Genomic DNA, 144179 nt, shown 5'->3' with positions numbered 1-144179 from the left:
AGGTCAAGCTTGAATTATACCCCAAGCTAACTTATACTAGGGAAGTCGATTTATTCCTAAGACCACCGCATTTTCATGCTTGGTAGAAATTAAAGTTCCAACTCTATTTTGAATTCTAATACAGTATGATAACTTATTTTAAGATCTTACCTTGTGTTTTCTAGTAGCCCTTAAGGTGAGTGCATTTCCTTCTTTGTCATTTAATAGAACTTACTTTTATATAATAGATTAGGTATTTCCTTTTCATATAGTTATATATTCTCCTACTTTAGTTGCATCACAATTAATCAATTAAAATTAATCTACAAGATAAACATATAGGGAAAAGAAAGAGAGACTTTTGGATTGAAACCCCTAAAGGGCTTGAATTTTGCATTAGCACCCCAAAATCTAGATTGGATCGTGCTAGTCTCATATGGGGTCCTCCAGAGGGTTAAATTTGAAAGCCTTTCCTTGAATTTCTCCAATGTACATGTAACTTGGTGGTCTAATCACATTGAATCACCATTTTATACATTAACTTTTGGTGAACTGTCCTTTTTCTTTCTTTTTATCTTTTATTTTAGTAGTTATAGATCCATTTTATATGAATTTAATCATCTTCCTAGTGCTTATAAAGAACTAATTTGTTCTTCTTAGTGGTTATGTTGTATGAATTTAAATCCTCCACTACACCATTGATAAATTGATAGTCTATTACATATTGCATTGCATTATCCTTTCTTTGCATCTCTTTTTCAAACCAAGGAAACAAATTTTATTTCGTCTTGATTAATTGAGTTGTCATTTTGGGATTTCCTAGTTTATAATTAATTACATAAGACCATATTAAAAAAATTTAAACAAATTTTGACATGGTACAATATGATTTACAACTTCCAAAATAATTTCCAACATACGAGTCATCCTAAACGTAAACATATCACACGTTACATTTCAGTGACTTCCACAGTGTGTGTAAAAAAATATCACACTTCCATAAACCATTATTCTTGAGAATACACATGAAAGAGAGAATCTCAAGAGGAAAATTATATATCCCTATCTATGACATGAAAATGTATAAAATAATAGTATGATGGCTCTGAAATGAACCAAGCTATGCAACCCTTGCAAGATGCACCATAGAATGAGAGATTCAAAGAGTAGAGACAATGAGTGCCAATATCCAAGAATCCTCAAATGGGTATGCAATGAAAATGAAAATATAAGCTATATGAAAACCAAGATGCAAAAAATTAGCAAGATGAGAGTATTACGAAGCCTTCCTACTTAAGTTATGTGAGCTTAACTATGAGCATAAAGAAAGACTAAGCCAAAATGCCATAATGCAAGTAGAATGAGAGCTAAGCTAAAATTCCAAAATGCAAGAATGCTACAAGTATTCAAAGCTTCAAAAGCACCTAAAAATATTGTAGCATAATGTTAGCATGAGAGTATAAGGTTAGAGAATGAGGAGAGAGCCCTCCCTTTTAAAGAAAAATGGATGGTAGGGATTAAAATCCAAGAAAGGAGAATGCATCTTGAGTGATCCATGTGCACAAGCATCTCCACCAATCACAATAAATTGTTGACATTTGACAAGGTTTGAAATGTGTAGAGGATAATTAAAGTTATTTTGAAAATGGAAGATTCCTCTCACATAGAAAATTGTGCATTCATGTGTAGACAAAAATGTCTTTTCCTCTTATTTTTAAAATAGGAATAATGTTTTATGTGTGTACACTTAGGATAAGTGAGAAGTGGGGATTTTTATTTAATTAAAAGGGAGCATGTTTTTTCAATTAAATAAAGACTTAGGATAAAGTGGTCAAACCATAGGTTATAATCAAATAAATAGATTTTTGATGATTCGATGAAAGATAAGAAATAGAAAAATTATGCAAAATTGCTAGAAAGGGGGTTCATGGTATAGATGACCATTTTTGGGTGATTACATTTCCCCCTCTTTGACTAATGTGTGGTTGATCTGGGAACATATTATGTCAAACATTGAAGAAGCCAAGAAAGTTGCAAATAGAGAGATTTGACTCCGAAGAATGAAGTACAAAAAGAGATGGAAAATCCTAAATGCTTAAGCTATTAGTGGCAGTACTAAACATTAGGAAAGAGATATACAACATAGATACTCATGATGAAAACTAATATTTCAAACCAAGTAGCCAAAGAAAACATAAAGAGCCAAAAAGATAAGCATAGTAGAAAAGCAATTTGCAACAACGATAGAACATTACTGCCCCCTCGAGATTGAAATTGAAATGAGATAGAGGAGATGCAAAAATGAGCTAGATTTGATCAAATAGAGATAAGATATCTAGGTTATGGTGATAGATAAGAGATTAAAACCAAAGAATGACCATCAAGGAATGAAAAGATGCCCCAATTTTACTAAGTTTGACCAATATGATAAAATATCAGAAGTAGGTCAAAGAAAAAATAAGGATGAACTAAAATGATTAAGAAGAGTGAAAGAGAGTAGGAATGATGATTTCCCTAGCAATATTTAAAGATTAATCCTCAGAAAGTCAGCTAACTCCATAGAAGGAAGAATTTTAAAACATGATTTTGACCATCAAGATAAACTCAGATTTTGATTTTGATCCCAAAAATAGATTCAGGATGTCAAAATTAGGTAAGATTAAGAAGGATAAATAAGAGATCCAAAAGTTTAGATATATGTGATGATAATATTAACCCCTTGCGATGATAGGATAAAAAAGATATCAGTGAAAGCCAAGAGAAGATGACAAGATATGATCAAGATGAAGCAAGAGAAGATGAATGTAGATAGCCAATACATCCATGAAACACAAAGAAGACTCTCTCAACATTCAAAAATTCAAAACTAAGCTAAAATAAACCCTAAAATGCAAGCTAGTATGCAAAAGGTGCAATTACAAGGGTTATATAGATAGGTCCTAGTTTTTATCATCGAGCCTTATTAGGGACATCAAAAGATCATGCAATTGTCACTAGCATAACTATGAGGATATGAATATGATCTATATTGGATAGAATGTGGGAATCCAAACTATGCATCAAAGACATATAGGTCAAGATGACTCGTGTAGTTAGATTCCCTAAGTTTAGTATAGCAAGATTGTGCTTGCATTGAGACGCAAAATGACAAGATGGACATAAGCATGCACTTGCAAAAAAAACAAGAATGATACGTTGTAGATCCTAAGTGTCAAGTGGGAGAAGAAAGATTTTGAAGACACCTAAGATCAAAAAAGTACACCCACAAGCAAAAACTACAAGAAAACATGCCCCATGCCCTAGTCTTCTAGTCCATGACATCCTCGAGACAGTATTAGGGAGGGAACACTAAAAAAGAAATCATCATAGATAATATAGAAAGAGATATAAAGCCAACAAGTCTCAGATAGTTTTAGTGTTTAAGTGTGTGTGTGGAAGTCACATGATTGTCTCTTGTAGGATCAAGTCTACCAATGAGAAGTATCACAACATCCTAGACTCTAGCTAAAGTATTTGACAAGTGTTAAGAAATACTCGATGTCAATGGGAAGTGTTGAGAAACAATATTTGCAAGAGTTTCCAAAGAAACAACAATGCAACAAAAAGACCCTAGATAAAGCAAAAAGACTACCCATGCCCCCTAGACCTAGACTAGGATCAACTTCAAACCAAGAATACCAAAAGGACATGTGAAGTGAAATAGATTAATCTTAGAGTGCAAAGTGATATGTTGATAGAAATAAGTACAAGGGTCTCAAGTAGCACCTATTTCTTGGTTTTTACCACTTGTTAAGATTTTTTTTTGTTTTTTTTTTTAATTTAAGACTTTTTATAAATTTTATTTATTTTTTGAGATTTTAATTTTTTCATGATACATCAAAGTACCTGTTGCTAGGTTTTCACTAAGATGATCATTTTTTTAGGACGTTTTCTACTTTTAAGGATTTTTTTAGCATCATATATGATTTTTTAGAATGATTTAGAGTTCACTAGTTCTCAAGCAAGATCACATCATTTCGTTCTCGTATCAAGTGAGGTGTAGGAGATGATGAAGCAATGAGGTGGTGGATAAGCAAAGATAGATAAGAAAGGAGTATGAAGCAAGTGAAATTGATCCTCAAGGATTGACTCCTCAAGAGTGCCCAAGCTAGGGAAAGCATAAAATACCCATGTGAAGTATGTTTTGGACAAATGAAGAAAACCATGAAAGGAGAGAGCATGTAGGATAAGTAGTTAAAGCCAATAAGGGAGATAACATATAGGATAAGCAATGAAAGCCAATAAGAGAGATAACATGAAATCATGTAATCCAAAAGAATAGACATGTCAAGAGGCCTAAGAACCATGTTTTTCTTTATTGTGATCAATACCAAGGGGTCAACTAGATGGGATAGCTATGGGATAGAGAAATAAGAATGAAGCTAGATATGAAGGTTATGAATAAATGAGAAAGAACAATAGAGAAGTTGATGGATAAAATAGTCAATACACAAGGATAGCTCAACATTTTCAAGATCAAAGAGAAAAGATGGAATAGATGGATTGTGGAAGAATTATGCATGATGCATGTTTGCTAGTTTTTCATGATGGCACTTATCCAAGGTGCCACAAGAAGTGTTTTTCACCATATGAAAAATTCATTTCTCTTTACTTTTTCTATCAAGGTACCACAAGAAGTGGTTTTCATCGAGGCACATTTTTTTGTCATGATAAGCCAAGACCATAGATAAGTATACTCAAAGATGCTAACAGGGTGATGGAAAAGAGACGGTAGAAGAAAAAATATATGGAGGATAATGTAATACCCCAAAATTGGCACTTTGAAATATTAACCAATCCTGGTCTATTCAATCATTCCTAAGTCTTATTTTACTAGACAATTTTGATTCTAAATAATCACTACTTGACCTACGTGTCAAATCCAAAAAAAAAAACAATCTGCATTAATCACACTATTTATTTAATTCCTAAATATCAATTCAAATTAGCTATAATAAAACTATTGATTTAATTTAATTTAATTATAAGTTTTTATACTTTAATTAAATTAAAATCACCCCTTTAACTAATGCACAAAGGAATTAAGTGCATTTGATTTAATAAAATATCTCCTCTTTTTAATTATTGAATTTAATTATTTAATTAATTAAAGCCTATCCATTTATGAGGTCATATTCTATTTTATTAAATTAAATATTCTCTCCATTTCAAAAATGAAAACTTTGGGTGTACGAAAATTAGAAAAGAAATTAAATCAGTTAACTACCTTTTCAACTCACAATCAAATCAGTTAACTTCTTTTTCCACTCAAAAGCAATCGGTTAACTTCCTTTTCATAAGGAATTTTCCATTATGACTGAGTCTCATCTTCAATCTTGATCATCCATTTTGATTAATCTTGACCGTTGATTGATTCTGGGGTTCTATTTAAGAAACCTTCAATTCCTCATTAAGGAGGTTGAATTGAAGTTGCATCGAACTTATGCTAGAACATCTACTCATTTTCTCTTGCATTCTTATTTTAATATTCTTGCATATCAATCTCATATAGTTTAATAATGTATCCATTTAGATTAATTATTCTTTCTTATTCTTAGAATAATCTTGCATACATTTAGATTAATCGTGCATATCTCATATAGCTTAAAATCCTTCATTCTAGGGGTTTGGTTTCTCACTTCTTGTTCTAAGAGAAAAGGAAAAATCTTTCTAGTTAGAAGGCAACAAGTTGAACTATTGGATTACTCAAATGAATAATCTCATATTCATTCCAAGATGATCTTTCAGATAATGATTGTGTTGAAGTGTGTGTGAGGATAGGAGGCCCGCATTTCACATATACAGATAAGAGTTCATGTGTTAAAAGAATTGAGTGAGCATGGATAGAAAGTAAGTGTAAGCTTTACAGGATTTCATGAGGGTAGGTGAAATATTGGAAAAGATCAACATCAACACACACCTTATAGGATTAGGAATGATAGAGTAATCATTAAGAAATAACTTGAGGTTTGGATATATGAGTTGGTAGAAGAGAATTGGAAAAAGTGGAGTGGAAGGCTTTGGAAGATTTTTTGGAATATTTTTGGAAGAAGATGGAATGGAAACCTTTCAAAGCTTGAATTTCAACTTTGAATTTTTTCAATATTAGAGTCTTTCAAGAGAGACTTGGGAATCCATATAGATTTTGATTTCCATTTTTCTTTGGATACTTTAGAATGCATATCTTCAACGATGGATTTAGGAACCTATATTTACTTTGATTTACCTTTTTGGTTAGAAGACCTTTGTGGTCTTTTGAATATTTTTTCATTCTTTTCATTCACATGTCGATTAGATGAGACATAGTGAACTTTATTTGTAAATGGATTCTTATGTTTGTTCCTAAGTTGACCATCCAAATTGTTTTCAAAAGACTTTGGATTTGTGGATGAATAAGGTTGATATGAATGGTTCGTATGGATAGATGGATGGAAATTCATCAAGGATGAGTATATTTGTTGATCTTAAGGCATAATGTGAGAGATAGGAGTGGAAAATGTAGGATATGAAGGAACGTATGTCCCCAATATGGAAGGAAGGTTTGAAGGTTTTAGCTTTGATGGATAAGAACCAAGAATAGATTTAGGATATTTAAAGGGATAATGAATAGGGATATCAACATCTTTAGAGTAAGCAACATAGCCAAGGCCATCAATAGACTCATGAGTAGCTTTAATAGGAGCAACACCTTTGATAGGAATATTTGAAGCTTAGGAATAGTTTTTAAGTGGATATGGAGAAGTAGAATAAGAGGGGATACTTTTATCTTGAAAAATCTCTTTAGATAACATAGGCATAGTGAGTTTTTCTTGATCTTCAATAAGCTCAATGAAAGTAATGGATCTTCATCATATGTAGGAGGTGGGTAAGACATAGGATATGGAAAGGTGATATCTTGAAGGAGATGAAAGGGTGCTTGATCTTGATCTTTCTTTAAAATTATAGCTTTAGCCATTTCAGAGTTCTCTTAACATAGAGTCACTTCTAAGGACATGGGAAAATATAAGGTTTATGTGATAGGATCTTTAAGAGCTAATGGGGGATTAGCTGAAGTTGGAATAGTAAGCATAGAATTGCATGAAGGTTGAGGATCTTTACTCTTAGTAGTGTGGGAAAGGTTTTCAGCCAAGTATAAATCTGGTTGAGTTTCTTTTAGAGGTAGTACTTGAGGATAGACATAGTCAATATGGAAAGCATTAGGTTCTTTTTTTGATAGAGGCATGTTATAAAGCTTTGAAATTTTGGAAAGTTCATGCATGTTGGAAGAAGTAAAGGTGTCAAGAAGACTATCATTAAACATAGGTTCATCAATATGATCTTGCTCAAGAGAAGTCTCCTCATCACATGAGTCATTAGAGTTCTTAGTTCCAACTACTTGGTCATCAATAAGATCTTGGACTTTATGCTTCAACTCTATGCAATCTTCAATTTATGACCTTTTTTTGTATGATAATTACAAAAGTGATCATCTCTCCACTCTGGAATTTTGATTTTAGGTTCATAAGGTCTAGAGTTGTCTAGTAATGTGATGAACTCATTATCAAGAAGTTCTTGCAAGATGACATCATAAGAATCTTCCAAGTGAGTAAAGGTTCTCTCAAGAGTATTCCTAGGATCTTCTTGTTGTTTCTCAAGTGAATAGCATACATACATGTCTTCATCATATTGGTCAAAGATAGGCTTGTCATGAAAGTTTGGCATATGATCCAAGGAGTTTTTACTTGCTAACTCTCTAAAGAGGTCTTTGTATCTAGTAGATGAGGATAATTGATGTCTGGGAGTAGAGCATGTAGACCTAGAAGAAGATGAGCCATGTGTATATTGAGAGCTTAAGGGAAGCCCATGTGATGATTCCATTCTTTCCCCTAACATTTTCTCAATTTTAGACTTCATTTCTATCATGTGCCTAACGAGATGAAGGTAAGACAGATTATTTGTTTCTTCTAGTTCTTTGTAACCAATGTATAGATCTTGAAACTCTTTAGTGGCATAGAATAACTCATGATCATCTAGACTTGGTTGAGGTTTGGTAGAAATTTTTTTATAGCCCATAGTGGTAGATAGAAAATAAAGCATGAAGGAGACTAGAGGAAGCTAATAAGGTGGCACAAGATAACTTTATGTCCAAACTAGAGAGGTGGAGTGTTCACTTTTCAAAGAGAGGTAGCAATGAATAAGTGACTTGTCAAGAAAAGTGTCCAAGACAGTAGTGACTCAAGTCAAGATCTAGGCAAGAAGCCCAAATAGAAAAGTAGATAATAAAAGAGAGATGACAAGTGAACAACTTTCCCAATCAAAGAGTGTAATTGAGAGATAAAGGTAACCTTTCAGCAAAAGAGGGTCCTAGAAAGTGGACATAGACTGAGTAGTTGGAGAACACCAAGAATGATAAGACCAAAGAGCCATTTTAAGCATGTTCAAGAGCTAGAGACATAGAAAATCAAAGTCAAATGATTAAGCTCCCCTTATTAAGAAACACAATAAAATGTTTACATTTGATGTTTTGACTTGGTTGACAAAGTTTGACAATAGTTGATAGCATAGCAAGTTTGATTTTTATAAGAAAGTTTTTTCCAAGCAAGATAGTGACACATGGAGTAGTCTTCAAGAAATCAAGCAAGGGACAAAGAAACCTTGCATGATACAAGAATATATGAGGTCTAAAAAGGAAATACCTAGAACTACCGTATGTGTATGTTCAAGTGATTTTTATGGTTCTAGCATATTCGATAACATATTCAGACGGCCTCGGTAGTAGAAATTAGGAAGAATTCACCGGCCCTACCTTAGTAGCCAAATCAAGCAATAGCTACCTAAAGGACATCTCTCATTACTAAATATCTTGGCCTACAATTTGATGCTTCCTTTCCTCATACAAAGTGGTTGCCTACAATAGATATTGGCTTTTTCATAAATGGGTTTCCCACATCTAAAGTAACACATATGGTGAGTCAAATCGTGGGGTGATCTGAGTAGCCCACTAAGATTGATCCTTGCACCAAGACATTGAGCGGTAAATAAGGGAAGCCTTTATCCTAGGTTCTTAGTAAGGGCTTCCATTCACACACCCCTCTTTCTCCCAATATGGGACACCTTATCGTATGATAAGTAACGAACGTCATGGCCACAAGAGTATCTTAAGAATTCTCATCTAGTGATTTCCTCATGGTCACAATCCTACAAGTACTTCCACTAGATGAAGATGAGTACTATGTCTACCAAGGTTTTGTGTACTTCATAGCCTTGAGTTTATAGTGGGTTGAAAGATTTTGGTTTGCTTGTCCCCACTTGGGTTGTTCCTCTTGATCTCTCAAGAGTGGGCCCGCTAAAGGATTCTAGACTAAATAAAGATGAGTAACACCAAGATCCAAGGTTACAAGGGTTTGTAACAATGAAATACAACCTCTTCATTATTCCTCAAGATATGCCAAGTAAGATAATTTACCCCTTACTGGACCTTGGCATATCGAATGGGTCAAGATTTTTGATTCACCTAAAGATGAAGAGCATACTCTCCTACCAAGCTTTAGTAAAGCAAGTAATTATGTGCCTATGAAAAAATGAAATCTAACTTAAACTAGGAAAATAAAATAGAGACATGAAATCATGAAATGAAAAATGATTTTTCTAATTTTTTTAGCTAGGGTAGCCCTCACAACACGTTTGTAGCCCTTTTATCTTTGACAAGTGTTCTTTTGTTTTGTTTTGGAAAGCAATTGTGAAACCCCTACAAAAATATAAGGTTACGGAATAAAAAATAAGTAAGAACTACAACATAAAGTGGTTAGTTGACTCAAAAATCCAAGTTTTCTCCCAATCAAGTATATGCAAAATAGTGTAAACTAATCACAAATGCTCTCTTTTTAACTTTTTTGTTTTTGACCTAGTCAACAAGATTTTTTTTTTTAGCTATTATTTTGACTCCAAATATAAAAATGAAAAGAAGAGATCCATGCTAAAAACTAGAGAGCTTTCCAAAAATGCAAGAAATTAAATTATATCTCTTCATTTGTGCCTTAGGGACTCATTTTGTCAAAACATGCCAGTTTTTTCAAATCACATTATTGAGCCCTAATGTGACTTAAAAATTAAAAACACAAAGAACCAACCCCTTGTATAATTCAAAGGTATTTCCTAAAATGTAAATTTTTCCAAAAACCTCATTGATTTGTGACCAAAAATGATTTTTTTATGAAAAAGAAAAATAAAAAATCATAACTAACATAGATCAACTCAAAATGATCTGCAAATTGGATTGAGACATGTCAGATGCCCCCCCCACATGTAAAAAAATCAAATCTAAACTCAAATTGGTTTAGAAGATATGCTCAAATCTTTGAAAAACTAGAGTTGTGGCCTTCAAACCAATCTGCACAAGGGTTAGCCTTAAAACCAAAGAGAGAAACCTACAAAACCACTTTATTAGATCCAATAAGTTTCTATAAAAACCAAAAAAATGAGAATGCAACTAAAATTAAAGCAAGAAAATAGAGCTAGAAACTTGGTTCTATCCCCACGGTGGGCACCAAAAATGTGTGTACAAAAATGTCACACCTATAAACCTTTATTCTTGAGAATATACATGAAAGAGAGCATCTCAAGAGGAGGATTTTTGCTCTCTATCTATGATGTGCAAAGATACAAAATAATAGTATAATGGCTCTCAAATGAACCAAGCTATGCAACCCTTGCAAGCTGCACCATAGAACAAGAGATTCAAAGAGTAGAGGCAATGAGTTTCGATATCCAAGAATCCTCAAATGGGTATGCAATGCAAATGAAAATCTAAGTTATATGAAATGCAAGATGCAAACTAAACTACCAAGATGATATTATTAAAAAGCCTTCCTACTTAAGTTATGTTCAAGCTAAACTATGAACATAAAGAAAGACTAAGCTAAAATGTCATAATGCAAGTAGAATGAGAGCTAAGATAAAATGCCAAAATGTAAGAATGTCCAAGTCTTCAAAGTTCCAAAAGCACCTTAAAATCCTACAGCATAATCTTAGCATGAGAGTATAAGATTAGAGAATGAGAAGAGAGCCCTCCCTTTAAAATAAAAATGGATGGTAGGGATTAAAAGCCAAAAGGCTTAATCAAGGGAGGAGAATGCATCTTGAGTTATTCATGTGCATAAGCATCTCCACCAATCACAATCAATAGTTGAATTTTGAGAGGGTTTGAAATATGTGGAGGAGAATTAAAGTTATTTTGAAAATAGAAGATTCCTCTCACATAGAAAATTTTTCATTCACATGTAGACAAAAATGTCTTTTCCTCGTATTTTTAAAATAGGAATAATGTTTAATGTGTACACACTTAGGATAAGTGGGAAGGGGGCCTTTTTATTTAATTAAAAGGGCACATGTTATTTCAATTAAATAAATACTTAGGATAAAGTGGTTAAACCATAGGTTATAATCAAATAAATATATTTTTGATGATTTGATAAAAAAGATAAGAAATAGATAAATTATGTAAAATTGCTAGAAAGGGGGTTCATGGTCTAGGTGACCATTTTGGGGTAATTACACACTAAATGATCATCAAGATGTTCTCTTATTAACATATCATCACTAACATGTCTTTAACTATGATCCAAACTCACTCATACTAATTTCATCTCGCTCATCAAATACAACTAAAATATGGGAATGTAAGCAAAAGCCAAAAATATGGGATATTTTAGATCAGGGCAAGTTTACAAGATCCATGGAGAAGCTAAAGGAAAAAACCCATCTATCACCAAGCAGCTCATCAAAACTTGGAAGAATAGTAGCATTTTAGTGGGTAATTAGAGAATGGAAGTCATAGAAAATATCATTGCCGAATCCACTAGTGTAGAAATGGAAGGGATTAACTTCTATAGAGAAAAGAAGGTGTATGATAAAGTTGTGGACGAGTTTGGGGAGTCAACCAAGGAGAGAAATAGGCTGGTCAAAATTGACAATTCTTACTTCAACCCTCATTCTATTTCTAGACCCTGGAGGTTTATTATGTTTGCTGTTATTGAGTATTTAACTCTAGATGATCATTTTACTAATGTTTATGGTCATTACTTCATTTGGTTAATCACTTTAGACATAGGGTTAGAAAAACTTCCCTTTCTGCCTTTGGCAGTCTCTGGATACTACCATCTTAGCCCTCTAGAATGACCTTGAAGGAGATCATGCTTGTCATGAGGGTTTGATGGTGTTGATTATGAATTTTCTTAAATCCAAAAAAGTGGACAAACCCCTTTTAAGTAAAAAGACTATGGAATATGATACTGAGGGGAGTGACTTAGATGAAGCCTATGAAGAGGAAACTAAGGATGAAGAAGTTGAGCCAATGGATAAAAAGAGAAAAAAAATCTCCCCTAGGGGCTCATCATCTAATAAAAGGAAAATAAATGAGGTGAATTATGAGACAAAGAATGGGACAGATGAGGATTTTGAAGAGAAAAAAGAGGAGAAGACTAAGGACAAAATTGGTAAAAGAATTAAAACCATAAATAGTTTGAAGAAGAATGAGAAATGTATGAATATCCCCTCATATGATGATCTCCTGATCCAAAAAAATGACAAGAATCTCAAAAGGCAAGAAGATTTTGATTCAAGGGAAGATTAAGGATAAAGCCATTAAGGATGCTAATGTTGGGAAAGATAATCTAGACAATGATGAGGAAAATCTCAATTAGAGCAGTGCCTAAAATGATCAAGGGTATATGAAGGGTGTCTTTGACAAAATCAATGAGATGAGAAGGGAGATTAGCATGATGAATAATCATATGTAGGATATCAGAAGGGAGTTTGAACATCTTAGCAAGGCTAATAGAGGTGAGATGACTCTAGACCAACATTTGGATAGGCTCTTAGATGTGATTAAGAATGTTGAAGAAGTTAAGGACTTGATGAAGAGAGTCCCACCTCTTGAAGCCAAAAATAGAGCTATAGAGAACAGGGTGAAAGACATGCAGAAGAAGATGGATATAATGGAGAACAAATTTGAAAGTGTTAAGAATGGGCTAAAGAAATTTGCAGATAAAAGTTGTTCCATATTAAAAGTTTTCATGGAGAATATCAAGAATTTATTGGATAAGTTGGAGCAGGGGAGAAACTAGGGTGCAAAGGATATGAAAGATGATTAAGCCCTTAGCAAACACATAAGGGAAAATGCAAAGAAGATTGAGGTTATGGATGACAAAGAGATTGATGAGCTGAGGACCTCTGCTATGAACATGAACATCCCAGCCAATCAAATTGCTAACTTACTAAAGACCTTATAGTTATTTTGATGTTGTCTATTTTTTTGTCCTTTTTATGTTGTTATTCATGTTTTAGGTTTTAGGTTTTTTTGGTTCTATCTTGTCTATTTTTTTGGTGTTGATGCACAGCTTCTTGTGGGATTTCAATTCTTATCTACTAGGTACTTTGTAAAAGGTTTTTGGTCCTTTCAAAACCTATTTTTACTTAATCAAAACTAAAATAACAAAAACATGTTTCTTGCACATTTGTCTACTACCAGCCTTCACCAAAACAAATTTAACTCATCCAATTCTTCATATTAACATAAGTGAAAACAAATGTAGTATATTAACATATCTATAAACATTAACCCAAGCCTTCATATCTTAACCTTTCATATCCAAACCTCATAACCAAACCAACCCCTCTGATGTAGAAAATCATTGTCTATCATGAATTTAGGTATATACATGTTGACATTAATGAAAAACTTGTCATTAGTGCAACACATAAACATACAATATAAGTGTAATAAATCTTCCCCTTTGGTATAATCCTTAGCAAAATTGACCTTGATTTCTTTTGGCCTTATATGCCTCAATCACATTAATCTTGTATTGGTTATGTCTTCTAATATTTGAACTTAGCAAACCAAATGATGATTGTATTTATGGTCTTCTTCCTATACCAAAAGTTCCTTGTTTATCTACTTATTCAAATCTTATTTCCTACACAAACCATTCTCTTATTATCTCTCAACCTAGTGTGGTTCCTCATGTTCTTTTGCATAAATTAGAAAAGGACATGATGGTAATTGAGACAACCCCACCTCAAACATCTAATAAGACCAAATATGACTAGTTATTGGAACAAATGTTGATGGTATTCCTTTGGGGGACTATCCTAAGCATTGGTGAGCATGTGGAATGATTGTTATGTTGCATTCATGACTATGTTTGTCATTGATGACAACATAGTATGCTTTCTATGAAGTCTGGTAGAGTAGCAAACAAAGATCAAAGTCATACAGAAAGAGGTTTAATGTTTAGGTGAAGTGTGGTTAAGGACATGTTCTATATTATGTCTTAACGACAAGGTTAAGTTTGCATCAAGTAAGTCGAAGAGATGTAGAAGATATGTTTGATTTACAGAGAGTAGTACTAAGACAAAGTACCTAAGAAGTAGTTTTTGATGATTGGATTGTATCTCCTAATAGAAATAGAATCAGGATATGCAAAGTTATACCATGACATAGAACAATATGATAATGACATTAGTGAGTGCACAAATTTTGGAGTCACATGTGTGAGAAGTCATTAAGACTATGAGCCGATAGTGTCATGTGATTGAAAAATAATTAATTATCTTATTGTGGTCCTATTATACTTAATTGGGAAAGACTCAAGGCTAGCTCAAGGAATTATTTTGAGTACATGGTATAAAGGAAAGTATTTTCCTTGGTTAAGATGTGTGATTGTGATTGTAGAATTATGAAGAGTGCAAAAAAGAGCATCATGTTTGGTAAATGCAAGTAAGCGATCCTAGGGATTATTAGATGCGAAGTTGGTGATATGGTATCGAGATCAAAATGAGCAGAAGTCTAGTTGACATGAAAGAGGAAGAGGAAGGAGAATTTTACAGTTCAATTCTACTATTCTACAAGGAATAATATAGAGATCATTTGGATAGTGAGTTCATTAGTCTTGCCCCTGAAGCTATTTGGATAGTGGGTTCACTTGCCTTCTACAACTCCTAATAGGGCTGGAATCTCCTCATAGGGATTCAAAGTCTCCTAACAAAGACTAATATGTACTAAATGTATTTCGTAGACTACTAATAGGGTCTATCCTCTAACAAGGAATACTTATATTAGTACATCATTTTGTGGGTATCATCTCCACCTGGGTTTTCCCTCTAATCAAGGGTTTCCCTAGTTAACATATCTAGGGTTATTATGTATGAGTATCTTGTCATGGTTTTTAATTATATTTCTCATATGGTTAAGGACTAATAAGGTTGATAATTGTGATAAGAGTTGGATTACTAATTCACCCACCCCTTGCGCCCTCCCCCCCCCCTCAGTCGGTATATATTTTAACAATTGGTATCTAAGCATCAGGTCCTTGAAGAGAAAACTTAACAACTTTGGGAGATCAATGGCGAGTCACTTTAGAAAAAATAATCCTTAGTTTGATGGGGTTAACTATGATAGGTGGGAAATGAAGACTCATTGGCTACCTATGGGTCCAGGTTATTGTCTTTTGACAAAGAGTGACAAGAATATTGTAAAAGAAGAGAAGCTTGAAGAATGCAGTGAAGCAGAAAGAGATCTATTCATGTGCAATATGCAATCTAGAGAAGCCTTGTTGTCAGCTCTTCCTAAAAATGAATATAGTCTGGTAAAATCACTAGTAACATCTCATAATATTTGGAAAGCTTTAGAATCTAGTTTTGAAGGAGATAGTCTTACAAAAAGAGTAAGATTATAGAATTAAATATGCTTGTTTCAAGATGCTAAGTTGTTGGAAGATGAATCCATGAGAAGCTATGTTGGTAGACTATTGTGATGTCCCCACTCTAATATATAAATTAAATAATAAATAAGTATTATACATAAAGTGATATTAATAAAAATATTAAAGTAATAATATTTTATATGTAATATTATATAATAATATCCTTGCATTATAATAGCAATATGGAATTATGAAATTAATTAAATAATAATCTAATATAATAAATAATTATATTATAATGATTAAATAATGATTTAATATAGAAACACTAATAATATAAAATATTATAATTTATACAGTTGATATAATTATCAATAATAATTGTTATATTAATATTACAATTACTAATATATTAATAATAATTAATGTTACAATATATTATTATTATTAATATAATATAATTAATATTATAACAAGATGTGACTCTTAGAAATGAAAACTATATATACATAGAGGAATATAATATGGAGGGATATATGATAAGAAGGAGAAATAAAAAGGGAAATAAAAGGAACCGGTTGTAATCTGGGAGAAAAAGGAGAAAATTATACACAGTAAGGTTATGAAATTCTAATGTTCCAAAAATGGTTCATTACAAATGGTATCAAAGTAGAAATCTTGCCACCTTGTGAAGAATAGTTTATGCAAATCAATCAAAGGGAGCATAAAGCAATTGAAAGAGAAAGATTATATTTAGAAGGCAGATGCAGAGAAGATTATATTCACACAAGGTAAATGCAGAGAGAGATAATATTGAGAATGTAGATGCAGAGAAGGTGAAAAAGGAGGAGTTAGAAAATAAACTAGCGCAAGAGATTGAAAAGAAATTAGCACATGAGGTAGGGTTGCCTCTTGAGAAACCCCTTTCTGGTGAATGTTGCAAAGGTAGATGTGAAACCTGTGTGTGGAGAATTTATTATGATCAATTATAGGAATACATGACACAGATGGATGTTTTTCTCAAATCCATACGAAACTCTCATGTGTGACATTTATTATGGTCAAATACAACACATAGTGGGATGCCTTTCTCAAATCCCTATCAAGCTCAAGGTTCCAAAGTCACTTTTGGGGAAATTTCTTCGTCCACTTCATATCAAGGTAGATCTATGTATTTCAATCTTTCTTTCATTATCATTTTTACTGTATCTATTGATTAAATTATAGCTCACTACATATTCTTTTCAAGTAGCGATCTGTGCCTTTTCGTGTTTAGAATTTAAAGCAAAACATGTTGATTCTTTTTAATTTGGAATATTCCATTGGATTTAAAAGGCTATTAGACTTCACTGCTTAAGATTATTGGACAAAGGGTTTTTTGAATAGATAGAATATAGCAACATTTGTTTGAGCCTGATTGGGCTTGTGTTTAAGGTAGAGAGAGACTCAAATATTGAGGAATAGGGTTCCAAACAGTATCAAGATAGGCACACATATGGTTGCATATCCATTTTATGGATCTTACGATCTTGAATCTATTTTTACTTCAGTTTAACAAGGTTTTCAATTTTGCAATCTTTGGGCGCCTATTGTACATGTTCACTGGCAGACATCCAAGAAATCAAATATTATTTGGTGGCTGAGCGATAGATTATTACTACGATACACTAAAATATTGGAACATAGCTTTGGAGGCTTGATTCTACAGTAGAAACGTGTATAAATCTTGTAGCTATTCTAAGAAATTGAAGCTTGTGGAGGAGAAAATTAATATCATTAGTAGGAGGAACAAATCCATTTGAAGTAATAGAACTATTGTCTGAAGCAAGACACAAGAAGTTTTGAAAAGAAAACAAGAAAGAAATTCATAAACATTTTCCACCACATTACGTAAAGAATATGCGCCAGAAGTACAATCTAATACCTATGGCCTCTATGTCAAAGGGTACAGCCAGGTACTTGCAATCTGTGTGTAAAAGGATAGGACGTTAGGTATTGTCCACAATACATCAGAGGACGTTGGAAAATACACTTTTAGGTATGTAGAGTAATAGTGTAGGTAAGTATGTAAAATATAGTGTATGAAATTTAGTTATGTAAAGTAATATTTTGTTATTATTAGTTATACCATGAATATTTAGAGGTAAGAACATTTAATTGTATTTAGTTATTTTGTAATAGTATTATGACTATTACATAATAAGGGTAAGTTTAGATTAGTTCTATGATTCATAATTTACATAGATTACAATGTCAAAATTATTAATGATATCAATTAGGGTTTGTAGTAGCAATGAATAGATATGATAATGAATGTAGTATTGATCTATTTTATATAAATTTTAATATAAGAATTCTTAAGATCATTAGAATTATGACTAGGATTCACAATAGAGGTGAATAGAAATAATAATGAATGTAAATAATTTAGAATGTAGAAAAATTATTGATTTATATTTAATATGAATTTATTAAAGAGAAATGTAGGGCATGTAGTCTCATAGGTCTTTGAAGGATGATGGAAAACTAACTGAGGATCATTGTAAGAGACCCAGAGGGTCTGCCTAGAGCATTGTGAAACCCGACTTGAAAGGTAAAATTGTCCTTAAAAGTGGGGACATTACAAGAAGTGGGCGAGGAAAACATTGAAGATCCTTTTTCACAATTGTCTTTAGAAGAAGATGAGCTATGATCAAGGGAACATCAATAACATTTAGTCAATGAATAGAGAGGGAAGCCAATGGAGCTTCGAGGAAGTTCAACCATAGTTAAAATATGAAATTGTAAGTTTCCTTAATTAATGTAATCATAAAGGTGTAAAATTGATTATTTGAGAAATGATTTAGGGATTTCAAGTAGCTTTCCTATTGAGTCTACAATCAAGGAAGGTCTATAAGATGCCTTATTATAGTACTAGTTAAGGGAAAGACTATATACAAACCTTACTATATATAACTGTCCTATGGAGTCTGCAATTAAGGGAGGTCTGTTAAGACACCTTATTGTAGTACTAGTTAAGGGAAAGGCCACATTTAACTTTCCTATGGAGTCTGCAATTAAGGGAGGTCTGTTAAGACACCTTATTGTAGTACTAGTTAAGGGAAAGACTATAAGGGCATCTATCCTTCCTATGGAGTCTACACCGTGAAAGAGCTGCTATGATGACCTATTGAAGTACTAGTTAAGGGGAAGATAGTAAGGGAACCCTACCACTTTCCTATGGAGTCTGCAATCAGGGGAGAACAACCTATTGTAGTACTAGTTAAGGGGAAGATAGTAAGGGCACCCTACCAACTTTCCTATGGAGTTTGCAATCAAGGGAGAGCAGTTAGGACACCCTATTGTAGTGCTAGTTAAGGGAAAGATAGTAATGGCTCCTTTTCACAAGAACCTTTCTAGCCAAACAAGCAATCCACTAAGTAGACCACCTCGTGTGGATGCCTAACACCTGCCACCGGGGCCAAGGGGGCCAAAGCTCCACTCATGGGCTTAGTATGGAACTGGCTTGGATTAACTTATTATCATTCAAATTTTTTTGAAGTTTACATGCATGTACTAATGCTTATTTTGTGGTCGCAAGGTTCATAAGCCTAATGAAGAAGTATAGTCATTGTGCATTGTTAATTTTAGGATCTAATCAAGGTTATGTATGATGTGTCTTTGTTGTGTTTGCTTCATGCCTTCATCTATCTGCATCGTGTCTACTTCGTGTTTTTCATAAATCTCTCTTGTCCTTGAATAAAAATGTGTTTTATGTCTATGACAAAGTTTGTGTATGAAAGATTTTGCTTGAGGGCAAGCAAATTCGAGAGGGGAGGACTGTGATGTCCCCACTGTAATATATAAATTAAATAATAAATAAATATTATAAATAAAGTGATATTAATAAAAATATTAAAGTAATAATATTTTATATGTAATATTATATAATAATATCCTTGCATTATAATAGCAATATGGAATTATGAAATTGATTAAATAATAATCTAATATAATAAATAATTATATTATAATGATTAAAATATGATTTAATATAGAAACACTAATAATATAAAATATTATAATTTATACAGTTGATATATTAATAAAATGATATATGTTACAATATTATTATTATTATTAATTATATTAATATTACAATTGTAATCACCTAAAAATGGTCATCTAGACTATTAGCCCTCTTTTCAACATTTTGGCTAAATTAATTTAATCATTTACCTAGACCAAATTGCTAATAATCAATTTATTTGATTATAACCTATAGTTTGACTATGCTATCCTAAGTTCATTATTTGATTAAAAGAACATGTCCCATTTTAATTAAATAAAAGACCCCATTCTTCTAACCCACTTAAAGTGCACACATAAAGTCCTTTTTCTATTTTGCAATTAAAAGAAAAGGCTTTGTGACTTTTGTCTTATATGACAAGTCAACTTATATTCTATTGGTTGACTTGTGTGTGCACATGGATCACTCCTCTTTTCAAATTCCACCGTTGATCATCCACCATCTTCATCTTGATCTCTACCGTCCATACATCTTTAAAAGGGAGAGAGCTTTCCCCCTCAATCAATCCTCATTTTTGAATATTGTTATGCTGCAGGTTTTCTAACAGATTTCTTTGGAGCTTTGCGGAGAACTTCTATTTCTTGTCTACATTCTCTCATACCATAGCATCTTAGTTTAGCTTTCATTTTTACATGTAGCTTAATCTCACATAGCTTGATAATGGTATTGTAACACTCTCATCCATGCTTAGAATAACTGCACTTTTCATATTCATTCTAATTTAATCTTTAGTTGCAATGCATTCTTGAGGAATTCCTTGGGACATTTGCATTCTTGCATCTTGTCTTTGGAACCTCCCATTGCATGGTTTACTAGCAAGAAGAGTATCTCTAAGGCTCATCTGAGAGCCTTCTTATTCTTGAAATATACTCTCTTGCACTCCGTGGATAGGGAGCTCTAAGCCGGCATCCAAGCATTTCGAACTCATGAAATCGTTTGGATAGAAGGGTTTAGAGTGTGACACACATTTCTAGTGTACAACAATTAGTAATATATTAATAATAATTAATGTTACAATATATTATTATTATTATTAATATAATATAATTATTATAAAAAGACACGACTCTTAGAAATGAAAACTATATATACATAGAGGAATATAATATGGAGGGATATGTGATAAGAAGGAGAAATAAAAAGGGAAATAAAGGGAACTAGTCGTAATCAGGGAGAAAAAGGAGAAAATTATACACAGTAAGGTTATGAAATCATAATGTTTCAAAAATGGTTCATTACAAATATCTAAGATTTTTGTAGGAATAAAATCATGTGGTGGATTCAAGGAAGAAGATGAAATTGTATGGAATATTCTAAAAACTTTGATACCATCATTCAAGCAAGTAGCCCAAATGATTGAGCTTTTGATACCTTGTATTGAGAAGTTCACTAGGGAAACCTTGTTTTGGAAGATTAGAAGCAGTAGAAGCTAGTTTGAGACATTTTGGAGAATTGATAAGAGTGGAGACAACTTTTAGTGCCTTAAGTGTTCATCCACACTTATCTAGAACTACAAGCACCCATGGAGATTTTGCTAGCTGCAGTAGAACCAGATTTGAAGAAGACAAAAAGATTGAAGAAGGTATAGCTCTACTTGTAAGAAGAGAACTAGATGGTAAGAGAATCTTTAAATGTTGAACTTGTAATGAATTTGGTCATTATGCATCTAAGTTTCATAAAAGAGAGAATAAGTATAAAGGAAATTTTAAGTCTGGAAGACCTAGAAATTTTTCGTATGCAAATGAACATGAGGAATCTGATGAAAGAGTTTAGAGTGAAAGCGATGATAAGCTAGGAATTGTAGCCATAAAAGAAGATGATCTTGATAAAGAAATTAGAGAAGAAAAGGCTCTAGTTTCCCAAGTTGAAAAGAAATTAGATTGGATAATAGACAATGGATGTTCCAATCATATGACTAGTGGTATGAAAAAGTTTGTTAAATTTAAAAATTGTGATGGAGGTTTTGTTAGAGTCGGTAACAATGCGACATGTCACATCACAGGGATAGGATCTATTTCTCTTGATCGAAAAACTAATATTGATATTTTTACTTTGTTGATGGTTAAAAAATAACTTGTTGAGTGTTGGATAGTTGGTGGATAAAAGTTATCAGTTGTAATTCACAAAGAATACTTGTACTATCAAAGATAAAGATGGCAAGATGATAGGCACAAGTATAAGATCTAGAGGTAATGTATTTCAGTTGAATCCTACTGAGATGACATGCTTAGTTGAAAAGGTGGATAAAAGTTGGTTATGGCATAAAAGGGTTTGTCATATAAGTTTTGATAATATTTTGAAGGCTACCAATACATTTTTAGTTAGATATTTTCCTAAGATCATGAAGCCTACTAATGTTGTTTTCAAAGAGTGTATCATGGCTAAACAGAAGAAGCTATCATTTCCCAATAAGAATTTGACTACTATACAGAAGCTAGAGATTGTTCATATAGATTTGAGTGGCCCTACTAGTACAAGAGGATTCTATGGAGAAAGGTACTTTATGATTTTTGTTGATAATTTCACTAGAACGATGTGGGTAGCATTTCTTAAAGAGAAATATGAAGCATTTGAGAGGTTCAAGATATTCATGAATAGAGTTGAGAATGAATCTAGTATAAAGATTAAGTTTTTGAGATTAGATAGAGATGGAGAATTTACTTCTAGATATTTTAATTTGTTCTATGAAGAGAATGGAATTAAGAAACAATTATCGTCACCTAAGACCCTTGAACAAAATGGGATAGAAAAAGGGAGAAACGGATCAATATCAGAGGTAGCAAGAGTAATGTTGTTTGAGAATGATGTATTGAAGACCTTTTGGAGAGAAGCAATCAATATAGCAGTATACCCCATGAAAAAAGTACATATTAGAAAAGGTATGAATAATATGCCTTATGAATTATGGTTTGTTCATACACCTTCAATAAAGTATTTTAGAATTTTTGGAAGTAAGTGTTACATCAAAAGAGATGATGATATTGGTAAGTTTGATCCAAGAAGTGATGAAGGTATATTCTTTGGTTATTCATTGAAAAGAAAAGCTTATAGATGTTTCAATCATAGAACCAAGACAATTTTTGAGTGTGCAAATGTGAAAGTTGATAAAAAGTTTGGAATTAAGGAGAAAATGATGGATTACAATTTTGATGGGGAAGAAGAAAATCCTAGAATTGTTAGAGAAAATGTGGAAGTTTTATTTGAGACTAACAATGACTTACATAATGATGTGCAAATTGTTGAGCAAAGAGGAGAACAAAGATCTGAACCAAGAGATGAGATAAGAGTTGATTTAGCAACTCTATTTCAAACAAGAACCTAACAAAGAATCACCCTCCATAGTAGATAGTTGGAAGAAAAGAAAAAGGATTGATGATAAGAAATAGAGTAAATTAGGAATTATGTTTTATTTATCAAGTTGAACCTAAGAGTGCAGATGAGGCATATAAAGATGATCACTAGATTCAAGCAATGAATGAAGAACTAGATCATATTATGAAGAATGACACATGGGAATTGGTTCTGAGACCTAAAGTCAAGAATGTTATAGGAACTAAATGAGTATTCAATAACAAGATGAATGAACAAGGTAAAGTTGTGAGAAACAAAGCTAGAACTGTATGCAAAGGTTATTCACAATAGGAAGGAATAGATTATGAGGAAACATATGCCCCTGTAGCTAGAATGGAAGAAGTGAGAATATTATTGGCTTATACAATAGTAAAAAGGATATTTAGATATTTGAAGGAAACATTTGATTATGGGATATGGTATGATAGATCAAGTGATTTCACTTTATGTGATTATGCTGATGTGGATTGGGTAGATAGTATGGATGATAGAAAGAGCACCCGTGGTGGAGCATTTTTCTTACAAGGAAGATTAGTTTATTGGCTAAGCAAGAAACAAGACTGTATTTCATGGAGTACAACTGAAAAAGAGTATGTAGCAGCATAAATAAATTGTAATCAAGTCATGTGGATGAAGAAAATGTTGAAGGATATTGGGATAGAATTTCCTAAAACTATTATCATATATTCTAATAATACAGGTACATTAAGTATGTTTAAGAATCTAGTATTGCATTCTAAGACTAAGCATATATCTATTAAGTATCATGTTTTGAGAGAGAAGGTTTTAGAGAAAGAGATTATATTGGAGTATGTTAATACTAAATATTAGATTGCATATATCTTTATGAAGCCCTTTCTTAAATATACATTTGAGTACTTAAGAGGTATGCTTGGGGTTATGCCCCTGCCTAATTTAGAGTAGATGATGTAGAGACTGCATCAGTCCAGTTGTATAGAGCACTATTATTTGATAGGACTGAATTTTAATGCTTCATAAATGGGGGAGTATCTAAAATGAGCCAAGTCATTCAAGACTCTTGGTAATTGGTATTGAATTGTGTCTTTCGACAATCAAGCTGGTTGAAGACTTGGAGAAAATGATTGACATAATGAGGCTTTTTTCATTGATGTCAATGGGGGAGATGTGTACATGAAAAACATCCCTAGGTATACCAATGAGGGATATGTATAAAAGAATTAGTGATGGGAGAGATGAGCATATCTTTATTAAGGATATTTAGAAATATTCATGTAAGAAAGAAGAAGGAATATCTCTACAGGGGAGATACACAACATGAAGATTTATTAATGACAAAGGAGAAGATATGTACAAATTGTTGTATAGGAGAGAGATTGAGATCTCCTATAGAATTAAAAATTAATAGTAGAAGCTAAGAGTTGTTTAGTGTGTGAAAATATGATGCCAATCCTATGAGATGTAGAACAAAGTAGTGTCCTAGAGGATATCAGATTTGATTGATGAAGATGATTTTAAAAGACAAAAATAGTAGCAACACCAAAATGATGATTGGTATTTGGAACTTAGATGTTTTTCATCTATGTTTCCATCAATGACAAAGGAGGAGATTGTTAGTATGAATGTTGATGGTATTCCTTTAAGGGAGTATCCTAAGCATTGGTGAGCATGTGGCATGATAGGTATGTTGCATTCATGACTATGTTTGTCATTGATGACAACATAGTATGGTTTTTGTGAAGATTGGTAGAGTAGGAGACATAGATGAAAGTCATAAGGATAGAGGTTTGATGTTCAGGTGAAGTGTGTTTAAGGACATGTTCTACATCATATCCTAGTGATAAGGTTAAGTGTATATCAAGTAAGTCAAAGACATGCATAAGATATGTTTGATTTACAAAGAGCAGCACAAAGATAGAGTACCTAAGAAGCAGATTCTCATGATTGAATTATATCTCCTAACAGATATAGAATCAGGATACGTGAAGTTATACAATGACAGGGGATAGTTTGATGATGATGTCAATGGGTGCACAAAGTATGGAGTCTCACGTGTGATAATTGTTAAGGCTGTGAGCCGACAGTGTTATTGATTGTGAAATAATCAATTATCTTATTGTGGTCCTATTATAATTAATTGGGAAAGCTTCAAGACCAACTCAAGGAATTTTTTTGAGTACATGGTATAAAGGAAAGTATTTTCCTTGGTTATTATGTATGATTTTGATTCAATAAGTGAAAAGAGTGTGAACAAGAGAAGAGTGTTTCGTAAATGTGAATAAGCAATCTAAGAGATTATTGGATTTGAAGTTGGTGATCTAGTATCGATATCAGAAGGATCAAAAGTTTGCTTTATAGGACATAGGAAGAGGAAGGATAAGTATAGTTCAATTCTATTATTCTACAAAGAATAATATAGAGATAATTTGGATAGTGGGTTCATTGGTCTTTCCCCTGAAGCTGTTTGGACAATGGGTCTATCTACCTTCTACAACTCCTAACAAGGTTGGAATCTCCCAACAGGGATTCAAAGTCTCCTAACAAGGATTGATATGTACTGAATGTATTTAATAGACTCCTAATAGGGTCCATCCTCTAACAAGGAATATTTATATTAGTACATCATTTTGTGGGCATCATCACCACTGGGTTTTTCCCTCTGATCAAGGGTTTCCCTAGTTAACATATTTGGTTTTATTGTGTAGCAGTATCTTTTCATGGTGGTTGATTATATTTCTCATATTATTGTTTAGAATTAATAAGGTTGATAATTGTGATAATAGTTGGATAACTAATTCAACCCCCCCCCCTCCTCTAGTTATATTGGTGGACTATATATTTTAACACTAGCATGTTCATAATTAAAATGATCAAGCTAGAGTCTATAAACATGCTTCTCAATAATTTCTTCCCCTCATACACCCTTGAATTTACTTTCCTTTGACCAACCTATTATTTTTCTAAATGGTAAAAACATGTTTTAAAGGGACCCTAATACCCTTTACAATCTCTAGAAAGATGGATATTCAAACATAACTTCATATAAAATAGTTATCAAAGGAGTAGGTAACACAAAAAAAAACCACAACAACCAATAGAAAACAAAGAACACCCACTACCAAAACATAAAATAACAACATACCAGCACACTAGCCCAAAATAGTATACAAACCAAGACCAACTTAAATTTGTTCCATCGGAAGGATTTTTGTTTCCTTCTCTAGGTCCTCAAGTCTTTGGATATACTCTTTGAAGTCAATATGCTTCTTGGGATTCTCCTTTATCTCCATCTCATTCTTCTTCCTGAGGCTTCCTCTAATGCAATTTCCTCATCCAACACTGACCCATTTTTGAATCTATGGAGGAAGTGAATATTAACAAAGTTAAAATGAACAAACATGATGCTTCTATTCACATCTTGAATTTTATTACAATTAATCTAGATGAAGAAGGTACTCTTATTGATAATGTTATTAATACTAATGATTATATTCATGTTAGTGATTCTAATGTTATGAATAAGACTATTAATGTTGATTTTGATTTACCAATTATTCTTTCAAAATAATAATCAATCACTCTTGGTAATAGATGCAATGACCTACCTTTATAAGATGTTCCTTGTTTGGAACTAGCTATTTTTCCTTCTATTATGATTGATGTTTCTCCTCTTGAGAGTTTTGCACCTTCCTTTAACATTATAGACTAATATGCAGGGTGGGTAGTATGCTCACTTATCTTATCTAGTAAGATGGATATTCATGTGTTTTTATTTTGTAATGTGCTTTCCTCATTTTGTGCTTCTTATTATATAATTTTTTATACTTTTTTGAATGACCCTTGTTGCTTCATCAACACATGGTTATAAAGGAATAAAATATTTCATAATAATTCTTCTATTTTTATCTTTCTTATATATGTTATTACATTTTATTTTGTATATGTGTCATTGTTAGTTAATATTCCTTTTTTATTGTCCCCTTGGGATGATTTAAAATAGTAGCTCCATGTTGTCATCCCAAAAAGACTTTTCTTTGTATCTCTTATATGTCTTTCTTCCATTGTGTTTTACTTCTACTTCATTTTGGGGATGATCATATTTCATTTGGACATTATATTTTACATATTATCATATAATCTTATTGACCCCAAAGTTGATATATTGATCTTGAGATCACTTTATGTCATATTCTATTTTTCCTTGATTTGTCCTTCTTGGGGCATCTGATAGTGGAAACATCTCTAGTGGACACATGTATGCTCTGCTAAAGTCATTGTTTCCATTAAGGTTCTTGCAATAACTTTAATGAGGGGGATATAATATTCTCACATTTTACACACACTATTTTTGATGCTATGTTATATTTTCATCCCTTATGGATGCACAAGGACTAATCCATGTATTTACAATTTTGATTCCTTATGGACACACATATTTAACAAAATATCACTCTTTATCAAATTTCCATTTTGGAGACACAATCCTTAGGGTTGAATCTTTGATGGGTTGACTAGCATGGTGCACAAATCCCATTGTAATTTCAATGTCATCTTTTCTAGCATTACCTTTGTGTAATGTCCCCACTACTAGAGTTAGTTTGTGATGTGTAATACCTAAAACATAAATGTCAGGCCTAAATAATAATAAGCTTAACTATAAAAATATAAGTTTAGATACTACTCCAATTCTAACCCGAAACCTTAAGGACATCTCTAGATTGGGTTTCATAATCACAAGTTATTTCACCATCTTCTTTGGATGCACCCCCTAAGGTTTCTTCTACATATGCATATGTTGAATCATTAGAATATTCAACACATGGAGATTTTATAAATATTATTCATTTCAGTTTGATGGAGATTAATATTACATACCATCATTATAGAGATTATATCAATCACATTTGTGTCAGCCAAATGTGGATTATGCCCATCTTTGACAATGATACTATTATATCAATCTCAATCCTGTTGGTCAAATTGAGATTATTAATCTCACATACCAACATTATAGAGATTATGTTAATCTCAAGTATGTCAGTCAAATGGATAATATCTCACATACTGATATTATAGAGATTCATTAATCTCAAACATGTTCATCAGATGAAAATTATAACAAATTAATATACCAACATTATGAAAATAAATCTCATTTATCCATTTACACAAAGGCTATATAACCACTCACATTAGCACTATGAGATTTCATTAATTCCCAATTTAGTCATTTGTATAGAAATGATTACAAGCCATACACTGACACTTATCCATTTATATAGAGATGATCACAATCCCTATACTGGCAATGTAAGAGCTTGATCAATTACTTCCCCTGTAAGGATATTATATTAGTCTCTTATAATTTATCAATTAACTTTTTATGTTTAATGAACACATTATCAAATATTTAAAGATCATTCTTTTGCATTAATGTAAATTTTCAATATTGGTAATAACAAAACTTTAAATACCATGCTTGTAAATTTTAATATAAATTGATTTATATACATTGCATCATATATTTATTGACGTATCATATAATAATGTAAATAAAACTTTGAATAAATAGCATACCTTAGACACATACTTTTATGATTCCTTTGCCACTTTCTAGAGCTTCCTTGCATCTCACATTTAAAATATGGCAAGAGATGTGCAATTTTATTAATTTAATTTGTGTGTCTTGATTCAACATTGACTTGAGAGAGGTTAGACAATTTTCAAAAACCTTACTGATGAGTTTTCTTGTGAAAATATCTATATAGACTATAAATCAAGATTTTTCTTACTAATCAAGGCTTTAATCATTTAATTTAATACACAATGTTAAAAACTAGTGTCCTAGTTGGCCATTGGGTACATAGTCACTTGAGAGGGCCCATAAAAAGTGCATACAAGTGCATTTTCAAGAAAGTAAGAAAATAAAATTTGCATTCCCTTCATTGAATAGAATAGGCATCTAATCTCAACCTATCGTATGCCAAACTAGGAAAAGGAAAAAATAAATTTTATAAATTACACAAATAGCTTTATTTTCTAACTAGTTGATTCCCTTCTTGTGCATGGACAAATAACTTGAAAATAAATAATGAAAGGCATACAAGTTTTTGGAATATCTTCCAAGGATCGAGAACAATGAAGTTTACCCATTTGATAGCATTGGCTTCATTTAGTGAATGGATAAGATAACCCTACTTCTCAAAATTTTCATCTACATGCTTACAAGTAAGCATAACCAGCAGAAGATTGTAGATGCTACTCAACTAGAAGCCTAATTGGGTATCCTCTTAAAAGTATTAAGTTTAGGAAATTAACATTTCTCTCAAATTTGTGCTCTATTTCATTAATGATTCTATAACCAATAAGGACTAGCCTTGATGTGTAATGTCCCACCTGGAGATTCTTGGAATAGAGGATAGACATAATCTAATATTGTTTTTTAAAGGAGAAGATGCAATAAGCAAGTACCTCAAAAAAATTGCAATAGAAGACTAATAGAAAACCAACCTCCCTAAAGATCTCTAAATGTTCATCACTTACTAACATGTTCTTTTTAAACCCAAATCTAAAGTTCCTAAGTGTTTAGTAAATATAAGTCAATTTACCAATTGAAACATAAGAAAGAAGAGGAAACACAATGAACAATCATGAGAAGACAAAGATATCTTAAATTTTAAAGATTAGGAAGGTATAACACCAAAAAGGGTATTTGAAACACTAATTTCTACCTTCAAGAAGTGCGAGGAAGTACCCACAATTTCTCGTACAAGAATTCACATATGAGGGATCTCGTATGAGGATTCCCACTATTCCATGTGAGAAAAAATTGATCCTATACAATATTTCACATTAAAAGTGTGTTTCTCATATGAGATTTCACAATTAGCCAAAAATTGCTTTCACTCTAGAGGTCATAATTTTTGCGTCTGGATTCCGATTGACTTCATTCAAATTGCATTGAAAAAATCTCATAAAGCTCTTTGACATGCAAAAGATAAAACTACCCTAGTATATGAACATAATTAATTTCATTTAAAGGAGTACAACCTAGGAACAATAGGTGATCCTAGTTACAAATATTTGTAACAGGAAGGTGCCCTAAACAATAAATGAAAGGAGCAAGTCGACACCAACATAAAACATGGAATGAAACTAACTCCACACCATGGAGTACTAGATCCACACATAAAGGTATAAATAAGAAACCATAACTCTACATATGAACCAAGAAGATCCATGCTATAGTAATCCATAATAACCATCAATACAATAATCTAAGCATAAGCAACATCACAAAGATGGGAAAGATACAAGAAAGATAAAAATGAACTAAATCAACCATGCTTGTTTCCTCCCAATCTTAATGGCATCATGAGACCTCAAGCATGCTAACCATACCCTTGAGAAATGAGTCTCATTTCACCAAAAAGGTTATTGGTGTTATCTTATGAGCTCCATCCTACTAGTAATCCATCATATGTCATCAGATACAACATGAAACATCCAACATGCTAATCTACCAATAGTGAATTGATAATCCAAAGCAGTGGTAAGAAACATCAACTAAGCAATAAGATACAACATCATGATAAAGGAATGCATCAATTAGCATACTAGAATCATCTAAAAATTATATCAAATGCATCTAAAGTAAAGCATAAAACACAAGTGAGCATACTCCAAATACATTGAAGTACTGAATGACCATCTAGCACTAGACTGGAAGTAGACTGTCTATGTAGACAAGTCTCGAGTATTGGTATAGATAGCTACACCTTCCAACCACATAATATTTTCAAGCTCACACATATCATGCTAATAGAGATAATGACCTTAACAAAATCACCCATGGCTAACACACATGCCAAGTAGAATATGATATGAGCATCTATATAATCATGGAGACAATGTAGTACATTAGGTCACTAGTTAGACCCAGTATAGGATAACTATGTAGGGACTCAAAAGAATTGTAATATGAATGGCATCAGGAAGCCCAAGCTGTATGTGGTTTGGCTTAACTCATCCTAGGAGCACATATACCTCACATGGCTCAACTCCAACAAGAGGCCACATGCATTACCCTCATATGGTATGGCTCAACTCCCTTGGGAGGCCATATACTGTAAGAGTGCTCACTTATCTTATCATTTAGTTTTATTACTCAGTTATTAATGTGGTTATCACTTGTTTAAAATCTCTTCACATTACCTTGTTGGTCACTTCTGGTCTAGGGTATACACAAGAGAAGCCACTCCACACGTCTACCCTACCTACCCATGCTCATCACATGATGAATGCACATAGGAAATGGAAGTTCCCAACCCAATCCCCAAATGAAAAATCTCTCAATCAACCTATATCCATGAATTTGGATCTCACAAGATCCCATCACACACACACACACATGTGCTCGTGTGTGGGCATAACCAACTTTACGAATATAATCAATAGAGCTAATGCAAGGGTTGGATATGAGAAATGCAACAATAATACAAGTATAAAAAACTCACTCGACCTTATGATTGTGTGTATTTAGTAATTTCCTTAATTACATATATTAGCTAGTAATGGGGCATAGAGAGGGAGTGGGTGTTGGAGTGGGAATAGGAGAAACTAGAAATTTGAATTCAGCAATGGGGGGATCTATCTAGGATGGAGTAGGTAAGGTTTTTTTTGATGACCAAGAGAAGGAAGGGTAGGGGAATATTGTTCCCTCGAGAAAGGAGGGCCCATGGGAATCACGATAGGCTCCAAGAAAGGTGATCTTGGATTCAGGAAGGACTTTGTTGGGCCCATAGAATGTGATGAGGGTCCCTGACTCAAGCTCTATAGGGAAATGGTCTTCTCTCTTTGGGATAAAACTTATAGGTAAGTCTTCTTTCCTAGAGATCAAAGACATCTTAGACAAAGAAAAGGGTAGGTTCACTATTGAAATCATTGATGAACTAATAGACCATAACATAGTGTCAATGGCATCCTCACTAGTTGGGAAGTTCATTGGCCCTGGGTTGAATATTGATGTTGTGAGGACCTATGCATGAAATAAATGGGAGTTGAAAGGGCATGTGGAGATTGTGGCTATGGCCAAGGGTTTCCTCTCTTTTGAGTTCTCCTATATGGAGGATCTCATAAGTATTTTGTGTACTGGATCTTGGTCCTTTGGGCATTCAACACTAGCCCTATAGAAATGGACTTCAAAGATGGATCTTAACGATTCTTTTTTTATTCAAGCTCCTGCCTAGGTACGACTGTCAAAAATTTTAATGGAATTTTGATATGAGGATGTTTTTTATGGCATAACTAAATCCTTTGGGGAGCTCTTATCCATTGACCTTATCATGATGGCAAGGAGCAAGATAACTTATGCAAGAATATGTATTAGAGTAAGTGAGGATAGAGATATGCCAGAAGTGGTGTACCTACACTCAAAGTTGGGCACCCATATTCAAAAGTTAGATTTTGAAAGTGTCACATTTGCTTATTTTCATTGTAAAAAGGTAGGCCATGTGGCTAAGAATTTCCCAAGGGTCTTGGAGGAGAAAACTAGAAAATAGAACCAGAGTAAGATAAGGGCAAAGGGATTAACAAAGGACATAATTGAAAGTTCAAAAGAGGGAGAGAAAGTGTGTAAATGAAAGGGAACTTCTAACAAAGAAATAGATCTAGAGCAGCAACTAGAGGAATCGATGGTTGCTCCTACTATGGTGGAAGAGGAAGTCTTAGGGACTAAACTAACATGTACCAAAAATGGTGTTAAGGAATCACAAAGGCTAGTATCTGAGAAGTAGAGGAGGGTGGCTAGGCTAGAAGACCTAAAAAATTTGAAGGAGTCATCCCCTAAGGGAGAAGTATTCCATAAGGTTCAAACTATAAAGGTGAGTCCAAAACTAGCATGAGGAAAGGAAATATCTCATACTCCCAAGGATAGGGAGGAAAAGGAGGAGGAATCTATCTCAAGTGAGTCTATACTCAATGAAGGTTATAATCCTAGTAAAGGGATTTCCTCTCTAGGGAAGATTTCTAGAGTGGTGGAGATGTTAGATCCTCATCTCCAAGGAAACTCACCCAAATGGAGGCCCTATTTGTGATATGTATTGATGAAAGCCAAGGGAAATGGATAGAGGTAATTAAGAAAAAGAAAAGTTGGGGCCCTTCTCCTATGTCCCCAGCTGCAACAAGAAGTAGAGCAAAGGCTGATGTAGGAGCAAGACCTAAGACTCCTGGAAGGAATAGTAATAGTTAGAACAAGAAAGAGGAGACTAGAAGGAACCTAGTGGATGGGAGCCAAAGGATCATCCTAGATATTTGCTTTGTAAAGAAGAAATGAAGGTCCTATGATTAGGGATCATAGGCCTAATTTTTTCCTTATTTAGGAAACTAAAATGAGAGAGTAGGTAGTGGAAAGAATCTCTTTTAGTAGTAGTATGGAAGGCTTTGCAACAAATTCAAAAGGAGCTTTGGGAGTTTAGTTTACCCTTTTTAGCTCTTATCTCTTTACGCCTTAGTTTTTTTATGGTGAAGGTAATATTCTCCTCATTCTTGTTGAAAATAATAAAAACAAAGAATCCTAGTGTTTGTTGAATGTATATGCTCCTAATACTAAGAATGGTAGGAAGAAATATTGGGGTAAAATTAAGAATGTTTTAGCTAGATTCAAAGTAGGAAGGCGTATTATTATGGGGGATTTCAACACCCCTTTAAGGGAGGATGAAAAGAAGGGTGGTTTGCCCATGAACTTGGACAGTCAGATGGACCTCTTAGATTTTATCAATAACTTAGCATATCTTAATTTTGATCTTCAAGGAGGTCTCTTCACTTAGTATAATAGAAGAGTGGGAAGAGATTATATTCAGGTCTACTTGGATACGGCTCTTATCACCTTAGATTGGTTGACATCTTATACCATCTCTCTCACTTTAGATCATACTAATTTTAAGTGTAACTTCCCTTTCATATTTGAGAAAATGTGGACTTCTCACCTAAATATTTTGATGCATATCTCAGAGTGGTGGGATTTGCTATGTTCAAGGTAGCTAAGAAATTGAGAAATGTGAAGTTGAATGTTAGAAAGTGGAACAAGTCTGATTTTGGAAATATCTTTTACTCCAAAGCTCAGATCTCAGAGGACCTAGGAATCATCCAAGAAGCTATTCAGAAGGAGGGATATAATGATGAAAGGATGGAGGTGGAGAAATCTATCATGTCTAAGCTTCACAATGTTATTAGTCAAGAAGAGACCTATTGGAAGTAGAGGTCGAGAGCTATTTGGCTAAAAGAGGGGGATAGGAACACTAGGTTCTTCCACACCTCTTCTTTGAAACACAAAACCCATAACATAATTAGCAACATCAAGAAGGGGGAAGAGGTTTTTGAAGAAGAAGATGAAATAGTACGAGAGGCTATTTCCTTCTTTTCTGATCTTCTTGAGAAATACCATAACCTGGTGGAACAAGATCAGATAGAAATCTTATCTAGCATCCCTTCTTTGATCCAATCTAAGGAGAATGAGATGACTGGGGCTATTCCTTCTCCTCTGGAAGTGGAACAAGTTGCTTTCTCCCTAGCTGCAGAAAAATCCCCAGGTTCAGATGGGTTTCTATCCTTCTTCTTCCAGATGTTCTAGAATTTGGTTCAACAAGATGTAACTAAAGTGATGCAAGAATTCTTTGGTTCTAGAATTCTTCTCAAGGAGATAAATTCCACTTTCTTGGTGCTCATCCCGAAGGTGGTAGGCCCAGACTCTATGGATCAATTCAAACCTGTCAGCCTATGTAACTCTTTCTATATGATTATTTCCAAAGTGTTGGTTTCAAGGATCATCAAGGTTCTCCCCTCTATCATAGCTCCCCAACAATCTGGTTTTGTCTGTAGTCAATAAATACTAGACTTTATTATGACTATCCATGAGGTGATGCACTCTTTGGAGGAGGGTAAAAGAGAAGGGTTTCTACTTAAGCTTGACCTATCTAAGGCTTATGATCGATTAGGTTGGACCTTTCTCTTCAATATACTCAAGGCCTTTGGGTTTAACTCTAGGGTTATCAAAGTTATAGGTCAGTTGGTTACTACTACCTCTTTGTTTGTGTTGGTTAATGGTTCCCCTTTGGCTTTGTTAAAGTCTTCCAGAGGTCTCAGATAAGGAGATCTGATATCCATTATTTTGGTTGATTGTTTTGGAAGGATGATTTCTGCTAATAGAATTTTAGGTGCTCTAATAGGTATAAAACCTTCTTTAAGCCCCCTAGTTTTTCCCCATCAATAATTTTTTGATGACACTATAATTGGTGGGAAAGCTATAGTAGGTGAAGCCAGAGCAGTAAAAAAGATTATGTGCTCTTAGTTTAGGGGATCGAGGTAACTTATCAACTGGAACAAGAGTTTTTTTTTCTTCATTAATACTCTAGTTGTGTGTTAGAGGAAAATTGTTGCTATTTTGGGCTATGATATTGGTTGTCTTCCTTCTAGATATTTGGGCCTCCCCTTGGGGTCGAGGCCCCCAGATTCCTTCTAATTAGCCAAGCTAGCAAGATTCAACTAGTGAAATCTGCTCTTCAAAACCTTCCAACCTATGCTTTGAGTTCTTTTGGGTTTCCTAGTAAGTTTGTAGATCACATGGAGAAGATCCATAGGGACTTTCTTTGATCTGGGTCAAAAGGAAACAAGCATTTACACCTAGCAACTTGGGATAATGTGTATCTCCCAAAATAGAATGTTGGCTTGAGGATAAGGAAATTGTGTCCTTTCAATAGAGCCCTCCAAGATAAACAGGTATGGAGAATCTTTTCTAGTAAAGGGGAGTGAAGGGACATCATGGAAGCAAAATATCTTTGTAGACCTTCTTTCAAAAAATTGCTTTTTTGTGATTCAATTCCTAGAGGTTCTAATATTTGGAATGGTCTTCTTAGTGCTAGAGAAGTAGTAATGAGAAGGGAAAAATGGTGTGTTGGGAGTGGAGAGGAAACTCTCTTTTGGAAGGATAAATGACTGATTCAAGGGCCTCTTATTACCATCCCTAAATTTGAGAGATGGGCCTGCATTTGCATCTAGAGGGTGGGGAGATTTGTATCTGAGTATACACAAGACTATGACTAGAGGGATCTAATTGTCATTTCAATGGACCTTGAACCCCTTATGAATAATATAATCTCATTGGTTGTAAATAAGGATCAGGATAAGATTTTTTGGGAGGATACTTCAGATGGAACCTATTCGGTAGCCTTAGCATACCAAGCTATTATGAAGCAGGATTTGAGGCCAGAATGGGCTAAAGCCTGGTACCCTAGTCTTACCCAAAAAATCAATGTTTTTTTTTCTGGCTTTTACTCCAAAACAAGATTCAAACTATTGACAACTTGTGCAAGAGGGGACATCCTATTCCTAATAGGTGTGTCCTTTGTAAAAACCAAGTAGAGGTAGTGGATCATCTATTTATCCACTGCTCTTTTTCTAGAGAGGTCTAGTCTTTATTCAGTCAAGCTTTTGGGATGAGTTGGTGTGTTCCTAGCTCAACTATAGACTTCTTAAGGTAGTGGAATAATTCTTGGAAGGGTTTTGGTCTCCATACTATAAGCAAATGGGCTTTGCCTCATTTTGGCTGGGGTATCCAGAAGGAACACAATAACAGGATTTTAGGGATGCTAACCTTACAGCTAGAATAGTATCTAGAAAAATTCAAAATGCCCTATTGGAAAACTATATATTTATAAAAGGAACTAACCCTTTTACAGGTGAAAATGAGAGAATTGTAGATTCTCAGAATAGAAGAAAGGAGTGTTTTTGGTTCTCACCTCTGGAAGGTTGGCACAAGACCAACTTTTATGGTGCAGCTAAAAACAACCTAAGAGAGGTGGGATGTGGAGGTGTGATAAAAAATACTCAAGGATATGGGATTGCGGTGGTTACTTTTCACCTGGGATTTCAAACAAACCATTATGTTGAGGCTAGTGCTACCCTTCAAACTATGAAATTGGCTAAAGATGTTGGGATCAAATGTCTGTGGTTGAATGGGGACTCTAACAACATTATCAAATGCCTAAGGGGTGATCACCATCTAGCCTAGAGTATAAAGAATATTATTGAGGAAATGAAAAACATTTTCCTATCCTTTGATAAGGTCTTTGTATCACACATGTACCATAAAGGTAATTTGGCTACTAAATGGATGGAAAATGAGGCTATAAGGAGGGACACATCACAAAGATGATCAAGTGGAGAGGTTTTTCCAGTGGACGCAAAAGGTATCATGGATCTGGAAAGGATTCAAGGGAAAATGTTATTAATATGTTGTATATTGTACTGAGAGAATGGCACGAGCTGATCTAGAGGTATAATTATTGGAGAATTTACTAGCACATTTTATGGGTGATCTTAAGGGTTTTTAGTAATTACTATATATTTTTCTTTTCCGAGGGCAGAGTCAAGTATAGGTTTGGGGAGATAAAATAGGTCTTGGCTCAAGGCAATTGGAAAACTCAAAGGTGTTGCTACTCTATTCACTACAACATGGTAGGAGAGAGGCATATAAGGGAGCCAAAGGAGGAGGTAGAGAAGTGGAAGAGGTGATTGAAGGTGTGGGAGAAATTGAAGGAAGGAGGCATCTCATCTATCATTGGAAAACTTCATGGCTTCGACCCGAAGATTACTGACCTAATGGTGAAGACATGGAGAGAGGGGAAGGTGAAGATTGATGGGGTGGAATTTTAGATCAATGAAGAGGTTATTGCTAAGGTGATTAAGTCCCCAAACTAGGGCATTAAATTCTATAGGGACAAGAAAATTTTGCTAAATGCGATAAAGGATTTTGCTAAGGATTCAAAGGAAATGAAGGAGCTTGTGAAGACAGGTGTCTATTATGAGCCTGCATCCATTGAGAAGCTATGGAGGTTTGTCCTTAGGGAAATTATATCCTATATCATGCTCGACACTAGGTTTGATAGGATTTGAACCCATCATTTTCTTATCCTTAATCATTTTTAGTACAGTACCAAGATTTCCATTCCCTACTATATATTTTTCTCTTCTAATAAGAGTATAATGAACTATATGAAGAAAGTTTACCCTAACCCTACCTTCCATGAGGTTTTGTTACTACTCTTATATGAGTATTTTAAAGATCAAACTTGTGGAAGGGTTGTTGCCCAAAAGGCAGTTTCTTCCAAGGAAATAGAGATCTCTTACCTCCCATCGAACACAAAGGATAGTGCAAGAATGCACTTGGAAGAAGAAAAGGAGGTAAAAAAAATCATGAAGCATGTGGGTAAGAAGAATAAAAAGAATCCAGGGAGAGGCTTGGAGAAAAGGATAAAATAGGAGGAGTCAGAGGAAGAGTATAATGATGAGGAAGAGGGGATTTACTCAAATAGGGAAGGAAATGTGAGAGAGGAAGGCCCTAGTAAAGCTTAGGTAGGAAGGAAGGAGGAAAGCTCAATCAAAAGGAAAAGATTTGGAGATAAGGAAGGTGAGAAAGCTCAAGGCAAGGGTAAGGAGAGTTTTTTCTGAAGCTCAAAGAGAAAGGAAGGAGGAAGAGGGTGTGGTTAAAACAATGGTTTCTCTAGATGAAAAGGGAAGAAAACTTGTTTGGAGGAGTTTTTGTGCAGGTACAGCCAAGATGGGGCTCGTCAAAGAACACATTAACCTAGAGGTGCTCGAGGGAAGGGATGGTTAAATTAGTTGGAAGAGCTTATTAATCTTGGTTTGGTGATTCTTAGTGACAATGTGCAGGAGACGAGTATGAACTTCCTAAACAATGCCAGAAACAACCTCGTGGACAATTTTTGGTCCTTAAAATGGATATTTCATGAAATTGAGGAAATAAAGTACATATTGTAGGGACAAGATAGGTTGGAAGGGGTGGGACAGAATATCAAAATTGACAATCTAGAAACTAGGGTTTCAGAGATTGAAAAAAGGGTGGAAAGAATGGAGACTGTGCTTCACAACTCGGTAATTAGAGCCTTAACATTATAAAAGGTCTAAATGATAACATCATTCAGTTGCACGGGATGATGGAGGAAAATAAAAAGGGTAAGGAGGAAAAGGATATAGATAGGACCAGGGTGACTGAGGAGGAGGAAACCTTGCAGGAGGAGAGCCCAAGTAGAAAGAGCATAGTGGAAAAGAGAAAAATGGATGAGCTAGCTTCTCAGGATGATAGTCACTCAAAGACTGATGAGGTGGAGGCTAAGGAAGAGATGGAGTTAAAGAAATAGGAGTTGGATAAAGATCTCATTCCCTGATCACTCTTCCTGGTCTTTGTTGGTTTCCTGGCTTTTGACCTTTTTCTTTTTTCTTTCATTTGTTGGTCGAGCTTGGCTTTCTATTTTTTTTGTTTCTTAGTAGCTAGACTTGAATGTTTAGTTTATTTTATGTTGTTAACCGGTGGGTTTCAGGAACCCTTATTAAAAAAACCTATTTTACTTAATAAAATACAAACTCACTCAACTAGACTATATGTGGGATTATATATTCGACATGAATCCCAATAAGGCAACAAATCACCAAGCATCATGAACTCAGTCAACCAACCTAAATCCAAGAGTATGGATTCTACACGAATCCCAATAATAATAAAATAAAATATGGTCAAATTGGAAACCTAATGTACATTCCAAAACTACAACAACAACAAAAGTGTCAAGAAATACGCAAGAAAACTAGACAGCACACAAAAACCAGACGATGTAAATATTGCTAAAAAATTAATGTTCTCAAAAATCAACGAAATTAAAATCTATTTCTCAAATGGGGATTAAACACCCAAAACTCAAATAAAAATCAAGTATCAAGCTCACATGCAAATTTGAGCAACTTAACTCCAGCAAAAGTTTCAATTAAAAAATATGAAAACCCACATTTATTCATTCTCACCCAATTAGGTCGAATTAGCATAAGAAAATGGAGAGGAACACTATTTCTTAATCTCCAACCAAATAAAAATAAAAAATAGAATCTTAAATGAAGCAAAATAAAGAAATGAGAAAGCCCTCCCTCGCAACCAAGAGGGTAAAAAGGGAAAATGCAACTATAAAAAGAATTGACCGCCATATTTCGTGAAATGTTTGACAAATGGTAATTTTCCTGCTACAAATCCAATGAGACCACTCTCATGTCAATCAGCCAAGCCAGTCTCTCCTAATGAAGAAAACAAGAAAATATCACATAGAGGATTTGACCAATTTCTCTCCAAAAGCCAATTTTACAAGTCCATAATGAACTTTTAAAAGTTCTAACACTATATTATAAGCTCTCATAAAATAACTTATACAAATAAAAATATAAAAAGACCTTAACAACTTAATCTCCCTTTTCCCAATTAAATTCAACAATGTTGTTTTGTTAGAATTAAACTATGAAAAATTAGTTATTAAATTAAAATAAATATTAAATCAAATAAATAAAATCCCTCTAAACAATTAAAATACTATTTCATTTAATATTTTTTGTGACAATTGAGAAATCGTAAATGTACAAACATGCTCATGAGTCTAATCAAATAATGCATTATGAATATGGATTTACCAATCATCAGAGGGTTAAAATGGCCATACATCAACCATACAAGGATAATATTGGCTCAACATGGAAGGTTGAAATCACTAACTCCATGTGTCACTATTAGGGATGTAAGCCATGTACAATAAATGAACACAATCAACTATAGATTCACAATATATCATAGTTGAAGTAACAAGTATGCATAATCATGTCATTAAAGTATCCAATTAAAATTATTTAAATAATCATTAATTAATCCATTTACATAAATTTACTTAAAGAGACTAGATAATTATTTGTGGTATAGTAAATCAATAAGTCCAATATGGGTAAAAATCATTTTGTAATTATTTTAAGCATTTAATGATGGAAGCAATATAATTACTTAATGACATAAATGGCACAAAAAACATATAAGTCAACATGGTTAGAATAGGAGTAAACACTATTGTAGGAACCTAATCAAGTGTAACAGGACAAATAATACATAGTACAACCACTACTCACATATCAGGATAATCACGAAACAACATAATGATACCATATCAATCTAGGTAACCATTGGCACAAACCTCAGTGAAACCATCTTGTGCATCATAATCTCATAAATTAGGCATAAGAATTATCAACTAGATAATGTAACAATATAATCAAATCACCCCAAGGGTGTAGACCACTTAGGGTCCCAATCATGATCACTCACAACACAAGATCATCAAGGCTACATCCATCACGATTACTTACAGAAATCAAATGGGAGAGGTAGTGCATGATGCCTCTTGTAATAGAATGAGAACCTCCTCCTATTGTTGCTCATATCTATTGATCTTAGGATATTATGGCTTGATGCCAATAGATTAGCAAAAAACTTTTAACTCATCCCAAAATTGGGTTTCATAAATCTCCTCCTTACTCTTGCTTCCTTGATAGAAATTATTCTACACAAAAATCCTCATGGTAGTCATCGAGGACAAGATAACTTCCTTGAAATCATCTTGTTCAATCTTAAGGCCAATCTCATGCCTATGTTTCTTACTGTTAGAAGTTGTAATATTTCCTTGGTGTGTTTATAAACCAAGGTTAGAACTCCTTTCTTTATTGTTATAATATATTAGGATATAAGCCAAGGTATCCTAATATATTTATTTTTTGTCCTTTTTCCACTACATCTTATTTTTTCATCTAGTGGAATATGTGAGGACAAATATTTATTATAATTTGTAATTTAGATTATTCCTCCTTAAGAGGAATCTCACACTTGGCCTCACACACTTATGAATGGTGGCATTCATAGACATGGGAGTTACATTCTAACTCCTCTCTCTCATCTCTACTTAAGAGATGACCCTCTTCTCTCATTTAACAATGAGGTTTCTTCCTCTTCTCAATTATTGTATGAGCAATTTCTCTCTTGCTCTTTCTCTCTTTCTTCTTAGGCTTTTCATGCCTCATTCATAATGTCACAAGGGGTTTTCTTTGCTTTCCCCTTTCCAAATATCTTGTCTCATGGTGTTGGAGCTTGAAGCTTTCTCTCTCCTATTTTATGGTAATATCTTTTCATGCATTTACTCAGATTCTTTTCTGGTATTGCTTATTTATAGATTTCTTTTTCCATTTCTAACATGGTATCAGAGCAGTTTAATCTTTGTTTTGAGTGTTTGCATGAAGGTACGATTCGAAGGAGACTCTTGAGAGAGATTTCACTAATTTCTTCTTTAATCTTTTTAAGATGGAAGAAATTGAATTTTTTTTGAGTTTGGCTGGTTTACCGCCAAACCTGATTAACTTCTGTTTGCTCTAATTTGTGCAGGTTACTTCTTAGTTTCTATTATTTTTCATCTAACCCCCTTTGGAAGGCTTTCCGCCAAAGGGTTTTCCTATCTTGATATCAATGTTTGTTAAAAATTGTGATTAATTTTTTAAAAAATAAAAATAAAAAAATCATGGGTACAGATCAACACTAGGCCATGGCAAGTGCAATTTCACGCTCTCCTCTGCCACTAAAGGCAGCCTCAAGATGCCCCAAAATCATATATGCACAAAGAAAGACACGTGCAGGATACCTTAAAGGTTCCTTTACGTCAGTTTTTTCCTTTTGACCTCTATTTGTTGCTTTAACAGATCCTTGAGAAGCAGTCCTCTTTGCAATTCTATTACCATTCATGGGCATTCTCTTATTTCCCAGAGAAATTCGTTTAAGCAGATGGTCTATACTTGCAATGTTGAAATGACTAGGTTGAGACACCATGAACCATCTCTCAATATGAGCTAAAAGAGCTGTTACCGACTGCAATGTGGATGACTATATCTGAGCTGCAAACTGTATATGACTATTTTCCTACTATTCCTAGTGATCTTTACTGCTAACACCACAATGAGACCCTTGTCTCCCTGTAAAGATCACTATCTCCAAATAAGCTGACGAGTACTTAAAACGCCATGGACCGATCAACTTTTTCACCTCAGATTCTTCAAGATAGAAAGTTGCAGCAATACTGTGAAGATCTTGGCTTTCAGGTGTGGAGGAAGACGTGATTAAAGGAACTGATGTGGTTTGTGTGGGAAACCATGTTAACCTAACCTCACAAAAGCAAGGAGAAGAGAGAGCATGGACCCTCGCCCTCACAGCTTTTGAGGCAACCAGAATTCTCAACCCTAGTGCCCCTACTGATATTCGAATGAAAGCTCGAGGATACATCATGACAGGAACAACTTCTTTGTGACAATTGCGTTGAATTTTCTCATCCTCAGCCAAATTCTGTTGCCACTATGGAGAGCCACTTCAAGTGCTGAAATCGCTCCTATAAAAGTAAGAATGCTTTGTCATTACCATGCACGATGAAGAATTTGTAATGCTGCTGGTTCACTCCCTCGGCTCATAGGCGCTCAATCTTCGACGGCCACATTTCACCTTCTTACCTTTTAAGCATTCACTGCTCGAAAGCCGTTCATTTTCACAGGACATACACGCAACCTTCCAAGTAAAATGCCGCAATCGAAACATGTCTTCAAGGCTTTTCTTTCTCTAAACCCTAAAACGATGACAATCACTCAAAACCCCAATTTCCTTTGCATCAAAACAAGTCTTACAGGCCCAAATTATGCTACATTTTCACAGCCATCCAGAAAAAGAAAGCAGCATATCCATCAACAGCATTAAAATCCCCCCAAAAAGAGAAACGTAAACTTTCATTACAGCCATACTAAACAAAGAAAGTAAAAACAAGAAATTTTTTTTGCCAATTTAGCCCATGCAATAGTAGACAATGGCCAAATTTATGATAATGATGACCTTCTTTTGGCAGATTCCTCCAGTTTGAGGAAATGTGCCACTGTTGACATCGGGTGCCTGGCAGATCTCCCTATGGGTGAAGATCAACAATTGGGCATTTTAGATGCCTTTGAAACGGCTATTTGCCACTCTATTTTGGGTTCGCAATGAAACCCTTGTCTTTCCCTAAGAAAACTTCTTTAAATTTCTCTGCTTCTTTTCAGGTTCTTTTTTTAGATGATTGCTTGTTATGGTGAGAATTTTAAAAGCAGAATCAGACTGATTGTTGCTCTCTCACCTTTTTTCAGTCTGCTATAACATATCTCTACTATTCCTAGTAACATTTTCTTGTTTTTTCATGCAAGATTCTTTTTCTTTTTTTAGCTCTTGACAAAGGCATCATTTACTTTTATTATTGCCTCTTGTCAACCTATTTTTGGCATGAAATCATTCATTGCTTTTATCATTGCCTTTTGTCAATCAATTTCTGACATTTTATCATTCATTGTCAGACAAGTGCAATATTTTATTTTAAATCTCTCTTTCTCCTTTACGTGCTTTTAAGTTAAAAAAGGAGAAGTTTAAGGATAATTTTTTTTTTTGAGAAGTAAATATCCTCATTTATAATAATTCAGGAGGATTCTTGTTTTATTGGTGGGCCCATCCTTTTTCTCTACTCACTTGTGTTCACCTTGCATGGAGATTTTTACTGATATCTAATAATTTATACTTATTATACTTCTTATTTATCTCAATTATTCAGGTTTATGAGTTATCTTACACAATTTCCTTCATTATGTAATGATTTGAATTTACTATGTTCTAATGATCTATGTGCCCATAGTTGCACTTTTATGCTTTTATAGCATCGTTCTATGCCCATGTTGGCACTTTATGGTTTTATACCATTGATCTACATGATTTATATGATATTTTTTTTGAGTTGCATAGGGAGCTTAATATTTTTTTCAAGGATAACTATGTAGGTCCCCTCAGTATAACTGATACATAGTTTCCTTATCTGGCCCATGGAGTATCCCTCCATCCTATATTGGTGTGCACTCATTTTATATGGAGTTTCCCTCCATTTGATCCTATCTGTTCCACTTTGATAGGATAATATATTTATGGAGTTTCCCTCCATTTTTTCTCCTCAATGAAAAGGATGTTATTATTGGAGTTTTCCCCTCCAAATTCAGTTAATTTGATCCAATTTGAAGGCAATATGTTGTTATATCCTCATAATCCATTCTTTTGATTATCCTAACAAATCGTGATAATTCTAATTTGATCAGCATGTCTCTCTTTTTACTTTATTTTCATATATTAATGTGATAATGTTATGCATACTTTATTGCCTAGATCGTGAGTCATGTAGGTGATGGAGTTGCGACCCATTCACCTGTAGTGGGATGACTCATTAATGGGTTGTCTATATCCATGAGATTGACGCAATGTTGATGCAGGTTTCATTAGTTGGCCTTGTCTGTGGTCATTTGTGCATTAGTATGTTTCTTTCATGAGAGACTTATTGCATAAAGATTGGTCATTTTGACCCATATTATGATCATTTTGAGCTTATGACTTATTTTAGATATCATGTTAACTCCATTGCATGTTGGTGAACACATTCATTTATTCTCATCTCTCTTAGTTCCTCCTTGATTAAATTATTATAACTTCATTTTTTACTAACTGGACCATTCAATGAAATTTTACTTGTGGATAGTTGTCTTGTTGTTCTCTTTTTTTTCAGGTGATCCATCAAGGAACCTTCTCAATTTTTCACATATGAAGATGTGTCTATGCTTCCACTTGATAACATTCAAAGGGCTCATGTACTTTTCTTGGATCTGCAAATGTACCATATGGCTTGAAGACAATCAAATTACTTCATCTTGAAGATTAAGTTGCAGATTTTTGTAAATTATGGGTTTAATACCCTTTGATGTAATTTCCCCAAGTAAAGATTAAAGGGGGGTGTTAGAAGTTGTAATCTTTCCTTGGTGTGTTTATAAACCAAGGTTAGAACTCTTTTCTTTATTGTTGTAATATATTAGGATATAAGCCAAGGTATCCTAATATATTTCTTTTTTGTCCTTTTTCCACTACATCTTATTTTTTCATCTAGTGGAATATGTGAGGACAAATATTTATTATAATTTGTAATTTAGATTATTCCTCCTTAAGAGGAATCTCACACTTGGCCTCACACACTTATGAATGGTGGCATTCATAGACATGGGAGTTACATTCTAACTCCTCTCTCTCATCTCTATTTAAGAGATGACCCTCTTCTCTCATTTAACAATGAGGTTTCTTCCTCTTCTCAATTATTGTATGAGCAATTGCTCTCTTGATCTTTCTCTCTTTCTTCTTAGGCTTTTCATGCCTCATTCATAATGTCACAAGGGGTTTTCTTTGCTTTCCCCTTTCCAAATATCTTGTCTCATGGTGTTGGAGCTTGAAGCTTTCTCTCTCCTATTTTATGGTAATATCTTTTCATGCATTTACTCACTTAGATTCTTTTCTGGTATTGCTTATTTACAGATTTCTTTTTCCATTTCTAACACTTACCAAGCTCTATAGCATCTTCTTGTTACTCAAAGACTGCCAATGAAGTAGGCACAAGTATGTTTTTTCCTATTATCAAAGAAGAAAGGAATATCATCAAATAAGAAGCAGGGATCATTTTCTTTACTTTTTCCTTTAACATTGCAAACACATTATTGTTGAAGCTCACCATCCTCTCTTTTTTTTTACAGGAGGGAAAACCCTTCATGCTTGCATTTGTGTGTGGAATCTTACATCAAAAATATTGGTCTTCCTTTTGTCACCATTCATGTGAGCAGTTAGCCCTCAAAATAATAGGTTCACCCTTACAAAATGAAACAATATTAGGACAAGATATCTAAGAAGAGAACATTTTTGACAAATGAAACCAAGAAATTTTTTTCCTAAATGGAAATAGCCCCATGAGGGATGTTCATATGGAACAATACGAAGATAGTATTTAAACCTAGGTGGCTCATTAAAGAGCTTCCCATATTTGAAGCTTTGGACATTAAAATTATGAGTGTTAGGGGTTGATTCTTCCTTCTACATAGACAAGTATTTTTTCTTAATAACAAATGGCATTGCAAGAAATTCCTCATATTTTTTCTAGGCCTCCATTATTTGTTGTTCATGTTGAACTTGACAAGTAGTTGATCTTGATATTTTTTAATCTTCCCCAATAGGCTTGAATTGTTCCTAGAAAATCAATTATCTCTTCGGTATCAACATCGCCAAAGTTCCTCACATTTTTATGTTGATTGAGAGGATGAACTTGTTGATGGGGAATAGAATAAGTCTCTTACTTTGTTGGTAAGCATGCCAAAGCTTCCAAGAAGGTTGTGCAAGGGTAGGTGAGAGGAAAATATTTTGAAAGTTCTCATAACTTGTTATGGTGGGGGAATATGGAGGAAAATAAACATCATTACCAACCTAATATGTTTGGTAGGGAGGTGGAGAGCATGTTTGTTCATAGAAAGGATAAATAAAAATGCAATGATCATAATATAATATCATACTATAACATAAAGAAAGAAAAAACTACGGAAAGATGTCTTAAACAAGAGCACACGATCCACTCGAACTTGAGAAATAAGTACTTAATAGTAGAGTTCCCATTCTTATAGAATTTTCAAGTGTTTATAGGATGACTCTTTGAAGTTGACTATCTTAAAGGAAACATGAAATCTCCAACAATGATAATCTTGGTCTTGTCGAGCATGCTAGAGAATTTGTTGACCTCCCAAGCTAGAATTTAAAAAAGGGCACAATATGGAGAGGGAGAGAGAATAAACATAAACCACACTATATGAAGGTGATGCATCAATGGAAATAAAAATTATAACACTTTAAATCATTTCCCATTGCAAAGCATAGTGTGATTTAGGATCATAAAAATATAGGTAATGAAAAGAGTATAAAACATGAATGCATTACTCATTCATTTATGCTTGTCAAAATAGATGAAAAAAAATAGTGAAAATAACTAGAATCATCAAATGATATAGAACTAATGCAAGGAGAATTTGACTAAGGCAAGGTAAGGTCTCAATTAGAAAAGGTAAGCCAAGACAATACTAAAATACCAGTCCTTCTATGGTTTAGACAATTAGGTGGAAAAAATATAGATGCTCTCAACACCTCCTATAACCACAAACTCGCCTATTTCTAAAACTATTCACAAGGCTTCACCAATCTCCTGCTAGACTCTTCACCTTCTAAGAAATTCACATAAACACTTCATAGGATCTATAAACTCACACTCCACAAGGGCATCTCATAAGCATTTCATAGGATTTAGGTAACTCAATAAACCTAGAATCAACCATCTTTGAGGTTACAAGCTACATTACAAATACCCACAAGGTGAATTTGTGAATAGGCCTAATTTAATTGGGCCTCCAAATTGAGTATTTGGAAAATAACTCAAAATTTCCCCAAATCAACCCAAGAATAAAGTTTATATTATGATTCCCATTTAAGAATTTTTCAATATTCCACAATTTCCATTCTCCAAGCTATTCCTAAGTTGCTAACCCATAAAGCCCTAATTTTAAGGGTTTTAGGTCTAGAATTCAAGGTTATGTTGGTCTAGGTGCTTCTGGGAAATACCCACATGCATAATCTTAGAGGTTTTTTTATGAACACATTCAATATGCATCAAATAATTTGTCATAACAATTTGACTTTATTCCCAATCTTTTGATACATTTTGCACCAAACCCTAAGTGTTGACAGTTATAAGAACTTATTCCAAAAGGCCTAGTATAGTGTGAGTATGGTGGAAAGAAAATGTTTTGAGGGAATAAATATATTATACATTTGAATACCTCCCTCCCCTACCTGAGTTCCCATGGTTGTGGTAGACTCAAAATGAGAGATAGCCCATGAAGCCTAAACCCTACTTAGAAACCCTAATGTAACAATTTGAACTAAAACAACATAGATATAAATGAATCTACTATACCACCATAAATATGTTATTAATATACTCCAAATTATATTAAAAACATCATTATACCACTTCCATCAACAATGAAACCAAACTAACTACTATGCAAGGTAAAGTAATAACTTACAAGTTACGAAAATACAAAATCCACCATTAATCACAATCTAGTCATTCATTAACTTGTTCAAATGTATTATTTATTCCATTCACAAGCATAGAAGATGTGATTTTACCTTCCATAAAGGCATCTCCATGAGAGAAGAAAATGTGACTGTTCACCTTCAAGAAATTCTAAAAGTTACAATTTTACAATTTTGCAAATCTGCAACATTTATGCATTTTTCAATCAAATCCAAATGGGGCCCAAACAAATATGAACAATGGGTCACAAAGAAATATTAGGACCTAAAAATTTATCACATTTCTAATTTCTACCATATCTAACACTTTTACCAACATTGACTCATATTAACTAGATGACTAACATAACCATGGAGGAAACTTCATAGTTAAGTGCACTCATGCTGGAGTGGTACGAGAATGGGTGACCTCCTGGGAAGTCTTGGTGCTTCACCCCTATGAGAATCACCTATATCCAATGAGTGATAAGTGTTCCATTTATTCTCATGACAGATGAATTCATGTTGAGTCACTACTCATAAAACATGGGTGAATGAGTTTGACTCAAAATCACACAGTTAAATCCTGATAGCAATATCACAATTTGACATGTTGTGGAAATTATCTCCTACTTATCAATAATGTTATTATGAAAAAAAATTGTATAGATGACTTAAATTCAACATGAAATGAATTCATCATATTCTAAACATAAAAATACATCCTTTTATTGATCCACTCACCAAAATTGAAGGGAAATGGTGAGGATCGTTAGTGTTTCTCCTGCATCCTAGTCCCCATGTCTTCAAGACTCTAGTCCCTTGAGTTTCTAGCTCTTGTTGGGTAACTCCATGCTTTAGAATATGAACTTCATCCATCCAAACTACTTCTATCTTCAGGATTCATTGCCTCTTTTTATGTTCCCCTTTCTTCTCTTCCTAACCACCTTGGAGTCAAGGATACACTCCAATTTCATAGATTTGTTTGGTGGTAACTATTTGACCCATTCCACGTCTTCTTCTATGACTTCTTATTCCTATCAAAAATTTTATTGACTCCCTTAAAAAAGGTTAGGAATGCTACATTAACTATGTGAGATATTCTATATCTGGAAGGAATTGAATCTCATAAGCATTGTAAACATACTTGTGAATAAATTTGTGTGATCAAATATTTTTCATCATTAGCTTACTTGGTTGACCCTTAGGAAGTATCTCATTCCTCAAATATGTCATAACCAAGTCTCCAATCTTGATGTTTGATTCTTTCTTCCTTAGATTTGCCTTCTCCTTATACTTGGTCATTGATTTCTCTAACTATGACTTAATTTCCTCATGAACTGACTTTATGGCATCTCCAAAGGTCTCACCTACAGAAATTTTTCTCCACATATTCCAAATGTATTTAAGCTCCAATGGCCTATAGGATGAAATCCATAAACCACTTCAAATGGTGTCTTCCCTATTGACCTATTCACTAAATCATTATAGGCATACTCTACTTGGCTCAAAATATGATCCCAAGTTGCTCCATGTTTTTTGGTCAAACATATTAGGAGATTACCAAGGGACTTATTAATAAATTTTGTTTGGTCATTCATTTGAGGATGATAGGCTAATGAAAATGATAGTTGGGTTCCCAATTTATTCCAAGGTCCTCCAAAAGTGATCTACAAATTTTGTATACCTATTTGTGGCTACGAAAAATGGAAACCCATGAATCCTTACTATTTTCTTGAAAAATGATCTTTCTATCTAAGAGGCATCATGATTACTCCTACATGACATAAAATGGGTCATTTTTCTAAATGTATCGACAACTACAAACACTGGGTCCACAACACGAGCAATTTTGGGTAAACCTAAGATAAAGTTTGCATTTATGTTATATCATGGTTTGTTTGGGATTGGTACAAAATTGAGCTTGATGAAACTCCTTTAGTCCTCTGACATATCACACAAATTTCCACATACCTTCTCACATCCTTCAAGTGATCCATTATGTTTTCCTTTGACTATGTTCTCTCTCATAGATGAATTAGGAACACACAGTCTGCTTCCCTGGAATCAAAGTCCCTCCTGCAGTACAAAATCAGAGAACTCATTAAGGAAATGGTTAGCAATGTTAGAAAAAACATTATAATCTTCTTTGAAGTCATCATCCTCCTAAGACAGATCCTTGATCAGATCCAAACCCACACTCTCCAATTGGATTTCTTGCATGACTAGTACTCTTCTTCTTATTGCATTAGCTACCTGATTAGTTTCTCCCTTCTTATGTTTAACGGCGAAGGTAAGTAATTTTAATTTTTTCATCCACTTACCATGTCCATGTTTCAATTTCTCCTACCTATTCAAATAACTTAGTGCATGGTTATCTATAAAAACCACAAATTTCTTTGGCATTAAGTAGTTTCTCCATTTTCTCAATGCTTGGACCATAGCATAGAGTTCAAGGTCATAGGTGCTACACCTTTGCTTGGATTCATTCAACTTCTACTAAAATAATGTAATGGGGCGTCCTTTCTAACTTAGAGCTGCTCCAATGACATGTTTACTGGCATAACACTCCACTATAAATAGTTTACTAAAATCAAGCAACACAAAGGTTGGAAACTTTTCTATCTTTTTCTTCAAGAGTTGGAAACTACCTTCAGTACATTCAGTCCACTAAAACTTGCACTTGACTCCACCTTTGATGGTGTTGAGAATAGAAGAAAAAATCCCACTGAAATTTTTGAAAAGCTTAATATAAAAGGTTGCAAGGCCATGAAAACTCCTCACTTCCCCTACTTATCTTAAATTTAGCGAATTCAAGATGACATCCACTTTTGATGGATGTATTTTTAGAAAACCCTGTGATATGAAAAAACCTAAAGAAACTAGTTCTTTTATTAAGAGCTCACACTTTTCTAAGCTTATCTTAAACTAATCCTCTTCAAGTTTTTGCATCACCAACCTAAGATGCTTTAAGTTCTCCTCCTTTAACTTGCTATGCTAAACACCAAAATGTCATCAAGGTATACAATAACAAACTTTCCAATAAATTGAATTAGGACCTCATTCATCAATCTCATTAATGTTCTTGGAGCATTTCTCAATCTGAAGGGCATGACAAGACATTCATACAATCCCTCGTTGGTTTTTAATTTTTTCTTCCATCCATCACCATGTCTTATCCTCATCTGATGATAACCATATTTAAGGTCAATTTTGGAGTAATAACAAGATCCACCTAAATAGTCTAATAGGTCCTCTATCCTTGGCATTGGAAACCTATATCTTATAGTGATCTCATTTATGTCTCTAGAGTCCATGCAAAACCTCCATTTGCCATCCTTTTTAGGTGCTAGGACAAATGACATTGCACATGGGCTTAAGTTCTTCCTAACCAATCCCTTGTCTAATAGATCTTGCACTTATTTTCTTATCTCTACATTTTCTTGAGGATTTAGTTGGTAGGAAGCCTTATTAGGTAACATGGTTCCTAGTATCAAGTCAATTTGATGTCTTATACTCCTCATTGGTGGTAAAGATTCAAGTCTTCTCCTGCTGAAATGTTTGGGAGCTAATTTACTAAATTTTCCACCTCCTTAGCCAATGAGTCTCACTCCTTCCTGCCATCCTTGGGTTTGATAACTAGTATAAACCTCAAAATCATTTTCCATTGTCAAACTCAAAATTTCTTTTCCTCCTACTAACATCATAGACGACTTTCCTTTCTCCTTGCAATATTGTTTAGGTAAATGATCCATCTTGAATTTTCTTCCATTCTTGGTGATGAGTTACCATCATGTTATGCTCTGACATCAAATTACCATGGTATACATGTCATGCATCCATAGGGATGACCTCATAAAGAATTATTTCCTTATACTCTCCATTTTCAAATTCAACCCATGCTTGTTCTTCCATAGTAAATTTATTATTATTATTTACCCAAGATATCTTTTGAGGTGTGATATGGGGTAACCTTTTGAGTTTTCACTTCTTCACTATCTTAGTTGACACAATATTCTTTGTTGAACCAGATTAAACATTGCTTTTGCATAACTTCCTATAAGCTTTTCCTTGTGTCCTAAATAATAATTTCCTTTGTAGGGTTTCTTGCTTCAATGGAACCTTTAGGAGAATTTTTTTATCATCATATTCTCCCCATATAAGATAGGCGTTGCACTCCCAATAGCTGCATTAACATTGTTTCTACCACACTCTTCATCCACTATGAGTTGGCTCCTTCTATCTTTGCATGTATTTGAACTAGAAGGTCTATTTGGACATTGACCACTTGTATGCCCAAACTAATCTTATGTGTAACATCTACCAGTGAAGACTCCATTTCCTTTGTCTAGTCATCCACCTTGTCCTCTACATTTATCGTTTGGCCTTCTCTAACCTCTGAAGTTATGTCCACCTCTATGACTACTCTCACCTTTGGAATTTTTTACTCTATTTTTCTTTAGTTGTATTGTTCATGCCTCTTTTAAAACTAGTTTTTCCTCTACTATTCCTACCTCCTATGTCTAGGTTGCTTTGATCACCTTTCCTCTTGAGCTTTTCCTTAGCTCTAATGCCTAATTGGACTCACTCATCTACTATTTTAGGAATTAGAAGACTAGTCTCATCTTAGATTGCATATTTTAATCCATTGATATATATATGGCAACAAGCTCCTATTGGTCCTCATTGTGATTTTCCCTCATATTAAGTTGATGGAACTCCTCAGTATAGGTGGCCCCATCCATATCTCTTTGTCTAATATTATGAAATATCCTGATCATTTGTGTTAAGTTCGTAGCTTTAGTCAGATTGATTTGATCATGAGATACATTATTGATGATAAATCGTAATTTAGACAAATATTCTTATATAAATAATATATTATATATATAATTGTAATATATATTATGTTAAATATATTATATATATGTGGTTATTTATATTACTATTAATATATTATTATTATCTAATGATGATTAGCCATAGAGACATGTCTCCTCCTCTCATATTTATAAGTCTTCAAATTTGCATTTGGAACACACCAATAACAATGGCAGTGTTATTATATTTGTAGAAAAGGATCCTAGATAATTCAACATGGTATTTGAGAGAGGCTACAAATGTAGAAAAGGAGATGAAAATTATAGATGTTAAAATCTTAGTTTGTGGTGGTGAAAGAACAAGAAATCAAAATAACGTAACAAAGTTTAAGCAGCAACGGAAGTTGATTGTTGTTCTTATTTTGTTTTCTCTCTATGTATGGGTGTGAATATATTGTATAATCTAGCCAAGAGTTATATATCAAGTATGAAAATAATTGCAGTTAAGTTCATGGATTTAACATAAGTATTCCTTTATTATGAATTCGCTAAATATTCAAGAAGAGAAATTAATTATGGTGTATCGAGTATCAATTATTTTGTCTCCTTTGTGATCAAGCATTACATATTCAAACTCTGATATATTAGGAAAATGCCCAAAAATCCAATTATAATGTTTTTGATTAAGAACAACAGATTTTGAAGGGTGCCTAAAACCTTGTACAAGTCTAAAGATTTTCAATAAGTGCATAAACAAAAATACAACAAATAAAAGCAGAACTGGTCACCCCCCAAACAAAGGGTAACCAAGGTGACAAAAAGCCTATCACCAACCAAAAGTAAAGATCCAGCAAGGGGGCAGAGCCAGATAATTCATGATTTTCCCTTTGATTTAGAACCTCCCCTGCATGATCAGAGGTGCATTTCTAAAGGAGGAGCAGATGGTCTTGTATTCTTTCTTTTTACCATAGTCCAACCATTCTCCACCTTAGTTGCCTCAGTAATCCAATCCCCAGAAGAAATTGAACAATGAAGCCCAAGGGAATCCAAAACACCAACAATCTTCCTAGAAGAGCTCGATGCCAATTGGCCCCCCACAGAAATAGGAGGTAGGTCCAAACCAAGGGCAAGGGTAGGAGAGGGTAAAAGTTCCTAGACCCCAATAGGACCAGAAGGAACATCCAGTACAAGGGCAAGAGAAGGAATAGGGACAACCTCCTCTAACACTGGCACCGAAAGATCATCAACAGAGGAACCATCCACAGATACAACCATTGAATCTAGAGGTGCATCCCTAGACTTAACCACCGTATAGTGTTCACAAGAGGCCCCTGACCACCAGGAAGGTGGTAACCTAGATTTAGTCTTCACAGTAGTACGATGAGCAGCAATGTGACTAGTCTTATGACATTTTTTATAGTGAAAAGGGATACCTTCATAATCCAATATTTGGGTCCAAGATCCTCTCGAGGAATCCAAAAAAAACCTTTTTAGGAAGGCCCTTAGAAATATCCATCTCTACAAGAAATCGAGCATATGTCGAATGAAGTATATCCGAAGTGTCTAAGTCCACATATAAAGAATACCAATGGCAGTGCTAGTAGCTTCGTAAATTGAATCTAGCTAGAGATGCATCGGGAGATTTGGAACCTGGACCTAGATAGGAACCCTATTAAAGGATTCAGTAAGTGGATTGAAATCCATATGCCACAGTTTGGCCATAAGAGGAAACCTGTCCTCCCATGAAAAACTATTATTGCACAAAATAGTCTTCCTATCTTTAATAGAATTAAACTTTACTCTGAAAAATCCTTTGGCCACTAGAAAAATTTGGACCTCACTATCTAAAATTGGCTCCCAATGCTTAGAAATCCAAGAATGAATATTAGAAAGAGAGAGCCAAAAACCCCAAAATCTAAAGATCAACAAAGGAAGAGAGCTCATCTGCCATACCTAAAATATTATCGACTATTTCAGAGTCCAAGAGTACCCTTATAGGGTTTGAAACACATACAAGGGAAACTTCACGAGGATAAGAAGGCCCAGAATGAGCAACTCGAGCAGCACCATGAAGACCTGCCTCAAATGCGACCACATCAGCATAAGAGGTAGATCTACCCCCTGAAGGCATTGGAGAAGTTGACCCAGAACCAGCAAGAGCAATAGGAGGCATAGCACTCCTACACCCTATACAACAACCAACGTGCAGCAACCAACAACTAGTTGCCACGACACTAAGAGGCAAGAAGCACCAAAGCGAACTAGATCATGAGCATGAAGGAATCCAATTATAATGTTATCCTTTGAGTTGTATACCAAATTTTTTAGTTCATTCATACACAACTATAATTCTTGGACATGGCTATCCTCCAGACAAACTGTATAGTTGACCTATTTTCAAAAAATAAAAAACATCATCGATTTTTCTGAAAATTTCAGCATTTGATCTTCATGATGTGTGCAGTTTGTAGTCAAAAAAAACAAAATTTTTGAAAAAGCTTGACTATATTTTGTCTAGAAATTACCTTGTCCCATAATTCTAGGGAGTTAAAGTGTATAGATCTGAAGCATACTCCACTACAGTGTTGTTCTCTAGATTCTGCATTTTGTCATTTTGTGGTTGTCATTAAAGTAGATCACCACACATAAAAATGATCAATGAGCATTTTGACAGATGTCATGGAACGTTATTTCATTATGTGGAGTTCTTGAGCAATGCAGTTACACCTATTGTTGCATATGCACAACTGACACCTACATTGGATGACCTTACACATAAGTATCATTTGGATCTTGATCCTTAATGACCTGTTTGATTCTCTTCCTATGTCGTGCCTTCAAAGTAACATAACTGGACATATCTGACTAGGCACCACTCTATCTCTATTAGCCACACAAACCATTATGAATGAAAGTGAAGGAAATAAATTGACCTTCAAACCAAGTTGAAGGTGTATGTTTGGTCAGAGAAAGAACTGCGAATGAGGACATCTTATTGGTCAAATTATCCAATGCATGACTTGGAAGAACCAAATCTCACCATGGTTTGATCATGTACCACGTCAGAAGAGACCAATCACAAGCATGGAGGGAGGATAGTTGGTCAACAGCTAGAGACCCACAATATTGGGTAAGGTGCAGAGCATACATTAAAAGGAGATTAGTCATGATTGACCAATGTGGCAAGAATAACCCCAGCACACCACAGTCTTCTTTAAACCACATGTCGAGCGGATGAGGACTTATAACCATAAATAATAACAATGATCCCACCTTCAATAAAAAGTTCCCAAGATGCTTTCACAGATTATTGTGACAGCACTATATAGAAACAATAAATTGTTTATGGATAATGAAGCCAATTATTTCCCAAGAATAAGACGATGGACAATAATACCAAACTTCACAAAGGGAAATCAATGTTTGATTAGTGTTGATGCCAAGTTTTATATTGGGAATAAGAATGACTATTCCAATAACAACTATTTTTTAGAATGATTATAAGCTCATTTTAGAGGTAAAATGGGAATATGTATTCCTATTCCCTATTCCAATTGACTAACCAAACGAAAAATAGAAAATGTATTCCAAATTTTCTATTCCTATCTTAGCAACCAAATGGACCCTCAATGTTATGATCTAATCTGTATTGGAATATTATGAAGTTAATAAAGTCCCATAAGAAGTCAAACCGATCTTACATGATTGAGGATGTGAATTTGAGAACATAGACTGTTGTAATAATCATTGAGCATTACTAAAAGACTTTCATTATAACAAACACTATTAGTAAGTAAGTTGATAACAAGGATTGATTAGACAATGGACATAATGGAGGACTAATTGGGTTGGTATGAAGAGAACTATTTGGAAGAGTTATCTCTCATCATTCATGAAGAGTTTGAACCTTTTTGATTGTACAATATAAGAAGATAATCATGACACTCAATCAATCATCGAGTTGGAAACTCCATTTTTTATCTATCCATTCTTGAATCTGTTTATTTGAGAAGTCATACCTTTTATAGAACCAATTCCAACAAATTAAGATTTTTCTAAATATATTTCACCATTTAGAGATATCAATATCAAGATGTTGCTAAAGAAGTAATTTGTTCTAAAAATACTAATAATCGCTATTAACCAAGGCTTAGAGGAGTTAGACAGAGTAAAGTCTTGCCATTCGGCATCCCTTCATATTGATATCATTTTTACATACAAGGAAATGATGTCCAAGCTAGGATCCACAAGCTCTTCGCATATCAAATCCATTGCTTGAACATAGAAGAAACAAAATGGATCATGCTTTCTCTACATGAGATTAAGTTGTGTCACATTGAGAGAAAAAAAATCCATGCAGTGAACATGTAAAGAGAATCTTTTGTGTCAACTGGGCAAGAATGAAATCAATGCAACTAAAATGGGAACTATGTGATCTGGTTTAATAATGTTCGCCACTAGGGATTACAATGATCATGTCCATGCATGCATGCACTAGGATCACAAAAAAATTACAGGCTCACTCCTCAAGAAAATTGGAAGAAATATTCTGACTCTATACAATAGAATGAATGGGAATTTTACATTGTCAAGGGGGAATTAATCAATGTTCCATTCCCACTTGAACCAGCTTTAGAGGGGAGATGTTCCATTCTCGAATAATCTAAGAGGGAAAATTCTGATTTACTATCTATAGACTTTCATGTGAAGATAAGTATTTCTTATCCTTGAGTTTTACATTTATCTACCCATTATAGTCTCTTTCTTATTTGTATTTCTATACATACTACAAGAGCTATTTTCCTTTATCTTTTCCTTTATGTCTAGGGATGTTCTTGCAAGAAAAGATGGTTGGTAATTTATACATGCTACCAAATATTGGCAAACTCAATCTTATGACAATAACTCCAAAGAAGCTATAATTTGAATTCATTAGTCATCTAATGATAAGGTTGGATAAAGTGAGGCTCTTGAAGAAAATATCTTTGATGGTTAAGATTATGAGTATCCTTATATATAAAGAGTGAGTGTCACTTCATCAAAGACAATGCATGAGCTTAAAAGATAGATATTCAGAGGGAGTCTATAAATACATGTGTGTGATTGCATGATTTTGATGGGCCTACTCATTTGTACATCATGGGGAAGTAATGACTTATCACCAAAAATTTAGAAGATCGATATCAAATTCAAAAGGAGTCTAATAGGCATCCTTGGGCAAAGAGAATCTCTAAGGGAGTAACTACATGACTTGACTTTCCAGGATCATTGTTTAGAGGGAGAATTTTGAGGTGCAATCCCTTGTGAATGATATCTTCTCTATGAGGGAGAAGTTCTAAGCGAAATTCCTTGTAATGCATTCTTCCTTATGAGAGAAAAGTTGAGGTGAAAGCCCATGTTCCACCCTCTGACTTGGTTCATGGTGGTTAGTATTTTGCTTATTTGGATTATTTCATGAAAGGTAACAATCTTTCATATATATATATATATATATGAGAGAGAGAGAGAAGCTGAGGTGAAAGCCCATGTTCCACCCTCTGACTTGTTTCATGGTGGATAGTATTTTGAAAGGTAATTATGTCATGAAAGGTAATGATCTTTCGTGTGTGTGTGTGTGTGTGTGTGTGTGTCTTTGGAGGGTTGTTATTGTAAGGTGAAAATATTATCAATAGCTTGACCTATTATCATGACATATTACATTAAGTGGTTGTCCCAAAGTGCTAGAGATCATCATACTTGTCATGATAGATTTCATGACATGTTGATTACTAGTTATCTGATTGACTTCATTAAGTTATTGTGCCAAAAATCAAATAACTCATATCCTACTAGGATATAACATTCTTATATATGTCATTCTAGGAATATCATACTAAGATGATATCTCTTCATATACTTGAGAGCACAATGTGTCCTATAACAATCCTCCCTAGCTCAGAGGGGGAGTTAAGTTTGTAGCTTCAATTGGATTGATTCAATCGTGAGATACATTGTTGATGGTAAATCATCATTTAGACAAATATATATATATATATATATATATATATATATATATATATATATATATATATATATATATATATATATATATATATATATATATATATATATATATATATATATATATATATATATATATATATATGTTATTTACATTATAGTTAATATATTATTGTTATCTAATGATGATTAGCCATAGAGACATATCTCCTCCTCTCATATTTATATGTCTTCAAATCTGCATTTGGAACACACCAATAACAATGGCAATATTGTTAAATTTGGAGAAAATGATCCTAGATAATTCAACAATTTGGACCACAAAGTTAATAGATGCTCGGTCACGAGGAAGGATAGGAAGGTGGTGTGGTGGAACTTTGACTTTGCATCGGCTAATATGGGCATCAAATGGGAGCTAATCAGAAATCAGGTCAAAGAAAATGAAGAGGGTAGAATCGAACTGGAGGAGTTGATCGATCTTGCTCTGGTCATTCTCAATGACATTGCTAAGGAGAACCTGGACATGGATGTCATCAACAATGTGAAAAATAGTGTGGTGGACAGCTTTTGTACCACTAAGTGGCTTTTCCATGAAATTCTTGACATCAAACATAGAGTGAGCACTCTAGAAAGGGAGACCTATAGCTTAAAGAACAGGGTCAATGAGGATGAACAAAGCATGAATAGAAGAGTGGAAGAAGTCAATAATAAGACTCATGTGATGGATAGGACAATGCAAGGTATAGTTGATTAGAGCTCTAGCATCCTCAAGGACAATGAGAACATCAAGAGGTTCATTCACTATGCAGACGACCAAACCATTAGCAAGGAGCTGGACCTTGACACCCACAACTTAAAGGATAGGACTTTGGATGAAAGCACAAGGAAGTGCCAAATCCAACACTAGGAAAAAGGACACCCTAGCCCTAGACTAGGAACTTTCTGAGATGAAGGAGGTAGCAGGCAAGCTGTTGGAGCTCGAGATCAACGCAACTGAAATGCTGAGAGACATCATCTAAGCGCTCTGACCTTTTGGGGGTTGCCCTAGTTTTTTGGCATCTCTCCTTGGATTTACTTATGTTTGTTTAGGAGATGTTCTTTGTTTTTGCTTTTTGGCTCTGTCTACAGTCTTATGCATTCTATTGTAGACTGATCTTTGTTATGTTCGAGTTTTAGGGCCCTTTTAAAGTTTGTTTTCCTTAATCAAAAATATTCTTTTGGTAGGCATCAAGGATTTGATGTCAGTTCACATATCAGAAGAATATAAGTATGATGAATATCATATGATTGATGTTTCTTGTTGAAACATACTTCAGATTATATTGAAAGATAGCATCTAACTTGTTGGATATTTGTTGATATACTTATATATGTCATTCTAGGAATATCATACTAAGATGATATCTCTTCATATACTTGAGAGCACAATGTGTCCTATAACAATCTTCCCTAGCTAAGAGGGGGAGTCGGATTGATTCAATTGTGAGATACATTGTTGATGGTAAATCATCATTTAGACAAATATTCTCATATATATATATATATATATATATATATATATATATGGTTATTTACATTATAGTTAATATATTATTTTTATCTAATTATGATTAACTATAGAGACATGTCTCCTCCTCTCATATTTATATGTCTTCAAATCTGCATTTGGAACACACCAATAACAATGGCAATATGTTACATTTGGAGAAAACGATCCTAGATAATTCAACAATTTGGACCTCAAAGTTAGTTGGAATGAATTTACTCTTCATCATGGTTATCACCCTATTCCATTTGGTGATAGTTTTTTACTATACCTTTCCCTCTCATTTTATGTATAGTTCCACCAAATAGGTGCAAAACCTTTAATCATGGTCCTTGCATACTTAACCTTTTTTCTAATTCAACATCATTCAAATCAAAGTAGGTCTCTAAGGAAGCTATCCAATATGTAAGGTCTCAAATAGAAAAGGTAAGCCAAGACAAGACTAAAATCCTAGTCCTTCTATAGTTTAGACAATCTGGTAAAAGAGGTATATGCTTTCAACTCCTCCTATCACCAACAAGGCTTTGCCAATCTCCTACTAGACTCTTCACCTTCCAAGAAACTCACAAAAGCACTCGCTAGGATCTTTCAACTCCCTATCTACAAGGGCATCCCATAATCATGTCATAGGCTTTAGGCAACTCAATCAACCTAGAATCAACTATCTCTAAGATTAAAAGATTTTATTACAAACACCTACAAGGTGAATTTTTTAAACAAACCTTTAAAAGACCTAATTCAATTAGGGCTCCAAATTGAGTACTTGGAAAATAACTCAAAATTTCCCCAAATCACCCCAAGAATAAAATTGATATTATGATACCCATTTAAGATCTCTCCAATATTCTAGAGTCTTAGTTCTCCAAACCACTCCTAAGTGCCTAACCAATAAAGCCCTAATTTTAAGGATTTTAGGCCTAAAATCAAAGTTTGTGTTGTTCCAGGTGCTTTAGGGAAATACCCACATGCAAAATCTTAGAGGTTTTTGTATGAACACCTTCAACATGCATCAAAGAAGTTGTCATAACAATATGGATTCTTTCCCAATCTTCTGATACATTTGGCACCAAATCCTAGTTGCTACTAGTTACAAAACCTTATTTTAAAAGGCCTAGTACTGTATGACTATGGTACAAAGAAAATGTTTTGAGGGTAGCAAAAAATGGTTGGAATGCATCCCTCCCTTGCATGAGTTCCCATGGTTTTAGTATATTCAAAATAAGAGATAGCCCATTAAGCCTAAACCCTCCTTAGGAGCTCAAATATCATAGTTTGAACTAAAACAACATAGAGATCAATGAATCTACTATACCACCAACAATGTTTTATTAATCTACTCCAAATGAAATGAAAAAACATCCTTAGACCACTTCCATAAACAATGAAACCAAATTGGATACTATTCAAGGTAAAGCAATAACTTACATGTTGCAACAGTATGAAATCCACAACAAATCACAATATAATCCTTCATCAATGTGTTCAAATGCCTTCTTAAATCCATTTATAAGCATGGAAGATGGTCTTTTTCCTTCCATGAAAGAATATCCACAAGAAAAGAAAAGGATGATTGTTCACCTTCAAGAAATTGAAAAAATTACAACTTTGCGACTTTGCAATTTTGCAATTTTGTAACATTTATGCATTTTTCAATCCAACCCAAATGGGACCTAAAGAAATATGAATGATGTGTTGCAAAGATATACTAGAACCTAAAAATGAAATATATGTCAAATTCTAACCATATCTGACCCTTTGACCAAGATTAACTCATGTTGCTTAGATGGCTAACATAACCTTATTGTGATAAAAATGTGTCCAAATGACTTCAACTCAACATGAAATGAATTCAACATATTCTAAACATAAAATACATCCTCATATTGACCCATACACAAAATTTGAATAGAAATGTTGAGGATCATCAATGTTGGCCCTACACCAAAAACAAAGTGAGTATTCCAAAGTGAAGTTTTGTTAACCCCAAGATAGAGCTCGACTCTACTTATGCAAAATGTATAACCCCAACCTTGAAAGAAGTGTCTTAACAAAAAGGTTCCCACATTCTTCCTCCTATGAACCATAATGATAGTTGTGATCACTTTGGGCTTGTGGTTTCTACATCATTGTTTTCCTTCCTGCCACACTTAATGGATGTCTCGTACATCGCTCATTGTGTCTATTATAACTACCTTGATGTGACTTGGTGTTGTCACATGGTGCTTTCAGTGCCTATCTACTTGTGAAATAGCCAATAGAGTGTCCTCAATCACCGCTAGCCCAAAATGGCAATCGAGGAGAAGCTAGTTCTTAAAATGAAAACATGGATGACACAAAACAAAAAAATCGGTTGAACAAATGAGACATTTACATGCAAGAATGTCCCAACAATAATAAAGAGAAAAAAAAATTGTGCTAGGAAAATTCTAGGCTACCATTTGGACAATCAAACGGGATGAAAAAACGCATTACTTGGGACCATGACAAAAAATATTACTTACAATGGTCATTAATGGTAAAGGCTAGATTGCTAGTGGTACAACTAAGAACTAGATCTCATCACTTAATGTATGAGATAGGTAGATAAATGGTTCCTAAAGAGGGTTGGGAAGGAAGGTTGTTTACTTTCTATAGCAAAGGGGTTGTATAAACTAAATTATGACAAATTTTTTTAATGTGTCCAAGATATTTATGGTCAATATGGGAATATCTTGAAAGAATTTTGTGTAAAGCACCTTTTTAAAGAAGCAAAGATTCATAAACTATTAGTTTCTTGATAAACATTCACACCCGAAGAGATGACATAATTAAGAACATGAAGATGATTTAGGATTGGATTCTCAATCCCTTAGGTGCTTGGCCTCATGGATATTATTGAAATTTCTTCATTCATTCATTCATCCATCTCTAAGCCCAAGGAATTCCTAGGATGCCACGTTGTTGAAAAGTGGCATCTTCCAACACAAACTATGGTATCTCTGCCTTTTCTCTTAGAATTTCTAAAGCCAATACATGTAGTACACTGGTAGTTTGTTAAAGCTTCCTTTCCATTGATCCTCCAAATTCTTGAAAGAGGAAACCACATGGTATCCTCACGCATCTTTGCAAAAATGAGATTCACTATGTTTACTAGGAACTACATAATGTTCACACGAAGAATTTAAATCTACAAAGCCATTTGAGCAAGGAGGCATCTATCCAAGCATCAAAATATAAAATTTTACCAAAGAAAAAAATTATTTTATTTTTTTACTATTGTTAGTAATGTTTAGATTGTGATAGTTGGATAGTTCCTCACCTCTAATAACACTAAAACAAAGAATATGTCATGGAACCTCTTTAAAAGTATGAATTGTAGCTTAGCTAAAGGCTGCTATAAATAAATGTACAATATCGTTACTTTTTTTAATTGCATAGAAGCCTTGATCCCTTCCTCTTCATTTATCGTCTTTATCTCTTGCATTTCTACATTGTCAAAATAATTTATAGACAAATCTTTAGCTGTCCTCTAAGATATAATTTGTAGAATTCAAAAAGCATGCTATATGAGTGCTAGCTAACATATTGCTGATTATGAAGTTAATTCTCCTTTGAGGATTCACAAAGAAGTTTGGGGAACAAAATTTCAAACATATAAGGCTCAAATTAACAAGAAAGAGCTTGGACTATATGTCCGCCCTCCCTTGTAATATTTTGACAAGAAATTTGTGTCACTCAACATTTCTAGAAAGGAAACAACATTACCCACTCTTCAAGTTATATTTTATTTTTTCCTTTCTGTTGACTTGCATAGTAAGTTTTGTATATTATTTCTCTTCATTGCTACACTTCCATCTATAAATGTTTTGACATAACAGATTGCTGAAAATAGTCAACTTTTCTCTCATTGCTACAAAAGAGAGATTGGAAAAAGTATGGTTTGTACAAACAGTTGTATTTTCTCACCGACAAGACCGACTAGTCTGCTTAACTCCATTGAATGGCTCCTTTCTGAAAGAAACTTGCCTTCTAGTTGTACAAAGGATTTTTTGCCCTTTGATAATGGCATTGGTAACATATCTTTGTACTTTCTAGTATCTTTCCTCAAATTTCTTGCAAAATTAGCTTCAAGTTCTTCATCTTCATCATCATCAGGTTCATCCTCAACCTTCGCTACTAAACAACAAAAGACAAAAAAGTACCAAAAAAATGTTCTTTAGTAAATGTTTGTACATCATACACTTCTTCAATAGCCAAAACTTTATCATTGTAATTGTTAGGTAATGGCATCAAAATCTTATCCATAAAGTCTTCATCGGTTATATTGTCATCTTGATCCTTGATTTCATTACTTGCACTCTCAACTCTTTGGAAGTAACTCTCGATACCTTCACCATCTTTCATTCTAAAATTTTCATTGTCTATTAGCAATCAACTTCCTAGATAATTTAACTCTTGCATTTTCTCCATAGAACCCTTTCAGCTTTTCCCATACTTCATAAGAAATCTTCAAAGAAGTAACTTCAGCAAGTTCTTATTTAGATAAAGCACTAGTAATATCATACCTTTCCTTCTCATTTTCCTCATACACTTCAATCTCATGATTTGTCTACAAGCCATTTGTAGGGAACACATACATTGTCTCCACATGCTTCCAAGTTTTGTAACTTCCAACCAATACGAAGTATCATTTCGTCTGATCTTTCCATCAACTATAATTTAATCCATCAAACATAGGGATATTCAATTGTGTGCCATAGGATCTTCCTCAATTGTGTGCCTCTGCAAATTCTAGTTAAGAATTGTTTGCACTTCCCCAAGCAATTTGTCTATGTAGTTTACACCTTCATTACAATTGAACACACTTACATGAACATATATGCACAAACACGCTTGCATGCTTGCATTATATATATATATATATATAAGAAGGGACATGTCACCTTGAGCAATACAACGATCCTAAAGCACAACTACATGCTACAACAATCTTTAGTGCAAACAAATATGATGAGCATGCTATGCATAACTGTTGGGACTAAAATTGTCCACATGCTTGACAAAGGATAGTCCCAAAACATACGCTTCGTGCAATCACCAAGATTATCCAAAGAACCGTTGAGATATGAAATAGTGAAACAATTAATACTCAGCTAACGGTCATGAACAATACATGAAGCAAGGATTATGAAAGATAATTAATGCATAGCCAACCGATACACCTCACTTGCTAGAAACCAATTGGTTTATAGCCATTGATGCACCAAAGAAACACCAGAGGTTGGGATAAGGATGTTGACACTAATGAAAATCATGTTGACATCAATAATCATCAAATGATAACCATCAACCTCACATTTTAACATCTTCCCTGCTGACAAATGGCCTCTTCCTACACAAAACTAGGGAAACCACATGGTATTCTCACACATCAATGCAAAAATAAGATGCGCCAAGTTTCGTATGAATTACACCATGTTGCCAAGAGGCTTGCTCTAATACAGACCTGTTCATTTAAAGAATTTTAAAATGTGAGCCACTTGAACAAGGAGGCACTATCCAGCCATCAAAATCTAAATTTTTACCAAAAAAATACTTTTTTAATTTTATTTTTTTACTATTCTTTGTAAAATTTAGAATTTGATAGCCTCCAATGAGGACAAAGCAAAGAATGAGCCATGGGGCTTCTTTAAAAATATGAAATGTAGCTTAGCCCTAAGGTCACTGTAAATAAATGTATAGTATTATTAATTTAAGAATACTTAGAATCTGATAGCCTAGCCTCCGATGAGGACAAAGCAAAGAATGAGCCATGGAACTTCTTTAAAAATAAGAATTATAACTTAGCTCTAAGGTTGCTATAAATAAATGTACACTATCATTTTTTTTTTGTACATCTTTGTCTCTACCTCGTCTATTTCTAGATTGTCAATTAATTTATAGATAGATCTTTAGCTACCCTCTAAGATTTTTTTTGTAGAATTTAGAAAGCATGCTCTAGGAGTGACAACTAACATAATACTGATAATGGAGTTAATCATCCTTCAAGGAATCATGAAGAAAGATGTGTAGGGAACAAATTTTCAAACATATAAGGCCCAAATGCACAACGAAGAGCTTGGACTGTATGTACACCCTCCCTTACAATGTTTTGATAGGAAATTTGTGCCGCTAGGCATTTCTAGAAAGGAAGCAACATTACCCACTCTTCAAAATATATTTTATTTGATCATTTCTCCTGAATTGCATACTAAGTTTTGTATCTTATTTGTCTACATTGATACACTTCCATCTGTAAATGTTTTGAAATAAAAGAGAGACTGATAAAAGTATGGTTTGTACCAACAGCTAATTTTTTTTGCAGAAGAGATTGACTATTAGAAGTCTGCTTAACTCCATCGAATAGCTCCTTTCTGGAATACACTCACCTTCTTGTTGTACAAAGGATTTATTTTGCCCTTTGATAATGGCGTTGGTAACGAGAAGGGGGAGAAAAAAACTTATATTTGGTATGATTGAATGATAGGCTATATAGGCCTTGAGACATAATTGTTGTCAGAAAACATCTAGGAGGTCTCATGGATGATCAAGAGAAAATTTCTTTTCACACTATGTTGTGAGATATATGCATCAATTGTACATTTTGTGAACATGTTTATGTTATAAAGGTAGGCAGAAAACCCATACATATTTTAAGTAGCATGGTTATATGCCACTGCAAACTCATGTCTCTTGGCTCATGTCTCTGTACTTGTACTTTCCATTCTCAAACCCTCATTTTCCTGCCAAAGATCCTTTGTTTGAACCCTTGTGAGAAGTTAGTCTTTACATTTATTCTTGTGAATATAGTTGCCATCATTGCTCTAGAGTCTAAAACTTTCTTTTCCATCTACCTAGTTACTGTCAATATCATCTTTGTTCCAAGTGCTTTGAAAAATGATGGCAAAAAGAGTATGTTTCAATTCTAAGCGGATTGAAATGGCAATCACTTTAAAAGCTCAAATAAAAAACAACATAAGGTGCTCATAACTCCAAATACTGCCTTGAGTAGTACCTTTGTCTGCATAGTTTCAATACCTCACACATGTTTTGACTCATTCTTTTCTTGCATAATTCCAAAACATTATAAATATATTTTGCGCCAGTCTTACATCCTTTAAAAAGACTTGCAAAAAATTCTCTTTCATTTGATATACGATTGAACCCAATTTTAATCATTGATATTTATTTCAATACATGCGACTTTGCAAATTAAATTATAAATGTGATCGAGTGACCAACTCACTAGCATTTTTATCGGTTGCTTGGTCAACAATGCTCGATTGACATTTATTTTTAAGTAAAAGAGGGATAAAAATTTTATTGAATACCAAAGAGAACAACACAAGAAACAAAGAGAACTACAGAGCTTTATCCTGGTCCACAAGTTGAACCAGCATCTGAGATAAATCAAGGGGAAGCATCCTATGATCAACAATGTTCCAAGCCGGCCCATGCTCAGAGGCCCATTTAGCTAGACAATCAGCCACACTGTTCAACTCACGAAGATATGCATAAAAGACACAGAATCCAGAAAATTGCATAACTGAATGATCTGCTGAATACGCAGAGCCAAATGCCAATCCACATGCACAAGGTTCCTTCTATTCAATAAATTCACAACCACCTACGAGTCAGTCTCACAGATAATTCTTTTCTAGCCACATTGACAGCACTGTTCCACTGCAACCAAGATAGTCAGGGCTTCCATGAGGTTATTAGTTTGGTAACCCTTGTATATAGAAAAAAAAAGTTGAATATCACCAGAACTATCATGCCCAACTCCCCCAATACCAATCGGATCAGGATTTCACCGAGAAGAACCATCGATGTTGATTTTAAGAACGCTCGCCTCAAGAGGATACCAATGCCCCTCACAATTAACACGCTGAGCGTGTTGCCTAGCTTTATTCCCAAAACGGTTGTGGGGGACCGAGGAAGTGTTGCCCTGAAGAGGAAAGGAAAGGCGTGAGTAAATACCAGCATCTCTAGGATCAAAACCTCCACCAATGTCACATTTAGCTAAGAGTATTTCATGAAGAGAATTAACAATTTTCCCCCATAGGTGCCTAATCTCAAACTACACATCATGAAAGACCCTCCTATTCCTCTCAAGCCAAACATGCCATAAAATAAGGGAAGGGCCAATAGTCCAAGCAAACTGAAGAAAAGAGGAAGGAGGATGGCCCAAACGGTCCCAAAATTTAGACAAAAAGGAAACATGTCAGCACGTGCATCCCCACACACTCCACCAGAAGTGCCAAATCTGTTTGGCAAAGGGGCACTGGAAGAAAAGGTGAGCAATAGTCTCTTCACTATTGCGGCATAAAACACAGATCGAAGGCCCCTGGAAGCCTTGCTTGTAGAGATTCTCCCAAGTAAGACAATGATTGTAAACCAGAATCTAAAGGAAAAAGTTACATTTAGGTCATGAAAAACTATTTTAAACTTTCTTCCACCAAGAGACCTCCACCTCGCCAAAAGGTTGCTTTGTCAACGCAAGGTACCCTGAAGAAACATAATACTTTCCAAAAGAAGCACCTCCCCAAGCCAAAACATCAGGATCCTACAGAGAGCTACACTCCCTAGAAGCCAATATCTGAGATAGTTCCAATCGATCCCCCAAAGAGCCACCCAGCGGCCAATCAGAAGAATTCTTCCATCTGTAACCCACAGCAAAGCCCAAGTTATAAGCCTCCTTATAATGAGCCACCTTATTCCATCCAAAAAAAAGGAAAAAATCACAAAGAGCCTGCATGTTTGGATGAGAGGATAAGAGAGGAGGATGCCCATTCCAAGAATCACTCCAAAATAGAGCCTTAGTGCCTTTGTTACAAATCCAAAATAAACTTCTCTTCACCTAGTGAGCACCAATCTTGAGGGTATTCCACACCATAGAGACTCTTCCCTCAAGAGAAAACCTGGAAATATCTGAAGGTTCAACACCAGGTAAATACTTGTGTGACAGGATACGGGCCCAAAGTTGAGACTAACTAGAACACTAGCGCAAATAGAGCTTGGCAGCAAGAGCTTGACTGCACAAGATAGCAGAATGAAGGCTGAGGTTTCCTTCCTTTTTTGGCCTACAAACGGTATCCCAATTGATGATGCTCCATTTGGTATTTTGCAAATTGCCAGTCCAAAGAAATTGGTGAGAGAGAGCATCAAATTCCTTAAGAAAATAAATCGGGGCGGCCTAAACCATGCTTCTGTATATGGGAAGGTCCTGAATCACAAATTGTAGGAGTGTCACCCTGCCAGCAGTAGAGAACCACCTATGAGTCCAATGGTTGAATTTTTGTTGAAGTTTGTCGAGCAAGCTTTGCTAGAAAAGCCTAGGCTGTCTACCCACCACAATAGGGACCCCCAAGTAAGTTAGAGGGAGAGACTTAATCTGAAATCTCATGATATTAGCAATCCTCTACTAGATAGGCTCAGAGTGTTGAAAAAAAAAATAGAGGACTTGTGGTCATTAATTTTCTGCCCAAAGACAACCAAATAAGTATCCAAGGTGAGTCGAAAGGCTTTAGCTTCCAGAATTTGAGCTCTCCCAACAAGGGTTGTACCATCAACAAACTAGAGGTGGGAAAGAGTGCGCAAACCATTTCCCCATTGCCATCCTTGAATCAAATTTTGGGAAACATGAAACTTGATAAGTCTACCAAGTCCCTCAACCATAATGATAAACAAATAAGGAGAGAGGGGATCTCCCTGGCCAAGACCTCTAGATGCCCCCAAAAAGCTCTGACGGTTCACCATTAAGAAGGACCGAGAAGGAAGGAGTAGTAACACAACTAAGAACCCATCTAACCCATTCGTGACTAAAGCCAAAAGCTAGAAGAACTTTCCACAAGAAATCCCAATTGACTCTGTCATAAGCCTTAGCCATATCAAGCTTAATGAACATAGCATGTTCCCTGGAAGTACACATAGAGTGAATAGCTTCGGAAGCAATAACCACCCCATCCAAAATTTGTTTTCCCGCCACAAAACCCCCTTGTTCCTCAAAGATAACCATGGGAAGCCAAACTTTAAGCCTCTCTGCTAGGAACTTAGTAATGATTTTATAGACCACGTTACACAGAGCAATGGGCCTAAAGAAGTCCAACTGATTAGCCTCTTCCTTCTTCGGAATAAGGACTAAGAAAGTAGCATTCAAGGCTCGGAGCATTTCTTTGTTGGAATAGGACTCCTGAACCACATCGAAAAGGTCATGATTGATAATATCCCAAAATTCTTGAAAGAATTCAATAGGGAAGCCATCAGGCCCCAGAGCTTTGCCTTTCTGCAAGCTGAAGATCACCCCCTCCAAGTTAGACCTACTAATTGGCCTCATAAGAGAGTCATTCATCTCCCTGGTCACAACAGAGGGAATACAGGACAGGATTGTATTCTCCTCAATCTCTGCTAAAGGTAAATCATCTTAAAAGAGAGTAGAGTAAAACTAAATAGCTTCCCTGGATACAGCTTGAGAGGAGGTTAGACGCGTCCCATCAGAAGTAACAAGAGAAGAAATGTAACTCCTGTTACGTCGAGCTTGCACTGACTTATGGAAAAATGTGGTGTTCTTGTCCCCTTCCTGAAGCCAATCAACTCGAGCCATTTGTTTCCAATAAATTTCTTCTCTAAGATCCCACTCAGCTAAATCAGTAGAAGTTTAGGCATCTACTATGCCAGGAGCTTTAGAAAACCCCAGATCCTGAATCTGCCTAGTAATAACATCAAGACGATCTTGAGCCCTCTTCTTCATAATGTGGAGATTACCAAAAAAATTCCTGTTCCAATGCTTCAACTTCCTTTTAACATATTGAAGTTTTTTAGAGAAGGAGAACATAGCAGTGCCATAGGCAAGGCCTCCCTGTCTCCACCAGTGAGCCATTAAGTCATGAAAAGAAGAGTCTCGAAACCACATCGGCTGAAACTTAAAGGGAGGCTTCTTGGGGACAACAACATAACTAGCTGTGAGCTTAATAGGCCAGTGGTCAGAACCTCTCCAATCAAGAATTTTAGAAGAGAGAGAAAGAGAGCCACAATTCCAAAAGCAAGAAACAAGGAACCTGTCCAAGCGTTCTAAGATGGCATCATTTCCAACCCTTTGATTGTTCCAAGTAAAGAGCCGGTTGAGAGGTTTGACATCAGAGAGATGTAAAAGATCAATATTTTGTCAAAGAAGCTCAGAAGGACCCAAGCGAGCCAGCCCACCCCTCTTCTTCTCCAGCCTAAGAATAGAGTTGAAATCTCCAGCCACAATCCAAGGCAAGAAAGTATGACAACTTCTTACATGCCTAATATGTTCCTAGAGCTTGAGCTTGCCTAGGAGATCAATAGGAGCATACACATTAGTAACAAGAATCATCTCTCCAGTTTCTAGAAAGGATGCAACCATTGAGATAGCCGAGAGGCAAGAGACCTAGTAAAGTGGCGTAACTTTCCTAGGATCCTAGCAAATGGCAAGACCACCAAAGCTCCCCAAAGCACCAACACACTGACATTGGCCTAGAAACCAAATTTTAGGAGCACATCTAAACATGGAGTCCACTAAAAGCTTGGTCTCATGGATACAAAGGATATTCGGAGAATGATCAACCACCAGCTCATGAATAGCTTTTTGTCTGAGGATGCTATTCAACCCCCTCACATTCCATGAGAGAATAATAATTGAGTAGAGTGGAGAAAAGGCTCATCCAAGGTCCTGACAACCCTAGACTCTACCAGTAAATCTCCTGTGAGTTTAATTTTTTCCTGATCCTGCTTTCGCCCAACTCGAGGAAGTAGCAAAAGAGACTTTCTTAAATGGTTTTTGCATCAGGCCCAACACAAGAGAAGATCCCTTTCCTTTACCAGAGGCAAACACATCTTTAACCAAATCTACCAAAAGAACATCCTTTTCCTGTGGAGCAAGAGAAACCACAAGGGCACTAGACTTAGGGCCAATAGAAGTCTCTGGCAACTGCTGAGCTACAACATCCTGGTTGCCACTAAGAATAGAACTACTCCCTTCTGAACCAATAGCTACACACTGAGCCTCTATAGGAATACCTTCTTCTATGACCATGTTGTCAAGAACCTGAAAACGATTGAACCTTAAGTCCACTTGCCAATCTAGATGAGATCACTTCTGACCCCGCCCCTTAGCATGGTTTCAAGCCGGGATAAAACCATCCTTATCAGGACCGGTAGTACTGGATGGCCCTTGCCCCTGACTTGAAGTGTTCATTTGAGCTTTCCCTTTACCTGTACGATCAGTCTGAACATTCCCTTTTCCAGTACTAACAATTTGACCATTCCCTACCATCATTGGCCATCCTTGGGCCAGAGAACCCACCAGGGGTACCATTGGCTTCAAAGGCTTGAGGGCATTGGCGCTGTAAATGACCATACGCATGACAAACGCAGCAACGCAAGGGAATAGATTCATAGTCTAGTTGTTGGATCCAAAAAGAGCCTAGGCAAATTTCTAAAGAATCTAGCAAAGGATTATTGTAATGTCCCCTCTTTAGTTCGACATGGCATTGATCATGGATTTTCCTATTCCAGACTCTCGTAGGCAAATGGTGTGGAAAGAGAGTCAATTCTGCGGATCAGATAGTCATATCTTGCTCTTGAAGAAGTGTTAAGAGGTTATATTTTATCATTATGTGATATTGGGGCCCACATGTTATAATTTTAATTTGAGTTGCACTTTTTATTTTATAAAATTACTTTATTATAAAAAAGTGCATTATAATGGGAAATTATAAAGGATGTTTCTAGAAGTTCTAGCAACTTCTTAGAAAAGTGAATAAATAGAGGGTTGGGCCTCTCATTTGGACATGCTTGGATTGGAGAACTCTTCTACTTCTTCATTGTGAAGACATTTGTGGACTTTGGATCTGCAAATTACTCGATCTTTGGGAACGAATCACTCCCTTGGATTGGCGACTTTGAGGGTGTGAAATATCACCTGAATTGTTGCATAATTGGAGTTGGTATTCAGCCATCTCATTGGAGCTTATTGAGAATTCGTTGTTAGGGTTTGTTTTTGGTTGGAATAAGGATTTCAGATTTGCCCTATCATTGGAGAAGCATTTGACAAGAGTTTGAAGATAGAATAAGTGCATTTTTCAGAATTGGCAAAGCAGGGTTCAGAACCACATAATTGCTCATATCTCCTCAACCCCTAGGAGTTATTTTTTTATGGTTTTACAGGGTTACTACCTAACCCTAGGCGCCCATTTTCCTTGCATTTGGGGGTCCCAAAACCCTAATATTATTTTATTTCAGCAGCCGTACAGGTACGGCCCTGCTAGTTTGGGCAGCAGCAGCAAATTAAGGACAGTTTGGGGGTGCGGTTGGAGGTCTTCATCAACGATCTGCAGCAAAACGTGGTGTTCTTCAAACCAGGTTCTTGCATTCTGAAATATATGTCAATTTTTGGGTAAATTTGTTGTCATACAGTCATTGTAATAATCAGTCCAGAATTGGTAATAAAATAATTTCAGAATTTATTGCATTGTGATTGAAATATAGTTCAATGGCTTTATATATATTGTAATTCTGTGATTATATTCTGAAAGTATCAAATCTGAAATTACCATATTCTGAATATTGTTACTGTTACACGCCAAGTGTTTGACAAAATTCCCAAGTTCAGTTTGAGGGTTTCTGTGGCCTTTATAGAGAGGATCATTATAGTGGTATCAGAGCCAAAGTCCTGCCATCCTGTAGGGAATTTGGAACAGCTGGGGAAGTGTTTGACAAAATGTCAAAACACTAAAATCAGAGCATGCGACAGAGGCCTTATAATTTCCGCAATACCAAAGCAAGACAAGATAGGATTTCAGACCTACAGAGCGAACAGTCTAGCTCATCTATCCAGGTGGACATAGAATCCAGTCATACTGACACAAGGGAGGTATTCTTTGATCAAGACTACGACTACAATATGGAAAGAGGTGGGAATATTGGTCCAGATCAGCGAGAGGAGAGATTTTTACAGTTATTAGACACTTTGGCATAGGGACAGCGATTAGCAGAACAGAGAGCACAGGAACAAAACCAGAGAATGGAGCTTATGATGCAGATGATGGCTCGACAAATGGGGTTGAACGCTAACATAGGTGGAGGAAATAATCAGAATGGTCACAATCAGAATGGGAATAATCAGGATGAGATACATAATGGAGGCGAACAAATTGGGAACAATTTCGGTCATGCCCCCCAGCAAGCTAGGACAGTGAGTTCGAGGCCTATGATTCCTACGTTCCTTCCTAGAGCTCCAGAGCAGCCGGTACCAGAACCCCAGATCACTGACATACAGGATCAGCTAAGGAGAGATTGGGAAGCAGGAGGTCCATTTTTTACAGCTGCAATCACCTTTAGAGAGTATATGGATGTGCGGATGAAGCATATGCCCCGTGGACAAGACAGGACTCAGAACTATGAGCTACGAAAGAAAGTAGGCAAACTACAGTTACCATATTATGATGGCTCGGGGAAGTCTACAGCAAGAGCTTGGGTTCAAAAGCTTGACACATACTTTCAATTGAACCCTATGTCTGAGGAAGAAGCTATTAAGTATGCAGCAATTCACCTGGATGGGTTAGCACACGAATGGTGGCATCATGGTATGATCACTATGGGTCATGCACACATTACCTCATATGTGGAGTTTACGGAGAGACTGATTGAACGTTTTGATAAGAAAGATCCAGAACTCCATTTCAAGGAATTAGCCCAGCTTAAACAGTGGGGCTCATTGGAAACATACATTTCAGAGTTTCAGAAACTTGCAGTGTTAGTAACAGATGTATCTGAACGAAGGCTATTGGTTTTATTTATGGATGGGTTAGTTGATCCGTTGAGAGGGTGGATTAAAGCTCTCAACCCTCCCACTTTGCAGGAAGCCATTAAGAAAGCTCGTGACATGGATTCCTCTTCAGCTTCTAAAAATAAATTTCAGGCAAAGAGTTTCCCTTCAGAAAAAGATAAGGACAGGAAACCCTTTCATAGAGAGGCACAGCTACCTAAGGAAGAAAGTAAGAGGCTGGACAAGGAGACACTTAATGACTTGCGTAGGAAGAAGCTATGCTTCTATTGCAAAGGCTCGTATGAGTACGGCCATGACTGTCCTATGAGGCCAAAAGGGAAGGCCAACCAGGCAATGTGGGCTTATTACGAAGGCTCAGATTCAGATGGTTCAAAACATCATGATGAGGATCCTGATGAAGCAGAGGGAGAGTAGGAGATAGACAGTGCAGGGCAAAGGCAGGAAACAGAGCTACATTTACAGGAAGCACGACTGTCTAGTATCCAGAGAGAGGGATCTTTCAGACTTCGGGGAGTCTTGGCTGGGCAGAAGGTTATTACATTGTTGGACACAGGTGCCACGCATAATTTCATTGATGCACGATTCGTAGAGAAGCGTGGACTCATTACTGAGGAATTCGAGGGACTAAGAGTCAAGGTAGCTGATGGATACACTCTTCGTTGTGACAGGATGGTACGAGACTTACCTTTGCGCTTGAACAACTATGAGTTTAAGGCGGACTATCATGTGGTCAACATGGGTGACATGGACATAGTACTTGGAATGCAGTGGCTACATTCATTGAAGGTGGTTACCCTAAGATTAGAGGATATGGAGATACAATTCGAAATGAATGGTAGGACTCATGTGCTAAAGGCTATCCGTAATGGAGACATCAGGACTATCTCATTTAGGCGGCTGGAGAGATTAACTAGGCATAATGATATAGAGTGGGCAGCAGTTTGTACCTTGATACCTACACAGGAGGAGCAACATAAGGCGGAATATCATCCTGATATTCAGAAGTTGAGGATTAAGTACGAAAAGGTATTCAGTGAGATTCCACCAGGCAGGCCACCGGACAGAGGTATTGAGCATATTATTGAACTGGAGGAAGGTGCTAAACCTATCATGATCACACCATATCGACATCCAAAGCGACTCAAGGATGAGATCGAAAGGACCATTGAGGAGTTGCTAGCTATGGGGCACATCCGACCTAGTAAGTCACCTTTTGCATCTTCTGTTGTTTTGGTAAAAAAGAAGGATGGAACGCTTCGGATGTGTATTGATTACAGGGCATTAAATAAGAGAACCATTAAGAACAGGTATCCTATTCCTCGCATTGATGAGTTGATAGATGAATTGCATGGGGCCTGTTATTTCACGAAAATTGATTTGAGATTAGGATATCACCAGATCAGAGTCCGTGAACAGGATATTGAGAAAACTGCTTTCAGATGTCATTGTGGGCACTTTGAGTTTGTAGTCATGCCTTTCGGCCTGACCAATGCACCTGCCACTTTCCAGTCCACTATGAATAGAGTTTTCCACCATCAGTTGAGGAAATTCGTGCTGGTGTTTTTTGATGACATTTTGATCTATAGCCGATCATGGCAAGAGCATCTAGAGCATTTGGAGACGGTGTTGAGCATTCTACAGAAGGAGTCCTTGTATGCAAAGGAGTCCAAATGTGACTTAGGGATGACCGAGCTGTTATATTTAGGACACATCATTAGTGCCGAGGGAGTGCGGATGGATCCTGAAAAGATTCGCGCTATTGTTGATTGGCCTCCACCAGAGAACCTTACACAGATAAGGGGGTTCCTTGGTTTATGTGGTTTTTATCGCAAGTTTGTCAGTGGCTACTCACGACATGCAGCTCCCATGACAAATATACTGAAAAAAGGGGAATTTGTGTGGACTCAGAAGGCACAGGACTGTTTTATGAGATTTAAGGAGATAATGACTACGTGCCCAGTTCTAGCATTACCTGATTTCACGAAGCCATTTGAGCTTCAATGTGATGCATCTGGAGAGGGAGTAGGTGCTGTACTTATGCAGAATAAGCACCCCATAGCTTATGAAAGAAGGAAGCTCAGAGGCCCTGAGCGTTCATTCAGTATATATGATAAGGAGATGTTGGCCATCATGCATGCTTTGGCCAAATTCAGACAATATCTTGTGGGTAGCAAGTTTTGCATTAAAATTGATCATAACAGTCTGAGGCATTTCTTGGGACAGCAGGACCTGAATGATCGCCAACAAAAGTGGGTAAGTAAGTTGCAGGCATATGATTTTGACATCTCATATGTCAAGGGAACTCAGAATGTTGTTGCAGATGCTCTATCTCGAAGGCCACACCTCACTCTTATGGTTCAGATATCAGAGGATTGGCGACACTTGATTATAGCAGAGTATGGCAGGGATACATGGGCCTCCGATATAGTAGAGGGAACAGTGATTGATACCAGATACACACTTGTGGATGATTTGATCATTTACAAGAACAGGATTTACCTAGTCCCAGGATCGAAGGTTAAGCAACTGATTATGAGAGCACTTCACAACTCACCGACAACAAGCCATCCCGGGTACTTCAAGACTTACAAGTCAGTTCGAGAGTGGTTCACTTGGAAAGGGCTGAAAGCTGATGTTTTGCAGTATGTTCGAGAGTGTCTTGTTTGCCAGCAAAACAAACAAGAACACAGCTATCCGGCAGGGCTCCTACAGCCACTTCCGATTCCCGACAGGAAGTGGGAATGCATCTCCATGGACTTTATCACAGGTTTGCCCAAGGTACAAGGACGAGATTGTATTTATGTGGTGGTAGATAGATTAACGAAATATGCTCATTTCTTTCCTATCACCACTACACATTCAACAGCTCAGGTGGCAGAGGTTTTCTTTTGGGAGGTTTTCAGATTGCACTTCTTGCCTCAGAACATTGTGATTGATAGGGATAGCCGTTTCATGAGTCACTTTTGGCAGGAGGTATTCCGGTTATGTGGCACGGAGCTTACACCCAGCACTAGCTATCACCCACAAACCGATGGTCAAACAGAAATTGTGAACAAATGGGTGGAAGGGTATTTAAGGAATTATGTGGCAGCTCAGCAGCGAGCTTGGGTCAGATGGATATATCTCTGCGAGTATTGTTACAATACTACATATCATATGACTATACGGATGACACCCTTCATGGCACTTTACGGTTATGAAGCACCTAGTTTCTTGGATTTGTTGTTGAGCGACAGCCGGGTACCCAGTGCAGGTGAATTATTACAGGAGAGTAAGGATATAGTTGCTACCCTCAAAGACAATATTGCAAGAGCTCAGAACCAGCAGAAGCAGTATGCAGGCCAGAAGAGAACTGAGCGTAGTTTTGAGGTAGATGATATGGTTTACCTCATGTTGCAGCCATACAGGCAATCTACTCTTAAGAAGAGTGGGGCAGAGAAACTTAAGCCACGCTATTATGGACCATTCAGGATTATCAGGCGAGTTGGTGAAGTGGCTTATGAGTTGGAGCTTCCCGCAGACAGCAGAGTGCACAATGTGTTTCATGTGTCACGCCTCAAGAAGGCGTTGGGTCAGAATGTGGTGCCTTCTGCAGTATTACCTCCTTTAGACGATGAGGGAAAATTGATTTTAGTACCAGAATCCATCCTGGAGAGCAGAGAAAAGCAGCTTCGTAGAAGGGTGATCAGAGAATACTTGGTTAAGTGGAAAGATTTACCTGTTGAGGACGCTACTTGGGAGGGGGAGGCTATTTTGCAGCACCCGGCGTTGAGATTGCTTGAGGCCAAGCAATTTCAGGAGGGGCGGACTGTAATGTCCCCTCTTTAGTTCGACATGGCATTGATCATGGATTTGCCTATTCCAGACTCTCGTAGGCAAATGGTGTGGAAAGAGAGTCAATTCTGCAGATCAGATAGTCATATCTTGCTCTTGAAGAAGTGTTAAGAGGTTATATTTTATCATTATGTGATATTGGGGCCCACATGTTATAATTTTAATTTGAGTTGCACTTTTTATTTTATAAAATTACTTTATTATAAAAAAGTGCATTATAATGGGAAATTATAAAGGATGTTTCTAGAAGTTCTAGCAACTTCTTAGAAAAGTGAATAAATAGAGGGCTGGGCCTCTCATTTGGACATGCTTGGATTGGAGAACTCTTCTACTTCTTCATTGTGAAGACATTTGTGGACTTTGGATCTGCAAATTATTCGATCTTTGGGAACGAATCACTCCCTTGGATTGGCGACTTTGAGGGTGTGAAATATCACCTGAATTGTTGCATAATTGGAGTTGGTATTCAGCCATCTCATTGGAGCTTATTGAGAATTCGTTGTTAGGGTTTGTTTTTGGTTGGAATAAGGATTTCAGATTTGCCCTATCATTGGAGAAGCATTTGACAAGAGTTTGAAGACAGAATAAGTGCATTTTCAGAATTGGCAAAGCAGGGTTCGGAACCACATAATTGCTCATATCTCCTCAACCCCTTGGAGTTATTTTTTTATGGTTTTACAGGGTTACTACCTAACCCTAGGCGCCCATTTTCCTTGCATTTGGGGGTCCCAAAACCCTAATATTATTTTATTTCAGCAGCCGTACAGGTACGGGCCTGCTAGTTTGGGCAGCAGCAGCAAATTAAGGACAGTTTGGGGGTGCGGTTGGAGGTCTTCATCAACGATCTGCAGCAAAACGTGGTGTTCTTCAAACCAGGTTCTTGCATTCTGAAATATATGTCAATTTTTGGGTAAATTTGCTGTCATACAGTCATTGTAATAATCAGTCCAGAATTGGTAATAAAATAATTTCAGAATTTATTGCATTGTGATTGAAATATAGTTCAATGGCTTTATATATATTGTAATTCTGTGATTATATTCTGAAAGTATCAAATCTGAAATTACCATATTCTGAATATTGTTACTGTTACACGCCAAGTGTTTGACAAAATTCCCAAGTTCAGTTTGAGGGTTTATGTGGCCTTTATAGAGAGGGTCATTATAATTATCTAGATCAATTTCAACACAAATACGAGCATAAGAAATGACCTTTTTGTCTAGTGATTGATGTGCTATAGCAGTCGGCTTTCCAAGCACAGCAGCAATCTGTCGCAGGATATCCTCACACTAGAACTCCAAAGGAAGCCGCGATAGGCGGACCCAAACAGGAACCATCGAAGGACAATCCTCAGCAAAATTTAACCCCGTATGCCAGGGTTTGACAAAAAGACCCACACTATCATAAAAATATGGGCCTCCCTCAAAGACTCGGTTCTGATCTGACAAGCAAGAGAAATTCACCAAAAAATAGCTATTACAAGCCAACATAATATCCATATCACTTTCCACCTGCCATGAATGACGAATCCAAGGTTCTAGAGCCGACAAGGAAATTCGAATACCAAAAAACTTGCATATCAATGCATGTGTGGCCAAATAGTCCACATCTTCCATCACTGCTTCCAGAGGAATAACCAGCACAGGCTGATCCTGACTACACGGAAAACAACCATTAACTTTATTTAACTTTTGGCGCTCGCTAACATAAAATGGCTCCTCCTCCTGTGAGCTCGCCCTAGGAGAAGATCCATCACAACCAGAGGCTCCAACAAGAATGAGACTCCTGGAGACCTTGCTCGTGACCATAAGAGCACAGCAAACAAATGCTGAAACAGGATCAAAGCAACCTCAAATTTCTGCCAAAAATATCAAAAAACCTTGCTGTCATGCCTTGGTCGCTCCAATAGTAGCATCAGTGACTAATTAAAGTGGTCATGGAAGAAATGTGGGTCATGAATTGTTGACATTTATTTGAAAGTAAAGGATGTATTGATTTTTTATTACCAATCATGCGTGGTAAGGATGCATTCATTATAGTTGTATATGCCATGGTTGTACTTGTCAATATGTATCAAGCTGATATAATTTGGGAGCAACCCAAATAATGCTTAAATAACAAGTACAAGAGATAATGTTAAAAGATCAATATAATCATTGACTAACCTGTCAATGAAATTATTAAATATTTAAATACGTTACTCAAAATTAAACTTCACAATCGTTGTTAACATTGCACCTCAAAGTGTAAGTGATGAACAATGAGTTTAATTAAAAAACTCCACTTGATGTTTGCTCTCTCGATTTATTTACCCGGATATTATTACAGCTGTTGATCCTTATGAATTGACAGCAGCGAATAGTGTGTAAAGGAGTCATTTAATCTTCCTATCTTTCTAGAATTTTGAGTGATTAAATTCAAATTGTTTATGGGAAAGTAAATAAAATTAGAGCGGGTCTAGTTTAATTTAATCAATTTTTTTGAAAGAACAATATTTCATAAAATCTTCACAGATAAAGAGATGGTAAAACAGGATCTATAGGGGAGCAACCATTGTTTCATTGGGACACATCACCACCACCCTCAGTAATTCAGGACACAAAACGTGTGGTTTGGCATGACACTACCTCTCCATTCACATCATTTCCTTTCAATGCACACTTTCTTGTTATTGCTAAATCATTTCACTCTACATGAATATGTTAAGACAATTTTACAATAGAAAAATAATAGCACTGCCAAATCAGATCAATTCCATATTAGTCTACTGTCTTTCAGAGCCAGCCATCCAGTTGTGCCAATGTGAAATAGTAAAGGATCTTAAACAGTGAAAATCAAGAGTTAGCTGTATTGTCCTGCATTATTTTCAGCTTGAGTCTGAACAGATAGTTGACACGTCATTCTGTTGGCAGGGCATCCCTGTTATTTTAAGAAAACTATGATTTGCACAGGAACCTGATGAATTGGCATGCTTGGTGCTAAAATGTGCAGCCCCACCCTTGCTAATGAGTGCTATCAAAACCCAATTCTTCGCTGAAAACCTCCCACTCCCCCACTCCCACTCACACTGCATAATGCCCTCTGGCACGGTTACCATTAGTCAGAAAACTAGTTAACAATTTCCCTGACAACCATCAATTCCCCTATTTCTTGAACAAACAGTTATACCTCTCCTGAGCTGGCAATAAGAACATTAGAGGGTGCATTAATAGATTTGCATTGTGTCATACAGATTTAACATGCTAAAGAGAAGAATCACTCACAGTTTTGGGCAATCTCTTATTAAAAACATTAATATAGATGATAAGCAAAAAATAAGTGAATGTCCATTTGTATAAGCTAAATACCAATGTAACCATGATACTGTCATATTTAAATAGTGGCTTTTGTGCACTAAGTGGTAACTATATTATGAACTAGTTAAAACCACAACTGTTGTAAATCAAAGCGGTGAATAGATTCTTGTAACAATCAAAAATCTTGCTCTTATTGAATACAAGTGAAGCAAATCTAAAATTAGAATTTGATCCATTAGCACCAAATAAATTATATGCGAGCAGAAATCTCTTAAAACTTTCCAAGGGGGTACTAAATAAAGCTTGTGCAGCCACAAAGCTCTTGAGTTTTAAAATTTCCAAGGGGCACTTAATAAATCTTATGCAGCCAGACATCTTGGACATCAGTGTCTCAAACATCGCAATGCAACTATTGATAGCCAAATAGAAGATTTTACATAAGTATAAATGTATGTTTCCAAGTTCCTAAAGCACACATCTTGGGAAACATAGCAAACTTAATTAAACCTCAAAAACCAGCCCACCCTGCAGGTTGGGAGTGAGTCGATGTCCGTACACTGCGGCCCACAGATTTGGAAACATTTGAGTTGGGAACTGCTGGATTTCCTCTGCTATCATCCTGGGAGCTAGCATGACCAGACAACTTCGACATTTGAGGATTATTACTGGCTGAAGTAAATTTCTCCTGACCAAAACCCCAAGTATTATCACCTCCACTGATGCTAGTACTAATCCCATGCTGTTGATGTTGGTACCCATTTGAACCCATCGCTGTGTTATCAACACTGGCATTCCCTCCACCAGGGGCTTGACTTGAAATTCTTGCAGCAGATGGTTGGATATTTGACAAATTAGTTGGCTGTACCTCTGCAAACGGTTGCCATCCTTTTGAGCCAGGCACCTTTGTTGGCAGGTTATTAGAGGTAATGCTGTCTTGCAATTCCCAAATAGAACCCTCTATCTTTTCTTGTTGCTGTAAAGCCAATCAGATTCAAAAAGAAAAAAAATTCAATGTTAATGGAAACCATAAACTTCATAATAAAACATTGTAAAAAACTGCTGGGGTGAATAAAGCTTAAAATGAGGGCTCTATTTGATGGAAAGAAAGAACATGTGCTTAAACAGAAGCACCACTAAACCTAATTATAAATACAATTGAAGGTGTGCACCAAAGTAAATTATACCTGAAACCAATCAAACATCTTATATTGAAAAGTCAACAAAATACAAAAGATGTCTACAAAGCAGAAATTGATAATCCCAAGTTCTAAGAAGTAAGATATTAACTATTGGAATACAGTAAATTTGTATTGTCAATATACAAGCATTCGTATACATCCATAGAAAGCAAAAGTCCTTTTAAAATTATTTAAACATTTAAACACCTTCAACATCTCGGAATCAAAATTGTATTGCAAAGTTTTTTGTTTGTAAGTCTTAAATTTTCTACACCTGAATTTCTTTTTATTTTTTTATTTTTATTTTTTAAATTCGAGTTTGTAGTCTCACTTCAAATTTTGTAACTCAGTAATTTAGCTTCAATAGGTTACCAGTTTTTACCTAAAGAGAATCAGAGTACACAATACATTCACTCGATAAAGTGAAACCAAATGGCGTGAAAACAGGCAAAGGAGTTAGCGTGCATGCATTCCAACTTGTGCCTTCTTTTACACAAACAAAATGACCACAACAAAAGGCAACAAAGTTGGGAGATGTAGAAAGCATGCTGACGTGAATGCTTCTAAGTCCCAACACTGTTCATTTTTTAAAGAGTTGGATAGCCAGCATACTTCTAATACAAGTGCAAATGGCATTCCTTGCAATTCTTCTAATTTACCTACACCATTTAGCATCATCATCATCATCTTCTTCTTCTAAAGATGTCATTGTATTCTGATTGCTGATGCTATTAGTTTAATATCAAGAAAATATCATGACATTCAAGTTTGACAAAATGGATCTGAAGAAGTATTTTACATTTTTATAGTGGTTTTGTTTGTTATATGCATGCTATGTGGTATTCTTAACAGAATTAATGCTTTTACATGATGTTTGACGTGTTTTCTGCACAAAAGTACACAAAATAAACCCAAACCCCCAAAATTTTCCATAGCAGGACCCAAACTATTAACTTAGGTAACATCTAATATTTGTGTAAGTAGAATCAGAGCAAAGGTATATTAGGATAGCTAAAATTTCAACACACAGCCAACATTTGAAACCCATGTGTAAGAAAGCATATATACCTGACTGCCTGACTGCAAGCTTCCAAGGCCTGGGCGTTGCACTGGATCCTTGTTGAATGCTGAAGCATTCTGACCAGCTCCCACAGACAAAGCTTGTTTCAACTCTTGGATCTCTTGCCTTTGAGAGCGACAGATGGCTGTCAATTTTTCATATTTTGATGTTATTTCTGTTTTCTCTATGCGCAACCGTCCTAACTCTTCCTTTAATCTGTTTACCTCTGCTTGTAAATTTTCTTCCTTGGACAAACTATCTCCAGATGTAGACTTGCTGTAATCAAATTCTGCCACAAATGCATTGAATGAATCATCACGAGAAGGCAAATTAGATTCTGAAGCTAAAGTCTTTGTTGCAGACACCTTAGAGCGAGTTGAGTATTCCCCATCCTCATCCGTATCCTTCAGTGTATCTGACTTATCATCAAATACTTTCCCAACAGTTGGTTGTGATGACCCTGGTAATTTTTTCATAAAGTTTGACACACCACTTTTCTTCAAAAGATGCGTGGTTTTGGAGGAATGTTCCTGCAAAGGGTTTGTAGGATCTTGCTTGGCATTAGTGTCAGGGCTGTGTGACCTCTGCTTAAAGTTACCTTCAATTCCAGAATCCTTATCAAATGAAGGGATTTTTTCATCAGCAAACCCAGATTCCTGTGCATACTGTGTTGACCAAAATGCACCCAAAGCAGTCCCACTATTGCTGCCGTGCACTGCCTTCGAGTCCGGTTGTGCCACAGGTGATGATCGATGATCTTGATCTTTTGAAAGAGGGGGAGGTGGGGGTGATCTAGATGGTTGTGGTGGAGCTCTCTTCATTGGAACTGGGGTGCCTACAAAATTATATTATATTGTATGCAATCAAAATATGATAAGAGTTGCATGCCCCGCATGTCTCTCACTTGACACCACAAAGCATAAAGAGACAAAAAAGCATCCCTCACTCTTATTACCATGGTCTCGGACATCCGTGGGTGGAGAAGCATGCACCTCAGATCCAGCCATAGATGTTGGCCTATCTGGATTTAGTTTACGCAACTCAAGAGGTAGAAGTCCATTCACACGATACCATATCTGCATGCCATATAACAAATTATCAGCTTTTATCAGAAGGAAATCAATGCCGAAGCATGCATGATGCAGATGTGACTTACATTCTAAACTACTTAAACCCATGGTCTAGTTATCATTCAGAGCTACCCACAGAGACAAAACAATCTAGAACTAACCTAGTTTCACTGAGATGAGGGGCCAATCAAGCAAAGCCCTTGCCTGCATGATGTCTGGTCTTGCTTCTGGAGCAGCTGTCAGCATGTCCTTGATCAAGTCAGTCAGTGATGTACTGTATTTTGGCAGCTCAGGAATGCGGTAGTTTCCATTCAATATTTGTAACTTTGACTCTCCATCAAAAGCAGACTTTAAATAAGCAATCCTATAAAGTAAGCATCCAAGAGCCTGCCATATCAAAAGAATGTCAATGATGCAATCAAGAAGACATTAGATATCAACATTAAAAGAAGAAACAACTAATACATAACATATGACCCCAACAGTGCAGCAAACTTACCCAAACGTCAACCTTCTCACTTATGAGCTCCCTTCTGTAGAGATCCCACATCTGCAAAATGAGCACTTTTGATATAAGTTTACAACAACAAAATTTGCTTTGCAAACTTTCCAGTTCTCAATTATGGTGAGTACCCAGGCACAATCCTATGGAAGTGGGGATGAAGAAGCATCATTAGTTAAAAAGGAAAACTTACACTATGGTTACAATTCTTGAAGTTTAATAGCCAACACAAAACAATAAAACTATTTGATAGATATGTATGGAAATAAATAATAAAATTAAGGATAGAGACACCTGTGAATAAGAGAACTTTTGGTATAAGGTATCTGAAAAGGGTAATGTATCATTCTTTATCTATTCATGTCATTTGTTTTATTGAACCTGGTAAAATAGTTAAAAACTAAGGTACACATAAGAACATTTGAAAGTGTTAAGCAATTTACTTCTGGAGCTCTATAAGCTGGAGTTGTGTGCTTCCGAATGATATCTTCTTCAATTCCCATTTCCTCAGGCCTTTCAAATCGTTTGTGATTTGTGGATGTGCTACCAAAATCACACAGCTTCCAAAGTCCATCAGCACCCATTAGAACATTTTCAGCTTTCAAATCCCTGGCATCAACAAAATTACCTTAGAAACAAATGTCAAGAACAGGACTTCAATATGTTAATTTGGTTAAAAGCCCAGAAAAAGAATGCCTGGTTACAAGAACCTACATTCTCCTTTTCAAAGGCCCAAGTTCAGATGATAATTGCATGAAATATTTTGTTATTTATAACCAATTAAAGTATAAAATGTCACTATCCTTGAAGTGGACCCCAATCAACAGTTACTGTAACAAAATTAAGAATAACATAAAACCAAGGTTGCACAGGGTCAGGATACTTAGGGTACTGGTATGGGTACAGGTACAACTTTTTTTCAAAATAGGGGATGGGGTACTTGGGTATGTCATTCTTTTTTTGAATAATTTAATATTTATAGATAATTTTAATTATGAGTCATGACTCATGACAATAGTTTTTCAAAACAAGAACACTGATAAAGTTTGCAAATGTAATGTTTTGTTTTCAGTTTTAGATTTGTAATATTTTTGTAATAATAATAGATGAGAAAATGTTTAGATGCATAACCGACAATGCCATATTGCAAATGATAAACTGCCAACTTGAACAGTGATAAAGTTTACTCTTAATCAGCATTGAATCAAAGTTTCAAATTGATTACATATTGAATTAAGCTTGATAAACAACAAAATGATACGCAAACAAAAAACTGAACCAAAAATTAGAAATCTTAATCAAAGTCCTTAGCTATGATGCTCTCCACTAAGTACCCAGTACTTGGTGTTCAACCCGTAGGTGAACAGGAAAGAAACATATAACTTAAAGAAACATATAACTTAACAATGTAAAATATTATTCATTCATCAAATGCTTCTGTACATAACAATAATGTTCCATAGAATGATGCCAAATACATTTATTCATTCATCAAATGCTTCCATACATAACAATAATGTTCCATAGAATGATGCCAAATACATAAGTGTATGCCATATTTATAATATCCGACACGGTGCCAATGAAAGACACAACTATGCCCGTACCGGTAACCGTCTAACTTACCAATTTGTTGGACATCATCCCCCCCCAAACAAGAAAATTCGTCTCCTGGCGACTCAAAACTAACAAAATTAGGAGACAACATACAAATATAGAAACATCATAGACTAGGGAGGAGGTTACATCCCTGAAGTGTTCAACAGCTAGCACAACTCGTAGACTTGATCAATGCGTATACGTAAGTCCTTCTGCATCCATGTGTTGACTTCCACCACCTCCTTCATGAGAAGTGTTGCTTCCATGGCCTAAGTCTAGGTCGCCTACAATCCTTGCTCGGCCTTTTCCTTGTCTTGCAAGAATGTTGCCCGCTCGGCAGTCCATGTTGCTTGATGGCTTACCAATTCAATGGCTAGCTTCTGTCGAGCTTCTACCTCAACTACCCTGGACCTCGCAGCTGCAATCCTCTCTACTTCCCTATCTGCCTTTGCACACCGATGAGCATAGTAGACGTCTTTATACGCCCCTACTATCTCATGTGCAAGCTTCTCCATAGCAGTATTGCACGGTCCAAACTCAAGCTCTACAGTCCAATCAGCCAACATCTCTAGTGTTTCTACGGCTGGCCATCCTTTGGCCTCAAAACAAGAGTGAAAATGCTTCGAACAGCCCCTCTGAATATAGGCTCGGACCAACTGCAACTCCCTCCTACAAGTTAAAGCCTGTTGCCCAATAATTTGACCTCTCTCCAGCACAACCTCTATGACTCTAATGTATGCCATGCATCTCTCCTCATCCAACCCATAATTCAGTTTGTCCTTAGTGTCGGCATCCTACTCCATCTCTGCCTCTTCTGTGGCAGCCACGTCCACCTCCAGTGCAGTCTCCTCATCTCCAGGTGCATCCTTGGACTGTGGTACTCTCAACTCCTATGGCACTAGAATGGTAGCTACTCTTGGGAATACCTCTCCCTATCTCGAGGACCGAATGGAGGAACCGACATCTACAAGAATGAGTCGGAACTACTGTCTCAAGAATACACTGGCTCGATCCATCACCTCAACATCCTCTGATTGTGTTGTCTAAGTCATTCCAACACTCTCGACCTCTGGTTGGGTCGGCTGTGTGGGTTGGGCCACACTCATGGGTTCGGTCAACAAGGATGAAGCTATGGTGACAACAACCTCTCAATTGATCATGTCTACTCGAACTTGAGCCTCGGGTTCTGGTGCCTGCATCTCCACTAACCCTATCGTTGACACTACTACTACTAAGTCTAGTGTGACTAGATCTACTGAGACGTTTCATGGAGTCATAACATTAGTGGTTTATGTCATGGCCATGGGAGTCATGACAACTAGCGCATGCATCTGGCCAAATGGAGGAATAAGGGGCATGGGGTGGCTATCAAGTGTGTCAAAGTTGACAACTGGAGAGGAGTGAAAAGTGTGGGCCCTCCAACTGTAGCATCATTCCCAGCCTCTACCAAGGTACTCTATTCCTCTGAATCGATCCCACTACCTTTCGTTGTATCCTCCTATTCGCTATCAGTGTCACCGTACACATCTAAGCCTTGCAATACCCTCTTCTAGCTGGCCACTGTGCCAACCGTGTCCAAATGCCTCCAGTAGAATACTAAGGGTTCTCCTGGCACCAATTTTCCTCTCAGTGGGACTTCAAACTCATCTGTTGGAATTTGATGGAGTGTTGCTTCCAGAAACAAATCAATGGCATGATGTGGCATATAAAATGTCCGATGCTGCAATGTCATGAATTTCTCCATTCTATCCGCGAGAACAGTGGCCCAATCATACATTGTACCATTCATGATGCCATTCATGAAGGTAATCTGAGGCAGCGAGATATCCGAAGACCTACTTGCCCCAATTAACCTATTTTTTATCACATTCATAATACTGTATCCAATGGCCTTCCCAGATGAATTCCCGCCGCAATCTCAACTCTTAGCACCCTTTACTATGAACTCAAATTCCTTTGGCGTGAGGTCGCGTCCCACCAACTTCACCTAGTACTCCTTCGTTCTTGCAGCAATTTGTGGTTCGTGGTCACCACTTTGCGACCTCCTTGGCCAGGAATGCCAAGAACCCTACTGAAATCTCGAGCTTTGAAGGAGACTGTCATCCAATGCTTTTTGTATACAAATGTGCTTGTTATATTGTGCCTATTGTATGTTTCGATCATAGGTTGTAAGATCATCTCAAACAACTGAATAAAAAACACCGGAAGTTGTATCGCCCAATGTACATGCACACGGATTAAAATTTGTTTGATGAGGTCTATGGCAGCCGTTTATTGCCACCATCTGCAGCACTCACTACCATTCTGCCCTTCAAATTGTACTGCGAGATGTGAAAGGTCAGCCTTTACCTTCTGCTTCTTGTTGTTGGATGCTCCCAGCCTTGCAACATGACTCCTAAGGCCAACACTCGCATTCTTGTCCATCTCGACACTATTCCCGTTCAACTGATCCTTCCACTGTCTTCTTTTCCCTGCAAACTACATACTAACAGTCTCTTGTTTTGTCTTTATTGTAACAACGACTATTAGGGTTGCTTCTCTTTCACTTCTTCGCAGCATGTTTTGCTTCAACCCCTTTCCATATTCTCTATCCCTCTCCTGTAGTGTATAATCGTGGCACTTGTTTTTCTTCTCTCTCAATGCCCACGAGCTCTCTTTATGTTTTCTTCTCTGGATGTTTTACTTCCCTCCGCAGACTATGCCTGCATTTCTTTCTTCCTTTGTTGCAGTTGTGAGCTTTTATACTTCTTGACAAACGGGCAGACTTTTCCCTAATCGCGATCACCCTTCTCAATCTTCGACAGACGTGTTTTCCTCTTCGTGGATGCTCCTTACACCTTCACCACGAGAATTCCCTTTCAGCTTTGAGATTCTCCGTGGGAGTTTTTTCTGCTTCACGCCCTTATATTTTTCTTTCTCTGCGAGAGTCTTGCAAAATGCTCCGTGGGAGTTCTTGGTTTTTTATTTTCGCCATTCTTCGTGGTAGCTTCTTATACACGCGGGCCAATAGGCACATGTCCACAAAACATGGTCCATGGGACACTTGCTGCGGAATGCTTGTCCACGAGATAATTGCCCACGAGACAACTCCAGTTATGGTTTTTTTATTTTTATTTTTTTATTTTTTTATTTTTATTTTTTAACTTCTTAAGTCTAATTTTCGGCTAGTATCACCCTTTACTTCGCCTTCTTGTCATTCATGATAGATCTTTACCTTGGATCCGTTAATGGCATTAGGAATTTCTTGCTCGTCCAAGGTCCATAATTTTATAGAACCATTATCGCAAACTTATTTGATTTTATATGGTCCAAGCCATTTGACCTTGAATTTCCCAGGTTTTATCTCGTTGCGACCATTGTACCAAAGCACCAGTTAGCCTGGCTAGAACCTTGTCCTTTTCAAATGTTTATCGTGCCATGCCTTCCAATGGGACTACGCCACCTCCGTCGCCCATTGCATTGTTAATCTTCGTTCATCCAATTTGTTCAGTTGATATAGGTGTTCTTGTAAACTCTCCATATCTTCGAGTCTATTTTCAATTGCAAACCGAAGGCTCAAGACCATGAATTCAGCTGGTACCACAGCTTCTTGCCCAAACATTAACTAGAACAGTGTTTGTCCAATTGTGACTTTGAATGTTATGCAATAGGCCCATAGTGCCAAGGGCAATTTTTCCTCCCAGTCTGCCTATTCTACTCCGCATGATTTATATATGATGGCCATGAGAATTTTGTTTTTCGCTTCCACCTGGCCATTGGCTCGTGGGTAATACGGACTCAATAACGAATGAAGAATCTTGAATTCAATCATCAGCAATCTAATCACATGATTCACAAAGTGACCTCCTCTGTCACTTGTCAACTAGATCGGTATGACATACCGTGTGATCTATTCATATAAAAACTTTGCGCTACTTATTGCAGAGTTGTCGAGCAGTGGCCATGCCTCTACCCACTTTGTTAAATATTCAATGGTCACTACCACATATCGTTAATGTCAAGCCCTACTGGCCTTCAACGAACCCATGAAGTCTAGTCTCCAACATTCAAACAACTGAACGGGGGAAGGGTTTAACGGCATGAAGTCTCACTTAAGTGGTTTGTCAGCTCTAGCATGTATCATAACTTAACCACCCATTCTCGTGCATCATTGTAAAGTGTGGGCCACCATAATCTACCAAGCAGGACCTTCCATGTCGTTGTGTCAGGTCCATGTGGCCGCCTGCCAGACCTTCATGTGCTTCCCTCAGAACACTTTACATTTCCTCTTCCATCATGCATCACCTTAGCACTTGGTCCTGGCCCATCTTATATAGGAGACCATTTGTCAATTGGAAATTCTAGCTCCTTAACACTAGCTTCCATCGTTTGCCTAGTGGCATCTCCCTCGAAAATTGGGACATGGATAGATATTCCCCAATAGACTTGTACCATCCTGGAAGAATGGCAATCCTGAACAAGTGTGCATCTGAAAAATCATCATAGACCCCTTCTGGTGGCTCTCATAACCTAATTCGGGAGAGCTAGTCAGCAATGACATGGCTTTTCCCAAGTCGCACAATAATGGTGAAGGTGAACTCCTACAGTAGTAACAACCATCTACTAATCCTTCCTTGGATAATTGGTTTGTTCACCAGGTACATCAGCACCTAGTGGTCCACGTAAAAGGTGAATGGTGTAGGCAAGAGGTAATGTCGAAACTTTTCTATAGCGTACACCATCCTGAGGCCTCCCTTTCGATGGTAGTGTAATTCATCTCAGCTTTTGACAATAGTCAGCTTGCAAAATATACTAGGTGATCAAGGCCATGGTCGCCAATTTGCACCAACGTTGCACCTATGGCAAAGTTAGAGTCCACATGGACATAGAACTCCTTGTCCAAATTTGGGTATGCCAAGATGGGTGTGCCCAACAATCTATTCTTCAACTCTATGAAGGCAGTCTCTTGCTTCGAGCTCCAGATGTACGGTTCTCCCTTCCACGTCAACTTGTTGAGTGGAAGAGCAATTTGGGGGAAGTTCTTTATGAACCGTCTATAGTATCCAATGTGCCCGAGAAAGGATTTCACTCCAATTACCTCTGTCGGGGCTTCCATTTCCACAATCACCCACACTTTGTTTGGGTTGGTCTTCAATCCTGACTTGCAAACAATGTGCCCAAGTAATTTGCCTTGAGGAACCATGAACCGACACTTTTTAGGGTTCAGTGTTAGCCTTGCCCACCGACACCTCTCCATACATTCCTAGAGTGCCTTCAAGTGTCCACTGAAGATGGACCAATCATCCAAAAATGCATGGAAGTTGCCTACTGACATTTTGTCAAATATGTGTAAAATGATTCTCTGAGATGTATCAAGTGTGTACACAATCCGAAGGACATCCGAAGGACATCCAATTGTACGCATATAGTCCAACCTCCACCACAAAGGTAGTTTTCAATTTATCTTCTTCAACAATGGAGATTTGGTTATAGCCAAAGAATACATCCATCAAGGAGTACATCTCGTGCCCAGCCACTTCTTCTAGAATTGTGTCTGTGAACAAAATGGGAAAGGGATCTTTTATTGTCAGGCACCGAAAGTCTACACATATCCGGATTTGGATCTCATCCTTCTTCATGGATATCACAATTGGTGACACCCATTCACTTGTTTGGAATTTGAATATTATTTCAGCTTCCAGCATTCATTGGAGTTGCTCATCTATGCATGCCGCGTAGTTCTTATTCATTTTGTACGATCGCTTCCGCAAAGGTATGGCTTCGGCCACCAAGGGTATGCAGTGAACACACATCTCTAGCGAGACCCCTTTTAAATCCTTATAAGTCCAGAAAAATACATCTTTATACTCCATAAAGTACGGCGTTCCAAACGTCTCCAACAAGTATGTTCCTCAGATTTTCTGTGTTGCCAAGATTGATGGGCTCCACAGACGGCTCTTCGTATCTAATGGCTTTCCCTTCAAAGCAATGGGCGGGACTCTCATTGATCTCTGCGGTGCCTTATTTGTATTCCACAAACTCTGGTTGGAATACCTCCTCACCTTCCAGTTCCTCGATGCCAAGCATGTACGAGTGGAAGAGCTCATAGTCTTCCATCTACCAATGGAAAAGTCCATTCATTGAACAAGTGTCATCTCTTAAACATTCCTCCAATTCCAAAATGCCCTCGTCGTTTGGATCCATGCGGGTTCTTCCCTCATCCATCTAATGTTCCCTGTATGACTCAAACTCCGATGACAACACCATTCCTTCACTTATTGTTTGAGTTTGGAGGTCAATGGCTAACTTCAGCTCTCCGCTTTCCATCGACAGCATATTCTTTTTCCAATTGTGATTCGCCTTAGCTACCACCAGCCATCCTCTTCCAAAAATGGCATCGTATCCCTTTTTCTTCAAGGGAATCACAATGAAATCAAGCAGAAAGGGTTGTGTCCCGATGGTTACCTGATGAGCCACCAGGGTCCCCAACAACTTTGTCCCCTGTTGGTCAGCATCAAGCAGGTTGAATGCAATCGGCCATAGAGTAGGGTTGACAAGTTTCTTCCATGTCTCCTCCGGAAGGACGTTCACCCCAGACCCACTATCCACAATGGTGTATGTCAAGATGGTTTCGAGGATTCCCATCTCGACCACTGTCAGGTGATAGCCATTGCCTATTGTCATCAACATGGATCTATGGTTAATCCTCCTGGTAACGTTGGTTGTTCATGTGTCTTTAGTACTCTTGGCAGGTTTGTGTAAGTGTTTAATAATGTCGTTCTTAATTGCGGTACTATTTATAATAGGTCTTGAAGTTTAACAGGCACCTCCATTTGCAACATTTGGATCAAGTTGTTCTTCCCCTCTGTTCGTCCAGGAGTAGTATCTTTGATACCTTTTGTACCCTTTATCGTCCTTTCTACTTCTTCCCGTGCCTCCTGCAACCTTTGCTTCTTGGTGCAAGGATCTAGATATGTTACCTGCTTGGCCTAGTTGCGGGTGAGAACAAAAACTTTCTCCTCATCAATATTAAGGAGGTTAACTTGTTTTGGGCAATCAGCGTCTTCATGGTCCCTTAGACCACACCATCAACACAATTTCTGAGGTGTCACCCTACGGGCAATCTCTCGCAAAGTAGCCCCATTGGCTACATGCACGACATTGGATTATGGGCCTTCTCGTGGAATCATGCTGTATCCGATTCTCATCGTTATTTCGACCTCGTCCCCCTCAACGGTTATTTTTGTAGCCGTCAGATGTGGCATTGTTGTCGTTCCCCTACGTCTCGTTATTAGTACCAAAGGTGGATGGTTATTCCTACGTGAAAAGTATTTGTTGGCTTCGTGTCTTCATGTTGTAGGGGCACTACTTCGTAGAATGGCCCAAAACCTTACAAATATCGCACATTGCCTTCTTAGGACATGCTCCCTTTGTGTTTGCTTTTTCTTTACAATCGATCAGAGTAACGAGAATCGCCATAAAATCACCTGAATCGGCGATTCAGCAATTAGATTCAGCAATGGCGATTTTTTTGGAGTCGGAAATCGCCATTGCCGATTTCTTCAGGTGAATCACCGATTCAGGCGATTCATCCAAAAAATCGCATGAATCGCCTGGAAAAATCGGCATGAATCGCCCGCGGCCAATAAAGTATAGAGTTGTAAAATTTTAAAAAATTGCTTGTTTTTTTTACTTTGTTTTTGACCTATTCTCTTTGTTATAACCCTAAAGGGCCTTCTATTTGTTTAACATGAGTAGAAGAGAGGAAAAGTGAGAGAGAAGAAGAGAAAAGAAAAGCCATAGGTTTCTAACCGGCAAGAAGAAAGAGCACAAAAGAGATCAGCAATCCATTTGGGGAGGCCATCAATTGCATTGGGAGCATTAGGGAGCCAATCTCAACACTTCTCAACTCATTTGCAAGAGGTAAGTGCTCTTTTTTTTTTGGCATGTTAGTGTATTATGCATTTTTTGTTAAATTTTTATAGTTTTCAAGATTTTTAGTTTAGATCTTGAATGTTCTTTATTTTTACTAAGTTGCAAACTAGGGTTTGTTGTTTTGTAGCTTTTATTAGCTTCAAACTTTGATATTTTACATATAAATTTTTATTGCAGCAGCCTTTGCTTTCATTTTTTGCAAATTCGCAATGGGTAGAAAAGATGAATGTTGGAAATATAACGAAGAGTTTCCTGGAAGAACCAAATATCAAACAAAATGTATTTTTTGTAAAGAAAAAATAACTTCTGGGGGTATTTATTGATTGAAATACCACATTGCTGCTATACCTGGACACGATGTTACAATTTGCACTCACCAAACTCCTGAGGCAAAACGCACTTGCTTAATGGCATTAGAAAAAATTGAAAAAGACAAAGCCAATAGGAAAATGCAACTTGAAGGGTTAAGGGGTATTGGCTCCCATGTTCCCGCATCCGCATCTGCAACCGCATCCACATCTGCATCTGCATCAACTTCTGCATCTGTAGGTTGTGTTGGAGAGGGTTCTTCTAGGCCTCCTTTTTATCCTAGTTCTTCTGCTCGTGCTAGTGCTAGTCGGTCACATACTGAAACAGAGTCCCACACCAACCTATTGCAGCCTAGAGTGCGGAAAAACAGAATGGATAGTTACTTTGTGCCCCGCACTACTCCTGGTTCCCAACCCACGCTTGAGGGCATGGGTTTGAACAAGGAAATTCATAATGCTGCCAGAAAGGAGATACGCAAATTTTGGTGCTTTTGCAACATTCCATTTATTGCAGCCAGGTAATTGATTCTTTTTTCGTTATTTTCTTTAAAGTTAAAATTAAAAATAAAAGTAAAACTTTAATTATATTTACTTGTTTTATAATTTGAGTCTTTGACATCTAAATTTTTATTTGTGACAGGGCTCCTTATTGGCAGAACATGATAGATGCGGTTGCTATTTGTGGTCCGGGGTTTAAAGCCCCAACTGAGGCTGAGTTGAGCGGATACCTCTTGGATGAGATGGTAGAGGACATGAGGGCTGAGCTCGAGGAGAACCGAAAGGAGTGGATTGCAAAGGGTTGCACCATCATGACTGATGGTTGGACAAATAGGAGGAATAGAACACTCCTCAATTTTCTTGTATCCTGTGGAGGTAATTGATCATTCTACTTTCCTACATACATAATTGTAAATTTTGATTTGTTGAATGCTAATTTGTTGATGATCCATTTAATTTTAATATTCTAATTCGTTGTTTTGTTACTTGTAGGATATACCATGTTCATCAAATCCATTGATGCTTCCGCACATGTAAAAAATGCCACATACTTATGTGAGGCTATTGAGGAAGTCATAGCAGAGGTGGCAGAACAAAATGTGATCCAAGTGGTGACGAATAATGCAGCAAGTTATGTTGCTACAGGTAAACTTTTAACTTTTCAAGTTTTGAAAATAAATTTATTTGAATTTTGAAATTTGAATTTCTAATTGACTTAAAATTGTTGTAAGTAAACTTTTGATGGAGAGGCACCCCACCATATTTTGGTCCCCTTGTGCGGCACATTGCATTGACCTCATGTTGGAGGAAATTGGCAAACTTGAGTTTGTCAAGTCATGTGTGGAAAGGGCAAAAACATATGCAAATTCATTTATAATCATTCATTTGTCCTTAGCACAATGAGGAAGTACACAGAAGGCAAAGAGTTAGCTCGCCCAGGTATCACAAGGTTTGCCTCGAATTTCATCACCTTGTAGTCCTTGTTGACATCAAGGGATGAATTGAGGAGCATGTTTGTTGGGCGGGAGTGGATTTCCTCTTCCTATGCTACGACCACTGTAGGGATAGATGTGGCGGATTGCATATTTGATGAGGATGGTTTTTGGAAACCCGCTAGAGAAATCCTACAGGTAAATTTATTGCAATTTAACATTTAGTATTTTACTTTTACTTTAAGTTATATTATTTTATATTTAAGTTTTGACTCAAGTTTTTTGTTTTACTTTATATGTAGGTCACTGAGCCCCTTGTAGCTTTGCTACGAACTGCTGATGGGGAGAAGCCCTCTATGGGCTACATTTATGAGGGCATGGATAGGGCCAAGGAGGCCATCAGAGCCCAATATGCAGGAGTGCAGGAGAGGTATGGCCCTATTTGGGACATCATCGATAGGAGATGGCAGAATCAGCTCCATCGACCCATCCATGCAGCAGCTTACTTTCTGAATCCGGCATATCGTTTCCGTCCTAAGTTCAAGGCGGATGCGGAGGTTCTCACTGGCTTATACACAGTGATTCAGAGGTTGAGTAGCGATGAAGATAGCGCTGCTGCGATTGTTGAGCTAGACCAATTCAACAATAAAGAGGGGCCACTTTTCTCTGGCAGGATGGCCATAAATGCTTAGACAACACTACAGCCAAGTAAAAATTAAATAATATATTCAATGTTCATGAATCTAGATTCTAATCTTAAAGTTGATTATGTAATTTTAGAGTTAACTTGTAATTTGTAAATGAGACTAATTGTTTCTATTTTCAATTTTTCCCTTATTGCAGATAGATGGTGGCAAATGTTTGGGGCCACAACCCCAAAACTTCAAAAAATTGCCATTCGTATTCTGAGTCAGCCAAGCAGCGCTTCTGGATGTGAGCGCAGTTGGTCCATGTTCGAGCACATCCATTCGAAAAGGAGAAACAGGTTGACAGTGCAGAAGTTGAATGATATTGTCTTTGTTCATTACAACCTCCGTCTTAGGATCAGACAGATTTTGGGCACTGAATCCTCTCCGATCATTTTGGAGGAGATTGATCCAGAATCAGAGTGGCTCACAGAGGTTGTGAATCCAGTCTTCACTGAGGAAGACCGTGTGTGGGTTGACCAGGTGGATATAGAGGTTGAGGCAGCTAGAGCACGTTCTTCAGGCATTGGTAGACGCACACGTGCACGCATAGGCACAGGCCCTAGCGACGTTCATGAGCCCATCTTACATGCGGGAGATATGGCTCGGCAGTCCTCTAAGACCTACATTAGACGCCTTGCTACTAGGCAGACTGGATACTCAGAGGCTGAGGCTGCAGCCGAGCTTCAGGATGATGTTGAGGATGATGATGATGACTATGAGTTTGAAGCTTGAGCTGGAGCCTTGTTTTTATATTTTGTTTACAAATATTGATACTAAATCATTGATAGACATATGTTTCAAACTTTCATGGATCTTCATCTTAGATTCTTACATACATTTATGATTTGATGTCTTATGGATCATCTTACATACATTCTATGATTTAAATCATTGTGATCATTTGATTTCTATTTACTTCAGCTAGCCTACAATTTACATTTTAGATAACATAGTTACATATGTGATGGATTTTATGTTTCATGTTTATGTATGTTAAGTTTTAACTTCTATTTGATGATGTTATAGTGTGTTTAAGTTATATTCAATAAAGGGTGCATGAAATAAGTTTTAAATTGTTAAAATCTTTAAATTTAAAGGGTTTTTTCAAATTTGCCGATTCATCGCCGATTCATTGCCGATTCACGATTCGTTTCGGCCTTGCCGATTCCGATTCTTGTTACTTTGCAATCGATACACAATATTTCTCCCTCCTCTGTACGGTTAGTTGTTCCCTTCATGGACTTGAACTCCTTCCTTATCCGTTCCATGTCCTTTTGGAGAGCCTGTACTTTTCTTGTTGGGTTTGTCATCGCTGTCGGCACTACTTTCCTCTTGAGAGGACTCATCCCTCTCATAGGAAAATGAGAATTTGCTTTTCTTCTTTTTCTTTGTCATCTTGCCCTCACTTTCCAAGTTCATGGCACGATCGTAGGCATCTGTGTATGATGTGGGCAGGACTATCTTCATCTTCCTTCTCAGTGCCCCGCAGCGTCCTTCTACGAACCACCGCTTCTTTAATTCATCCACAAGTTGAGTACCCATCCTGCTAAGAACATCCTTGAGCCTTTGATTGTAGGCTCGTATGTTTTCCTTTTTTCCTTGTTTGCAATTGTAGATCTCGGCAACAACCTCGTTGTCATCCCGTAGCAGTCGAAATTCTACTTGAAATTCTTTCTTTAGGTCATCCCATGTGGTGATTTTCGTCTTGTCCATATCTGAGAACCAATCCATCGCCACTCCCCGTAGGCTAGCTGGAAACTGGTTCAACCACTCCTCCGAGTCGGTTACCCAGTTGGCGGTCCATATGGTTTAACATGTACGACAATGGTGTACACGGTCTTCCTTCCCGTCACCTGTGAACTTTGGGAGTTTTTATTTCTGAGACATTGTGTTTCTTGTCCTTTGATGACCACTCAATTGTGTCTCAGAACTATTTGGAAATTGTCCCAACGGGTTACTCTGACCATCGTGCAGTGTCCCTCCAACACTTTCTCGGGCCCTGGTGTCTTTTGTTGGCCTCGCCTCCTTTCCTACTTCTTCACAAGTTCCCTCTCGTAGTGGTGTATAGGATGAATGTAGAAACGGTTCCCTTGTCTCCTCGAGCACAATTAATTTGTGTTGAGTTTTCTCAAGCAACACCTGGTTGCTCCTTACTCATCGTTCTGGCGAATTGTGGCATCCTTCAATGGTTCCTGCGCCCCCTGCGTGGTTGCCTTCTACCACACTTGGTGATTCCTCTGACTGCCCCACAGTCCGTTCTTCGGCAAGTTGCCTTAGCCACCGCCTTCGTTCGGCTTGGATTATATCTCCCCACACAGATTATAATTAATCAATATCCTCCCTCAAGTTCCTACTTTTATTTAAAAGATTGGGCATTTGACATATACCATTATAATAAAAAACAAAACCAAACATTCTTTTATTTATTTAATCTATATACATCATGCAGTCGACTCATGCGACAATTACAAACCCTTGAGTGTTCTTAGTACCATGGCACAAAAGCTCATGGTTTAGCTTTGCGACTCTGTGCGTCTCCCTCCTCATAGAAAGTCTTTAGGGTTTCTTGACAACATTCCTCTTGTTCCACTTCTTCCCTACTTCTCTTCTGAGAAAGGTATGCTTGTGCAATTAAACGGGGAAGTTGGTCTAGGAATTCGGTGTTGGGCTTGCATGCATGGCATTACACCGTGTTTTGTATCACCTCATTCTCCACGGCTTCTCTCCATACGAAGGTTTTGAGGCTTACGCAGTACAGGATGTGGAAGTTTTGGGTTGCCTTGTGCTCGCCTTCCAGGAGTTTTGTTTCATCGTCCTCATTTTTTTTCCAATTGTTTGGCACGGGTATTCCCATTTACCCTCAACCTTTCATTCACTACAACTCTGGATTCAAACTGGCAATAACGCCAAATGTTCAGCCCGTAAGTGAACAAGAAAGAAACATATAACTTAACAATGTAAAATATTATTCATTCATCAAATGCTTCCATACATAACAATAGTGTTCCATACAATGATGCCAAATACGTAAGTGTATGCCACATTTATAATATCTGACACGATGCCAATGGAACGACACAACCATGCCCATACTAGTAACCATCTAACTACCCAATTTGCCGGACAACAGCATGTACCCGGTACTAGGGTACGTGCGTACGCTTAACAAGGGGTGTGGATATGTGTACCCATGCAACCCAGCATAAAACTGATTTAAGTTAGTTGAATCCCATTTTGTTGTACTTATCAGAATTGGTTATAAGAACCATTGAGTCCCAAACATGATGTCAAAAAACCTCGCCTTTGTTTTAGGCAAGCAGCAAAAATTGCCACTACACCATTTATATTATAAACAAGGAGAATTATTTGCCTTGACAAAGGTTCACACTCAAGACACTGTTCTATTACATTGTACTGAATATTTTGCATATCATCGGCATTTCCAGCTGTAGCTGCCCACGCTAGGAAAGGAACGTCCGTTGTAATGATGCCCCACACCCTTTTCCATCACATTGCCAAGTTGGCACATGACCACTCCTGTCCTGTGACTATTGCGTTTGTCTAACGTCATTGAGATTTCCCAAAATCTTTTTCACATTCTCCACATGTTCTGCAGTTTTCAAAATTCAGTGCTTCTCTCCGCCACTGTTTCTTTCCCAAACTACGTACTTGCCTTTCAAGGCCCTTCCTACGTGCCATTTGCAAACACTCATTCCTTGCAAAACCACATCTGCCCCTCCCACTCTTTGCTGGCAGATCTGTATCAGCCTTGCATTAATTCACTCCTCTGCCCACTTCACATCCCACTCATTTGAATTCTGTGCACTAGTACCTCACATTAAGCCAAGCTTTACCATCTCTGGGTTCCCATATCTGTGCATTATTACCTTGAGTTTTAATTTGCATTTGCATGTGTATGGCAGCCTCAAACTTGAGCTCTGCAGAGTCGGCATTCAACAACAAGGACTCTTATCTGTGCTCACATTGTCTCACCTGGTAGATGGAGTATTGTGCGCCAAATTACAGCTTATTAGTTTGGGCTCATCACTCACAGCACGCATAATCTGATGAAATCCTTACTCTGCTGTTGCAAATGGATTGTCCAGAGTGCTTGAAATGTGAGATTGTTCATTAGGGAAGAAATTCTGTCTCCACATACTCTTTACCCAGTCAGATTGTGTCCATTTCCCTTTCAAACACACGTGATCTTTTACAGTCTGAGCCTGAGTTACTCCAGTTAGCTCACAAAGTGCTTAGGGTTGGTGTCATTTCTGAAAGATCTTTGCTTCTTTCACTGCAAAATTATGATCTATGGTCTGGCAAGGCAAGGATTGGAGGCATTTTACCTCACGATAAGCTTGACAGAGGTTATCCGTATGATCTCTTGAATGATGCTATGAAATACAGTTTGAAAGTCTTCGTTTTTCGTGCTCTTAACAGGGTTTTAGCAAGCCATACTGATTATCTCAGGCAGCCATTGGTGAAGCTAGCAAAATCTAAAGTGCCTTTTTACACTGCTCCAGCGCGATCATGGCAATAAAGAACAGTGTGGTGATCTTCCAACTGATTCATATTTTAGCCTTCAACATGCACGCGGTCTTCACGGGAGGAGCCATAGCCATGCTTCCTGCTCCAGGGTCCCGAAATATGTTCCTTCATGCCCACTGAACCAGCATACTCATGAACAAATGAATGAATGAAACCCAGTTTTTTATCACGGGATAGTTTTTTGTTGGAAATTTTGGTTATATCGAAAGAGTCTTCTGCAGTAGTTACAATGCAGAATGTTTATAGCTTTAAGTATTTGTGTTGTGCAGCATGGATATGTATGCTAACAGGGCAATAATAGTATTAGGTCTTCATCTAGTTTTTTCCCACTGGCACTTACAATTTACAGCAGTCATTCTGTTAGTCTGCAACTATGGCTTTTGCCATCCATTTCTATACGTTAAAGCTATAAATTTTATTAATATAATATAAAGGCTTTGCCTTTTGTTTTATATATATATATATATTTATTTATTTTGCATATCAGAATTCTGATGTTAATTGGCAGCTACAATAAGTAAACTAACAAGCCACACTGAACAAAACATTAAATAGCAAATACAGAAGACCTTTAAATCAGTATGATTATTTGATAATAATATTAGTAAATACAGATGAAGCTTAAATAAGTATGATTATTTGACAAGAACATTATAGCATATTTTTGCATCAGAAGTATCATCCACGTTCAGTATTTTTAATTTTATTTGATGAACTTGTGTAATGACTACAAAGATTAGTATCAATTTTATTACAGGAGATAATGCACTATCAAGTAAGGAATACTGTTTATCTTAGAAAGCACATCTAAGGGTTATCTGTTTTGTTTAAAATCACCTAAGCTTGCATCCAGAGACCAGCCTTCTCCAGTGACCACCATTACTGCAGCTTACCTTACATGATTTCCCAAGGATAGTTTGGCAAAAGCACATAAGGAAACATCATCTCAATGGTCCTATTGATTGTCTTATTACTTGCTTCTTGTTAGAATTATCATTGCTCATATGTTCTTTGCTCCCAGAGTCCTTTGCATCCTAAAATAACCTTGGGGTCCTGAAAATGAACACTTAGCAAGCAAGGAAATGGCATGGGTAATCAAGTTGACAGAACTGAAAATAAACATTGTTTTGGTATGGGACTACGTTCACCCAACTCTACAGGTTTCATCCCAACCATGAGAAGGCATTAAATGATAGGATAGAAAGGAAGAGAAAAGACAATCTGGGCAACTCCTAAAATAGAACTGGCTAGGAGGAGCAAAAATAATAAAAAGGCTTACCTTGTGCTCAAAGTAGCTTGTACCTTTCAAATCAAATCTAAAGTCCAATGAAGATGAAAGTTCCCTATAGCCCATACCTTCTGTAAAAGGAAATTCCTTCCACTAATTTTCCCTATCTATCTAATCAAGAGGATATCCAGAATGCAAAAATCATGCACATATTGTACACTTTAGCCAGAAGTTGCATCTCTCTCTGCGAGCTCATTGCTTATATGTTTGCATGCAGCTTCAAATCTCATATCATTCCCAATAAGGCTATTATCTCATACTCTTCAAATAATCTTTTTTTGTTTCTGACTTCATCAAGTTCCTCACTGCATCTGAAACAATTTGAATCTTTAGATGGATTCTATTTTTTTATGCACTTGATAGGAACATGTTATAAGCTGTTGGAAGAAAAATCAGATCATTCTTTAAAGAATGAAAGCCGTAGCCTTTATGAGGCAATTGATTTAGAAAGACCTCTATTGTACGTTTATGATTTTGTCTCAATCCTTCTAGCTTCCTGTTCCTTGAGGTCTACGCCACAATATTCTCGTCTCCCACCTCAACGTTTGCTGAGACATCTGCAGCCCCTTGTAATGTGATAACTTATACCAGATTCTGTAAAGAAATTTATCAGGATTCTTACCTGCAAACTCAAGCTTGTCAATATCATTACTATTCATATAGAACTTTACATCTTAGGATTTCTGATTTGTACTATTAAGTACATTCTAAGATTTGCTAATACTTTCCATATCACCAGATTCCAACTTCACTTTGTGTTATTATTATACTCCTTAAACCAACAGCGAAAGAGACAGCTTTCTCCTTGTTGACCACCAAAGCACTCCCATATAGTTTGATACTAAGTCCAGAGACTTTGTTCGTGCATCTAAACTGGCTCCAAATTTTTCATGAATATCAGTTTGACAAGAGATGTTACTTTAATCAAACTATTGTCAATCGTTACTTGAAACAATATGATCATACTCAACTTCAAATCTGCTACATCAGCCTTTCTGTTCTAGAATTTGCATATATTAGTGCAGTATTCATAAAAGAATCATAAATGAAAGATATAGGGATGTTGGGGAATTGTTGTTGATGTTGGGTAATCAGGCCATTACCTGCCTTACCTGCAACCTGAAAGAAGGCATACAAGCAAAAATCTGAAATCTACCATACAGACCACCAGCATGACATGGTATATCAAAAATATCATCATTAACTGAAAATTTGTGTGAACTGAGAACCAAAGCATATATCTTCATCTACAGCTTCTCCTGTTTACCATTACGGTACAAGAGCTAATATTCATTGAATGCCTTTCAGCCAGCGACCAAATGCTTGGGAAGATGACAATTTCAATAGAGATAATCATCACAGGTATAGCAGATAGCTCCTGCAGCTACCAATCTTCAACCAAAAGGAAGAAAGCCAAGGATGCTAGGAGACGAGAAACTATGTAGTGCCTGCCCCTAAATCGCATTTCTGTTATCATTGTCAAATTCTTTTAGGTCGATTTTATGCATTAATTAGTTTTAGAGATACTGGATTTACAATATTATGATATTATTTCATGACTTGGATTAGTGATATATTAGTGATGATTGCTTAGTTGATTTCATTTCACGTGTTGTTAATGATGTCTTGATGATTCCTAATTAGTAAATGTGGTTTCTTTCATAACAATGTTAACGTGATGTCTTTAATGATTATTATGTTGTATTGATAGAGATGCATTATTATATGTATGCATTCGATATTATACTTGTGATTTTTATGATACTTACCCCATACTTGCATGTGTATGGTGCGCATGTTTATTTTATCTTTCTGTCTGATGTGTTTGATGTGGTTAGGGGAGGGAGTCGTAGTCACCTGCTAGTCGGGATTTACACGATGCACCACTCCCCGCCATTGCCTATTTAGTTTAGATATACATTATATACATGTACATGCTTGTCTTTTAAGCAGGATGCAGGTACCAGGCATTGACTTCCCTAAATTGCCAAAATGAGCATGCCCAATAACAAATACTCAAATGGTGAGAATGGGGAGATAATGATCAGGTCCAATCCCAGCCATAGCCTAAAATACTTGTCCTGCAAAGAGGACTGTAACAGACTGTCTACCCTTTTTAAAACCCGTGAGTCTTTTGTGCGTATGTTGTTTTATGAGTCTTTGATGAATTTTCTATTAAATAAGTCTAATTAAAAGATTTAATTAATGATTTAATTTAATGAAAAATTATTATGACATTTCGAATATTTAATTAATTGAGAAATTAATTAAATAAAAAGAATGGAATTCGAAGATAAAAGTTATAAGATTAAATTTAGAACGTGATAATATTTATTTAATTTAATAATAATATATTTAGAGTTCATTTTTAAATAAATGCTAAATATTATTGTTATTTAAGTTAATAAATAATTATCAAATTAAACGTTCAAAAATAAATTAAGAAGTGAAAAGATATTAATTTATGAAAAAGATTTAAGTTCGGTTGATGCATGTATGAGACTAAAATATAGGAAATTAATTAAAAGATAAAATATGTGAACTTAGTAAAGATATTTTAAAGTGCGCATGAGATTTAAAAAGTTAATAAATTAATTTAAAGCGAAGTCAAGTGGAAATTAAATAAAGTAATTTAATAATTCATTTGTCTTAATTAAAAGCAAATTGATGGTGCATGAAATAATTAATTAAATTAAATAATTGTAATTTAGAAGTAGGGGTGACAGAAACCCTAAAAGGTAATTAGATTCTATATTAGAGGGTTTCGGGTCATTATTGCACACACAGGTTTGAAGAGAAAATCAGAGGGTTTGGGAAAAAAGGGAAGTTTTTCGTAGCTTAAAGGATTTCGCTTGCAATAAGAATCTTTATCTAACTACCAAAGTTTAGCATCAGATCCAGGTAGGATCTCGTGGTTTAATTGTATAGTAATTTTTGCTCTTCAAACTTCTGTCTGCTTCGTGTCTGTTGCATGTGTTATTTTTCTGGTATGCAAATAATTGTTCTTGATTGAAAAATATTTGTACATGGCCTAGATGGGTACTTTGCTGAGTATATTTTGGAGAATTGTATTTTAATATGAATAAGACTGAATAAGAAATCAAACAAATATGGGAATCTATTAGATAATTGAAATCGGGCTTGAGATTTAAAAGATAAATGTTGTTTTTTTTTTTAATAGATTTTAAGAACAGAAATTTATTTAGGGAAAAGTTTGAAATAAAAAGAAAATTTTGAATTAGAAAATTGAATGGTTAAATTTGGTTTCCCTATCAGAGTAATTATGTACATGTTATTAAAAAATATATGTATATATTTAAAAAGGTTTTGGAAAGGAGAGTTTTATTAGTTTTATTAAACTTTATATAAATTAAAATTTATAAAACATAATTATAAAATTTTTAAAAGGATATATAATAAGTTTGTTTCTTTATAAATAAAATAAATAAAAAATTAAATTTGTATGGGGTTTGCCCCCCCCCCACCCGCGACGTACAACCGTCGGTAGTCTCTACTGATGCAGGTAACGCACAGACGAGCTGCCGCAGGCCCTGCGTCAGCAGGCCTGCCGCATGGCAACAAAGCCTTTGAAGGCTTGCGCTTGCTTTATAAGCAATGCGCCTTTTTTTGCATATTAAAAATTTAAAAAGTATTTAAATCGTTTTTTTATATAGTTTTCATTAAGTTTTAAAATTAAATTAAATTTATATTATTAATTATTAATAATTTTATATTATTATTTATTAAAATTTATTATTAAATTAATAATTATATAAATTATTAATAATGGACATACGGTTTAATAAAATTAATAATTGACTTAATTAAATTTGATTTAATTAAGAGTTATTAATATCGAGAGTTATTTAACGAATATGTAAACTTATCTATTGTTGTTAATGATCGTGATTCAATTAAAATTAGTAAAGTGTTACTTTTATAACTTGAAGAAATAAATGGGTATACTCAGACTATTCTTTTAGGAAAAGTGATCATAACTTTATATATTTGAGTCGAATAAACGAATGGGTTATTGGGTGGGATAAATTGAGAATCTTATACACTTAAAACATTCATTGAAATGCAAACTGAAACTTTACTTTTGACTCTATTGTGTAAATCAAACCCAACTATGAATTGTACTGTTTGTTTGTGTTGTCTATGCTTTGGGATTTTGGAGTCGGTTAGATGTTGACCAGTCTAGGATGTAGACCAGAGGCTTTGTGAGATTTCTTTTATACCATGTAAATTTTGGAGTCGGTTAGATGTTGACCAATCTAGGATGTACACCAAAGGCTTTGTGAGATTTCTTTTATACCATTTACATGGCTGGATGTCATGATGTGTTTTGTGATTCAAATTGAAAATTACGTTTATGAGGTTTACTTTGTGGAGCATTTATATGTACTTGGATGGGAGAACCATCTTATTATCAGGTTGCCTATTAAGGAATCGAGTTTGATCTTTATGGGTGTTGTGGTATGGGATACAACTGTGTTTTTATGTGCTTAGGAGAGGTTGTCTAGATACATGAATTGGGAGTGGCTTGCAGTAGGGGTCTGAGACCCAAAGTGGTCAGTGCCAATGTAACCTAATGCAAGTTATGTAATAAGTGATAATCTAGTAATTAAAACTTTTGGAGGGAAAACACACTTAAAAGATAAGTTAGAGATATTTGACCCAACCATGCCTTGAGTGCTTGTATAGAGTAAGGATGGAAATGGGATGATTGCCTCGTCTTCTTGAGAGGGCTTTCTGGTTTCCACACATGTTACATTGAGGGTCCGGGGTTCAGAGTAACCAATCCAAGGTAACTCAACGCTTGAGGGTCCGGGGTCTATTGAGAGACCAATCCAAGGTAACTCAAGCAACCATGTGATGACACTCCCTAGTATGTAGCCTAAGCCTCTTTTGTGGATTTTGTGTACCTCTGGTGGTGTATTTATTGTTGGATGTGTTTATTGTGGTTATTTACTTTCATTGATGATGATTGGTGATTCATGGATGATGTACTTTTGACGTGTGGCTTTTGACTTAAGGTGATTACGTTGACTTTATCTTATGATCTTGGTATTTGGTTTATACTTGGTTCGTGTATGATGTTTGGTTATGTGGTGTCGGTATTGGATTGAGTGTTCTTTCTTTTTAGATTATCTTATCTTCTTGAGTAGCATGTGTTACCTTTGAGGTAGTTTTGGCTATTAGGGATTCCTTGCCTAGGAATGTTTTATGTTTGATTAGCCATATGTGGATCGTTCATTATCTTACCTGCACGGTGGGAGTGGAAGCCTAACTAGGTAACCACGCGGTCGGGAGGTAGTGTCTTCTTACCATTTGGGTCCCCCTCATATTGCCAGCAATTGGATGTTTGTTGCAAAAGATGTACCTTTATCATTCTTATTTCTTATCTCTGAGACTTCTTTGTAGTTGATGTATATATGTTATCATATATTCTGATGTATTGTATCTATTCTCACATACCTTGCAACATGTGCAGTGGATGTTATTAATTGGATGTACTTTCATTATATTAGTTATGCTTTGCTTATGCATTTATGTATCTATTATTTCTTATGATCATGAGACATTGGACTTGGAACTTAAACTAATTAATTTAAAATTATTAAATGTGACTCAACGTAAAGGAACCCTTGAGGAATTGAAACTATATCTATAGTTGCTAATGAGTATTTGATGTGTATGTTCATATTGCTTCCGCATTAATGTTATCTTGATGTTGTTTAAACTTTTAAAAAAAATAGTTCAGTAAACATTGTAACATGTTAGGTTTATTTCTTTTGGGTTCCCGAGCATGTTGTTACAAACTAAACTGCATAATAAGTTGTTAGCCACTAAGGACTTATACAGAAAGACCCCCTCAATCAGAATGCTAAAGAGGCCCTTGCTCAAGCAAGAGACTCTTTGAGGAGGATTATGAATGTTAAGAATCAAGGTGTCAAAGTCAGGGCCAGAGTAGATTGGCTGAACCATGGAGATAAAGGCTCTAAGTTTTTCTTTCAGCTACTGAAGAGTAAGGAAGCTAAGGAGAGGATTGATAGCATTTGGGAGGGAGGAGTTAACCACACTAATCAGCAGAAGATATCAAAGGCCTTTGCCCAGTTTTATGGAAAGTTGTTTACTTCAAAAGAGAGTGGATCAACCATGGAAAGGCAACAGAAACAGTCAAGTTCATCATCCCTAGGAAAGTCAATAAAGAAAATGTTGAGTTGTAACTTGTTGGGTAGGAAGATCGCAGTTGAGGAAATTAATCAGACGATAATGGCTCTAGGTAATGATAAGGCACCTAGCTATGGAATTTTACAAGAGCAATATTAGTTGGATTGGGAAGGAGCTTTGTCAGGTATAGGTATATGATGAAGTCATTGGTCACAAGGCAGAGAGATTAATATTGGCCTGATCAAATTGATCCCCAAAGAGGGAGACAAATCCTTGATCAAGAACTGGAGGCCAAATACATTGCTAAGGGCCTGTTTGGCAGCTGGAATTGAACTGGAATAAGAATCAACAAATTCCCAAAATTTCAAATCCTTCGTTTGGGTGCGCCAAATCAGAATTGGGAATAGGAATTCGTATGCCCATTTTGGCCCTAAAATGACCATTTGTTATTCCACCTAAATAGGTGTTATTGGAATTGCAATTCCTATTCCCATTTTGACTTTCACAAATTTGATCAAATTTTCAAAACCACTAAATCGCACAGGTTTTCCAGCAAGTGATTAGCGAACTTTTGCAAATGATTTCACGACAACAAACTCCCACTCAGGTTGATCTCTGCCAAGTTCTGATTTATTATATCTCGGGAATGCGCTACACTATAGGAATCAAGGCATAATTTTGGGTTTTCTCGCCTGCTCTTAGTATTGCTAGTCATTATTCTGGCAACAGTGTTAAGCATTTCCTCTGTGGGCATTTAGTCCGCATTACATTTGACTTGGAGGTGCAACTGGAGATCCAACAAGCTCTGAAAGGATGGATTTGGCGCATAAAGTTGCATATTACATTGTATTTAATTTATTTTCTCTACATTGAATGCATAAGATAGTCATATTTGCTGAAGGTTTGTATTTGTTTACAGGGTTGTGGAAAAAAATGTTAAATGATAATGAGAAAAAAGATTTTTCAGCCACAAAATTTGCTTGTGGATGCCAATGGAAACATGAAAGTCTCTGTGCAGTTTGGGGCATGTTTACAGAAAATAATTGACATCATCTTCATCTTAATTTAGTGGGTATCTGGTCATGTCATTGTATTGTAACTCTTTCCCGGAAGACTGACTGCTACAATATGCAACCTGTAGCTGTACATGTGTAGGTCTACAACAGCTGAAAAATCTGGAAGAATTACGTATAGGAATCCTGTGGTTGCAAGAGTTACACCATCTTCTCTATAAACTTTAAGCAGTTTAACAACCTTATTTCAGGTATACATATTACAGGGGCCGAAAGTCTTTTTCCCAAGCTTAAAATTATTTGAGTGAGAAAAAAAAAAATTTAATTTTAATTTCAACTGCAATTCCAATTTTAGTTTTGTTGAACGCACGAGTCAAGAATAACAAATCCAGAATACCATATTCTAATTCCCAATTCCTATTCCAGCAGCCAAACGGGCCCTAATTTTTCATATAAGATAATGGCTAAGGTGTTGGTTAAAAGACTAGAGAATGGTCTACCTAAAATTATTAACCCTACTCGGATTAGCTTTGTCAAAGGGAGATATATTCTGAAATACCTCTTTATGTGTTGGGAAGTCATGAATTGAGCCAAGGACTCCGACTAGAAAGTGAGCATGTTATTGCTAGATTATGAAAAGGCATATGACAGAATTGAATGGAGGCTTATTCTTATGATGACGGAGAGTCTGGGTTTTCCTACACCTTTCTGGCATATGGTACTGGTCTTAGTGAAAGATGCTCGTGCAAGAGTAGAGATAAGTGGGTGCAAATCTGATTGCATCTCTTGTCTAGATCTATTGAGCAGGGTTGCCAACTTGCCCCAGCCTTATTTATAATAGTGGCAAATGCACTATATTATCTGCCAAGAGACAACTCCCTTCTCCAAGGGTGTGTGGAATTATTCTACCCAATACGGAGGGCCTCACAAATATGCAGTTTATCGATGATTCAGCCATCCTTGTGGAACTAGACGAAAGTAATCTCAGAGCCCTAATGACTAAATTGGACTTCTTTTGCATGGCCTCTGGGAGTAAGAGATCTCTCCCCAAGTCTATCATGCTAGGATGGGAGGAACACCTCCCATTATGACTTAGCAAATATGATCTTACCTAAGGAGGTCCAAAGCACTAGGTTTGATATTTGGGGATCCCTTTTGTTGTTCCTGATTTGAAAGATATGTGTGAATGTATCAAGAATAAAATTGATAGGAAGTTAAGTGGAATAAACACTACTTGTCTTTGGTTGGGAGATACCAAATGTATCAGAAGATCTTGTCCTTTTACAACATTTACTACACGTCTGCCTGGCTCTTTAACCAATGTCAATTCAATCATTCAGAAGCAGATTAGGAGTTAACTATGGTCTGATGGAAAAGGATGTAAGAAAAGGCATGTAGTGAGGTGGCAATGCTGCACCATAAGCAAAGGTGTTGGAGTCTTAGGGCTGGTGGATCGTAGATTGTAGGGTATAGCACTTGCAGCCAAGTGGATTTTCAAAGTGCTGAGTCTTTTCCGCCTTCGTGATTTCATTTCCATTATTTTCCCTATTAAAGTGGCTGGATCAAACGTGTTTAAATCTATTTGGCAAGGATGGGATTGGGTGAGGCACCTCATATCTTATGATGGAATTATCTAAAAAAAACAAAGTACATGGTGAAAGATCAATTCTTTAGAGATTAAGGTACAAAAAAAGGCCCTTTGCACTATTGCAAGGATGCTCAACAAAGAACTAGACAGCAAAGTGGATAAAAAGATTGGAAGATGTCATTTAAGGATGGGCATTTAGTTGATTGGGAAAAGGTTTCTCAAAGATTTGGTTTTCAACAGGTGCAGTGGAGAACATATATTGTGTCAAGGGAGGCATGCCATCTCTCTCCCTCCCTAAACAATGTACTACTGATAACAATAGATTTTAATCCTTTAAATGGCCAGATGGAACACCTCTCCTTGTCTTAAAGCCAAAAGTATATATTCCTTCCTGTCTGATAATGGAGACACCTTTGCCATGTTACCTCCTGCTAGGGTGTGAACTGCAACTCCCCCTTTTGGCGTAAAACCTTTGAAAACCAGGGCAGGCTGGTGGAACATAAAATTCAAGATGTACAAAGAATATCTTTAATTGATTTAGAAATTCAATCTAGACAAACTAAAATGATCATGAACAGAAGTGCAGCTGAAGCCATGAATGGGTGACGCTTGAACATTGAAATGCTGCCTTAAATGATCCTATGCAGCTATACTAGAGAACTGATGTGACAAACGTGTAAAACAAACTACTCAATAATAAATTTATATTAAACTAATCAAAGCTAAGTTTATCGAATAATAAAGACTATAATCATAAAACAATTAACATTAAAACTACTTTTCGTCTTATTTATAAAAAAAATCCAAATCCCATTCATATGGTTTGGTGTAATGGTCATAGTTACAATTGTAAGATCATAATCCAGGTTCAAATCCCCAAACAACATAGCGAGCAAGTGCAAATTTGCAGTGCACTAATCCTAGAACCCAGGTTCACAAATCTTGAAGATAATGCCAATTACAAAACTCTAGATTTACAAAAGGAAATCGAAAAGTGAAATATCTTCTATAATTGTTAATTGGGTACCAAGTAGTTATCTCTAAAATGGCTAAATCAACTATCTAGGCAATCCCTTACTGGTGCTGCAAAACTCGTAGCTAAAATCCTAAAAGGAAAAACGTATGCATATTTCACCGTTCTGCTCCTAGAAACAAATTAAAATAAGTCACAAACTAGAGATTTAAAAAAAATTGATTCCACATAAGAGTGACACACACAACTATTTGACAGATCAATGTCAACAATGCCATTAGCTACGGCAAAAGCAAAAGCTTCAGAACATGATCCAGTTAACCAAAGAGAGTCAAATACATTATATAATGCTCGATCTTTACAAGTAAATGGAAATCAACCCTAAGTCATGCTCCTGTAACTAAATCCAGACTTTTCCACTCACGGCACTGGAATTGAGGAAACTTTGACGTAAAAGGAAGAATGATACGGCAGCATAGCTTGGATCTCTTAAGGAATTAAGGTTAAAAGTCTCGAAGACTGAAACTAAAGGAAGGGGATTGGATGAAAAACCCTTAAATGGAGTATGTATCAGAGTTTTCATGAAAAATGATTCAAGATAAAGTATTGAGATCGAGTAAAACACATAGTAGAACCGATACAAGATAACGTATTGAAATCGAGTAAATATGGGATGGAGAAAGGGATCGAAACATGAAAACAGATCCAAGATCAAGTATTTAAATCAAATCAAATAGGGGATGGGAATATGGATCCAATCATAAAAACCGATACAAAAAAAGGACTCGAATCGAGTATATCCCCGGCTGGGTAAAGAGATAGAATCGTGAAAGCTGAAACGAGAAAAAGTCTTGAAATCGAATAAAATACAGGGGACAGAATGGGATCGAACCATAAAAACAGATGCACGATAAGTACTAAAATCGGTAGATTAAGAAACAAAGGCCAAACCTGTGTGCAATTGGAGGTGACAGCGAATGCATCGCGCAGACGGCACTGCAAACATCACGGAAGATAAGAAGGATCTGTTTTTCGTCGTAGAAGCCAGAGCCCCTATTTTCGAGCACATTGTTTAGAGCCTTGTCGCAGAAATCCATCACGAGAAAGCACTCCTTTGTTCTGCCCAAATCGTACACCGTCTGCGCGTGGAGGCGCACTACGTTGGGATGACCACGGAGAGCCTTCAGAACTGCCACCTCCTTCTTGACTAGATCCAGAGACTCCTCATCGTTGCAGATTATGTGTTTTACGGCGTACTGCTTTCCAGACTCTCTTGCCACCGCCAGATAGACGCACGAGAATCCTCCTTCCGCTATAGTACTACGAATCTGCAGCTTCAGCGTCCCCACTTCCACCGTTTTCCCTTCCAGGGCTCCCCTGCTGGGCATCAATTGCTTCAATCGCCACATTTTTCCCCCTTTCTGCTAACCCCCAACACACCAGCTTTGCTCCCTGATTCCCACAATTTCACCACTGTGATCCTCTTGTTTCCCCTCTGCCCATAGAATAGCTTGGTCACAGATACGAAGGATCTGGTCTCCTACACTTTTCGATCTACCATTCTGCTTCAATATTCGATCCACCGTTTCGAACCGTGTAAATTTTGCAGATATAGGCTATGGGTCTTTACTGTGGGGCATCCTCTGTCTTTTTCCTTGCAGTTCGTATATGGCAAAGCAGAGGACGCCTAAATGTAGGCAGCGGAAACTTCCCCTGCAATACAATTGTGGACGTCTTCAAATTACACAGATTACTGTAAATAAAATAATATATAAAGAGTTATAGAGGACGTTTTAAAATTAAAATCTGGGAAAAGTAGATAGGAAGACACGTAGCTTCCATCCGGTTAGGAGGGAGGGAAGTGTAGGTGAGAGAGGTTTCTTCATTGGCAAGGAGGTGCAATTTGTATTTTAAAATAAATAGCTCCTTTAAGTTTCATGGTGAAATGTACCTATAGCTTTAGGTTTCTTAAATAAGGGCGCATGTGCCAAAGTTCTTCCTTTTATGATTTTATGGTTGATTGAAGTATAATGTATTTAATTTAATAAATATAACAAATAAATAGTAATGAAAAATATAATATTATAGTGCTAAATTAAATTAAATTGCAGAATATAGTTAGAATATTATTAAATTATATAACTGCAATGATATATATTAATTAAAGCAGTACAAGAATATATAAATAAACATTATGGTATCATGCTAAATTAAAATTAGATGACATCCTAAAGAACATTTATCATACCAAAGATATTTATCAACTAATTATATATGAGATATAGATAAAATTATATATAAAAAAATTAAAAGAGTTAAATTGATTAATTTTAATTATTAAATTGTTTGATATATCTTATTTAAGTGGTAAATTCATCTAATTGAAAAAGCTGGACAACATTCTTAAGCTTAAATCTAATGCATAAAAATAAATAAACATAAATTAATTTAAAAATAACATTTATGCTTTAAAAAACACACTGGATAAGTCTAATAACATGATTAAATTTTGAATTATAAATAAATTGATAAATATTTGTAAATTTCAAAATAAAGTAATATTTATTATTATTTTTTATTTAATTGTATCGTATATGAATAATACAAATAATAATGTATGAATTAAATTTCTACCACTTAAATTCATATAGTTCTTCTTCATAAACTATCTTAAATAATAAATGTGTTTATAATAAGAAATATATTTAACTCTATATTTGATTAAAATATTTATATTTGAATAACATTTTACAAATTACAAAAATAAACATCAATTAAAACTTAAAACTGATTGTCTTTGTTTCAAAGTTTATCCACTTGTCACAAATGTGGCAAAGATAAAATTGAAATTAATGCATTCAACTAATAGAGGTGTTAGAAAAATGATTTTTTTTTTTTTTTAAAGTTTATCCACTTGTCACAAATGTGGAAAAGATAAAGTTGCAATTAATGCATGCATTAATAGAGGTGTTGGAAAAAATAGTTGTATTTTTGTTGAAGAAAATTGAATTTTTTTATTGCCTTTTTCATCATGAGCCAATACAATTTTTTTTAAATTGTATTTTTCAATTCCAAAAAAACATGCAAAATAATAAACCTTTTGCAAACATTAGTATATCAATAAAATTTTTAAATCATGTAACTAATATAGAACCTCGTGATTCCATTAGTATCCTACCAAAGGCAGAACTAATAAAGTGTTCATTATAAGCACATTTTAATAAATGATGTTTTGTATATTGAGTTCATTATTAGTTCTTGTTTTTATGTGTATATTGTATTTATGTAATTGTTGACTCTCACTTTTATGTATTTGTTTTGTTCTAAGATGCATATTTCATTATCTTAGTTAGGTCTACTAGTATATAAGTTTGATCTATAGTTACACAAGATTGACCTTAAATTTGTGTATATAACAATCAATTTTTTATTATACTTCTTTTACTAGTCATGGGGAGGAAATTAAGTGCATGCTTGTGTAATTATTCATTTTTTATTGATATTTTTTAAAGGTCTTCCATTGCAATATCACTAAAGAACATTAAATAAATAATATTTGCATTATAAGGAACTTTTCTTCTTTAGGGATACTTTAGTTTGTAGCATAATGAAGAAGCACCATAATTCACATAGAGGTCATTTTTGACCTAATGATTAAGACATGGAAAAAGATTTACCTAAAAACTAATGATATTAGAAAAAAATGTGGTTGAAGTTGGCTCCAATATTTTAGCAATTCATAATAAGATGGTAAGATTAGAGACATTTATAGTAGAATATTAGATCAAAATGTTAGAATATTTAGAAAGAGGGGGGGTGAATTAATTATCCTCAGACCTAAACTTTTACTAACTTCAAACGACTTAAACAAACTCATTAAACCACTCGGTCTATATAGCATTTCATTATCTTGACTTAAGTTGTTATATGTTTTTACCAATTTTTTCAGATCAATATGGGTTGGGTTTTGTGCTTCATACTCTAGGTCCAATAGTCTACCAAATTCACGCTGTGTGATTGACAAAATTACCTCTTGTGTATTTTGATTAACAATTGCTTTTTCGTTGTCATCATAGTTTTTTGCACAAACCATTACAAATTCTAGATAAGGGAATACTTTAGGGAACCCCAAGTGGACAATTCCCCCAATCCACGTTGCAAATTTATTTACAATGCACCCTGTCATGTTGTTCGATTTAATATATTTTGACTCATTTTGTGCATCATTCCACTTATCTTCAATTGCATGTCTGATTGTTGTAATTCTCCTTCCATGGATAACGTGATCCCAAATATTGTGGAATTCATCAGTAAAACTTGGCATTTTAACCACTTTGTGCAAGTCAAAATCTAGTTTCTCGGTCCCCTGTATTTTATTTTGGGTTACAATTGCAGTGCTAGTGCCAATGCCAATGCCACTCCTCTTGTATGTTTTCATCATCATTGAAAAATTTACAAAACTATACATAGACACAAATTACAATTTACACACGTGATTAACGTTTAAACCCTAAATTAATATTTTTTCTTGGGTCTTCTCTTCTGGTTGAGTTCCTATTCAGGTCCTGTTTGTTGGTTGTTACTTCTAGTTCCTGTGTTTGGTCTTATTTTTTGGCTTTTGTTTTTAAACTGTACTGATGGTTCCAAGTCCTTGTAAAACTTGGGTACTTTATTTGGACTTTGTTAGTGGTTTCAGGTCCCTGTAAAACCTATTTTTGGTACTACTTCTAGTAGGTTTAAGGACTCTTTCCTGATGGATGGCTTGTTTTTTCCTTTTTTGAGGATGTGAAAGGGTTTCGGGGTCCCTTCAAAACCCATTTTTATCATAATCTAAAACATTTAAACCCTAAATTGTATTTCTAACATTTAACTTTTTCAAGTTACCAGCTACTAGAAAGTAAACAATTTAGGCTTACAATGCATGATAAATTGGAAATTAAACCCTTAATTAATATAGCCGATACTAGTTACTAAATTGATAGTAAAAAATGTGTTCAAGGATCTTACCTAGAAAGTTAAAGCTCAAATTTGATAACTATTTTTTGTGGCGATGTGAGCTTTCTTGGAAGACTACATCTGCATTGCAACTTGCAAATTGTGATTCATAACCCCTTTCTGATGCTCCAATACTTTTACTGAATATTGGATTAGTAGTTTGTGCAGAGATCCAAGATTGAAAAAAAAAACTAAATCTTATGGTCTACAAGAGAAAATTTTACAATTTTTTTAAATGATAAAGTCGAGAATGTGTTTGATATTACTTCTTACATACATTGTACAGTGGACAAATGGTATTACAATTAATTGTGAAACCATAAATGTGCAACGTTACAGTATAATTCAAGATTAACTCTAGTAATTAATGTTAATTTCTAAAGATTCAGTGACTTCTTTCTCAAGACTTCTTTCCGAGGGAAATTTTGAAACAAATATGAGGGTAGCCAAATCGGTCTAAAATAAATCTCGAGCCGATGATCTTTAATGCTCCAAGAGTGGTAGGCACATTAACCATCATCACTTTACATGTCCCATCACCATACCGCGATCCATGTCAATGTCACTTGTCTTCTTTCTCACCTAATACATGTATGGCACATGTCTTCTTTTTGTGGTGTTTGAGAAAGCAAGAATACTCTTGCTGAAATTGACCTGAAATACGACTACGATCATTTGATCTTTATTGATTGAACGATATGTAAAGGATGTTGATGCCTTAATAGATGTTATGTTAAGTATGCTAAGTGTCCTTTCTAGGGCATACAGGAATCCAAGTCAACTTATACTGAAATTAACCCAAAATTCATTTAGAGTCAATGACCTAAGTTGATTGAATGATGGTCGACTTGTTTCTATTTTTCGTACAATGTAAATGATGCTCTGTCACTGAGTCATGTGTGTCACTATGATATTTACCATAGGTCCATAGTCCACATCGAAATGAATAGTGAATAGTCATAGGTGATACAATTGTGCCACATGTCTTCTCTTCAAGGTGATTTGGAAAAACAAGTTGAGTGCTATCCAAATCAACCTAAAATGCATCTCGAGTCATTGATCTTTGCTCATCCAACGATAGTTGGAGAATCCCATTGATTATATTAACACTTGTGACATCATATTAAATTATAATTATATTATTATTATTATTATATTATAATAATAACATTGTATTAACACTAATCGAAGACTCCAAAGCAATCTAAAGTACAACCAAGATTAAAATTTTAGATTTAAATAATATCTCTTGTGATAAAGCAAGTGCCATGTAGTGGCTTTTATTTTTTGTTGCTTATAATAATTTAATTAAGGAGAGTAAAACATGTTTTTATTAAAGATAAAAATTACCAATAAAAAATAAATTGAATAAAGATGTTTTATGTTTTATTTTAAGAAATAATTTAACTTATTTGTGTTATGTTTTTTTTTTTAAATTCTGTGATTGAATAAGAAAAAATGTATAACCGGCCTATTAATGGGCCTTTGATGGTTGATCCTCAACAAAGAAAGGAAAAGTGTTGTTGGCAACCACTAGAGGAAGGATGGATAAAAATAAATTTTGATGGGGCTACTCAAGGAAACCCGAGTATATCAGGTTGTGGATGCATAGCATGAGACCATGAAGGTAACTTCGTAGCATTTGTGGATAAATGATTAAGGGATGGAACCAACAATGTGGCAAAATGTAAAGCAGCCAAGGAGGCTCTAGTGTTTGGAGTTAAACTAGTTATCTATCGAGTGCATCTGGAAGGAGATTCATAGACTATTATAAATGGAATCAAGAAAGGGAAGATGGAATCTTGGCATCTTGACAAGCACATTAGCTAGATAAAGTGCCTATTGATTGAGTTTGAGGACTTCAAGATATCTCATTTTTATAGGGAGACAAACAAGGTGGTAGAAAAGTTGGCCAACTTGGGAGCGAATGTCTCTTTTGGGAACCAACATGAATTTTTTGAATACTTTAGGTTTCTCAATTTAGAATAAGGATGGAGTATATTGAAGTGGCTTCATGAGTGAATGCCTCCCTTTTGATGGAGTACCTTTCAATTATGAATTTTAAACCCCAATTTGAAGGACACTCACGAGGAAGTTATCCCCTCCGCATGATAGAGGATCTGCAATCATTAACCAGCAACTCTCAAAGTGTGGGCTTCTAGATCTTTTGAGGGCATGATTTTAAGAAGGGTAGGGTCTTTTTTCAGTAGGGGAAGTTGTAGAGTAACCAAAGATGGAGGCCAACTTTGCTTTGGAATTAGACAATTAGACTCAAGCATATGAAGGGAGGATCACAACGAGGCATTTGAAGAGAATCTTTCTTTTTGACAACAAGGGATTCATGAGTGTTATCATGGAGATGTTTGGCCTAGAATACTTGGACATCTACTAGAGGAGAAGGTCCAACCTGGATATAACATTCCTCTCAGTGGCTTTGGCTCTGTTAGTTGGAGAGACAAAAGAGGAAGTCTGCAGGGTCATTGTTGCATGTCTAGACTTATAATGGTTGATGGGGATAGATGATGTTATTGACAGAGCCATGTTGGGTGTTGGGTTGGAAATGAGGCAGGAACTATGGAGGCTGATTGGGGGCGATGATTCCTTGTTGTAACCTTTGGTCGTTTGGTCTTCTGCAGCTCCTAAAGGGGTGCAACTACCAAAAGTGATGGAAGGATGGTGGAAGGTGGTTAATTTTTTGTAGGAGAAGATCTGGGTGATGGACAATGAGAGGAGGGGTTTTATGAAGATGACACCAAGGAAAAGTGTGAGACCACTTAAAGAATCGTTGAGATACCAGCTAGTAAGGGAAGGATGTGGTGCTACAAGGGAGTCCACGAGGGTAGGAGTTCGTATTGGTGTGTCTTTGGTAAGGGAGGCAAGCATGAGTGAAACTGGCATGAAGAGGCAATCAGTGGAGGACGATCTTTCCATCTAAAATTTTACAAAGGAGGATGTTGCAAATTCGTTCAAGAACTAAGCGTACTGGGCCTTTTTTTGGATGACTAGTAGCTTCTCCATGGCATGTGAATACTTTTTTGTATTGGGATGGGCTATGTATGTGGGTGTTAATGCCCTTAGTATGTATATTTTGACTTTAATGTCAATGGGGAGGGTATTTAGGAGGAATTTTGAGATTTTGGCCACTTTATACTATAACATACTTATGTAAGCATTATCTTCTTATAATAAATACAAAAAATTGTTACCTAACAAAAAAAAATCATAACAGATTAAATAGAAATAGTATTCTATGTATATGTCCATTGAATTTCAAACTGAATCATTTACATTAACAAAATATTTATCTTATTTTATGTTTTTGATGATGATTACAAAATAAAAATTTGTTATGTTATAATCAAAGTGTTTGTATGAAAATAAAGTAGTTTTTAAATATTTAATAGATCGACTATTATGTTAGAACTTAAAAAACTATTTCAATAATTATATTAGGCTATAATTAAGGACCTAATACAATACATTTAAATCATTCTAACTCATATAGCATACTTAAAATTTTAATTAAAATTTAAAAGTTATTACAATATGAAGAATTCAATAATGATACATCATTATTAATTTATTAGTTATTAGAGTTGATATGCGTCTTCTTTCCCGGTGCATTTATAAAAATGGTTGAGTGTTCCCCAAAATTGTCCAAAAATCATCTTTGGTCATTGATCTAAGTTGATTAAATGATGCTACTATGAGCATAATGATTTCATACTTGATACATGTTTACCACGTATCTTCTTTCTGGGGCATTTGAAAAAGTTAGTCGGTTGTTGCCGAATTCAACCCAAAAAACATTTGGAGTCGTTGATCTTTGTTCATCCAATGGTAATCATTGAATAACCTTTATAATGTTACTAACATAGTTCTTAAATATATTAGAATATTTCTAATTTTTAAAATAAAATAGTTTTTCAAGGATACTTTAAATTTTGATTGTAAACCCACCAATGGAGAATTAAATTTGATTGCAAAAGTAACTATTGATTTTGTTTATAATGGAACAGAAACATGGTTGGTGCTCTAAGTGTTTTTGAATTGACCGACTCTCTGTTAGGCGAGAAATTGGAAGGGGAGAATCTTGTGGGAGGTACTAATCCGGGTGGGACAAAAGATCAAAATGAGGATAATTTGGCAAATTTTGCAAGAATTACTAATGTTGGTACTACTAATTGTGGGGTCTGAGACCTTTCTATGGATTCTTTTACTGCAAATCATGTGCTTGGTCAGGTACTTGAGAATGAGAAGAATCCTTTGGAGAATGTGGAGGTCAATAATGAGAGGAAAGCAAATAGTTCACAGAAAGGGTTAGGCAATCAAAGGACATGGTCTTCCTTGTCTGGTAGGAAACCTGGTGGAAAATAATCTTTCCCACTGATTACATCAAAATCTTGCTGGAAGAAAGGTGAGTTTCAAATATTAATTCCAGACCCAATCGTGGATTTCTCTATATCTTCTATGGAATTTACTCTTGTGGGAAAATTCATGGGGGCTAGACTAGATATAGAAACTTTGAAAAATATGATTAAACGAAAATGCATTATCCGTGGTCAAGTTGATATTGCTCCTATGTTGAATGGATTCCTTTCATTTGTTTTTAATTGCAAAGAAGATATGCATATGGTTCTTTGTGGAGATCCATGGTCATTTGGCAAAAGTACTCTCACTATTAAAAAATGGGAGCCAAATATGGATTTATTTGATGCCTTCTTCTTAAGTACTTTGATATGGGTTAGACTTCCTGGCCTCCCTTGGAATTTTGGCATGAAGATACCTTTAAGGGAATAGTTGGTTCCTTTGGGGAACTAATTGCACTGGATCATGCAATGGCTTCAAAATCTAAACTTCAAAGTGCAAGATTATATGTGAAAGTGGCAAACTTGAATCATCTCCCTGAAAAAGTGGAACTAATTTCAAAACTTGGGAAAAGAATACAAGAAATTATATATGAAGATCTCCCAAATGCTTGTTTTTCCGGTAAAAAAAGGGTCAAGGGGTGAAAAATTGCCCTAACAAAGGCAAGAACTATTCTAAGATTGATAAGGAAGATAAAAAGAAAGAAGTAAAAACCCAAAAGAAAGTTTGAAAACCAAAAGTTACTCATGCAAAGGATGTGAAGGATAATCTGAATCTCGAACTTTAGGAAACTAGAATAATGCCAAATTATGCCTTGAAGAAAAACTTGAGCAGTGAAAATTAGGAGGTTGGGTGATGTTAGACTCTGCCTGACCTGAGAAAAATATAGAGAATATGGTGGACATGACAAAGCAATTAGTCATTTATCAGAAGAATGATACAAACTGGGAAGATCTAGTTGAGATGGAGTAATTAGAGGAGGGTGAAATTCTGATGGATAGAAGTAGATCGATGCTGCTGGAAGAATCCTAGAATATCCAATTTATTGAAAATCAGAATGTTATTCCTAAGCCTCTTGAGACACCCCTGTGCAAAGAAATTGTTCCCTTTAGGAATGATTTTGAAATTGAGGAGAAGAATTTGGAAGGGAAGGATTTGAAACATAAACTAAGTCAAAGGAAAAAGATGGAAAAGAAAAGTAATACAATTCCTAAAGGAGTAGAGACTTGTAGTAGTAAATTGGAGCAGCAAGTCAAGGTGAAACCAAATGTTGGAACTCCAAAGAAACCTGGAAGGAAATCTTCTAGGAAAACTAGAGAAATAGAAAGTTTGCAGAATATTGTTGATGGAAGATAGTCAACTATTCTAGATTTTACCCCTAAAAAATGAACATGAAAATTATTACTTGGAATATTAGGGGATTGAATAGTAGTCATAAACTTGACATTGTTAGGAATTTTGTTAGGGAGCATAAGCTAGATTTTCTTTTGCTACAAGAATCAAAGATGGAGAAGGAGAGAGCTAAACAAATTAAGTCTTTTAAAGATTGTTTGTTTAAAAGCAAGTAGTTCAAAAGGAGCTTCAAGGGGAACTCTGATGTTATGGAAAAATTCCCACTACTGAGGAACTATTTTAAATGCTAGTGAACATTTCATGGTGGCTAAAATTACTTGCATTGACCAGAATAATGTATGGTATATTGTTAATATGTATGCTCAAAATATAAAGAACTCTAGGAAAAAGGTTTGGGAAACTCTGTCTCGTATGGAGTAAAGATTACTTTGGTAGATGGATCTTCATGGGGGATTTTACTGTTCCTCTTTATGACCATGAAAAAAAGGGGGGTAATGTGAGCCAGCTGGATGTGAGACTGGATCAAATGGATTCATTAATAAGGAGGGTTTAATGGACCTAGATCTTCATGAAATTGAGTTTACTTGGAGTAATAAGAGGCCAGGTGATGATTGTATTCAAGCTCGATTGGATAGAGCTCTTATTTCTTCTAATTGGACTAAAGAGTTTGTATGCAAACTGGAGACATTATAAAAAATTGGGTCGGATCATTTCCCTTTGATTTTTTCTACTGAAAAGGTTAATATCAAAAAAAAAATCCTTTTAGGTTTGAAAAACTATGGATGCAACACCCACAATTTGAGAGTAAATTGGTTGAATGGTGGAACATAAATGTTGAAGGAACAACTCTTTTTAGAGTGGCTTCAAAATTAAGAAATGTTAAAAAGGAGGTTAAAATCTAGAATAAAAGATTTTTTGGTAATATTTTTGCGAGTAAAGCAAGTATTAAGGAAGAGCTGCAAAATATTTAGGGCAAGATACAGAAGGAAGGTTACACTGTTGACCTTGTTAGAGAAGAGAATGAAAAATTGATAGAATATCATGACATTGTTACTAAAGAGGAAATTTATTGGAGGCAAAGATCTAGACTTGTCTCACTGAATGAAGGAGATAAGAATACTAGGTTTTTTCATCTTTCTACTCTGAAGCATAGAGCTAAAACTCACATCTCATATCTTAAGAAGGGTAATTTGAAGATTATTGAGGAAAAGAATATTTTGAAACAGATGGTCTCCTTTTTTCCTTCTTTGATGACATCTGAATCTAACATTGATTCTACTCATCAAGCTGAACTTTTAAAGGTGATTCCTTCTTTAATTACTAAGGAACAAAATAAATTGTTAGGTGTCATTCCTAAGAAAGAAGAAATTTTAAAGGCTATCTGCTCCTTAGGAGGGGATAAGTCTCTAGGACCATATGGTTTTCCCATGTTCTTTTTCCAAAAGGCATGGAAGCTGTTTGGAAAAGATGTATGTGATATTGTTAAAGAATTCTTTAGGGCTAAAAGAATGCTAAAGGAGATCAATTCCACCTTCCTATGTCTTATTCCTAAAAGATTGGGGTTGATTCTCTAGACCAGTTCAGGCCTATTAGTCTATGTAATTCTTTTTATAAGATTATCTCAAAAGTCCTCACATCCAGGATGCTTTTGGTGCTTCAGTCTCTTATTATTGTTTAGCAAGATGGTTTTGTCCCAGGTAGGCAAATTCTAAACTCTGTAATTGTTGCTCATGAGAATATTCATTCTTTATCTTGTTCTAAAAATCAGGGGTTTATCATGAAAGTTGATATTGCAAAAGCCTATGACAGAGTGGAATGAGCTTTTCTTGTTAAAATTTTATTGGCTTTTGGCTTTAATCATAGGATTGTGAGGGTTATTTCTTAGTTGATCTCTACTACTTCTATTGTTGTTCTAGTGAAGGGGTGCTCTACTAAATTCTTTAGTCCCTCAAGGGGTTTGAGACAGGGAGACCCTTTATCCTCTATTCTATTTACTATTATGGCTGATTGTTTGGGGAGATATATTGGGAAACTGGTTTTGCAAGGGGATATTAAAGGTTTGCAGCCTTCTTCTCAGCCTCTTACTTGTTCTCATGGTCAATTTATTGATGACACTATTTTCATGGGAAAAGCTGAAGTCAAGGAGGCCAGAAATCTCAAGAAAGCCCTTAGTTTGTACTCTTCTTCTTTAGGTTAGTTGATAAACTGGAATAAGAGCTCTTTGTTTTTTATTAATACCCCTGCTCTAAGATAGAACAAAATTGCTAAAATTCTAGGATGTTCAGTAGGATCTTTTCCTCATATTTACTTGGGTCTCCCTTCGGGATCTAAAGCTCCAAATTCTTTTTGGGAAGATCTCATTAAGAAGTTCAATAAGAAACTAGCGGGTTGGAAGGGTAACCTTTTGAGTCAAGCTAGTAAAATTACCCTCCTTAAAGCTTGTCTCCAAAGCATCCCCACTTATGCTTTGAGTCTTTTTAGAATTCCAGCAAAATTTGCAAATACTATTGATAAAATCCAAAGAAATTTTCTCTGGTCTAGAACTGAGGAAAGGAAGAGAATGACCCTAATAGCTTGGGATCAAATTTGTAAGACTATCAAGGTGGATTGGGAATCAGGTCAATGCGAAGTATGAATAGAGATCTTTTAGCCAAACAGGGATGGAGAGTTTATCTTGATGATAAGGAATGGAGTACTATATGGAAAGATAAGTATCTTTTTAATGCTCCTTCATTATCTAATTTTCTGTCATCTCCTGATGTTCTTTCCCTTCTGCTATGTAGGGAACTAAGAATATCTTAAGTATAGGATGTTAATGGAAAGTTGGAAATGGGTAGAAGGTCAGATTCTGGGAAGATATTTAGATACTAGATCATCCCCTGATTGAGGAATTTGAGGATAGGACCCATATTGACATATGCAAACAATTGTATGGGACTCTTGTGGGACAGTACTGGCATAATAACAATTGGGTTAACCTTGTTGATATTAACTAGGCTTTTCATAATATTTAGATTATGTCGAATGCCTTTTCTTTATATCCCCTTGAGGAGGATAAGATGATATGGAGTGTTGATGCAAGAGGCCATTTTAAAGTTTCCTTTGTTTTCAAATATGAGGAGAAAGGTAACTTCCCTTTATGGACAAGAGCTTGGATAAAAGGTCTTATACCAAAAACAAATATCTTTTATTGGATCTTGCTTCAAAATAAAATTCTTACTCAGGACAATTTGCAAAAGAGAGGCATTAATGTGGTTAATAGGTGTAGTCTATGTAAAGAAGGTTATGAAGATAGAGATCACTTGTTTTTAAACTATAATTACAATCAACAAGTATGGAGCTCTATTCTCAACTTATGGAATATCACTTGGGTTCATCAAAATAATATAGAACATTGTTTGAAGAGTTGGATTTTCCCATCTAAGGATATTGATGTGGATTTCCTATGGAAAATTACTCTTCCCCATCTCTAGTGGGGTATCTGGAAAGAAAGAAATAACAAAATCTTTAGAAACAAAGAAATGCTTGAGTGGCTGCTTGGCCAAGAAATTGTTAGGGCAATAAAGGAAAATTTCAAGTCCCAAAGAAAGTGTAATAAAGATTTTCAAATTGATAATCCAATATTTTCCAAAGGCTCTAATATAAAGAAAGAAGATCCAAGGTGAACACTAGATGGAAGGCTCCTCCTATGAGATGGTTTAAAGGGAATTTTGATGGTGCAACTAAGGGAAACCCGAGCAAAGTGGGTTGTGGAGAGTTTTGAGAGATCACACAAGCAATATAATAGATGCAATTGTTATACCTATTGGTATTTCTAATAGCCATAAAGCTGAGGCTACTGCAGCCCTGTATATGATGAGGTTAGCAGTGGAAATTGGTTTTTGGTACCTTTGGATGGAAGGAGATTCTTTGAACATTGTGAATATGTTCAATGGTAAAAGCTCGATCACTTGGTCTATGTGTAATTGAAATTAAATCTTTAATGGATAAATTTGAGAAAGTCTTTATATCTCATTCTTTCCGTAAAGGTAATGCTATGGTTGACTGGATTGCTAACCAGGTTGTCCAATGAGAGTGTAAGATGACATGGCATGATAACCTAAGCAAGAGTATGGATTTGAAAGATCTTATTAATTATGACAAAACTCATGCAACAAAGGGAAATATTTGCTAAGATTAGCAATTTAATGATATATGGAAGTGGGGTTATGGAAGCCAGTGTTATTTTCCCAAGAAAGTACATAAATGTGATTATTATCTTGGCTTGGCACATATGTGTTTTTATGAGTACCTTAGTTGTTTTAATGAATACCTTGGCTTTGCTTAATACTTTATGTCTATCTGTATACTCAAATTTGGCAATTTTGTAGTGAAACAAAGTTTTCAAAAATGGGCAGGGAACCAAGGAACAAGAACCAAAGAATCGTAAAGCATGGAAGGCCAAAGCCTTTGTTTGGTAGATTCTATAGAAGGGTAATGTCACCACTTATCTGGAGCACCTTCATGGCTATAAATCACATGTCATAGAGGCATTCTTGAAAAATTGGATTGAGGATAGGGTTTCTATGCATGGGGTGACGATGCATTTGTCTGAAGATTTCATAGCCGAGGTGAAGAGCTTGCCTAAGGAGGGCATAAAATTTAGTAAGGAAACAAGTATTTCAAATGTTGCGTTTAAGAAATTTCAAAAAATGGATGAGGATGAAAATAATCTAGAGAAGAATGGTGACTTTTATGAGCTGGGTCAAATTAAGGTTATTTGGCAGGATGTTCTCTCTTACATCGATGAGTACTTTATTTTAGATGGTAGTGATAAGTGTGTTCATAAATTTCATTTTGTGTTCCTAAATCATTTTTAGTATAAGGATAGGATCTTATTTCCTTTCTATTTGATATTTTCTTTGCTCTAGAGTCTTCAAGCTCATAGGAGAAAAGAGTCTCGTCCGATTTTACATGAAGGGTCAATCCTACTAATTAAGAATTACTGCAAAGAACAAGGCTATTATTTCTTTCCCTCCCTCTAAGAAAAAGAAGGGCTTTGTTAGTGAAACCTACTCTAGGAAGAGTAAGGGTGAGGAAGGGGTTAGTGGGAGAAGGAGGAGTCTGATGCAAGAAACTCCTCAAAAAAATGTGGAGGAGATAACTGAGTCTAAGAATTTGGATAATAATGATGAAAAGAATATGGAGGAGGAGGAGAATATGAATGTGGGAGATTTTAGTTCAAACTTGGAGGGTTACCATGGTAGTAAGGGTGAGACTAGTAAGGATGAGGCTGGTGAAAGCAATGATAAAAACATAGGGTCAGATAATGTTGGAGAAGAGGAAATAAATCACAGTGAGCATACCTAGAGAGTGAGGGATGAAAAAGAAGAAATGGTGAAGGAAAAAGAGGACCTAACTAGCAAGGATGTTGTGAATGTAGAAGAAGATACAGGGAAAGATAAGGATGAGTCTACTGGTAAGGAAAAAAAGGGGAAAGAGAAGGATGAATCTACTGGTAAGGAAGAAAAGGGGAAAGAGAAGGATGAATCTACTGGTAAGGACTCTATGCTTTCTTTTCTATATATTGCTAAGCTTAAGGTTGATTCCTCTCTTTAAGATGACTCCTGGATGTATAATGAGTTAATGAATTTGAAAAGAAAAGTGGGAAAGATGCAGTAGGACCAAGAAGCTGATTGAGCAAAGATCATTTAGATGGAAGTTCAGGTTCGCAATATACTAGATAAATTAAAGGAATATGAAAACAAACTTCATCTTTTGATCAAAGAGAGTGTTAATAAGATGGAGTAGGTTACTTCCAGCATTTGTGCAGTAGCTACAAGCTTAGGGAAGAGAAATAATGAAGAAATCATGTCTCCTGGTGGTCCAAATAAAAGAACAAGACAGAGCTCAAGAAAGAAGGTGGATAAGGTAACTAGGGGATCTACTATTGATACCATCCAAAGCACTATGTAGGTAGGCAAAGAGGTGGTGAAAATGATCAAAGAGCTGCAATAGTAGCTAGTGGTGTCTCTGGTAACTAGTCTTTGTTCTGGTGGTGGTCCCAGTAACTAGTCTCCGGTCTGTACGCTCAAAAGTGTCCTACTCTAAACCCTTCTATCCAAACGATTCCATGAGCTTGGAATGCTTGGATGCTGGCTTAGAGCTCCCTATCCACGGAGTGCAAGAGAGTGTATTTCAAGTTCAAGGGCTCTCAGCTGAGCCTTCAAAATACTCTTCTTGCTAGTAAACCATGCAATGGGAGGTTCCAAAGACAAGATGCAAGAATGCAAATGTCCAAGGATTCCTCAAGGATGCAATGCAAATGAAGATTAAACTAGAATGAGATGTAAAGTGGAGCTATGCTAAAACATGTATAAGAGTGTTACGATCCAAATATTAAGCTATGTGAGATAGATTATTGCAAAATAAAAGTTAAACTAACATGCAACATGAATCTAAGCTAAAATGCTATGGTATGAGAGAATGTAGACAAGAAATAGATGTTCTCCACAAAGCTCCAAAGAAACCTGTTAGAAAACTTGCAACATAACAATACTCAAAAGATGGATGCTTTGAGGGGGAAAGCTCTCTCCCGTTTAAAGTCGTATGGATGGTAGAGATCAAGCTGAAGATGGTGGATGATCAATGGTAGAATTTGAAAAGAGGAGTGATCCATGTGTGCACACAAGTCAACCAATAGAATATAAGTTGACTTTTCATATAAGACAAAAGTCACAAAGCCTTTTCTTTTAATTGCAAAATAGAAAAAGGACTTTATGTGTGCACTTTAAGTGGGTTAGAAGAATGGGGTCTTTTATTTAATTAAAAGGGGACATGTTCTTTTAATCAAATAATGAACTTAGGATAGCATAGTCAAACTATAGGTTATAATCAAATAAATTGATTATTAGCAATTTGGTCTAGGCAAATGATTAAATTAATTTAGCCAAAATGTTGAGAAGGGGGCTAATAGTCTAGATGACCATTTTTAGGTGATTACATTTGCCCCTCTTTGACTAATGTGTGATCGATCTAGGAACACATTATGTCAAAGAAAACAGAAGTCAAGCAGGCAAAAAATAGATATAGATATATGATTCCAAAGAATGAAATGCAGAAAGTGATAGTGAGTCCTGAATGTAAAGCCTGATAGCGGTAGTACTAAACACTAGGAAAAGATGATGTTAGAATTCAAGAAGAATGCTAACACTTATCAAAGTAGGTAGATTGAGACCAAGTGAGAAGATCAAACAAATGCTCCTAAGAAATGGATAGCTATAGCAATCAGTGATAGAGTATACAAATGCAAATATGAAGACTACACTAAAATGAATATGCAAAGTACAACTATTCTAAGCATGAATGAGAAAGTTACAAAACCAACTATTAAGCTATGTGAGATTATTGCAAAAATGAAAGCTAAACTAACATGCAACTATGCTAATAATGCCATATGATCTTATGCTAGTATGATGGAATGAGAGAATGTAGACAAGAAGTGAGAAGTTCTTCACAAAGTTCTGTCAGAAAACCTGCAGCATAACAATATTCGAATGAAGATGGATCCTTTGAGGGGGGAAAGATCTCTCCCTTTTAAAGTTGTATGAATGGTAGAGATGAAGATGAAGATGGTGGATGATCAATGATGAAATTTGAAAAGAGGAGTGATCCATGTGTACACACAAGTCAACCAATAGAATATAAGTTGATTTGTCATATAAGACAAAAGTCACAAAGCCTTTTCTTTTAATTGCAAAGTAGAAAAAGGACTTTATGTGTGCACTTTAAGTGGGTTAGAAGAATGGGGTCTTTTATTTAATTAAAAGGGGACATGTTCTTTTAATCAAATAATGAACTTAGGATAGCATAGTCAAACCATAGGTTATAATCAAATAAATTGATTATTAGCAATTTGGTCTAGGTAAATGATTAAATTAATTTAGCCAAAATGTTGAGAAAGGGGCTAATAGTCTAGATGACCATTTTTAGGTGATTACACGATCTAGGTTTTCTATCTGGTTTTTGTTCTTTTTGCTTAAAAACTAGGTTCTAGGTCCTTGTAAAACCTGGTTGTACTTACTAGTTTATCTTTCGCTTTTCTATTAAGGGTTTCAAATCCCTTCAAAACCTATTTTTACCTTATTCTAAAAACTATCAATTTTGTTCCATGTATTCTATTATTCTGTACTACTAAAATTAAACATAGAAGTAAGTGAATTATTAATTAAATTAATTGATAAATCTTAAACCTCAATACGTTAATTTTCATTCAATGTTATATGTTATATTCTATTTCTTAACAGTTTAATGGAAAACTCAAAAATTCCAAAGCATTGCATAAGTAAGCATAACAATAAAATACAATTTTATATGAAACTCCAAATATTTCATCGATATTCCTTGAAAATTACAATAAGAGGAAGATACGTGTACAATAATTGTAATTTGATAACACAAAATAGAAAGTGAAACCAGACTATAGGGGAAAACCCTATTACTACTGTACAAGTCTTTGTAGAAAGCACGAGACCCAACTAGGACTGTGAATTCTTGAAGCCATGGGTTTTCCTATGCTAGTTCATCCATATTATACCATTTTCAGAGAAAATCCAAGCCAATGTGTGCCCATTTCTTATGGTGCTTCAATTGATCTATAGTCAGGCCTGATAGAAATGGTTGTAGGGCCACATTCTGACCAAGTGCCACAAGGGATCTCCATCCCTAATTCTACATGAGAAGTAATGTCAATTTCATTTCCTAGGTTTGCGGCTTTAAAAGTCCTTCTCAAGAGCAGAAAAATATTGACCCTTTTTTCTCTAAAGTCAAGAAGAGATGCTAGAAAATGAGATATAATATCCATATTGACATAGTACCTATTCTAATTCTCCAAAGAAAGTGTCCCAGAACCATTTCTACAACATGAATAATGAAATGCACAATAGGAACAACCTCATTGCAAATTTACAAGAGGTTCTCATTAGGGGCGTCGCTAAAAAAGGCCTTCGATTCCTCTTCCAATTTGCATGTTAGGAGAATTGGAATGTCCATCTTGATTCACATTTTATGAAATTATTAACTATAGAACAATGATTATAGACTAAGGACTATAAAACAATGATTATTAGTGTACCTATTAGAGTGGGGTTGTTGTTGCACCAAAAGACTAGTTTGTCAATGCTTGATACAACCACTCAACTTATAGTACATAAGAGGTGGTTAAGCCCTTGTCACGAATCCCAAGTGGAGCGCTAAAAAATTTCTCAACAATCTCCCCCTTAGTGTCACCCAAGGGTCTAAGGATTTGAACCTGTGACCAAGTTCTAATGCCACTTGTTAGAGTGGGGTTATCATTGCACCAAAAGGCTAATCTATCAATGCTTGATACAACCATTCAACTTATAGTACACAAGAGGTGGTTAAGCCCTTGTCATGAATCCTGAGGGGAGCACTGGACAAATTCCTAACACTACTATACCAAGTAAACCAAACGAGAATTTAATAAGCACTACAAGTATACCAGACTATTGACTACCAAAAATGAGATGAGCAATGATGAAAGAAAAAGCTCAATTGCCTATAAATAAGCTGAGTGGCTAAGTAATGGTCCCTACACATTTGTTCATCTGGCTTCTAGTTCATTTGTTTTAAATTATTGGATCTTTGCAAATCTCCAACATAAATGCAAGTTTGTGCCAAAAAAGTTGTAATGTGTGTGGAGTCGATGGAAGAGGGAATGTTGCTAACATTGACAAGACATCTATTTAATGTCTACTACAAGTGGTACAAGGTGAAAGGAAAAGTATCACCATTCTAGAGACTTGAACAAGATCAACACTTCATTTAAGACTTTTGACCCGAAATGAAGCTTCAACCATTGATATATTATCATCAAATGATAGTCTATAGATGGATGTTACCAGTTGCACATGTATATTGGAGATATGACATGTTATTTGAAACATTTCCCAAAAGGCCATCACTTCAGACATCAATTCCTGCCTGCATGCGACATGTGTACTATGTACTACTACTAACCAGTAAGTACTTACTAGAAAATAAAATTATGATTCACATAAATTTGGAAAGTAATAATTAAATACATCATCTGATTACTGTAAAAAAATTAGAGCCCGAAAGAAAACACCATGCCATTGAAATATCAAATATCCACAAAAATGGGTTTACTTTGCATTATATTCTTTGCATTTGTTTTACATTTCATCTTCACACACACACACACACACACACACACACACACACACACACACACACACACACACACACACACACACACACACACACACACACACACACACACACACACACACACACACACACACACACACACACAATACTATACCATACCAAAAATGGTTTTGGTTTCCCTCAAAAAAAGAAGCGACAAGATTTGAACCGTTACATTTCAAATTCATACACTGTTTGATAATATGTTTTACAAAATAAACCCTAACTAAACCAATGATTCTTCATGTAATACTTCTTTTATCCTTCAAAACATCCAAATAGTGTTGAAGTTCTAGTTTTTCTATTCCACCGCATTTGCAATTTGTTCTTCAAAATTAGCAAGGTTGAGACCCATTTCAACGAATATTGCTTGGAAGTCTGCCTTTTCCTACTCCTTTTCGAGCTCTTTGATGGTGTTCTTAGGATAAACAAAGAGAACCTATGAAGCTGCAACAAGCCCAGTAGTAAGATAACTTTATTCCTCATCCTCCTCCATGGTCAACTATGGGTTGACAACAAGGCTTGGATTTTCATTCGACAATCCCTCTTCCATAAGCAGTCTCACTTTTTGCAATCAACTACATTTCTAATAATGACAATCACTGATCAAGATGTTTGTAATTTAAAGAATGTTTTTTCGACTGGATTCCACTCTGTCATAAATGTAATAGGACATTCCACATACATGTCATCCTATAAATACCTCAATTTCTTATCAATCTTTGATTTAATACCTACCATAATCTTTTGATAATCTGACAACTGATTTGAAAAACATATGATTAATTTCTAGTCATTGATTCATTGAGTGATCACATCATTTTCTAGCACATTCGCCAATGCATTATATATGTTTTTTCACTAGACAGGAAAAATTGCCTAATCAAATATATACTTTTCCCAATAAACGAGAAAATTTGCCTAATACAATACCGATAAATGAGAGATATATATATATATACACACACACACTATACTATGCTATACTATAGTATACCAAAAATGGTTGTGGTTTCCCTCAAAAAGGGAAGTGGCAAGATTCGAACTATTACATTTCAAATTCATACACTTTTTGATAATATGTTTTACAAAATAAACCCTAACTAAATCGATGATTCTTCAAATAACACTTCTTTCATCCTTCAAAATATCAAAATAGCGTTGACGTTATAGTTTTGCCATTCCATTGCATTTGTAATTTGTTCTTCAAAATTAGCAAGGTTGAGACCCATTTCAACGAACATTACTTGGAGGTCTTCCTTTTCCTACTCCTTTTTGAGCTCTTTAACAATGTCCCTGGAATAAGCAAAGAGATCCTATTAAGCTGCAACAAGCCGAGTAGTAGAATTACTTTGTTCCTCATCCTCCTCCACAGTCAAATTTGGGTTGACAATAGGGCTTGGATTTTCATTCGACAATCCCTCTTCCATAATCAGTTCCATTTTTTGTAATCAACTACATTTCTGATAATGGCAACCACTGACCAAGAAGTTTATAATTTAAAGAATGTTTTTTCAACTAGATTCCACTTTGCCATAAATGCAATAAGACATTCCACATACATGTCATCCTCTATATACCTCACTTTCTCATCACTCTTTGATTTAATACCGAGCGTAATCTTTTGATAATCTGACAACTAATATGAAAAACATACAATTAATTTCTAATCATTGATTCATTGAGTGATCAAATCATTTTTTAGCACATTTGCCAATGCATTATATTTTTTTTTCACTAGACAAGAAAAATCACCTAATCAAATATATATTTTCCCAATAAATGAAATTTTTTTCCTAATACAATATTTATTTATTTTTTCCAATAAATAGGAAAAATTGCCTTATACATTTTTTTCTATCAATAGGGACAAAATTGCCTTGATTATACGGAATTTTGTAATGGCCAGAGAAAACTCGTATCTAGAATTAAACTTTTCCTCACATCGAAAAAATAATTCTCCAATAGAAATTAATTTCCCCCCCCAAAACTAATGTTTGGTTCACCATTTATTTATATATTTTTCAAGGAGGGGGTTTCTTAAAGTTATCACTATATGACTCACTTTGTAAATTTAGATATCCATTAGGCTCGTTTTCTATTTCATTGAATGAATTTCATTGTCATCTCCTCTAATCTGCTTGGCAACCCTGCAAGCAATCTCACTTCACCAATCTTCCCACTTTCCTTCTGCTACTCTGTTCTTCATAGGTTCGCCATAAAATTGTTAATAAACAATGAACTAACCTTAGAAAACATCTCTTACACCTCCTTAAATAGGCAACTTTGAGCTTTTTCTACTTAAACATCATCGTAGATCTTAGGGTTTGGTTAGATCCATTGAATCTATCCATCATTTTGTCCTTCTACTCCTTTCTTGATACTTCTAGAAACTTTATTTTAAATCCTTGCCTTTGGTCACATAAAAAACTCTATTTGTACATTAAACATGTCAACTCATCAATCCTTATCATCCTTGCATTTTGACTAATATGAAAATTCAACTACGTTGGCCTCAAACTCGATTCTTTCACAAATAGTTATTTTTTTGACACTCGATCATCTTTGTGTTCTTCTGCTTGGTCACCACTATGTAGCTTTGTCTCTATTATTATGTCTCGCTTAGCTTTTAGTGGCTCATTCATTCATCACTATGCTCAATCTTTACTATATTTTCCTTCTTCAACTTTCTCACCCATTACTATCACTCAACTAATGTTGTTTATTTGGCTATCTCTTAAGTTCCTTAATCTTCTGCTTCAATAGCCTTGTAAAGTTGTCTTCTTCACTTCATATAATAATTAAACAATACACCATCTTGTCAAAGACTAACTAATAAAGTGCCCAAGGTAATTCCAACATTCTTGCTCCTTTTTCCTTAACAACTTAACTGGTTCATATAGTTATCTCTCTTTTCAAAGCCTCTTCATCAATCAATTGATATGGCACTATACACTATTAGTAAATGTCTCTCCAATAGGTTTGATATAAATGACAACATAACAATTGTTCCAATTGTAATTTCCAACACAATAATAAGGTAGAATTATAAACTATTATAGATGACAACATGAAAGTATATGGAATAGGTCAAAGAAACAGGTTAGACCAAAGGCCCATGATTGGAATGTTACACATGAAGGTCTCCTAGCCCCTTTTAAATTTCACAAGAATATCTTCACACTTCTTTGTATCATCACTTGGTCAATTTTTTTTGGATTCTTAAGACCCTTACTTTGAGAGCCCTTCATATTTATGATGATGACAATGTCAACCAAAAGTTAACTAATCTCTGTCATGTCTTTAGGCTCAATGGGTATTCCAATAAGAAAATCTCTAGATCCTTTCAGGAAGATAGTTATTTCCTTTCTACCCCTAGGTGCATTCCTTCTTAGTTGTCAACTCACCTAAAGGCCTTCCTCCCTTTCATTAAAAGCATCTCCTACAAAATCTAAAAAATTCTCTTTAAAAATGGCATTTGATGTGCCTTCAAGCCCTTATCCATGCTTTGAACCTATTTACCCCCTCATAAAGACTCGAAATATGCTTTTTCTAATAATGACATCTACAAAGTTCCTTGTCCTTGTGGTTCATCCTACATTGGTTAAACAAGAAGATCTTTTACTATGAGAATCAAGGGGCATACTGTCAATATTGAGCATGAATGGGTTCTCAAATCCACCTTGGTTGAGCATTCATCTTCCACCAACCATCACATTTTTTAGGAATTCACTCAAATCCTTTCGAAAGAGCATAATTTATTTAAGAGGAAGATGAAAGAGGTTGTGATCTTCAATCACCCCTCTAATCTCAATCACAATGAGGGGTGGATTCTTATACTTTCTTGGCACCCACTTTTATTCAATCTTAAGGATCACCATCATCCTTCCCACCGATCCACCACCCTACCACCCTCTTGTTTCCCTTTCTTTCATTACCTCCATTCTCCTTCATCTTCTTGTCGCCTTCACCCCTGTCACTCCCTCCCTCTCCTTGCTTTGGTGTTTTTCGTCCTTCTTCTTCCTTGAGCTTCTTATGGTTGTTTGCTTTCTATGCCCTAGGTCCTTGTTCCATATCACCTTGTCCCTTTTATGTATCCTTCTCCCTCTTGGTTGGGTGGTTTTTGTCTCTTTGACTTTGCTTTTGCCCTTTGTTCCTCCCCCAACCTCCTTAGTCTAGTGGATTTTTATATTTGTTTTAATTTTTTAGGTTTAGTCAAACTTCTAATCTTTTGTTTCTATTTATTTTGTATTTATACACACATAAACAATTACATATACACATATGTGTACATATACAAATATATTAATGTGTACAAACACATGTTTTTTTTAGTCCCTTGTTTATTTATCTTCACCTCTTTTTGTTTGTGTTTATATTTTAGTTATTTTTAAAATTATTTGTTGGCTCATTTTGCTTTTTATTTATTTAGTTTTTGTTTCTTTACTTATTTCCTAATATTTTTAATTTAAATTATTTTTGTTATGTGTTTTCCTTCCTTTTGTAATTTTTAATTTTTGTTACTAACTCCCCATCTCTCTTTTTTATAAGTAATAGGCTAAAGCCTAGATTAATTATTATTTATTGAATTTAATCAATATTATTTGTTAATTTTGAATAGAGTTGAACCCAAGACCTCCCACATGAGAGGCTCACAAGTTTTCATTGTGTTGTAAGATCTTGCTTAACTCCCCATCTCGTTTTGATATGCATATGTATAGTTATACATATATATACATATAAATATACATATGTATGTATGTATGTATCTATTCATGTATATGTAATCACCCAAAAATGGTCATCTAGACTATTAGCCCTCGTCTCAATATTTTTGCTAAAATTATTAAATCATTTATTTTGATCAAATCCTCAAAAATCAATTTATTTCATTTTATCTTATAGTTTGACCATTATATCCTAAGTCCTTATTTAATTAAAAGGAACATGTCCTCCCTTTAGTTAAATAAAAAATCCCTTTCATCTCTTATCCTAATTTGCACACATAAAAGCATTTTCCCATTTTAAAAATAAAAACATCTTTTTGTCTCACATGGAGATACAAAAGTCAACTCTTTATGATTGGTGGAAGTGAATGTGCACATGGATCATGCAAAAATCAACTCCCCACCCTTGATTAGATCCCCTGGTCTTATGATCTCTACCATTCATCCTTCTTGAAAAGGGAGTGCTCTCTCCTCATCTATGGATCCACTCTTTTGCCTATTATTATGCTGCAAGTTTTTCTAGGCACTCTTGGAGCATTGAAAGATCTTGTGGCCTCATACTCTCATTTGCATATCCTAGTAGTTTAGTATCATGTTGCATTAGCATAGTTTCCTTTTATGCATTGGGATAACACATCTAGTGTAATTAGAAGGCTTGTAACACTCACATTTTCTTGTTAGTTAGCTTAGATTTCTTGCATTTCATGTAGCTTAATTACATTTTGCATAGCATCTCATAGCAATTTTTGGACACTAGAATCATTTCTCTTGTCTTAGAATCTCCCATTTCATGGTGTACTTGCAAGGGGCTTCATTCTTATGCTTAGTTGAGAGCCATTTTATTTCTATTTGTATTCCTTTGCATGTCATGACTAGGGAGCTCTAGGTCGGCATTTGAGGCTCTCAATCCATGAGATCGCTTGAATAGAAGGACTTGGAGAAGTGCACTATCTGAGTGTACATTTTTGGTGCCCACCATGGGGCAAAAAAACTCTTCTTTGCCCTTCTTTTTGCATTTTCATCACTTTCTTACTTATTGTTTTCATTTGTTTTCTTTTTTTGTTGATAGAATTATCGTGCGATACTTTACCAATATCGTACGATATTTTTCTCTATAGTCATGTGATAATTTAGTAGTTAAAAGTATCACACATTGTTTAATATTTTGTCACAATTCATTTCTATAAAATATTGCACCCAGTGGCACAAATTATCACCCATGTCAATTATATCACCCAGGTATACTATAATGGTGTTGTACAATATTTTTGTAGTAGAAAGTATGGCCCAGTTCAAAATAGAAAGTTGTTTCAAGCATAACAAAAGCCAAAACCTTTTGGGGGGGGGGGGGGGGGGGGGTGGTGACGGGGTAGCTAACTCGACCTACTATAATCACGAACCCCTTGACAAAGGCCAAAGCCTTAGGGGTGTAACACTTGTCTTCATTTAGTGGAAGTACTATGGGATTGTGACCATGGGGAAAACACTAAGCGGGAATGCTTAAGGTGCTCTTGCACCCATGAGGTTCATTACTTGTCTTTGACAAGGTGTCCTATTATTAGGTTAAGAGGGGTGTTGTCAATAGGACCCTTTCTAAACACCTTAAGATTAGAAGCTATCTTCATTATCTGCTCAACATCTTGGTGCAAGGATTGATCCTAGTGGACTACCCAAATTACCCCAAGGTTTTGAAACTCACCATTTGTGTCCTTTTGGATGTGCCAATAGTACCTCCATGACAAAACCGACATCTATTGTGGGAAACCACTTTTTGTGAGGCGAGGGGGCATCAAGCGTGGGCCAAGTTGTTGAGTAATGAGTTGTGACCTCTAAGTAGTTTTGTTTGGTGTGTTTTCAAATGTGATAGACTTGTGAAAACATTTTACATATATTCTTAGCATGCATAAGGTTTAATTTTTGAGATTTCACAATTGCTTGTGTTGAAAGGGTTTCTTTGTCCATTGTTCAACTATTTGAAGAGATATTCTTGTATCCCCAATTATTTTAAAAACTTTGTATCTACTTTTTCAAACTAAAATATTCCTTTGTCACAACTGTATTTTGGCCTAAAATACCTGAAAGTTGGATCAAAACATAGATGTTTTAAGCATCAAATCACATGTTACAAAATTTGTTGTACTTTATCGTGTGGCTATTTAGAGAAATATCACACGATACTTCTAGATTGCCAGAAGTATCACATCGCTTAACAAAGTCTATCACACTCCTATATAGTCTTTCATATGACCTACTGTAGAGTATCACATGTCTAAAAAGTATTGCACACTTACTATACAAAATGTCACACGATAGAATACGTTGATACATTATCATCTGGTTTGTTGTAAACTATCACCTAGTTTTTGCTTCTTGCATAACTGAGTCCAATTTGTGTTTTAGCTAAAGTAAGGGCATTTGAACTTGGTCTTACCATGATTTGGTCTAAAACCTTCATGTATGGTACTATTTTCGGCTGAAAAGATGAGTTTGGTCTCTCGGATATGAACTTAATGTCTCTATTGCTCACTTGTCAAAAACTCAGGTACTCTATGTTAGATTGTGGTGACTGATCAGGAAAGTACTATACATACTTCATAATTAGTGGGGTTCAGGGCATTGCCTCGAAATTTTTTTTTTGGTACTATTCGCCATTCGTAGATTTTTTTGGTACTATTTGCCATTCATAGATTCACCACTAAAGTTATGGCTAATTATGGCCGACATGTTATAACCTAAAGAGGTTTAATACTTGTATAAAAGGGTTTAGGGTTGGGTATTTTTTCATTATGTTGTGATGCAAAATTGGTTCTTGCGGCGGTATTGAGCTATAAGGGATTACGGATTGTAATCAGGTTGTAATCACTAGATTGTAATAAGATCGGACTTGCTGTTTGGTGGACGTAGCCCAAGGATTGCGTGAACCATGTTAAATCTTAGTGCCTTGTGTTCATTTCTGTGTGATCTATTATTTTCTATTATTGGTTATATTTGCATGTAGTTTTTATTTTTGTTCGTGGTTTATCCTAACACTCTATTCTCTTGGCTATTTGCTATTGGACTTCTTGCCCATTTCTTGGCTGGAGTCACTAGTGTTATAATTTATTAAGCACTTTTGACAAGCTATTTCACTACACTTGATATTTTGACAAGTGAACATTTTGGCTATATAAGTTTAGATCCCAAAAGGCTTTGCATTGTCTTATTATGGTAAAGGCTTATCCTAACATGCTAGTTGCGACTAGACTCTAAGTCAGTCAATAAAGTCATCCCTCTTTTACTTTTGTACAATTGTCCACTATTACTAGATGTCCTTGCAAGTGATTTTGTGAGGAAGAACTTACCCTTGATAAGAAGTAAGAGGCTAACACCACTATTTGGAAAAACTTGCCTTACCACTTTGACAATTTCTTTGATACTCCCTTTGGTACTCCTAGGGATACAAATAGTGTTTCCCTCACCATAAAGCCTAGGGAAAGGAACTGCCACTTAGAAGACCTCTTTGTACTTAGAGAAGAACAAGCTAGGCTATATAGAGAAATATTAGAACAAGCTAGGCATATAACAATTAGGGAAATGTCTCACCCACGTGCTGAAACTAGTATGCACACACATAAATTTAAAAATAGACATGCTCACGCCAACTATAGTATTACATTTATGAACAACTCATCTTGTGAAAATAATGGGAACAACACTCTACTAAGATCTCCAAGAACACATGCAGTGGGATATTTCTCACCACCTAGACCCTCGCAATCACACCATGAGAATAAGTTAAACAATAAGGTCACTAGTGAGGACCTCATGAGATTCCAACAAGATGAACTTCTCCAAAAACTTATGCTTAAAGCCTAA

General features: G+C 35.8%; 3 protein-coding genes across 3 annotated transcripts; 2 read left to right on the top strand and 1 right to left on the bottom strand.

Moving 5' to 3' along the window:
- Positions 1-83532: 83532 nt before the first annotated feature.
- LOC149562193 (Protein kinase superfamily protein) lies at positions 83533-116237 on the bottom strand. The gene is made up of 7 exons (XM_089825735.1): positions 115606-116237; positions 87571-87736; positions 87125-87175; positions 86830-87012; positions 86511-86631; positions 85564-86390; positions 83533-84290 (listed from the first exon to the last, which is right to left on the bottom strand). The coding sequence occupies exons 1-7, from the start codon at positions 116061-116063 to the stop codon at positions 83826-83828; spliced, it is 2271 nt and encodes a 756-aa protein (XP_089681861.1). The 5' UTR covers positions 116064-116237; the 3' UTR covers positions 83533-83825.
- LOC149562195 (uncharacterized) lies at positions 97608-98141 on the top strand. The gene is made up of 2 exons (XM_089825738.1): positions 97608-97821; positions 97939-98141. The coding sequence occupies exons 1-2, from the start codon at positions 97608-97610 to the stop codon at positions 98139-98141; spliced, it is 417 nt and encodes a 138-aa protein (XP_089681864.1).
- LOC149562194 (uncharacterized) lies at positions 99011-99976 on the top strand. The gene is made up of 2 exons (XM_089825737.1): positions 99011-99086; positions 99222-99976. The coding sequence occupies exon 2, from the start codon at positions 99236-99238 to the stop codon at positions 99797-99799; it is 564 nt and encodes a 187-aa protein (XP_089681863.1). The 5' UTR covers positions 99011-99086; positions 99222-99235; the 3' UTR covers positions 99800-99976.
- Positions 116238-144179: the final 27942 nt, after the last annotated feature.

This window comes from Cupressus sempervirens, chromosome 4 (genome assembly GCF_028749045.1).
Source record: "Cupressus sempervirens isolate cs-2001-9-10 chromosome 4, ASM2874904v1, whole genome shotgun sequence".
Taxonomy (NCBI): Eukaryota; Viridiplantae; Streptophyta; class Pinopsida; order Cupressales; family Cupressaceae; genus Cupressus; species Cupressus sempervirens.
This window is presented reverse-complemented; position numbering and strand designations above follow the sequence as displayed.

Bases quoted from the DNA above. Each gene is read 5' to 3' on its own strand.
- LOC149562195 (XM_089825738.1), top strand. From the start codon at position 97,608: ATGATAGATGCGGTTGCTATTTGTGGTCCGGGGTTTAAAGCCCCAACT. The intron at 97,822-97,938 runs GTAATTGATCAT...TGTTACTTGTAG, and splicing joins TTTTCTTGTATCCTGTGGAG to GATATACCATGTTCATCAAA.
- LOC149562194 (XM_089825737.1), top strand. From the start codon at position 99,236: ATGTTTGGGGCCACAACCCCAAAACTTCAAAAAATTGCCATTCGTATT.
- LOC149562193 (XM_089825735.1), bottom strand. From the start codon at position 116,063: ATGTGGCGATTGAAGCAATTGATGCCCAGCAGGGGAGCCCTGGAAGGG. The intron at 86,391-86,510 runs GTAATAAGAGTG...ATAATTTTGTAG, and splicing joins CACGGATGTCCGAGACCATG to GCACCCCAGTTCCAATGAAG. The intron at 84,291-85,563 runs GTATATATGCTT...TTGGCTTTACAG, and splicing joins GCTTGCAGTCAGGCAGTCAG to CAACAAGAAAAGATAGAGGG.